Consider the following 144,179-nt stretch of genomic DNA (forward strand, 5'->3'; position numbering starts at 1 on the left):
TTTTTGCCCACAGCGGTATTCATACAGTTGTCCCTATCCTAGAGTCTTTCTATCTGAAATAAATGAGATTTTGGCATAAAAATATCCTTCCTTTAAAATACCCACAAACATATATACAAAACACACAGTCAACATGTCTGAAAGTTACAGCTTCCTTCCAGTCTCTGATGAGGTCAGATATCGCAGATGAGAGTTCGGGAAGGGAAGAAGAAGAATAAGCAAAGATAAACTAAATATGCTGCATGATTTTATACAGAAAAGATGTAGCAGAAGAAGAGAAAAGCTTGGGCTTCTAAATATGAAGCTTTTGTAACAATGATTCATGGAAAATTTTCACTGACTGGTCACGCATAATTGAAACTTGATGAAGAGATCTTCAGGTTTTCTAAGCTCTAGTGGATTGGAAACATGCTGAAAATACCTAAAATACCTATTGTTCAGATGCATTCTGGCCTTATTTTACTGTCTTTCCAAAATCAGTAATCATTGCAGGTTAAAAAAGACAATGAATACAAACATTGATGTTGTCAGCTCAACTTACAGTGAAGATAAATTAATTACTCTGCCAAGAAGTTTAAAAAACTTGTTGAGTTTTCAAAGTAGCTTCAGAATTGGGCTTCTTTTTATCAGTTTTGTTTTGTTTTGATTTTATTTTTGTTTGAGGTCTTATTGTAGGACTTTTTGGTTGGTTGGTTGGTTGGTTGGTTGGTTGGTTGGTTGGTTGGTTGGTTTTTTTGGGTTTTTGGGGTTTTTGTTTTTTGGGTTTTTTGGTGTTTGTTTGGCTTTTCGATTTTTGTCTTTTTTTGTGGTATTTCAGCAGTTCCTATTGTATCTCAAATGGCTTTTCTTTCCTTAAAACCCCTTGAAAAATTCCCAATAAAAGAATAAATCTGTCACATGAATTGATTTACTGCACAGCAAGCTCATGTTTTTAAAGATGTCTCTATTATAGGAAAATTAATTTCTCAAGCTACTTAACACACTTCTAGTAAAAGCTTTCCACCCCAGGGAGTGCAATGAGCAACAGTACCCGTGCAGGCACAGTAGAAAATTTATCAAGCTGTGCTTTGTTTACTATTTCCAAAGAAAAACTTTATGTTGCAGCAGGAAAATACAGATGCAAACTTCTTAGAACTGACCCAACTATAATTCATTTTTTTCCTTTTTTTCCAGTTGTTCTAAGATTGACACGACAGAGCAAGAGCAAATGCTTGCACCAATGTATTTTATTTCTTTTTGAGTAAGTAAATGAGAATCTCCTAAATGTTATGGCCTCTTCTATGATACAGGAGTATGTTGACACTATGGCTGACTGATATGTTACTAGTATTAAATGGCTTTATATTATATATGTATTAAATATATTCCAAACCTAACCCCTTCATCTTCTTGCCCAGACTTTTAATATCAGATGATCTCACAGGACAAATGTTTTCCAGATTCATAGTATCATTGGTTTAAGAGAACATCTGGAGTTCAGCTAGTCTGGATTCAAGGCAAGCTCTACTGGCATCACTAAGTCAGAGCAGACTGGGCTGTGAACAGTCATGGCTGGAAAGCTCCTGAGGGTGAAACTCCAAGGCATCCCTGGGTGACATATTCCAATAATTCTCGCCTGGTGTAAGGAGAAAGATTTTCCTAATATCCACCCTGAACATCCCAAACCACAAGTTATTATCCTCTCGTTTCCCCCTGCTGAAAAAAAAATGTGGTCTTTTTATCTTTGTTACTTCCCATGAAGCAGCTGCAAGGTGCAGTTAGGTCAGATCTTATTTCTTAACCAGGAAAGTTGTGAAATGGGGCAGTGAATGGTAATTCAAAACAAATAACACTTCAGATAAAAAGTGTTTAAAACATCTGTAGTGGTAAGAATTGTGCCACAACTATAAGCATGTCAGATCAGGGATCTTCATGGAGTCATGCCGAATCCTCCTGATCCTTCTGTCTTCCAACTGAGTAAACTTTCTCTTTTCCTCAAAGATGCAAGAAGAAACCTCAGGAGACCAAACCTCCTTCAGAACCTCTTTAAGCTGAGGTGGAGCCAGTTTAAAAACAAACCATGGCAGATTCAGAAACAGTTTGTGTGTACAGATTTTTTTATAATTACCTCATAATTAAGTATTTGCCAGACAAGAAGTGGACACTTTCTGGATTCACAATCCAACTTTGGTGATACTGCTTTCAAAATCAGTGAAAATTTGTCTTGGAGAGAGCCTGGGTCCCTCAGTAGAATCACAGAATCATGGAATAGTCTGAGTTGGAAGAGAGCCACAAGGATCACGAGGGATTGCTTGAGGCTCATTTGTGTGAAGTCAGGACCTTGCTACTAGAAGAAAGCAACTGTCTGTAAATTCTGTTTAAATGCTTATATCACAACTATCAAATTGGTAACAAGTGGAATTCACATTGCTATTCATCTAATCCCAACCACTTCTCAAACCTGTACCACAGCTTAATCAGAACAGTTTTTGGACAGTTATTATGAGTCAGAAAAAAACTACTGTTGTTGGTTAGTAAAGATCTCATCTCCACAATGTCAACAACATGTTTTGTATAATGGTTTTAAAATATGGCCAGTGCCTTTTTGGTCTATGTTAAGCCCTATAAAATTAATAAAGTATGTTTCCAGTGCTGTTAAATTAGTGGTGCAGTTTGCCTAATAAAATATGTTTTGCTGTCCTGGTTTTATGGGCGAAGTAATAAACTACAGTTTCTAAAAGCAGCTTGATACAGTACAAAAAACCTTTGCAAGTTTCTACTTAGATTCTAGTCAAAAATAATAAGTCACAGATTATTTTTAGATTAAAGACCATATGTTAGACAATAGACATTTTGAAAAACACTGTAGTTTTCATAATTATGTTCAGGTGCTATTTTCATATTCTACCCTACAACCATAAGATATTCATTTGTCGTTTACAGGTGTAGAGAAGGAATATAGATATATATAATGTGCCAAAAAAAGGCAGAGAGCTGTTAATCTGCTGTGATTTATTAGATTCTTAACCAGTTCTTATTGCCCTCCTCTCCTCGCTCCTTAGACAGAACAAGAGCCTATTTCCTCTTTTCCTCTTGCTTATGCTTTCTGATGCATTCTTCTACCTGTTTGCTTAAGGATGGAAAAAAAGATAGGGGAGAGAACAAAAGTAATCATCTTCTCCTCTTCGCACCACCCCCCCCAAAAAAAAAAGAAAGGAAAAAAACCCTAAGATCTCCATATAAAAGGAGTAACAAAGAAAAAGTTGTGGCTATCTGGGACATTAATGATTTTTTAATGAAGTGAATTTAAAAAGTGAATAATTCAAACAATATGGTGGTCAAATCTTGAATGACTCTGAGCTTGGACTTGGTGGAGACTATAAAGGTCAATAATTCTAAGTCTTTCGTAGCTAGGCTCTTGATTATTCTCCTAAGAAAGGATGCACATGATTCAAGTGAAGGGTTTTTTTTTGTTGTTTGTTTGTTTGGGTTTTTTTGTTTGTTTAGTTTAGTTTAGTTTAGTTTTTTGTTTTGTTTTGTTTTTAATTGTGCAAATACAAAGACCTTTTACGTGCTGGATGAAATAAACAATGGTGGACCTAACTTTAAACATCCTCAAGCTGGGGACATTCTCAGTGTTCACAGTCTTATGTCTTTTCCTGCCTCCCTTGGAGGATTTTATCACCCTCAAAGTTGTGTGTTTAAGACAAATAATATGAATAATTTCTTAAACAAATCAGTCTCAATTGTCTACTGAAGTTTTTTGAACAACTAATTAATTTAGATTGAAAATGCTTGAGGTTAAGCAAACACATATACATATATGTGTTTATTAACATAGCATATGCAAATGCTGTATTTAATGCTTCCATGCATTTAATGCCTACAATTGGCATATCCTTAAATCCTAGGGAATTTAAACACCTTTATGTGTTATTCTTTATTGATGCATTTGCAGTTAATGAACAATTAAAGCTAGTTTTGTGAAAGTATCAAAGAGGGTTTTTTACTTGTTTGCTTGGGTGTTTTTCTAGGGAGCACTATATCAGCCAATCAGTTGGAACATTTTGATCTTTCTCCAATTTTCCTTGAACCTTTGGATCATCATTTCGAACTTGGTGCAGAACTCAGACCCTGAGTAAAGAAGTACATCTTGCCTTGTAAGAGGTTTGTATCTTTTATGATACAAGGGATCATCTGCCAAAATAAAAAAAGTTATGTGGCAATAAGAAAAAAAAAAAAAGAATTAGAAAATTAGTACTTTCAATCCAGGATGAAAATGGACAGAACAAGGAAATTTGTGTGAGCTTTCTTCGACTGTTTTTTACATAATTTTTCTCATTCAGAATTTTGTGCAGATGCAAAATTAAATTTGCCTTGAATTGGTTTGGTGATTTAAGAGGCTTTCATTAAGACATGAGATGGCTGAACATGGGCTTTTCCCAGGCTTCACAGCTTAGAAACAACCTTTTATATGGTGATAAAATCAAAAGTTCCCTGGCCACCAGAATATAGAGTACCTTGTCACAATGATTTCCAGATTTTTAAAACAGGTTGAATAGTAGACCCTTGTCCTTCCTCAGAAAGCCCTCTCAGCCTATTGTACAAGATTCTCTGAAATATAGAAGACAGGAGGGTAAAACGTTTCTTTAAAAAGAGAGGTTTTGAACTTAGTTTAACACTGTCCATTACGAAAATTTTAATATTTAGATTATGAAGAAGAATATAATAAAGGTTTCTAGACATCTTGAAATTCTTTAATGTGGGTTAGGTGATGAACTAGATTTATGTGACTCTTGGCAGCAGAAAAGCAAACAATTTAACTTCATAACAGATATAGTTGATGAGGGAAAAGGTGAGTCTTTAGGCTGCTGCAAGAGATTAGGGAACCAGTGTTCTTTTTTCAAGGATTTCTGTGTTGTCTAAAATAAATAGTATTTAAAAGCATTTAACCCAGATTTACAATATAATACTAAATCCCATCTTTTTAAATCATATTTCTTCAAAATAAAAAGTGTAAGATATTCACTGTAATTTTGATAATGTTTAAGAATACAGTTTCTTCAGGTGTAGGGTCCATGAGTGCTGAGATGTAGCCACTGTTTGTACCAGAAATTCTGCAAGATTACTAGCTGAAAGTTCATCAGGTCTGACTTTGCAAATACCCTTCTGTTGCCAACATATTTTATGAAAAATCCTTTACTTAGGATTTTTCCTTTCCTAGAGCTGAGAAGCCTTGGAACACTAAACAATTCTTATCTGCTGCTGTGGAATGCCACGGGAAAATCTGTGATTGGCCCCATCAGACTGTTTCCAATTAAGAGCCTATCACAATTCACCTGTTCGGCCCATCTCGGGCTGAGAAGACTTCAGTTTACACATTCTTTTCTATTCTTAGCTTAGCCTTGTAGTGAAACCTTTCTCTTTACTCTTTTAGTATAGTTTCTATATCTTATATATCATATCATAATAAATCAAAGCCTTCTGATACATGGAGTCAACGTTGTCGTCTCTTCCCTCATCCTGGGACCTCAGAAAACCCCTGTAATACCCTTCAAGTGGTGCTAAATCTAGCACTGAATGACACCCAAGAAGCATCAATATGAATATCAACCAACAGCTTTTCCTTTTCAAACATCCATGCTTCAGGCAGGTTTTCAGAATATTACATCCAAGATGGGCATGAGTTGAAAATATTAAATTAAATATCAGGAAATTGTTGCAACCACACTTACTACCTTAATGATGTGTTTAAATTGCATGTTTTTTGTCTGTAAAAGCAAAGGTGAAATTTCAGGTCTTTTCCTGCAGATGGAGGGTCAGTTTTCAGAAAGAATATCCAGAAGAAGTCTGTATAACCTCTCAAAACAAACCTTGAAAAAGGAAGAGATGTCTGAAATTTGACCAGAACTGCTCACTTTACTGCAAGAATTAGATCAGTTTCCAGAAGGACCTTGCAAGTATCTTTTACTGTTTCCTTCCCTTATGAATTTTGTTTCCAACTTTATGAAGAAGTATCTTATTCTGACCCTTACTGGAGTAAACCTAGCTAAACATTTTAAATAATAAAAAGTTATCTGAAATTTCTTTAAAAAGCATCAAGAACTTCTTTTCTTAGGGATCAGTGAACAGTGAAACTCTTTACAAAACTGTGTCTTGAGACCTTTGTGCTCTTTTACGTGTGTTGCTGAAGTGTTATTTGGAAAGAAGAAGGAAATGTGACAAAAATTAGAACCTGAAAATATTTACATGTAATAAAAACACTAACAAGATGTTTAAAGATCTCTATTGCTGGGTTCAGTTTTGTGTAGAAAAGTTAAACTAAGATTTGTTTTATGTTGTCCCTTTGAAACTTAGATCCTTCAAGAAGATTTTCATTGATTTCATTTACTTTTCCCTTTAGCATTGGCTGTATTAATAGAACAACTATGTACAGCTCCAAATAACTCCTGCAATAAAGCAAAAGAAGAAGTACATTTTGCTCCATCTATAGCTTCTTTCCTCTGTTATGTTTGCCAAAACGTAAACCTTACTTCTTTTAGGTGATCTCAGTGTTTTTAAGAGGAAATTCCAATTATCAGGCAGGGAATGAGCAGCAGCTGGAATAAAGGAAGAGATGGCTTAGTGAGAAAGATAACACACTGCTTCATTCTTGAATAAAGCAGATCAAACAGTGGGAGATTCACTCTTGCTTTGGAATAAAGGTACTGGACTAATTTCATTGAAGTTGGGGGTTACAATTTCCAAATTTCTTTGGTATTTTACTGCACTTGAATGTATGGTGGGAGCTGGAGAGATGGAGTGGGGGCTGGAGAGCAGGTGGCAGGTACGGCAATTGCATTTCTAAGATTCAAAAGAGCACCAAGGTCTGTGAGCACTGGTATTGTTATACCACAAACAGAGTGTGAGAGCACTCTCTTTGTGCTTATGATCTTGCTTTCTCATATTTCATGATGAGGAAGTTCTGTGTGCATAACTCCAAGGCTTGAGAATTCTGAGAATGATGTGGTGGATGTCACTAAAGCAATGCCTGAGCCTCTTCAAGAGCAGCCCTTATGTGACTTCAGAAAAATGTACTGCTTGCCTCTCATGAAATAGAGGCTTCTAACCTGCAGACACACCTCAGCTGCTAAAATAACAGAGATGCATTTTTAAAGTATTCTTTAACTCAAACCAACGACAGTTCTTGGCTTTTGGCAAATAAATAATTTAGAATTCTAAATGAGTGAATATTGATGATTGCTTTCAAGAATTTCTTAAAATTAAAAAAAAAAAATTCCAAACAATTAGTCAAAGTTCTTTAGCATTCTGTTAATTGCTGTCTGTTGATCTGTGAAAAATTCTCAGATACTTCTGAATTTCACAAACTAACACAAATTTTAGATTAAATTTGAGTATGTCCGACATTTTGTACATAGCTAACTTACTATTCATGTTCTCATTCCTGTCTTTAATAATAGTGGTTCAGTTGTCAAATTAATGAGCAATATTTCACCACATGACTTAGATGAATACTAAACAACATGAATAGCAAATTATTGAAGTGTACTGTTCATATGCAAAACCTAAATGATAAAAAAACAGCATCTAATTACTCATTGTAATAATTATAATTATAAGACTGACTTGGATGCATGATTGATTTGTGACTTGTTCAAACACACAAAATCTTTCAATCATAACACAGACACTCAAGTATGCAGATTTTATATGACTGTATAGATTAAATACAGAGATGAATGAAGAAAATATGAAAAATCATCAAGATGTGTCAAATATTTCATTAAATTCTGTTACTTTTTCAGAGTATTTTTTGAATAAAAAAAATTTGAACCACCTTTTCCTCAAGAAATCTTCTAGCTAGTAAAGAAACACCTAGAAAAGAGCAGAAGTAGACGAGTTTCAGCTGCATTGCCAAACACAACATGCTTTCATTCCTTAAAGGAAAACCAATAAGGTGCCACCCGACATGAAAGTGATCATGCTAATGAGATGATGTCATGCATATTGTAAGATCATTATCCCAAGAACTATGTTAATACATTCAATAAGCCTCCTGTGAACAGTGTGGGGTGGCCGCCCTCTTGGTTGGTACCGCAGCAATTTAAACAGGGACAGCCAAAGACAAACACCTGATTTGTCACTTGGTGACCTGGGGCTTCACCCCTGGGGTGTGACAAGGCGAAGTCGACAGAGAGTGGGGCTTGAAAGTAGGCTTGAATGAGCACTGAGCTTGTCCATGTAGTAAGAAATTTAAACACTTTAAAAGACATCAAGCATCAGGAGAACAAAAATGAGAAAGAGGAAAGGGGAAAAGGGAAAAAGGGAAAAGGAGAAAAGGAAAAGGAAAAGGCAAATGAAAGGAAACTGGAAAAGTAAAAAGGACAAAGGAAAGGACAAGGTACAAAGGAAAAGGCAACAAGGAAAAGGAAAAGGAAAAGGAAAAGGAAAAGGAAAAGGAAAAGGAAAAGGAAAAGTCATGGGGAAAAGTCACCAAGTCAAGCAGCTTTTCTGAGAGGTGTTTTTAAAGGCTTTTTTTTTACTCCTTTTAATATTTTGTAAATTATAAAATCACACTGCTAAATAATGCAATATGCTTACATGAAAATACTGTAGGTTTAATTTTTGAAAATATGTTAAAAAAAATTCTTCTTTCTTGCAATTTCTGTTCCATTTCTTTCAACAAGACTTGAGAAAAGCATCTCAAGAAAGAAAAAAAATTATTCTGAAAAGAATCATAATTCATAATTAAACAAAATTGTTTCTTTATAAAATTACTTTAATTGCTCTGTCTGTAAATTGCTCTGTAAAACAGTCTTTAGTGAGGTACTAGTCTGACAAAATTTGGTGTTGAACAAATACTTATATATTTTCTGAATATCAGTTTGAGTAGAGTAATCATGCAGGTAATCAATATCTGTTTCTTCTCTCTAATCAATCTCTGCCCTGAGTAATTTGCTAGGTATTATAGACAGGGAACTATTCCTCTTAAAATCTTAACAGAGGACAAAGAAATGTGATAAGTACACATGGTTGCAGGCGTTTTTTCTCAGATTTGATTCCCACTTTAACAATACAAAAAAGCCAATATATTTTCCTGCCCAGCAGTGTTTGGATACAATAGAATCCCTCCATATTTGAATCAAAGTAAATGAGAATTACTTTCTGGGCTTTTAGTCTTTCTATTCAGCTTTAAAAATGACAAGCCTACAGAACATACAGTATGATTTCCTTTTACAACTGGATAGTAATCTCTTCCAACACTTATACTAGCATTTTTACCTAGCTATTGCAGCAGAAATATTAAAAGAGGGGGAATGAAAAAAAAGAAAAAAACAACAAAACCACCAAAACCCCTCTTTACCTGTGCATAGTTAATGGGATTAATTCCAGTGCATTAACCTTGCACTTTTCTTTCACATATTTCTGTGCTATTTGGTATATTCAGGTTGTGAAGGAAAACCATTTAGTCTCACAGACAAAGAGAATGGACTGACTAGGATCATCTCAGTATTTTTACATTCTGGCCCTTCAGGCTTAACAGTGGAGGACACAAATAGGAAGAAAGGAAAAACCACCCCACCAATAACTGACAGTGATATTGTGCCGTGCCCCTGGCTTAAGCCCTCCCTTTGGCATGGACTGTGCCATGGAGAAAGCATGCAGAGCCAGGCTTGGCACAGCAGATCTGCTGTCCCAGAGGCAGGCCTGCCACTTCTGCCTCTTTATGCAGGGTTGTTATCCTGCTAATTGGTCTGAAATTCTTCCCTGTACCACCAGCCTGCAGAGAGGAGCAAATTCCTTCCTTCTTACCACCACTGAGTAAGTTGGCATGTGAAAGCAGGTATCAAAATTCAGATGCTGAACTTGATTCTTAGTTATCTGATGCTACATCTAACTGAGCTGCCCGTTTTAGAAGTATAATTGTCTTCACCCAGTAAGGTGAGAGAAATCACTCTAGGAGGTCATCAGCCTGCACACCTTTAGAACAGCTCACAGGATGCAGTGAGCAGCCCTTGGAAGTGATTATCTTTTATTCTTAAAATTAGAGATAGTCACTACACCAGGCCACAACTTAAATTTCTTTCTCTGAGGAAACCGTTTGTGTGAGATTAAGCTGGTACCTTAAATTCTGCATGAATAAGAAAATCGTGTTCCATACACTAGGGAGGTTGTATTATGAAATATAAAAATATTAACAGAAAGACTGACTGCAAAATAGCATGTCCTGTGATAAACATATATTGGTGAAATGGGAAGACAGAGAATTTCATCTTCCACAGCACTGGAAGCAAGAGAAGCTTATTTATCTGTAATAACTAGACATGAAAGTAGCAAGGAAAATAAAGTGAAAAAGTAAAAACAAGAGGTCACACAAAAGCTTTGCAAACTGGAAGAGATTAGGAGTCCTACCCAACGAAAACAACACCTGTGAAGATAAAAAATAAACTTAACCAGCAAAAATATTCTTCTCACATGAATCAAAATTACATATTTATGAGTGGGCAAGGATAAAGATTTTACCACCATTAGTCCACTTCGATGCATTTTGTCAATGTTTTTTCTGTCAGGTTTTATTAGAATTTCGGTCCCTCCATCACCCTCACCTTCCATTCTGTGTTTTAAATTATATCTCTGTATATTGGGTCTGTATGGTCAGGTTTTGAGAGCAGGGTGGCTACAGGGGTGGCTTCTGTGGGAAGCTGCTGGAAGTTTCCCCTGTGTCCAGCAGAGCCAGTGCCAGGCAGCTCCAGGATGGACCCTGGCTGAAGCCAAGCCAATCAAGAATAATAACAGTGCCTCTGTGGTAATGTATTTAAGAAGGAAAAATAGATATTGTGCAGAGGTATTTGTCAGAAAAGAGTGGAGTGAAAATGTCTGAAAGGAGCATCCCTGCAGCCAGCCAGGGCAGTGCAGGAGGGGCAGGAGCTGCTCCAGGCTCTGGAGCTCAGATTCCCCCTGGAGCAGCCCAGGCTGAGGCAGCTGTGCCCCTGCAGCCCAGGGAGGGCACGGGGGAGCAGAGATCCAACTCAGCCCCTGGGGGAGCCCAGGCTGGAGCAGGGGGTGCCCAAAGGAGGCTGTGACCCCATGGAAAGCCTGTGCTGGAGCAGGCTCCACCAGGATCTGTGGACTTGCAGGCTGGAGAAGGTTTTGCTGGTAAAGTTGTGGCCCTGTGGGGGACCCACGCTGGAACAGCCTGTTCCTGAAGGATTGCAGCCGTGGAAGACTGAGCCATGCTGGAGCAGCTTGTGGAGAATTGTAGCTATGGGATGGACTCGTGTCAGAGCAGTTACTGCACAATCTCCTACGGGAGGAATCCCTCTTTGAAGCAGGGGAAGGACTCCTCTCCCTGAGCAGCAGCAGAAACAATGTGTGATGAACTACCACAACCTCCATTCCCATCTCCCTTGGTGCTGCAGGAGAGGAGGTGGAGCTTGGAAAAGAGCAGGGGCGCAGAGGAAGTTGTTTTTAAAATTCATTTTATTTCTTATTATTTGCTCTCATTTTGTTGATAATAAATTCAATTAATATAGATGAGCAGAGTCCATTTTGCTTGTAATGTTATTTGATGAGTAATTTCTCCCAGTTCTTAACTCATGAGACTTTTTTATATTTTCTCTCCCCTGTCCAGATGTGGAGAGGATTGAGAGAGCAGCTTTGGTGGGTGCTTGACATCCAGCCAGGGTCAACCCACTCCTCTCTGGTTTTGACTGAAAACAGAACAAAAGCACAAAATAATATTTCCTACTTCGTCAAAATCAGAGTAAACCAAACACCAGAAGTGCATCTATGTGAATAGCTATCTTCAAATTATAGATCAAGCCCTGAATTCTTGCCTTTTAAGCAACACAATGCTGATTCACATCACCTGAAACTTTAACCCCAAAGGTGATGAATGAGCTGTCTTTTAAACCTTTTTGCCCTACTTCAAATTAAAAGTTATCATGAATTTGAGACTTTGAAACTTCAAATACTTGTCAATATCTCTGAAAGCACATCACACTCCAAAGGTTGCCTTGAACCTCTTAATCTGTTATCAATAACAGGATTTTATTCCCTGCTATGGAAAAATGATTAGTGGTCCTTGATGTAGAAGACAGAAATCGAGGTCCTCTGAGCAAAAACAATGAAACTGATCTTAGGAACAGCTTGACCTCTCTTCTTGTTGAAAAGAAAATGACCAGGAGAGCTGGCACAGGATTCTCTTTCCTTTGCAAAATAAAAGTTGATCTTTTTGGAGGAAAGGGAAAGCTCCTTCCATAGTACAAGGGTAAAACACCATGTTTTGGAAGGTTCACTGCCCAAGACAGAGATTACTGGAAAAAATAAAGCTACAAATACTGGAAAGTAATTGTGATAGAAAGAGCGCAGACAGCTGAAGAAAAAAACTACAGATAAAAACCCCTCAGTAAAATTAGTAACTGTCCTTGATAATAGAGGGAAGTATAAAGACTACACCCATTTTGCAAGTATGAGTTACTCTTTAGTGGTTGCATTTAACAATTTCCTTGTCCCAATTATATACTCTAAAAATTAATTGAGCACACCCAATTTCCTGTCTCTTTGCTGTCACTGCATTGCTGTGGCATTTGGTACCTGTTTATAGATAAATGTCCATCTTACCCAGGGCTCTAGGGTAGCATGGTTATAAATTTTAATCTAAGTGCTGAGAAAAATGTGACACAAACAAACCCCAGTCTTTATGATTTTCTTGGGTGGGTTTTTTTTTGGTAATCTCTGTTTCAGTGAAAAAAAAAATCTACATTCAAAGTTGAGGCTTTGCAGTTTGCAGCTAAATGAACAGAAGCAAAGGGGTTTTATTCGGGAGAAAATTAACTGATGAAAATTGCTATGGCAAAGTGTACAAGGTAATAGCATAGAAGATGCAGATTTTGGGGTCTGTGCTATTGCACTATTAAATTTAGCATGTTCTAAATGCTTAAGGGAACACAGGAGTTTCTCCACCCATGTTCAACAGGGCTCATTAGTTCTTGAACAAAATACAAATTCATGGCTATAGAGGTCCAGAGGGGAGCTGACTGTACTGTTATTATCCATGTGGCTGGATATGAGCAATACTCGACAGGACTATGCACACCCATATCTCTAAAAGTAGTTTCCAATGTGGAAACTTTGGTGGGATTCAGCTCCAGATAATGAAAACTCCATTAGCAGTCTCTGAAGCTGAGGAGCAAGGAAAGTTTACCAGCCTCCATGATCTCCACTGGTCTTCCAATTTTTTTGTTGACATACAGGACGAGAACAAATTGAAATGCCATTGGTTTTCCCTACTAACCTCCCATGACTCTGTCAAGAAGATGCATGAAGTTTATTCCTGGTCAGGACACCCCCAGTGGAACTCATCACCCATTTCTGGATTTCTGTGATGTAGATGCCTATGAATCTCACTGCTAATATAGAGTAATTTTCAGGTAAGATATCTTATATGTTTGCCCTCTTCAACCTGGCCCTCAGATTAATGAATGTCTACACATTCAGTGGTAGCCAACATGCAGTCTTCTGTGAAGACAAATGCTTGATGGCATGTGCTGGCACTGACAGTTTATATAAAGATTTTAGCTAGCCCTATCACTCTCCCAGTCATGATAAGTTAACATGGCTTCATCAAAATGTGACCAGCAGGATGAAGGAGGTGATTCTGGCTCCCTGCTTCCCTTTGGTGAGACCCCACCTGCAGTGCTGCATCCAGCTCTGGAGTCCCAGAACAGGAGGGATGTCAGAGCGAGTCCAGATGGGAGGCTCCCAAGATAATCACAGGGATGGAGAACCTCTGCCATGAGGAAAGGCTGAGGGAATTGAGATTGTTCATCCTGGAAAAGAGAAGTCTTTGGGGTGGCCTAATTATGCTCTTCCAGTACCTGAAGGGAGCTTATAGGCAAGATGGAGCAAGATTGTGCACTAGGATGGGACATGATAAGAGGGAGACTGGGTTAAAGGGACTGGGTTTAAACTGAAATGTCGTAGGTTCACACCAAAAATCTGGAAAAGAAATTATTTTCTGTGACAGTGGTGGGGCCCTGGCACAGGGTACCCAGAGAAGCTGTGGCTGCCCCATCCCTGGAAGTGTTCCAGGCCAGGTTGGATAGGGGTCTGACCAACCTGGTCCTGTGGAAAATGTCCCACTCCACAGCAATGGTGTTGGAACTAGGATGATCTTCAAAGTCCCCTTCCAAGCCAAATCATTCAATCATTCTATTTTATTTTTCACCAAGAAATTGAAATAAGAAATGATTTGGTACACTAGACCAGAAGGAAGAGGTTTTATTCCTGAGTAATATACGTATTTGTCATTAATGCTTATTATGCTGATGTTAAAAGATGCTTTCAGCTGAACTGTCCCATGGTTTCCAAATACCACAAATTCCAGATTTCTTATCTTCTCCCTCTGGGGGTTAGGAGGCACAGATTACCTTTCCTGCTAAGAAAATAAAACAAAAATTATGGAACCACTTTAAAAGGAAAAATGGGAGATTAAAGAAAAGTAATAATGTAGCTTGAGAGGGCAAACTCTATAAAGAAATTGTACCTTGCTCTCTAACTGCACAGAGCACATTAAGATCATAATATTCTGTGCCTTTTTGGGCTTTGGGAAAAGAAGGCTGTCCCCTGACTAGCAGAATAAATGAAACCTTGCTTCTTATGTTTGTTCTGCTTGAAATTAAGCTCTCTAATATCTAATCTAAGTGTGAATGACTGATAATTTTTGCCGTTTCATGTTTACTTCTAAACTTTCCTGAAACTGACATTTCTTTTGAGGTCTAATAAAAAACATGCATGTAAAACATACAAGAGCACTGCTCTTTTGTTAAATATAACCAAAATTCAAATTTTGCTTCAGTATATTCAATATCAGATATTTCCAGTCCTACTATAAAGGAGCAGAAAGAAAGACATACAGATACAGAAATGCTGACACAGACATGTGATTGTGAATATTTCCTTTGGGAATTGGGGCCACATTGCAGATATGAGTCAGAGGTCTTTCCTCTTCCTCTGATCAGATTTGCTCACATCTTTTCAATTTGTCTGTTATTGCTGTCCCCAGAAACAAAACATAGCTTTAGCTGAATTGAGAGGCACAAGTTGCTGTGAAATTTAAATAAAGTTATCTAATATTGCTGGTGGTCCTTTCTTGAAATGAGTTTATATGATGAATCCAATGTGGTATATGTGCCTGGACTGCCTAGAACCATCCCATTTCTCTCACCAAAAATTGAAACACTCTAAAATTTAGAAATTTAATTTTCATTTTTGCTTTGTTAAATTTCTTGTTGCAAAGTGTTCATTTAGCAAGAATAAGATTTACAGATACCCTGCTGGTAATAAGAAACACCAGCTTTTGTTGAGAAAATCAGAATAGAATTGTTACCTAGGGTATTTCAAAATAGCACACAATAATTAAGGTTTGAAATAACCTATCTGCCAAGGAAATCTCATTACTTCAGCATAGCCAGTAGCACAACAAGAAAAGGGTTAAACATGATTACATGTTACAAAATAAAATCTGTTTCTTCAGAAGAGGCCATCTTTGTTTCTAACAGTTGTATTTTTGCCAAGTTGGTATTCCCTCCAGGATCCATCAAAATTCTGTGAAAGTCAGGAAATTGGACATATTTTTTTCCTAGTGTTGGGGAAATCATATTTATGTTCTTAAGCTGAAGTTCCTGGCTTAAAGTATCTGTTTGCGGCAGGTCAAGGGGAAGGGGAAAAAGAAAGGCAGAGATAGCGAGAGGGAAGGAAGTGGCGGAAGGAAGGGGAAGAAGGAGCGGAAGGAAGGAAGGCGAGATAGGAAGGAGGAAGGGAAGGAAGGAAGGACGGAAGGAGGGGGAAGGAAGGAAGGCAGGAAGGAAGGAAGAGCGGAGAAGGAAGGCAGCGGAAGGAAGGCGGAAGGAAGGAAGGAAGGCGCAGGAAGGAGAGGAAGGAGGAAGGAGGGCGGGGGCAGGAGGAAGGAGGGAAGGAAAGGGAAGGAAGGGAGGGAAGGAGGATGGGAAGGAAGGAAGGGAAGGAGGAAGGGAAGGAAGGATGGAGGAGGAAGGAAGGAAGGAAGGAAGGAAGGAAGGAAGGAAAGGAAGGAAGGAAGGAAGGAGGAAGGAAGGACGCGGAAGGAAGGAAGGAAGGAAGGAAAGGAAGGAAGGAGGAAGGAAGGAAGGGAAGGAGGACAGGAAGGGGAAGGAAGGAGGACGGAAGGAAAGGAAGGAAAGGAAGGAAGGAAGGAAGGAAGGAGGAGAGGAAGGGAAGGGGAAGGGAAGGAAGGGAAGGGAAGGGAAGGAAGGAAGGGAAGGAAGGAAGTGGCGAAGGAAGGGAAGTGGAGGAGGAAGGAGGAAGGGCGGGAAGGAAGGAAGGGAAGGAGGGGAAGGGGAAGGAAGGAAGGCGGGAAGGGAAGGAAGGGAAGGAAGGAAGGAAGGAAGGAAGGAAGGAGGGAAGGAAGGGAAGGAAGGGAAGGGAAGGAAGGAAGGAAGGAGGAAGGGAAGGGAAGGAAGGAGGAAAGGAAGGGAAGGAAGGAAGGAAGGGACGGAAGGGAAGGGGAAGGAAGGGGAAGGAAGGAAGGGAAGGGAAGGAGGAAGGGAAAGGGAAGGAAGGCAGGAAGGAAGGAAGGAAGGGAAGGGAAGGAAGGGAAATGAGGAAGGAAGGAAGGGAAGAGGAAGGACGGAAGGAGGAAGGGAAGGAAGGGAAGGGAAGGGAGAGGAAGGAAGGGAAGGAAGGAAGGACAGGAAGGTGAGCGGAAGGAAGGAAGGAAGCGGAAGGAGGAAGTGAAGGGATGGAGGATAGGGCGTTGGGAAGGGAAGCGAAGGAAGTGGCGGCAAGGGAGGGGGAAGGCAGGGGGGAAGGGAAGGGAAGGGAAGTGACGGCGAGGAGAAGGGGGAGGGAGGGAGGGAAGTGGCGGAAGGGAAGGGAAGGAAGGAGGAAGGAGGAAGGAAGGGAAGGAAGGAAGGAAGGAAGGGGAAGGAAGGGGAAGGGAAGGAAGGGAAGGGAAGGGGAAGGAAGGGAAGGAAGGACGGAAGGAGGAAGGAAGGAGGAAGGAAGGGACAGGAAGGAGGAAGGAAGGAAGGAAGGGAAGGGAGGAAGGAAGGGAAGGAAGGGAAGGAAGGAAGGAAGGAAGGAAGGAAGGAAGGAAGTGGAGGAGGGAAGGAAGGGAAGGAAGGAAGGGCGGGGAAGGGAAGGAAGTGGCGGAAGGAAGTGGCGGAAGGGAAGGGAGGGAAGGAAAGGGAAGGGAGGGAAGGGAAAGGGAAGGGAAGGGAAGGAAGGAAGGGGCGGAAGGGATAGGAAGTGGGCGGAAGAAGTGGCGGAAGGAAGGGAAGGTGGGAAGGGAAGGGAAGGAAGGAAGGGAAGCTGGAAGGAAGTTGGAAGGAAGGGAAGGAAGGGAAGGGAAGGGAAGGAGGAAGACGGAAGGAGGAGCGGAAGGGAAGGGAACGGGAAGGGGAAGTGGCAAGGAAGGGAGGAAGGGAAGGGACGGAGGAAGGAAGGGAAGGGAAGGAAGGGAAGGAAGGAAGTGGAAGGAAGGAAGGGAAGGCGAAGGAAGGGAAGTGGGAAGGGAAGGAAGGAAGGGGAAGGGAAGGGAAGGAAGGAGGAAGGGAAGGGAAGGGAAGGAAGGAGGAAGGAAGGAAGGGAAGGATGGAAGGGACGGGAAGGAAGGAGGAAGGGAAGGGAAGGAAGGAAAGGAAGGGAAGGGAGGAAGGAAGGGAAGGGAAGAAGGAGGGAAGGAAGGAAGGAAGGAAGGAAGGAAGGAAGGAAGGAAGGAAGGAAGGAAGGAAGGAAGGAAGGAAGGATCTGTTTTATTAAACACAAGTCGGGTTATTGGGTCATGATATTGAATGAAGGTGTCTATGAATCATAGAAGAAGTAACACAATGCAATCCTTTCTCCACTGTAGTTAGGCTTCTATGGTTATTCTATTTTCTCAGACCTTAGAAATAGATAAATAAATGTATGAGAAAAAGGTACAGAGAGCCTTTTTGCATAGAAAAAAAATTTTTTTTGAATGTGATCTGGCTCAGATATTTAGTGAGAATTGAAAAGGAAGGCTACATCTTAAGGAATCATATTACACAGAAAAATATCTTTAGACAAATGCTAGAAGGAAAAAAAAAATCAAACAATCCAGAAAGAGTAAAGACTGGACTGAATAAAAGGAAAAAATGCTGTGCTTAGTGTCACTGAATTCAGTAAGTGATTACATGACACAAGGTTCATTCAGGACCTAGCGAGTGATCTACAGCCTGTGTTCTGCAGGAGGTCAGAATTGAGATTAAAGTGACCTTTTCTAGCCTCAAATTCCATGAATCCAGTTCTGAACCCAGGGTCCCAATGGAAACTAAGTGACGATATAAAGTCTTTGGAGTAAGCTAACCTATGGTTGATGGATGGTTTTACTTCTTTATTTCCATAGAGTCCCCCGCCATATTACTCACACAAAACAACTTTCTCACTTGTGACATTCAAAACTTTTACAGAAAAAGGAGCAGAGGGTATACATAACCACAAGTACCTCCAGGTAGGAAATGAGAAAAGGTTTTAAAACTGTTGGGAGATGCTGTTTCTGGAGTAATTTAAAAAAAAAAAAGGTACAGGAGTGCTCTTGATGATGGAACTTCATATGTTCACAGGCAAAACAAAAAAGTATGATCTGCAATAATGGGGAACTGGACTAAGCAGTTGAGAAGATTTGTTCAAGTTTTGTTACTTATATTCCTAAATCTTTGGAAATGACAATATGGATTTTCCAGTGTCACTCAATGACTGAGGCACAGAAAACTTTTTTGTTTTCAAGGTGAGCTGGATTCTGCATGGGCAAGCACTGACTTAACACATGCATTTTAGAACTCACAATGGAAAGACAAAGTTGCATGGGTTGTTTGAAGCAGCAAATTCCTCCTTCAGATATTGTGTACCCTTCCCTCCCTCTCTTTTCAGTCAGCTCTCTTCATGGCCCCTTGTTTAAATGGCAGTCACTCACTGGACTAAGTTCAACAGCCTCAGTTTTTGCTCTGAATCCACCTCTGTACTTTCACACCAGGATAGACAGAGAAAATATAGGCACAGAGAGGGTTAATCCTGAAAGACTACAAGGGGAGAAAAAAAAACCCTGTGTAGAGTGGGAAATTAGTCAGCAGAGACCTGACAAAGTGCTTCCTACACATGCTGTTCTGTCAGGCTGCACAGCTTCTTCTGCTTCAGAGGTAATTACATAGATTTTCTGTCTTGTACTTGCAAAAACACAGCACAGCACTCCACCACTGCTTGTAGCTCAGTGCTTCAGGGCTCCAGCTGCATGGGGCTGGAAAATGTTTACACAATTTCTTTTAAGATTTTTAAACCACAGTGAGGGACGTGGCTAACTCTTCATCTGAGGGGGCATATGAAAGAGTCCTCTCTGAAGCTGGGCTTGGTTGAAGGGAAGGACTTGTAAGGCAATATAATTATCTCTCTCTCAAGGAAATGGCTTCTGCCACACAATAAATCAAACAATAAATGCGTCTGAATGTTTTAACTAGAGAGGACTCAAAAGAATTTGGACATTGATCTGGATTTCAAATTCTCCCTGTTTCAGATCCAGAATCGTGGTGTTAAATCCATTTCAAATTTTATACACTGGTTTTCTGGAGCCCATTCAGAAATGCATCCATTCTTTTTGATTTGACACTTGCACAGATATACATATTCAACATATATCAAAGTGTTTATAATTAAAAATAATATCTATGAATATATATATTCCTCCTTCATTACTTTGAACTGCTTCAATAATTTTGTGGTTAATGTAGTACTGTAATGAGTATTTCAAATAATCTATAAATTGAGATTAAAATATTCAATCCAACACTTGCAACTTGCACTTGCATTAGATGTTGGGAATGAAATGTCAAAATTTTTTGAAAATACATTTCTACAGTTTAGTAAAAAATTAATGTTCTATTCTAACATGGAACTACTTGAGGTATGATACAGCAGCTTTAAATAGGTTCTGCTCTATGTACAGGTCTTAAGACAATGATGGAAACTACAGAAATCATAACCATAATAGTGAAAAAAAAACAAACTAAAATTCAGGGTGAAAGTGACATAGAAAATCTACCTAATCACCTTGAGATGGATGAAATTTATTTTCTGTTTCCTATGACACACTGTCCACACTCTTCAAAAAAAATTTCCAACAGTCTTGCCTATGTTTCCATATCTTCACTGTTAGAAACTCATTCCTGTTACTTTTTCTCCATTTTCTTTCAGTTGCCAAATGGAATTGCCCTTTATCCATAAAGCAGAGTTTATTTCTTCTGTGGCACTGCCTTCAGAATGGCTGAAAACCTCCCCAGTTTCATTCATCCTTCTCATTCTTTGACTAAAAATGTCTGCATATTTCCATACTAGTCAAGTTTTCCAGACTTCTGACTACCCTTGAAATCTCACAAAACCCACTTAAAGCCAGTTTCCTGAGCTGTAACACTGAAATCAACTAGATAAATTGAAGTGCACATTTTAAAATAATAAAACCAACAAAATCATAAGGAATTTTAATTTTATTTTGGTTTTCATTGGTTTATTTTACTTTATTTACTCATTAAAAGAAAGGTGATGGACACTTTGTGACAGTGGAGACAATGCTTCATTTCTAAGTACTTCTCAGATAAAAACTGTAATTTGTTGCCTTGAGTTGCATCTTCCCTATGAATACAGATTATCACAGTTTTTCTCTACACAGAATTCCAGAATGTGTCAGATTGGAAAAGACCACAGGCTTTGAAGTGATCTGGTCCAACCTCCCTGCTCAAGCAGGGCCATCCCAGAGGATATTACAGATTGTTCTGGAATATCTCTAGGGAAGGATACTCCACACACTTTCTGGACTAGCTGTTCCAATATGTGGTCACTTGATACTTACACTTAATTTTCACCCTAGAGGAAGGAATGTATAACAAAGTTCATTACAAAAGCCTGAAATAATGAAACAATTTGATTAGAGTAAGACATTTGTTTTGTCTTTCAGCACTCATAATGCCTTTTTTCTTCTCTATCATGTTTATTTTCATCACAATCATGACTTATGCACCCTTCTTATACTCCATCAATCTGTTATCTCCAAAGACAAACAGTTCTTTTTACCTGGTGGCAGATATTTGGCTCCTAAACAATTTCTCTTCTCATTGTGACCTTGCTTCAGGCTGAGATATGAAGAGGAGGGAAGGGAAAAGTGAAAAAAAGGGGGAAAAAGGCAAAAAAATCAAAGAGAATCACTACTAAGGGGAAGAGGTGAGGTCAGACCTAAGTCCTTTAGAAAATGTCATCTGATTTTAGCAGAAGCAGTACAAGGCATGAAGGAGGATCAAAGCAAGGTTTAATCATTGCATTTCACGATAATATTTTTTTCCATGTCTTTGCAGGTTTTGGTATTTTCAGGATCTATTTCTCACATCTTTTTCAGGTAAACAGATTTTTATGTGTGGGCAGAAGGTGAGAAGCTGACAGCATAACTTTGCCACTGGTAAATAGGAAAGATTTTCTTTAAAGAAACTGCTAAGAATTTGTGTTGTGTCCAGATAAACCCAATGAACTTCTATACTAGATATTTCTGAGTAAACACTGTGCTTGTTTTATTGCTTAGAAATAAAGGCAACTCTAATAGTTCAAAGGAATTTGCATTCTCACTGGTTAATGATAATTCACTCCAACTTGAATGATTTCTGTTTTTCTCTGGCTTTGATGGGGGTGATGTTTGTTTTTTTGTTGGCTTTTTTTTTTTTTGGTTTGGGGTTTGCTTTGTTATGTTTTGGTTTTGTTGTTTTTTTGGGTTTTTTTTAGTTTGCTTGTTTTTTTGTCTGTTTGTTTGTTTTTTAGGAATTAATTTGTTAGTGAGACTGGTTGCACCCTAGGTGTACAGGAACCCAGTTCCTATAACAGATTATATTCAACAGAAGATGTGTTACCTCAATAACTAAACAAAAATAAAAATAGGCAGAAAGTAACGGCCACAAAAAAAGTCTTTATCATTGCAAAAGAAAATTATTATTTCCAGACTTGAAGCTCCCTCAGAGTTCAATGCCCTTTTACCTAAAAATCAAAAAGAAAAATCCATGGGCAGAGTTCCTTTAAGAGCCTGCAGCGAAGGTAAGTGGCAAAACAGAGTCAGAGGGGAAACAGCTTCAAGCAAAAGTTATTATTTCTCTTCTCTTTGTGAGTTTAGGCCTAGATTGGATTGTGCTGTGCTTGAAGGTTTTTGTTAGAGGATATTGGACATGTTCTGCTACTCCTTGTCATTAAGGTTGTTTTTGATTGCTGGAGTTCAAACCTGCACTCTCTGTTCTGCAGGTCTTTGATATCTACATAGTCCTTTGGTTTCATCATTTTCCTTTCATCAGGAACGTATTCAAAACACTACCTGAGCAACGTGCATTTATTTGCTGAAAGCATCTTGTCACACGATGTCAGTTTAGGAGTGATCATCTCAGCCAACGCTGGTGAAATAAAATGAAATTCTTTCTTGTACAAAGTTTAATAACTTCCATCATGGATTTTGGACAGGAAGTAGAATGCTGAGGCTGTGGAAATCTTCTTGGCAGTACCACAAAGCACACACGGGCTCCTGTTTTCACACAAGCTTCAGTAGTTTCTCTTCATGAAAGCCAGTGTATCGCACATTAGAAACCAGATTTTATTCCCAAACTCAGCCAGGTTTTGTTCCTAAGATCTCTTTTTGCTGAACTTTTACATTAGATTGGTTTGGAGCTTTTGAAAAATGAAAGTTATCTTGAGAATTATCTCAGTACAGGTCCTAGAAGACAATTAAAATCTCTCAAGCCATCAACCCAATTGTCATTAATTGGCTCCCCTGCTATAGTTCAGTAGTATAAAGGTCATAAAGAGCAGGAGCCTCTTGGAAGATTTTTAATCTGCAGGAAAAATAAATCTCTTCTACTAGCAGTCCAAAAACATTTCATTTTTTAAAATGAAGTTATCAAAAATACAATCAGTTATTTTATCAGGTTTTCTTTAGACACCTGGCTTTCAGAAAGAGTAAGAAAAATGAGGTTACATTAGGAAAAGGGACAAGATTCACTCTATAAGCAGGCATCACCTGCTCTCCCTGGTGGTTACAAAAGATCATTTTCAGTTCTGGATGGTACTAAGATATTCCTGGGATGCATTAAAGAATATTGTGTTATTATTGTTTTGCCTTCCATAAACTTTCATGTGCTTCACAAAAAGTCAGCCAAGCCTGTACAATTTTAAACATGGAAGGCAAATACAAAACCAGAATGTAAATGGATATGAAGTAAGCTGACAAGTCTTGCTGGAGCTGGCACATCAGATGATTACAAGAGTAGAAAAACAATGCTGTATCCTCTAGTTCCCAGTCCACTGTTTTAACTATTGAATCGAGTTGCCCACATTAATTTCTTTCTAACCACAAGTTATGGAAGAAACTTAATAGCTGCAAAATGGGAGAGAGAAAATTAAACTGGTAGAAAAACACTTGCTTTGCACTATACTGATAGCAACATCACTCATGAGGAATAGGTTTGGTTTTTTAATTTTCTTTTATTTGTTAACTGGTTTACAGTATTCATGTAAGAGGTAGAATTTTATTGGGATTTCTTGAACAACAACATCCAGGACAAAAGGAATTGTGACCAAAAAAAAAAAAAAAACCCAGTTATAAAAAGATTTATAGAAAAAAAATATTATATTTTTGTTTGGTTTCGTTTATTTTTTCCTTAAGATTGCAAGCCCTATTACTTCTACTTGTTACTAAGAAGAAAAAGAAAATAACCCTATCTAAATAAATATTTATTTCAGTATATTTTAAATTCAAGTAAGCAGTCTACCTTCATGAGTGAAATTTATAAATGAAATAAAAATGGCAAGATTTTTTTCTTCCTTTACTCTCCTTCTTTTATTTATATAACCACAATCAGACAAACTATAATGCTATCTAAACAACTACACACATTAGGAAAAAAATGAAGATCAATAGCTATAATTTGACACACATCCACTGTTCACTGTGAAAACATCAATAGTACAAAAGCTTCATGGGCATAGCAGGGAAGAATCTGTTTGGTAGATGGTGTTGGCAGAAGATTAAATAACCACATGTCAGAAAGAATAAAAAAAAAATTCAATAAACTGAGCGCATACTGGAGATGTGCAAGTACTTTGAGCTAAACTGTTAGTATTAATAAGAAAATTATCTTTGTCTTCCAGTCATTCAATTACTTCATGAACAAATATTTTGGCTCGGATCACTGATATTCAAACACATACTGTATTTCCTATCTGCCAAAGGACTGCTCCTGGAAGGCAGGGAAACAGGAAATGACTTGCAAGCTGGACGATGCTATCTTGGGCTGCCATTTCATAAACAGCACTGTAGGTGACTATTCATCACATCCTGATCCCTAACACTTTAAGGGAATCATGTGAGAGAGATGCAGCCAGCAACTGTTTGGCCAGAAGAAAAGAGACACAGAGTTTATGGAAAGCATCTAATAGGAAGTGGAATTGAGGTTCAGGGCTGAATCACCATGTCCAGTGTGTGCACATTGACCCCTCCTGTCTCACAGTGTTACTCTGAATATACACCTAGGGACATGCCTACAGACTTACAGGATCATTCTTTCAATGTCTTAGCTATCAATTATTGCTTATTAAGTTATTTCAAAATGTGAGGAGCTTTGTAAGATCACAAGTTCTTAATATCTGTTCGCCATGCAACTCCATTCCTTTGACCATTGTACCTAATCCACGAAAGCTTTCTCATTAGTTTGTTTTACAAACCAGTTTTTCTTCTTTCTTCTTCAGGCAGTCTTCTGCTTTTCATTCTTAAGGTGATGGGAACTGCGGTCCTTTTTAATTTCAGTTAAAGTTTTGAGTCACAACCATTTAGGTAACTGGTCCCATCAACTTTCTCACTCTCTCTCTCTCCCCCCAAAAAACAACCTGGGCTGGATCATCACTTTGCACTGAAAAGGCTGCATCTTCAAAATCAGCTGATATTGTCAACAAAGGTAAAACAAATAAACAAACAAAGAGTGTAAAATTATTTTGAAATATGAAATATGCATCTCGCAAAAAGGTATTTTCATATTCCTCCTGCCTGATGGTTATATATGACAAATGGGTACTTCCACACATAAATTATGCTCCTAAAAGCTATTTTGTATGTACTTGTGCACCTAGTGAGAATTCTGAATATTCACATTTATCTCATGTTTGCCACTATGCTGCCAGTTCTTCATTTTGTGATGATATAAGTAATGAGATTTCATTGGTTGTGTTTACATTTTTAAAGACTCATAGAGTGATTTGATTATATGCAAATTCAATTGTAACTAAACCAAACAAATGAAAAAAAAAATATCAAACTATGTTTCAAGCTGCTCTGGTTAGGAAGAGGAACATCAGATCCTGTGTCTTAATTTAAAAAAAATAATATTATCATTGCTTTATTTAAATTTCTCTACTGAGGCTTTTATAATTCTAATAAGGCCTGATCTATGATATCTTATTGTCCATGTCTAGTAATACAGAAGTTTAGGAATGGATTAGTGTCTGCAGTTTAAGTTATTTAGTTGAAGCACCAAACTCAGGAACTAACTTACACTACAGTTTTTGAGATTAATGCTAGGATTGAGGTATCTGCACAGGGAAATTAATCCAGCCCGGGACCTGTCTGCCCTCTAAGTGCCCAAAAGGAATATTCAGGTTGATAGACCTCTGAATATTCGGGCCATATCCCTATATATGTCACATTTAATATTTCCTACATTAGGTAAATTCAGTCCTACATAAATTTTAAATTCCAAAGACTGTGGACCACAGCAACTCAATTTTGAGACTTGGGTTTTGGTTTTTTATTCCTCTTCCCTGTATGTGTTAGCTGTTTGTACAATGGCCCAGCTGCCAAGGGCTGAGATACATCTCCCACCTTTAGCTAAGTTCTTAGAGACTTGAGAAAGGCACATGCAGTCTGAATCCCAATCATCATGAATCTGACAGCTGAAATCAATCAGGATGTCCTTGCTGATATTCCCCAGAGACAGGATATTGGCCTTGTAACTTCTGTGGGTTTCCCATATTGGACCCAAGAACATGAACATTTTCTGATCTGCTGGTCCCATATGTTTTTTACCCAAGGATGATAGCTCATCTGGGTAGTTTAGTTTAAAAGGAAAGAGAATGTTTGGCCCATCAGATGGTCCAGGTTAAAGCTATAAAAGATTTTTTTTTCCTGATGTAAAAAAAAACAAGAATATGATTTACAAATATGTAACTAAGAGGAGCCGCACTTTCAAAAATTTTCAAGTGAGCCTGCACTAGTTCACACTGAGAACTGAATTCAGTCCACCTGCTCAGAGAATTCAGCATGAGAAATGCAGTTTGAAGTATTCAAGGGTATAGCTACAATGCTAAAGGTGCCCTCCCAAATGTACAAGCCGAGCAGTGCAGAAGGGCTTGCACAGACATTTCTCTATACAAGTCTTTTCTACTAAACCATCAGTTTTCATCTTCTTACAATCTGGTTGGCTTTCTTAAGGCTATTTCTTTTCTTTTTTCCCCCTTTATTATTATTATTATTAATATTTTTCAATTCAATTCAATTTCAATATTTCAATTTTTAAGATTTAAAGTGTCTGAAACAACATGAGTTCTGTGCTCATGTGAGTGATGGATATGAGTATCTGATATGATAAGGTCAAGGGTCTACATCACATTTCTGACTCGTGGGGGACATGAGGAGCTCTTAATGGTGCAAGGCGTGATGGAATAGGGACTGCAACACCTGTGCAAACAGGGAACAGGATGCATGGCACAGCCTCACACCTCCTGCCCACAGGCATTGGTCGTCCCCAGAACTATATCAGGATTTCACCCCAAAGGAAAACTACTGACTTAGTCCTGGAGAAAGAGCCTGGTAACAAACTAACATGAGAATAATTAGGGAACAAGGAGCAAACTCAGGAACTGAAAATATTTGACAATTTAAATGCATCCCTACAGAGTTACTTTATTAATACTCCTCATGTGAGAATAAGGAAGACGCAGAATCAAAACTTTCTTTCTCTTCAGCAAATGGTTAATTTACTTTGACAGCAGAGTAAGAGATGAGAATGTTAACCTGTCATTACCTAGGGTCAAAGGGCATTTATGCCACAGCTTCCAGATTTATTTTCTAGCCCTGGAGAATCTTGTTCAGCTCATTCTGACAATGTCTGAATATTTTTAATACACTGAGAAATGTCTGCAGACAAGGTTAGAAGAAACATACTTTTTAAAAAACTTTTTAAAAATTATTTTTGTGGAACAACTGCTTCACACTTTAATAACCTGTTTTCCAGGGTACATAGTTTTACCAAAATTTTCACAGCTTTTGCTAAAGTTTGGCAAAGAGAAGAGAATATTCTTAGGAAAAAAAAAACAATAACAACAACAACCAAAAAAAAAAAAAAAAAACAAAAAAAAAAAAAAAAAACAAACACAAAAAACCAAAACCAACTAAAACCCAGATTTCTTCTTCCTTTTATATTACTTCCTTCTTTGTTCAATTAATCTTTCTTCTTTGGTTTATCCACTTGTGTTTCTCTGTCTTATAGTTGAAGCCAGAGAGTGATTATAGATCAACTGACTGAAGAGTCAGGATTTAGGCATCCTGACTGTGGTGGATTCAGCCTGGCTGGATGACAGGTGCCAAACAGTCACCTCTTCTCCTCAAAGAGGGGAGAGAAAATATAAAGAAAGGCTTTTGGGATGAGATGAGGGCAGGGAGAGGTCACTCATCAGTTGCCAGCATGGGAAAAACAGACTCAGCTTGGGGAAAGCAGCTTAATTTCTTACCCAGAATATCAGAGTAGGGGAATGAGGAAAAACTGCCAAATCTCAAAATACCTTCCCCCACCCTTCCCTTTTCCCAGGCTTAAGTTCACTTTCAAATTCTCTATCCTCTCCCCCTCAGCAGCCTCCAGTCAAAATTCTTCCCAAACTTCTCCAGCGTGGGTCTTTGCCATGGGGTCACAAGTCCTGCCAGCAAACCTGCTCCAGCCTGGGCTCCTCTCTCCATGGAATCACAGGTGCTGCCAGGATCCTGCTCCAGCACAGGCTTCCCATGGGGTCACAGCCTCCTTTGGGCACCCCCTGCTCCAGCCTGGGCTCCCCCAGGGGCTGAGTTGGATCTCTGCTCCCCCGTGCCCTCCCTGGGCTGCAGGGGCACAGCTGCCTCAGCCTGGGCTTCTCCAGGGGGAATCTGAGCTCCAGAGCCTGGAGCAGCTCCTGCCCCTCCTGCACTGCCCTGGCTGGCTGCAGGGATGTTTCTCTCAGACCTTCTCACCCTGCACTCTACTTTGGCTGCACTTGAATTTTTTTCCCCTCCATTCCTAAATATTTCACTCCAGAGGTGTAACCACCATCACTGAGGGGCTCAGTTTGGCCAGTGCAGGGTCCATCCTGGATCCAGCTGGTACTGGGACTGTAGGATACAGGGGAAGCTTCCAGCAGGTTCTCACAGGAGGCAGCCCTGTAGCCTCCCTGCTACCAAAACCTGGCCATGCAAACCCAATATACAGCACCTGAAAAGAGTGCAGAAAATCAGCATGGAACGAGAATATTAATCCCAACTTATGCCATGAAGAGAGAGGAAAAGGATAAAATATGAGCAGGCCACCAGTGACAGCTTGACATAACACTCCCAGGTGCTACTCAGAAAGGACTTATTAAAAGGACTTAATAAAATGTAGCCTTCCCAGCCTTGCTTCCTACTTGCAGATTGCAAGCAAAGGATCAGTTGGACAGGAAAAGAAAAGAATGCTGAAGTGATGAGAGCCTCGTATTCCTGTCTGTGACACACAGAACTCTGTGTCTGTCTGTGGGACACCCATATCTGCCAGTCACAGCGTAGCTTAGGAAATTCGAATTCACATCTGAAATTTGTGAATCTGAATTTGCAAGTTTAACCAGAAAGATTCTGACCTGTTCCTGCGGGATCTAGTCTGAAGCAAAAGCATTAAGTTGGTGATGCCACGGAATCAATTACTTAGCTGGACTGAAGCTCTCCTCTTGCAGAGTGTTTCTTGGTGTGTACAGGTAACCACCATGAGCTACAAAAAGAAATGAAACTGTGAAAATGTGCTGGCAAACAATATATTGTTCACCCCATCCACTAAAAACAATGCAGTTGCTGAGGGAAGTGGGGCAAAAACTGTGTGCATGCTTATTTAATCCAAGGCTGTGTAACACCTAAAGTTAAACACATCAGGAGGCAAAGTTAAAATTATGTTAGAAAGGGTTACCTGAACTATAGCAATTTCTAATTTTTGATTCACAAAATGCTTCTTCCTAAGAAAATTCCTGTGTAGCTGAACACATGAATGATAGTCTGCAAAGAGTACAAAGGAATTATCCACCTACCTCTTTTAACAAAGTCTAATTATTTATAGAGTCACTATGAAAATCACAGCCACAAATAAAGAATACAAAGAACTCGTCCATCTCTTTTATCAGTCAATGCTAGTTTAGCTAATTTTGCTTTCAGTTTTATTTTTCAATGCTGAAATATTATTTCCCTTCTTCCACCCTTCATTTTAACAATAGAAAACATAAAACTTAATTTTTATTCCCTGTTCTTTTTAGGAAGCTCAGCATTGTTCTTCATAATTTGCTCTTGTCATCTTTGTACTTATTGTCATGCATGGGTTCTTTCATGCATCTTCATACTACCAACAGTCTTTGTCCTTTTACATCTGACTTCAAATGTTAGATGTGAGCTTCACACTGTTCACATTTCATTGGTGTTATTGTTTTCATTATTTTTCAGAAGTTGTACTGCTATGTCAGCACTTTGATATCTTCACAAGTGTTTTTCCCCTGCCAAAGCTTTACATTTTTTTTCCTTCTGTTTTTTTTCTTACTTGATTCTGTTTTACCTCTAGAGAATGTATAGAATAATGTAAATATTAATGGCAAATGGGATTTTTTTTTTTTTACATTGGCCACAGCTTTCTCAAAGCCAAAATAATCTACATATTCATGTTCATTTTGATGTTCCTTGAATCTCTGAGGCACATTGTAAATAGACCTGCATTCCTGATGTTGAATTTAGCATGTTTGCACTTAATACATTAGAGACTTTTTTTTTTCCCCAGCTTTAGCCTTGTTAAAATAACCTGTAATACTGGCAAGGTCCGGGAAAAATGTCAGTTATTTGTTCTGTAGGTGCTGGACAGGCAAGCTGGAACTCCCTAGAGGCTCTTCTAACTTGTCTAACCAGGTTTGCAGAAACAAAATTCTATTTTTTTTTTTTTTTTTTTCTTCTCATAAATCTACGGGCTCTGTGTTTCATGGCATTCTGACCCCTTTGCCAACTAGCAGCTCCTTGGATGAATAAGCTACACTTAGGATTTGTGGGCTCCTTTTTCCCCTTCTGTATTGTGTATGTTTCTAATGAGACTCGTATTTGGTTTTCAGAGCTATGTGACAGTGAAGTCTTTAAACAAGAGAAAGCTGAGTATGACATAACCCATGTGGTTCTTTTTCTGTGCTTCCTACACAGCTTTGTTTGAACCTGATACAATAGTACAGATGTCCCCCATTTCCATTTTAAAAGCCAACAGAAATGATCAAGCAGCACTACTAGACTGTTTCTTGCTGGCTGTATACAGGGAACATTCGGTGTTGATCCCAGCTGCATGAAGGAGAGGGAGCACACTTAATGGGACACATTTTCAGTTCATAGGAAATGAACTGTAAAGAATGGATGATGCTTCCTACATCAAGGGACATTTGGTGATATTCTGGGCACTCTAAAAACTCAATCCACACTGGGGTATTTTTGGCTTTAAAGACAAAGTAAAATAGTTGCAGAGCTTACATACCCTGAGGCATTGCTTCAACAGCGATTTTCATTTGTGCCCTAAGTTGTAGTATCTCATTTGAGATATAAATCTTTGTGGATATTAGACAAAGGGTAGTAGATCTGACAGCCTGCTTACTGTAATTCAGGTTATCACATACTGACTAAGCTGAAATTTTCCACGGAGGATGGGGTTCATTGTCAAATAATAGTCAGTGGGATCAGGTACTTATCTTTTAGAAACTGGCTTTGTTCCTATGAGTTTTGGAGGAAGCTGATTTATACTTGCTGGGATCTAACCCAGGCTCTTCCCTATCTGCCAGGGAAAGGAGGAGGGCAGAGCAGCCCTGTGAAGTGGCACAGGAGAATTGCTTCAGAGAGTCAAAATCACCCACACTGCAGACATTGTCATTCTGTAAGTAAATTGCAAACTGTTCCTTTTTTTCACTGACTTGATCAATTTCACTGTACTACGGATTCCCTTGGAAGCATCAACATTTCCACAAATTTATGTCAAGCCTCTTACATAATGGAACATGTTTTTTGGCATAGAGATTTAGAAAATAAATAAGAAAAAATCTGAAATCAGAAAAGAAATAAGGTGTCTTGAGCAGTGCAGGAGAGGAGGAAAGCACATCTATAACTTTTTTTTTTTTTTTTCTGTGAACAGTTAGATTTAGAAGAGAGGAAATGGCAGCACTCTCTTTATTTGAAGAAAAAGTGAGATTGTTTGATGAGTACAGCCTAATCCTCAGTGAATGTTCATCAACTTCATAAAATCGAGCTCCAAAGCCTCATGGCCATCCTTCAAGTGGCAATACTTTCAGTAAGTTTCCACTGAGAATATTACTCTGGTGCCATGGAGAGTGCCTTAGAGTTTGCTACAAAACTGCAATGCATCAGTGCACACCTTCAAATGAACCATGAGAGGTAGAAGGGAAAGCTTTAAGTTGGAAGTCATTTTGTTACTTAAGGACAAGTTTGACCCAGACGGCCCCTTGAAAGTCAGTGAGAGATGCACGCTCTAAAGAACAAATTTTCTCTTTTTACCAGGAATAAACAAACCATTTCCAGTAATTAATATTTTTGAGAAAAGTAATTGCCTCTTTTCCTGCAGCCATGTTTAAAAAAAAAAAAAAAAAAAAAAAAGAAAAAAAAAGCCCTAATCAGCAGGTTTTCAATAAGTTCATTTCTCCATTTCATTAAGTTAGGGTGTGTATCAGCTAAGTTTTTTATCAGCTAAGTTTTTTTTATCAGTTTGCCTTCTCAGGGCACAGATCTGACATAGTTCTACAATCAGCCTTTCCTGAGGTGATTGTCACAATCTGGTCCTACCAGTAATATCCTGTTAGACTTTTCACACTGCTTTCATCGGTTTGGATTATCAGCATTTCTTGCCTAAAAATCCTTGAATATCTAACAGGATATCAGACTCTTACAGATTATATTTACATCTGAGAACTAGAAAGGTCACTGGACTGATTTAATGTTTTACCTCTGAGTTTTCCTTCCCATGAAATACTTATCACTTTTTGACTCAAATGACAACTTGTGCCTCACTATCCTCTGTTCCTGCATTTTATTGTTATTAGGTTCACTTCTTTCTTATTACTGTTAACATCTAGTTATCCCTATACTTACTTTATTCTTACTTTAGCATTAAGGGTCTGTAGATAGGTAATGCACAAAATCCTAACAAATTTTTATCTCAACTATCATAGCTTTCAAATGCTAACACAAAACAGAACACATAACACACACAGAAGTATGATGCAAACTAAAACCAAATCACTATTTACATTTTTAAATGACTCCTCCATATTCAAAGGGGATGTCCAAGGATGAGGAGGAAGCTTTACACAGATGAGCTTCTGTTGTTTTCCTGAAACAAAAAAGCAAAATTGAAGTCTTGGCCTTATTAAGGCTCTTGGCTGCTGAACCACTGGATTTAAATGATTAGGATTCAAAGTCACTTTACTTTTCATTTATTTTTCCTGGATTGTTTTGTTTTGTTTTGGTTTGGTTTTGGTTGCTTTTCTTTTTTTTTACTTTGCAACCATTCTTTAACTTAACCTTCTGAGGTGTTTGGTGTAGATTCAAGGTCCATAGAAGATGATCAAAATGATATCTGTGCGGTACTGAATAAGTCTGATGTGTTCCTACTCTGAATGACAAAATCCAGGTTTCTACAACAGTCTACTTTGAAAGGGATGGAAGGTCCATTTTCATAACACAGCTTCCTTCAATTAAAATAGCTAAGGGAAACATAAAATGGGGAAAAACATAATAATAATAATAGAAAAAAGACTCATCTTTAGCTGCCAGGTTGGAGTAAACACAAACCCTTCAAACCAGCTGTACTGAGAAAGAGAGAAAGCTCTCCAGGCTGGAATCTCTCAAGGGATCCAGAGGTGATGCTGGCCTTTTCTTTTTTGTATCTCCCTATTTTTTTATTTGCCCTACGGTCTCACAAAGTGGGAACACATGAAGTTAAAAGGAATAAGCTTGTCTAACATCTAATAAGAGAAGAATCTGTCACTGCCAGTGATGTGAATGGGAATACAAAAGCTGTAGGCATGTATATTCCTTCTGCAGCAAAAGCACAACAAGGCAAAAGGTTAGCCTAAGATCTGCTCTCAGTTGCTTTGGAAGCTCTGCTTAATTGTTAGTCACGATGCACTGTGGGCAGAACAATTAGTTGTATCTATATTAGATCTAAGCTGTAATTATTTGTTACATTAATCATGACTAGAGTGAGAATTTAATTAGTCACGAACATTATGTGATTTTTTTTTCTTTTTTAATTTTATTTTGAAGGGGGGAAATGTCCAGTTTTCTTATTAAACACGTCTTAATAAAGCGAGTCCTGGATGTCTGCAAGCCAGTGTCATGCCCGGGGTCTTTCCACCTGCTGAATATGCAGGATTTCCATCCCAACAGCAGAGCCTAGCACTGACTTGGATTTGCACAGCCAGATATCAGAGCCAGGCCTGAATTCAGACAAACCGGGTTGGAAGGGTGGGGGAACGATTTCTGGAGTTGTTGCAACCACGTCTGATGTCTCATCACTTAAGAGGTCATTAAAGCGGGGAGAGGTGCCTCCTTCGATGGAATTCTCTCCGCTGCAGGTAAAGCGTCTCCCAGACAGAACAATCGCATCCCTCTTTGCGTCCAGCGTGCGACAGGCAGACTGTATTTTGTTCCCATCTCCCTGCACTAGCAACACTTATCACAGGGCACTACTGCTGCGAGACTTTCCCCGGTGCCGGGGCTCCCCTCTGTGCCGTGCCCGGCGGTGTTTCGGCTGCCGGCCCGGGGCCAGCGCCGAGCGCCGGGGCAGCGGCGGGAGCGCCGCCCGCCCGCCGGAGCGCGGCTGCCTCGGGGCGCTCCGAGCCCCCGGAGCGCTGCCCCTGCTCCTCAGCTCCTCCGAGCTCCTCAGCGATCTGCTGCGTGACATGCTGTGCCAGCACAGCCGAGCTGCCCTCGCCCCTTTCCCGAGACAGGGCGTGATTGTCCCTGGCTCCAGGAAGAGGGTGTTGGCGTCTCCAAGCAGGCAGCAGCCATCCGTGCCCTGCCTCCTGGGTGTTTTGAAGGGGTGGCAGCAGAGGAATGAAGTGATTTAACTTTGGGGAAAGGAAAGCAAGATATATTTTCAGGTGTTTTTAAAGATTTTTTTTTTTCTTTTCCCTAATGCAAAGGACAAAATTGTGAAGGAACTATTTTGGAAAGGTTCAAGGTAGGGGGAAAACAAGGCTGGACTATTGTGCTGGTTGAAGGAGAAGCCATTTTGACAGCAAAAGAGAGATGACAGACATTTTCTGTTCCTGGGACAGCTTGTGCCACCTGTCCTGTGGTTCACCTGCCTTCACGTGCATTCCCAAATCTGTGCTGTGTGGGAGAACCCTGCAACTATGTCAGCAGGCCTCTGAGCTGCTGCCTGAGTCAGATTCCTCTTTTCAGGAATGGTAGCTACATTAAAAAACCCATTGATTTTGATCCACAGAAACAGTCCCACCACAGGGGTTCAGACTATTTGTGTGAGTAAGTGCTCTCTCTGACATGACAGAACTTGCCTGAAGCTGAAGGATAATTTTCAGACATCTGCTCCTTACAGAAGGGGTTTCTTCTCCCACAGACCACATTTCAGCATTTGGGAGTTCCTTCATTATGCTTTCTAAGGTGAGTTCATGTATTATAGACCAGGCAGCAATTTGCCAAACAGATTTCAGGGTCTGATACCAAACCAGAAACAAAGTAACATTCATGTAATAGTTGATCCTCTTTAGGCGTCTAAGGTCTCGTTTTTCTTTCAACTGCTTATCAAGACATAAAAAAAAAAAAAAAATTAAAAAAAAAAAAGTAAAAAAAAAAATTAAAAAGCTGGGGCAATTCTGCAAATGAGGTTTTAAGCATTAAAACAGGTCTTGTTACTAAAATGGTTAAGTAACACTGACCATATCTGCATTTCTGTCAGCTTTAGAAATTTATCTCTTTGTGAAGTGTTTAGTTTTTGTGAGTTTTGTTATTGTTGTTGTTGCTTTTGTTTTTCCACAGTCAGAAAAAGAAATGCATGAAAAAGACATTAGGCTAGCTTGGGGTCACTTTGTTTTTTTTTCTCCTTTATATGTGGAGGGCTGGAGCATTTCTGAATGAAAGCTAAATTGGCAGGACAAAACTTTTTTCTCAATGCAGCTCTCAAGGTGTTGCTGGCACAAGTAAGACCTTTGTTATCTTAGCATTTCTACCCCCAATATAAGAAATACAAAAAGAGATGATGTCTCAAAAATCTAGTCCGTCTACTAAGAACATCTTTGGGAAGTAAGGATTGCTCCTTATCTGACCTTAGCATTACTGCATGTGTGCAAGAAACACAAATTTATGGGAAAAGTGTATTTCAGCTTTTTCTGCCAGTGCTGTTTGAAGAGTGAGTATCCCATCATGTCCTCTTGAAGTGGCATTTACAGCAGAGGAGCAGACATATCTATTTCCAGTGACAACAGTGTCTTGGTGCACTGACAGCTGGATGAATTTTTTTTTACCGTTTATTTATTTAATTACATATTTGTTCTAGTGGAAAATAAATCAAAAAGTGATAGATGAAAAGTCATGAATTCTTCTCTACGTTTCAATCAGGCTGAAATAAATTCCAGTAACTCAAACAAAACTATTAGTTGACAAATTTCCTACTTAGATATTTAATTCTAAAAGGTTGTAAATACCTCATTAGCACGTTCTTACTGAGCGTTTATTAAAACATTTTGCAGTGTTTGCAAACAGTAATGATCAAAGGTTTAGCCATTGAAGGATGAAGCTCTGACTCTACAGTAAAGCTCAGCTCTCTGAGAATTGCCCCACTCATTGAACAGATCCACCCTTTGGCTTTCCATCCTTGTCTTTCTTTTCTTCTTCTTCTTTTACTTTTATTTTCCTTTTAGACCTCCATTTGTTTCACCTCCTGGGTGCAAGGCACACTGCTGCCTTTTGCTGAGTGGTCACTGTTCCAATGACAATTTCTGTGCTGAAGATGAAGGACGTGGATGTTGGTCTACATCTACACATAACAGTGCCATGCAATGAATCAAACCTTTGACCTTTTAGTCTGAAAAATCTTTTCCTGGAGATGAACGTATTTGGCAGTCAGTGACCTTACCAGCAGAGGGAGATATGGCATCAGGGAGTGCATCATTCTGATACATCATTTGTCTATCAGAAAAACTGAGTATTCTATGCTGTGTAGAGGTTAGGTTTGCACAAGGGTGATATATACCTGAATCTGTTGCTGGCTAGGGGTGTGAACACTTTAGCACAGGGGATGGTGTTTGACATAATTCCCAATCCAAGTGGAAATACATTAATACAGCATAAGCAATGTGGAGGATTAGGTGGTTAGATATTGTTAAATACACATCATTATTTCTAGGCATATAATCTAGGTGCTTGAGATCCAAAATAGAACCCCCCAGGTGCTATCAGAACAGTTAAAGAGAATTCTCATTGCAGAAAGGCTTAAATCCCCTGTACTCCAGTAAATCCAAGATCACAGTGGCTCACTGCCTTCCCAGCACTCATATTGCCATGGATTGGTGTTCCTTGCCTTTGTGCACAGCCAGTGATAGAACTTATAAACCATCGGTTGTCATTTCCACCTCCCATTGCACCTCTTTGGAACATGACATATTCCCTATCCAGCTTCACGGTGCTCTGTCCTTAACACAATCTCATTCCCCTAAAATTCTGTCATTGCAGTTCTGCAAATGGAGCTGAGGATTCCTTTTCTTTCACCCTCCTGCTATTGTAATTTACATTTATTGCATCATTGCCCTTTAGATTGTCGTGTTTATATTATATCTCCTTATTTATAGTGGATTGCCAGCATATCCAGCATATGTCCCTGAATGCAATTTTATTTGGTTGCATTCAGGATATTTCTGAAATATGTCAGAGATTAGTGATAGTATCATTGCTGTTTTAGACACTAAAAGAAAATCATCAGACAATTGTCCAGTAATCAGACTCAAGAAAAACGAAAAATGAAAGTTCCACTCTTTTGATCTAGGTTTCCAAAAACAATCTTTGTGAAAATTACTCCTAATTTAAAGGAAACTAAGATTTTGCCTCACCCCACCAACAGGGCAAATGGCTCTTTTTGGACCAATCATAGAAATGAGCTTCCCTAAGTACATTGCACCTTAAAGCTGACATTATTGCAGAATAGCATATACAGCACCTTGTCAGCATGGTATAACTGGGCTTGGCCAAGTTGTCATTTCTGACAGGTCGGTGTAATGAGCAAGAGAGCACTGAGATGGTCGAAAAGTTTTTTTTTTACTTGTTGTTGATGTGGGTTTTTTTACCCGAATCAGCAGGGTAGAGCTGTTTGGGGTGATAAGACCATATATATGTGTCTCATTATGAGCTCTACATTATCAAGTTGTTGTCACCCATGCTATCACACTTAGCCACATTTATGTTTGGGATTCATTTTGTGCAATTTCTTTACATTCCTAACCTGGGAACAGCAGAAAATCTGATTCTCTGGAGCAGCAGACATTAGCTAGCAGACTGTCCATGCATTTTTAACCTACATGCACTAGCAAAATCACTAATAATGGGAGGTGCTAATTGCATAAAAGTTTTTCTTTTGCATTTGTACTTTCTTAAAAGAAAAAATCTTAAAACAGGTAGTTACATAAAAAAAAATAAAAATTGAAAAGAGGTAAAAGAGGGGGGAAAAAGGATTTGGAGATAATAAATGGGAAAAAGAAAGAAAGAAAGACTTTTATTAGAATTCTAATGATTTTGATATTTGTGTTCGAATCCTGTAAGGAAAGCAAAACAATACATTACAGAGGGAAAAGGACTGGAACTTTTTTCAACAATGTTTTTCTGTATTATTTTTACATATGACCCTTCACTTCTCTCTGCCTTAGTCCCCAGCATGTCAAGTAAGAATAGTGTTTCCAGTCTCCTTTGTAAAGCATTTTAAGACATACAGATGAGAAGCACTTTATAAGACTTAGGGATTAGAAAAAGAACAACAATAAAAGAGATGAAATGGATCAGAGGTTAGAATTTAAAACACTAATAATAATCACACTGTCGCAGAATTAAGATCATAAAAAATAAATCGTTTTGAGCTGCAGCTTGAATAGAGGGAATGGAAAAGGGACAAGAAGAACAGAGAAATAAAACCTCCCTTTAGTCAGTTGTCAATATCATCAGTACAAAAACACACATACATACTTTGTGATGCCATTTGAATTATGTAAGGAAATTTGAAATAGGGCAAGAAATAGAAGCCATTCATGTGCAGAGAAAGATCAGATAAGTAAATTAAACTATATGTTGAATTCTGCTGTAAGCAGATATCCCTTAAGGCTACAAAAATAATGATTTGATTATCAAAGCTGTAGAATGTGTGGCTCATCTCCCTTTGTGTTACAAGGAGCCTTTCCATTAAATTTGTTGTTAAGCAAAATGTCTACAGGAGACTCATTTTGGGTACTGATTAGTCACCTCTTAGGAGAGGAACTCATTGCCTTCCTTCCACACGCTGGAGTTACATTCCAGCAAGGAGCTGCAAGGTCAAGCCATCAACCCCATGTCTTCAGTGTACCTGGAATGAGTATATTCTGCCAGCATATTCAATAAAGCAATTACAATAGCATTAATGCAAATGACCAATGCATCAGATGCAGAGTAGAGGCAGAAGATGAAATCATTTTAGCATTTTCCGCCCCAAATTTTTTGAAGCTGTTTTAGTCCACATGCGTGAAGGTCAGCCAAACAGGTGGCCCATGGCAGAGAAATCTCTGGGTGGCATGGAAGAGAGAGGTTGCTAGGCAAGGTTATCTTAATCTTTTTGCCTCAGCACTTGAAGTCAATCACGTTAATTTTCCAGGGCATTACACCATTGGTGCTGAGGTGCTTCATACGTTCCGGTGTGCCATAGTTGGATGGAGTGAAGCAGCTGCCCTCCTATCCTGATGCAGATGATGGGGGAAAAAAAATAGTCCCTGTTCTTACCCAAGTGTTGAAATAATGGAGAATGCATGGCAAGGCCATAAAATTTGCTGGATGCATATATTGTAGGGAATACAGCAGGCCTTCCTAAGTAGAGTGCTGTTCCTCAGAAATGTTTGGCCGCTGCTGTGCATCAGACATCTTTGCAGGTGAATTGAAGTCTGCTGGATGTGAAGAACAGCTGTCATGCAGAGAAGAAAAAAGTATGAAGGATATGCTCATGACCAGCCAGATGCCTCCTGCCACAGCACATCAGATGTCACAGAGAGATTTGGGCATGTGCTACAATTCCTTCGTCTATGTGGGTGGGCTCAGCACAGCCCTGCCAAAGTAACAGGGTGGAAGCTGTGCAGGTGGGCTGCTCAGGTGCAACATGAGCTCTCAGTCTAAGACGTTTGACCTTCTGTGCTCTGTCATTTCCTTTTTTCATCCTGGTCTCTCGGCTGCTCTGTTCTCACTACAGGTGGTGAGGTACAACCACATCTCCCTCATTTCATTTTCTGGATCGGTTTGGTTTTACTGTAGACAGTATCTAAGCCCCACACAGCCCCACTGTGTGTGCACTCTGCCCCACTGGGCTGGGAGAGAGAATCAGAAGGGTAAAACTGGGAAAAATTGAGGGTTGAGATAAAGACATTTTGACAGGTAAAGCAAAAGTCACCTACACGGGCAAAGCAAAACAAGGAATTCCTTCCGTCCCCAGGAGAATGGGGCTTCATCACATGTAGGGGTGACTTGGGACCCAAATGATCTCTCTTTCTTCTTCTCCTCCAGCTTTATGTGCTCAGCATGGCACCATGAGGTCCAGAACATCTCTGTGATCAGTCGTGGTCAGCTGTCCCAGCTTTGTCCTCTCCTGGCTCCTTGTGCTCTCTCTGGCTGGAGGGGTGGTGTGAGGTGCAGTAAATGCCTTGACTCTATGCACACCCTGCTCAGCAAAATGACAACATCTGTATTATAATTTCTGTTTTCCAAGTCCAAAACAGAGCACCAAAGTACTATTAAAAAAATGTGATTGACTCTACCCCAGACAAAAAGAGCACAGGACTTCCCAATACATGATCTATTAGATTCCCACATCAACATTTTACATTGAAATCCTACATATCACATATTAAACTTCTGTTATCTCTCTATTTTTTTTCCCCAGTAAGGAACATATTCAAAGCAAGAAAATATAATTCATTCTGCACCAGTCCAAAAAGGAACAACTGTTTGAGATGACTAATCATCTTTTTCTCAAGGGTGTTAGACTGGAGGAAGGATTTGCTGATGGGTTTAGGGTGGTTTGGCAGGATCTGCAGAGACTACAGAGCATCCTGCAGCTGTACTAGTAAGACTTAAAAATGACAAGATTCATGCTACACTAAATTTCAAAAGTAGCTCAGCTTGATGTCTGATTAATTTCTGTAAGAAATGAACTCCAGAGGAAAATCAGACTTGGGTGTCCTATATATTTTTATTTGCAGAATTCTGGAGGAAGGAAATTGCTAGCACAGGCCACGTGGTCAGACTTCCACTGATTCCCTGCCAGAAATTGAACAGATAAATCTGATCATTATTGATGCTGGATCTAATACAGTTGTCAGTCCAATCTACCAGCTTCTTGGGGTCCCATGGGCAATTGTGGGATTTAAGGGGAAGAAGGGAGATCAAGACTGTTCTAGGTTTCCTAGCCTGTACCTTTTTCTTTCTTCTTCTTCTTCTTCTTCTTCTTTTCTTTCTTCTTCTTCTTCTTCTTCTTCTTTTTCTTCTTCTTCTTCTTCTTCTTCTTCTTCTTCTTCTTCTTCTTCTTCTTCTTCTTCTTTTCTTTTCTTCTTCTTCTTCTTTCTTCTTCTTCTTCTTTCTTCTTCTTCATCTTCCTTGTTTTCTTTCATTCTTTCTTCACTCCTGATCAGTTGAGACAACATTAATTTTTGACCATTAAAACCTTACAAATAGTATTGAAAGAAATGCACAGGAAGAGAGGATCCAAGCAGGTACAGATTTGAACAGATAAAAGCTTGCACCATTGGGATAAAAGCTGCAGCAGTTTGATGCTGTGGTGCTGGAGTGTCCTGAGCACCTCCCCTGCACAGCTGTGTTGTGATTACCTCAGGAGGAGCATCCTGTTCACCATGGTGGGGCTGTCACTGCCTTCCCCACTCCTGCTCCTGAGGCAGGGTCTGGCAAGTGTCAGTGTGCAAAGTGGCAGCAAAGAGACGTTTCTCCCGACTCTTACTTCTGCAGACAGCTGAGTTCACAACTTACCCCGGAGTGATTAGAGACACAACGCTCCCCCCTCCCGCCGTCTCTCCCGACTCGGTGCATCATTGCAATTGCTAATTCAGGCAGGACGTGAGGTGAGTTCTATCAAAGAGTGAACCTGACCCTTCACCTCCCCAGCACTACCCGTGGCTGTTGCAAAGCAATTGTGCCCGTCAATGGAGAACAGAGAGCAGTAAAAGTAATGAGAAAGGTAATAAGAGTTAAAACAAAGGTAGATGGACCTCAAATGAAAACAGGAAGATTTAGGGTACCTGGAGAAAGACAAGTCAGCATTATATAGAGACGAATTAATACTTTGGGATTAAACTGTGTGTGAAGGGTAGGGGCATAGTGCACTAAAAATAGGAACAGGGTAATTTAGAAGCTAATCAAGCTCTGTCACAGACAAAATTAATAAGTAAAAAAAGTTTTAACAAGACATTAGCCATCCGAAGAACATAGAAGGCCTGTGGAGGAGGATATTGTATCAGAAGGTGTTATTAACACTGCTATTATTAGATTGGGTATGATTAACAGGACTTGGTCAGAAGGAAGCAAGGTGAAGTTTAGAAGTGCAGTGGTGGATCACCCAGAATGTCATTACAAAGGTGAAAATTGTAAAAAGTAGCAGGAAGTAGAGGAAATACTTTTGAAAAATGATAGATGAAAAGACAGTGAAGTGTTCTGAACTTTTCTATGTGGCATATAGGTACAATGAGTGAGGACAAGGAGGTGAGGGTAGTTGTTTTCTCTTCTGTCCATGCTTCAAGTGTCATGATTAACATTTGCAAAGATGAGACTTCATAGACAGAGGATTTTACAGGCTCATTATAAGGTTCTCTGACTGTTTTTTTTTTCCCCCCTGCATTGATTTGCAATTTGGACTTCATAAGAACTTAAGAGACAGTTGGCTGTAAATTAGTGATGCTTCCAAGAAATCAGTGGGAACAAACTGATTTCTACCATTCTTGTGATTCAACGTTCTTTTTGAAAACAAGATGAAAAAATATGAGTTTCATAAAGGTGAGTTTTTGAAGGACAGGTCTGGCTGTAATCACCAGGTGAAGAAGCAATTTGCTGAGTGTCAAAAGAGATGTGGGCACAATGAGAAAAATATCACTGGCTTCAGGCATTGATTTCAAGCATGCATTACTGAGCACCTCCAGAGGCAAGGTCCTGGTCTTCATGGACTCTTCTTTTCTCTCTTTTTTTTTTAATTGTTCTTATTAGACATAAATATTTATTTGCTTAGAAATGCATCAATTTCTCAGAGTTTTATTGTAGAATTTCCTGGTTTTGCTTATATTTGGACAAAAAATATCAAAAGATACTTTTTTTCTGAGGCTCAAAAGATACTTTTTTTTCAGAGGCTTCTCTGCTGTTGCTTCCCATCACATGCACATATACATGCACATATACATAAAATCAGTCATTCCAAATGACCCTTTCTCCTTACCTGGATCCCCCTTCACCTGTGACCAGTTCTCTTTGCCATTACCCTAACCTTTAAAAAGGAAAATCTTACAAAGTCAATAGGTAGGGGTTTATTGTGTGCTTTAGTTGGATGCAATTGATCCTTAATTAATCAGGAGGATCTAGTATTAACTCAGATTGATATTATTCACAAATAGCAGCATTTTACCGGGAAAACAGGTGATTTTTCAGCACTCTGTCACTGCCACATTTCATTCCCACCCCTTCAGACAGATTCTTTAGCCTGTGGTGCCAATCAGGAGTGATTTCCCTGGACTAAGTGCTGTTACATGGGGGGAGTAAACCTGGCTGTGAGCTCAGACTCTGTATGCCTGCATCCTTTAGGCTTTAACCATGCACTAATCATCAGGGCATCCAGTCACCATTATTCCTGCAGAGAAAATTTGACAGGTGACACTGTGACAGTAACATTGCTGCTGACCGCCAGCTAAGTCCCTGGCTCTGGAGCTGCACTACCAGTGGAAAACTCAGCAGATCCCTTCTTCCCTGCCTGCATGTGCTCACCACATTTCAACTGAGCAAAGGCGTCCTCCTCTCCCTGCAAATCACATTACGCTCTCTGTGCTCTGATGGAAAGCAGGAGTGAACCTGTAGAGCCCTGAAACACATAATATGCATGGCTGCTGTTTTACACTTGTAACATCTTGTATGCACTGAAATGTACAGCTGTTTACACTTGTAGCTCTGTCAAGTAAACAAGTGGTGATTTCTTATGATAGAGGGGAAATTGGCACAGGGCTGCTATTCACTCACCTACAGCCTGGCAACTCCTGGTGGTGGGAATCATTCTTTAGGCACCAAACTGGCATCAGGCTTGCTGTAAAACTGGCTTCTCCGAGGTGGAGGGGAGGCAAGAGGAAATCTGTCGTCTGCATCTGCACCTCCAGGAAAGGCAGCAGCCGAGTGTCTGATGGGCTCTATCTCCTGCTGCAGCCACCCACGAAGTGGCTCACAAATAGCCTGTACAGTGGCTGTGCCAGGGTGTGCTGGCATGCAATTCCATACCAGCCGTTTTCAGGTAGCTCCTCCCCAGGAGCTGTGGAGCTTGTAAGCTAAACGATGGCAAATCTACAAGAGAAAGACTTGGAGATAACCTTTATCCCCCAAAGAGGATGCCATGTAAATTTTAGGTCGGTAAAGATGGCTATAAATAATAAAACAACAAAAATCTAGACTGTTTTTTCAGAAATTAAACAGAGAGAAAATCCAGTGAAGCTGACAAGCTGCAACTTTGCAACAATCAAAAAGAAGCTGTGTAGAGATTACTGTGATATTGCTTTGCAACAGAAGGCTAGTGTGTACCAGGAATTATCAGGAGTTGTGGGGTTATCTGAACGTACTCATGGAGATTAATTCCTTAAAATATTAAGAAATATTAAAAAACAGATCAGCTCGTAGGTGATAGAACATGGGAACAGGGTCACTTTTCACCAGGTTGCACAGAGCCCTATCCAGCCTGGCCTTGAGCATCTCCAGAGATGGGGCAAGCACAATTTCTGTGGTCAACCTGTGCCAGTGCCTCAGCACCCTCACAGTCAAGAACTCTTTCCCTGCTATCCAATCTAAACTGACTCCCTTTCAGTCTGAGGGCAGTCGCCTTTGACCTGTCACAACATGCTCTTACAAAAAGTCCCTCTCTGTCTTTCTTGTAGACTCTCTTTGGTACTGGAAGGCTGCAGTCAGATCACTACTAAGCCTTCTCTTCTCCAGGATGAAGAAACCTAATTATCTTAGAATAGAATAGAATAGAATAGAATAGATAGAATAGAATAGAATAGAATAGAATAGAATAGAATAGAATAGAATAGAATAATAGATTGGAAAATACCCCTAGTGGACATCAAGTCCCACTATAAACCTCCCACTACTGAGTCCAGACTAAAACATGTCCCCAAGTGCCACCTCTGCATGTCTTTAGAGGCATTTGGGGATGGTGATTTCTTCACTTCCCTGCACAGCCTCTTCCAAGGTCTGACCTTTCAGTGAAGGAATTTTTCCTAATAGCCAATCTAAATTTCCTCTTGGTACAACTTGAGCCTTTTTTTGTCTCATCCTCTCCAGTTACTTGAAGAAGAGACTGCTTTCCACCTGGCTCCTCTTTTCAGGCAGTTGTAGAGAGTGAGAAGGTCCCTGATCTTCCTTTTCTCACACTGAACACCCCCAGGTCCCTCAGAAACTCCTCACTGGAGTCCTCCCAACCCCTCACCAGCTCTGTAGCCCTTCTCTGGACACACTCCAGAACCTCAATGTCTTTCTTATCATGAGGGGCCTAGGACTGACTCCAGGATTTGAGGTGTGGCCTCACCAGTGCCCAGTAGAGGGTGACAGTCCCTGCCCTGGCCCTGCTAGCCACACCATTGCTGACACAAGCCATGTGCCATCAGCCTTCTTGGCCATCTGAGCACACTCCAGCTCATGTTCATCCTGAGGTTCTTCTCCACCAGTCAGCTATGGCATTGTCTGTGGTTGTTAGTGACTCAAGTACAGGACCTGGCACATCACCTGGTAAAGTCTAGGAGACATTTCTGTCTCAGCAGAGGTGATCTGCAAACTGCTGGGAGCTGGGAGAGTCTCCAGAGATGTGTGATTTTCCCCTGTTCTTATGTGTGTGCCCTTTCTATATATGCTTGTCCTATTCTGATCCTCAGACACAGACATCTGCTTCTGGTCATAGCTGCAGACAGGACGTGGGACTAAATGGTCCTTTGTTAGAAAAGGTGTTTAAATTCCTGTCAGGTTTTCAGTGTATTAAAAAATTAAACATCTCTGTATATAACAGAGTTTCTATCAAAGGAAAATTGTAGTCTGGTTTAAGAGACAGGAAATTGTTTTTTATCATCCTTTTCTGGCCTGCAATTTTACCAAATGATGAAGCAAGAAGAATAACATTTATTCTTCATGGCAGCCTCTGTTTAAACTAAAACTAAAAATACAAAATAAAAAAAAAAAATCGAAGAGAGACCTGAAAATATCCTCCATGAACAATTACACATTCTACCATCATAAACTGCAGGTTGACAGGTCAGCATGTCAAAGCTGACATATAAAGAGATATAAAATAAAACGGGAGGCATAATCACTGCTACAGATGTAGCATTGAAGGAAAGGGCACCTCCAAGCTCTCTCTACCCATCTGATATCTGGGCAACCTGTAATTCCTGCAAGGACTCTGGTATGCATTCTCTAGAATGGAGAATTAAAGAGCACGTGAGTCCTGCCTGGTGCAAGGTGCTCTCCTGAGAGCAGGGGAATAACCCACAACATCCCATTCATGACCTCTGCTCGAACATACATACTCAAATATCTGGGCTTTGTTTATGGCTTAATGTTCTTCTCATCACTTTTGGTGCAGAAGTAAGCATTGGAAATTTGCATTTGTGTGACTCAGGAAGAATGGAGCAAATTGCTTTTAAATAAAACCTACTGAGAGAAAAAAAAAAACCCATGAAATCACCATTTACATTTCACCCAATATGCATGTTTTTAAAAGTCTCGAAGTATTGATCACAGTAGTTAGGCATAATCAAAAAGCCTCCAACAGGGTCATAAGCACTGCTCTGCCTATATGTTTTTTTGTTCTCAGCATTAGGAACATCTCCCTTGAGTTTTTCTGGAGCTGTAGTAATTGGATGATTAAAGCAAAAGCCAGATCTATTGGAATTTGAAGAGATGGTGAATGCTATAATAAAAAATAAAACCTTGTATCTACATGGTTAAAAAAATCAATAAAGTTTAAAGGAATAATGCAAAGAAAGAAAATAAGAAAAGGCTAATTGCTCCATCTTTTTGCAGAGTTATTTCCTGAGTCACTTTCCAATCTTTATTCTTTTCTTTTTATGTCTCTGCAGAATGACCCTTGGTCTCCTTTTTCACACGTATGCAAAACCACAGCTACATTAACAACTCTGCTGCTTTCTCTCTTGATTCCTTTTCTTTCCTGCTTAAAATTGCCCTTTCTGGCCTTATTACACACAGTGGCTAATGCACTCAGCTTGGATAGAGGAGATCTATGTTCAACCCATATTTCTACCCCTAAATAACTGTATAATATAGGGCACAATATTTAATGAGTTCCCCACTTGTGTAATAGGACTGACAGTATTCATTTGTCTATTCTGACTATTTAAATTGTCAGCCCATCTGGTAGGATCATTTCCTTTTCAGAGTCAGAGTTCAGATCCCATTCTTAGTTTGGGTCTATTGGCACTACAGTAGTTGGGAGAAAAAAAGAAAAAAAAAAAGGAATAATCCAAGTAAATTCAGTTCCACAGGGGGAAGTGGCAATATTTGCAGTTATATTAGGGATCTGTTTAAACACTTGGCTTGTCTCAGCAGTGCCCAGCTCTGAGAAAAACCAGGGAGCAGCACAGCAATGCTTCTGCTGCTCAAAGTGCACCTCCATTAATTGGCAGAATGAAGGACAGGCTGTTAACTTTCCTGCTGGTGCTCTGTGTACTGACAAGATGAATCTTCTAAATAAGACATTGTATCCTGTGGCTCACTATCATTTACAGGCACAAACCCATCCTCTGTTTCTTTTTGAAACTCTCACACTTGTTCTTCTCTGATGGCCTGGAGGTGGTCTTTTCCACCCAAATTGGAACACCTAAATAAATGTGTTACCTTGGAGAGATCCCGAGTACTCAGCTGTCATGGTTTAACCCCTGCCAGTCCCCAGCCCCACGCTGCCTCTCACTCACTCCCATATCACTGCAGCTGGGGGAGAATCAGAAGGGTAAAAGTGAGAAAACTCATGGGTTGGGATAAAAACAGCTCAATAGGTAAAGCAGGAGCTGTTCACACGAGCAAAGCAAAATAATTACTAGGAATTAATTCACTGCTTCAATTGGCAGGCAGGTGTTCAGCCCTCTCCCTGAGAGCAGGGTCTCATCATGTGGAATGGTTACACGGGAAGACAAAAAACATCATTCCAAATATTCCCCCTTCCTCATTTTCCTCCCAACTTTACACACTGAGCACGATCTCACATGGTCTGGAACATCCCTTTGGTCACTTGGGGTCTCTTGCCCTGGCTGTGCCTTCCCAGCACCCCCATCCCCTCCCCAGCCTGGCAGTGCAAAAAGCAGAAAAAGCCTTGGCTGTGTGCAAGCCCTGCTCAGCAGTAACAAAAACATCTCTGTGCTATCAGCCCTGTGTTCAACACGAACCCAAAGCACAGCTCCACACCAGACACTGTGAAGAAAATTCACTTTACACCAGCCTAAATCAGCACTCCAGCTCCCATTGCAGAAGACTAGGCTGCTTATTTAGCTCCTTGAACACTGAGTCCAAACATTGAAACACCTTCCTTAGAAGATTTTGGTGCACACTTCCCCTGTCTCCACCTATGGCCTTGAATGTGTTCCAAGAAGTCCAGGTCTATCCACAAGTAAACATTATTCCTCCTGCTGAGAATAATACCTTTCATCATTCCCAACCAGATGTTAAATGTTGTCAGGCTATGCCTCCAGCTATCTCATAATTTAGCTGCTGAAGATTGAACTCATCCTGGTGTCCTGTCTCCTCTCCCTTACCTTCCCACCCTAATTACCTCAGCTGTCCCAGCCATGTCCTTCCTTTCAGAAAAAAGCAGAGGACCTAGGAACAGGCTTCCCCATCTGGAAAATATTAATTCTCCTCTCATGAGGACTGTGTCACTGGTGTTGGGGTGAGGACTGAACAGATGGGTTGTGAAGTGCTTCCTCATTACCCAGAGCACTCTGGCACAGAAGGACTTGACTGCCCCAGTGAGAAGTGGGGGGAAAGTGCCCTGATTGATGTCACAGGCAGTGGGAATACCGAGGCACATGGAGGGGGTGTGAATCAGGAGACCTCTATTGATTTCAAGTCAGAGAATGACACTGGTTTACTGTAGCAGAGGAGCTAACATTTTAAGATAAAGGTGAAACCCTGATTCCTTTGAAGACAATATCAACTTTGCCATTGGCTTCAATTGGGCAATTTTCAATTTTAGGGAGACTGACCTGTTCTTATTTGAGACAAAAATTAGGCAGCCTTGGGGGCAATTTTTAAAGAATTCTTACCCCCTTGTTTCTCCTGGTGAGTGTCATATTTCAGGGCTTACCCTAAACTAACAATAATAATAGTTAAATTTCCCTGTGTTTGTTTTATTTAGTGTCCTAAATTTACTAGGTATATTCCAGGCAAACAAGTGAACTCCATTCACCTTTCCCTGAAGAATGGAAATTCCAAGGACAAACCTATAGATAGAGATTAGAAGGAAATAAAAAAAAGGAAGATATATTGCTTTTAATTAAAGTACATATCCACTAGGCAAGAGTGGGCCTTTAGGAAACAGACTTTAACACATAAGAAGGGAGAGATCTGTGAATAGTCCCAAATAACCTTTTTGGGAGAGGAGGGGAGGGGAAGGGAGAGAGTGGAGAGAGATAAGGGGAAGAAGGCAGGACTTTCTGAAGGTGGAAGTGAGTATTGCTAGGAGATGAAAATGAGACACATAACCCATTAGGCAAATTTCAGACTGCAGATTGGCTGAGCTGTGCTATGCTCTAAAGCAAACCATAACTGAAGGTTTGTCTTCACATCCGTCTCCTCTGGTTTATATGATGCATCTAGTGAGGGTGTGTCTGTGGAGCACTTTCCAAATGCCATTCCAGAGAATGGTAATTCTCCTCCACACAGAGGAAAAAATAATTGTGCTTCAAGGTTGGCTCTTGGTTGTGTTTTCTCTTTGGTTTATGTTCAGTCAAAATTCACTGATAAGAAGTTCTGCCTCTGTCTGTGTCTATGTCTCTAAAGGCCACCTTTCCCCTACCCTTTTCTTCTCCCACACAACTTCTGACTGACTTATTAGACGGTGTTCTTTTGCTTTTTGCTGTTCTTCAGCTGGTTTTTAAGCCTGTGAACTTAATTATATCTAGGTAGCTGTTGAAGAAGAAGTAGCAACAAGAGAAATATATATTCTTGTATTTGCGTATATGTATTTATTTTATATGTATAGCTATGTAGCTCACAATATCCACATTTAAAATCCTTGCTACCTTCTGTTCCAGAAGAAAACTGTAAGTTTCCTTTACAGTTTTAATTTTGGGAGAGTGAGAAAATGAATTTCTATGCCCCTGAAAAGATGGGACTTTAACTTGAGGTTTAGGCCAGGGATCTGCCTTGAGATTATGAGATTTGTAAAGCTTTAGTAGCAGCTGGGGGGAAAAAATGCCATATCTCCCTTATTTATGAGTGACCTCGAACTTATGAAGAAGCTCATTTGTATGCATCTGGATAATTTATGTTTATAGTTAAAGCCACTCTGGAAAAAAAAAACAAACAGAAAAAACCAAACAAACAAACCCCCAAAAAACAACAACAACAAAAACCAAACAAAACCCCAAACAAACAAACAAACAAACAAACACAAAAACCACAACTCCAAAAACCCCTAACCTTGGAAAGCAAAAATAATAGAAATAATACAAAAGCAGCTGAATGGAAAAAAAATGTGTAGATACAAGCCAAACACAATGAGGCATTTGCTAGGGGATGAGGAACCAGAAAATTACAAGCATTTAAGAGAAATGCTGCTTATTTTAAATTCACTTGCACATCCCATAGTAATATGCCTCCCTATGGCAGACTGCTAGGCAGAGGGGAAAAAAAGGTTTGTGAGTTCAATAGCTACCCACTGATTGTAAACATGAGGAGGAACTCTGCGAACACAGTGCTGAAATATAGGGTAATTTCCTCTTTATTAGAGTCCATGAAGTCTGCTACATTAATGGTTAGGCTCTGTATACAGTGCATATAACAGAATTATACAGATATTTTCTGCAGTTCTTTACTTGCTTTTTTAAGTTCCTTCAGGGAAAAAAAATAAATAAAAAGGGCAAAATAGCTCTAATTTTTCCTTTCCTTCTCTCATGGTACTTCCCACCTATGTGGGAAGTACAACACAACCTGTGACTGATGTCTCTCTAATGCCCTTCAATGACCTACACTTTTTTTAAGGTGAATTTAACTTATATCAGATACCTCAACTCAATCTTATATGTTGCTTTTTAAGGAGAGGGAAGAAAAAAAAAGCAAAAATAACCCCAGGTGTTTGAGGTAAAAAGGAAATCAGTCAGTGTATGGTGTGGTCTGTCTGTGGGCTAGGCACTGTACCTTGTGAAGTCTTCATCTCAGAGGGAGGATTAGGTCTGGAAATGAGAAAGGAGACATGGCCACTTCCATGGGTCATACTGGGGTGACTGTGGAGAGCACACAGGGGCACTGACACGGTCACCTGGCTGTTGCTGAAGCAAACTTTGGAAAACAGTTTGATTTTCTGAGGAGCACATATGGGATTAGTCCTCCTGGATGACCCTGCCCATCAGCCAAGAGACCTATCTGCCCACTGCCATGGTGAAGGAGTCCCTTTTCACCTCAGTCCTGGACTCCAGCCCCAGTCACATCACAGGATCTTGTTCTCCAGCCCTGTCTCCTGAGTGGACTTCAGACCTCATCTCCTGGAGTCATCCCTCAGATCCATGCCATGACTTTTCTTCAGCTCCATCTCCTCCTCATCCTGGGGGGATGCGTGGATAAACCCTAGGTCTGATTCATTCCTTCACAGTTCCTTATCTCTCCTTGTCTCAGGACCCCACAAGACATCTCTGTGGGTCAAGGCACTGGGTCACCTTGGCTTGCTCTCATGGGGCATCCCACTCCCTGTGCCCCCTGACAGAGAGTGAGGGCAGAAGAATACACCTGTGCTAGCCAGGTGTATTCAGAAGAGGCAATGACCCATTTGTAATGTGAACAGGCCATGTCCTCTGCATACAAAACATGACATGCTGGGCTTTTTTACCTTAAAGCAAAAATAAACAAAGTTCCAATCTGTTTATAATCCTCTAACATTGTGGGATTGTGGCATGATAAGGCCTGTTGTACTGCATTTTTTCACATCTTACTTGTGCTTTTTTAAAGAACAAAGTGTTCCAGGTTTACCCTTAGATATCCTGGGGGCGGGGGGGGAAAGAAAAAAAAATTAAAAAAGAGAGAAAAAAACAAGAGGCAAAGAAAGACACAGAAAGAAAGAAAGGAAGGAAGGAAGGAAGGAAGGAGGAAGGAAGGAAGGAAGGAAGGAAGGAGGAAGGAGGAAGGAATGGAAGGAAGGGAAGGAAGGAAGGAAGGGAGAAGGCACGGCGGAAGGGACAGGAAGGAAGGCGCGGCAAGGAAGGAGAAGGCAACGCGGAAGAAGGAAGGAACTGGAGGAAGGAAGGAAGGAAGGAAAGGACGGAGGGAAGTGGAGGAACGGAAGGAAGTGGCGACGGAAAGGACAGGAAAGTGGCCAGGAAGGGAAAGGAAGGAAGGGAGGAAGGAAGGAAGGGAGGAAGGGAGGAAGCGGAGGAAGGAGGGAAGGGAGGAAGGGAGGAAGGGAGGAAGGAAGGAAGGAAGGAAGGAAGGAAGGAAGGAAGGAAAGGAAGGAAGCGGAAGGAAGGAAGGAAGGAAGAAGGAAGGAACGGAAGGAAGAAGGAAGAAGGAAGGAAGGAAGAAGGAAGGAAGGAAGGAAGGAAGGAAGGCGGGAAGGAGGAGCGAAGGAAAGGAAGGAAGGCGGGAAGGAAGGAAGGAAGGAAGGGAAGGAAGGAAGGAGGAAGGAAGGAAGGAAGGAGAGGGAAGGAAGGACAGGAAGGAAGGAAGGAAGGATGAAGGAGGATAGAAGGAAGGTAAGGAAAGGAAGGAAGGGGAAGGAGAAGGAAGGAAGGAAGGACGGGGAAGGAAGGCGCGGAAGGAAGGCGCGGAAGGAAGGCGCGGAAGGAAGGCGCGGAAGGAAGGAAGGAAGGCGGACGGAAGGAAGGAAGGCGAGGAAGGAAGGAAGGCGCGGAAGGAAGGAAGGCGCGGAAGGAAGGGAGGAAGGACAGGAAGGAAGGAAGGAAGGAAGGAAGGAAGGGAGGAAGGAAGGAAAGGAGGAAGGAGGAAGGAAGGAAGGAAGGAAGGCAGGAAGGAAGGAAGGAAGGAAGGAAGAGGAAGGAAGGAAGGAAGGAAGGAGGAAGGAGGAAGGAAGGAAGGAAGGAAGGAAGGAAGGAAGGAAGGAAGGAAGGAAGGAAGGCCAGTTTACCACAGTTTGTTACATATTTCAGGCTTCCAGAGAAGAAAAGACAACATCAGAAGGACTCCTAAAGAAAATATTATCTTTGTCCTAAATAGGACACAATTTAGCTAGAGGATTATTCTTTATTTCTTTTCTGTAGGAGCTGCTCCAAGAGTAGATGATAATGATCAGCCTAATGTTGATTTAAAATTGTGACTTTTGGAGAAGAGTAGTCCATGGATCATTTGTTAAAGGATAGGGACCAATTCTTACCTTTCTGACAACTGAACTTCTTCTTCAGATTTCCTTGGTAAGCCAGACATTACCAAATTCCTGTACTTTACTGTGATTATTGGTTAAATTAAAAAAAAAAAAAAAAAGTTATGGTTTTAGGGTAATGTAAAAGAGAATAAAAAGGCCGAGATTAAAAGCTTCAAATCTGTTGATTGTTGTAACTATTAAAAATTTCTGATATCACTACTTGTAAACTTTTTCAGCGTGCCATATTAATACAGAAAACGTATTTTAGGTCTGGATTTTTACAATGATGGTCAATATTATTACCATCAATATAATCAGAAAAAAAAACAAAATATCATAATTCTTTGTTCCTTTAATGAGAGTGAGGGCAATGTTGAGTCCTGTGCTATTATATTGTTTCTTTTCCTTACAGATGAAATTAAAGTGAAGTCTTATCAGAAGGGTTTCTTGTGTTCTCTGAGCTGCTTTGACTATCATTCCTCCTTTCTCTTTGCCAAGCCTGTGTTTGCAAAACACTAAACCCGAATCCAAGTCCCTGCATCTGGTGTCAATTGAAATAAAACAAGACAGGCTCATTTTAGCCACATAATTTAAGAAAGAAGACAGTATGATAACATTTAGAACAAGCCTCATACACACCAGCCAGCCATTATCCTTCAGAAGCAGGTGGCAGATGGCATGAAATCATCTTCGTCAGACCTCCAAAGCTTTGCTGCCACATTTGGGAGCACGGTTCCTGTAATGACTACTTGCATATTCATACTGCGTGATGGGCACTTCTCGATTTCTGTGCACCTCATTTTGGAAAGAAGCTAATGTGGCTATACATGTACTTTATTGCACCATTCACATTTGGCATCATTAAGAAGAGGGGGAAGATGAGGCTGGTTTTTTTTTTCCCCTTTTTTCTGGGTGTGTCCTTCTCTGCTTGCGTCAGAACGGCACAGGGAATCAAAATACGTGGCAGTCTGGAGCACCACGACTTGCCTGAAGCTGTGATGAAATCAGCCTCTGTGTAATGCCCCATGTGAAATAAAATCAGGATTAGTCCTCCATGTCGTACAGACACATCTGATAAAAATAGATTCTCCTTCAGATCTAGAGCTCAAAGGTTGCTCTCCAGTTTCCATGACGTGGTTCTCAAATCCCTTTTCAAAACCAGCTGTGTGAAGATATCTGCGGTTTACAAATCATCAAGGTGAGGCACATTGCTTTTCCAAGAATGCCAGGAGAATCAATGGCAGATCTAGAGAATTTACTCTGAGTCATGAAAGAGCAGTTTGCTCAGACCTTTCTTGCACTCCTGAGTCTGTTTTGCTGATGGCAGTTCAGGCAAGTCCATGATGGGATTCCTCCTGACTTTAGTGGGCTCTCGCACATCGGCAAGTCTCAGGGCTGGGCTGTGGGTTTTGTAGTAGCTTATGCTGCAGTTAAGGACTTTTGTAAGCTAGTGAGGGTGCAGGAATCAGCTTTGGATTCCTGCAAGTGCTGAGAAATGCAGAATACATGAAGCCCAAGAACTCAAAAATGCAACAAAAGAAAAACACTGGTTGCTCCAGTCTGTGTCAGCAGCCCCATCACCTTCCAATCCTGAAACCACCATTATAGAAGAGGGACAAAGAGAAACATGACTGATTTTGATCTTACAGCTTTTTCTTAGTGGTCAAAGGCAACATGGTACACTGGAAATCCTCTGACACATTAGATATGGCTGTCAGAAGTCACTGCCACTAACGTTTCCTCTGGCAAGGAAAACATATTCTAGCACTGCCTCTAGCCCTTCATTCCTCCTGCCCACAGGAGAGCAAAAGGCAGGGCACAGAGGTTCAGAAGATAGGATCATGCCTAACATGTGAGTGCAGAGTGCAAGCACACATGGGAAATCAGATCAGAGAGCTTGAAGACCTGCAGAAGAATCAGAGAGTAAGAAGCAACCTGTTCAGAGTACTTCACTACTGCATTTCATGGTTTCCAGGACATTTCTTATAATGGATCATCACCAAATCCCCAGGTAGCAAAGTGCTTGTGCTCAATTTAAACACATGTTTTATTTAAGCATGTAAATAGTCCAATTTATGTTGTGTCAAGGCCCAATTAATTCTCATCAAAACCTTATTTTAAAAACCTTTACAATGTTGCTACTGCTTGCTTTCATCTTCTTCATCTATGAGTGTCACTTTTTCCCTCTGTTTTCCTTTAATTTTGCTGCATTAAAATATTGCATATTCATATGGCAGCTACAAGTTTTGTCTGAGAAAAGTACACTGCCTTCTAAGACTGCTCTGCTCAGCCAGAAGACATTATTAAATACCCTAAAAAAGTACAGACATGCACTGTGACATCTGGATGGAAATAACCTTACAGTCACATTTTTGCAAAGGAAGCCCAACCAGAAGAGCTCAGACATGTAAAATGAACATTAATGGCATCTTAATGTTCCTCAGCTGCCTCTAGAGGGTTCAAATATGTTGCATCACAGCCAGTTCTGGAGGAGATTTATCAGCAGATGGAGCCTTGTAGGAAGTCAGAATACTCCATCAGATACATTAATGCCCCAAAGTGATGCAGTATGATGTTTTTTGGGTTTTGGTTTTTTTCTTTTTCAGGGCAGGAGGGATGCTAATAATCAATTTATATATATATATATATATATATAGTTGTTATTAAGCAAATCAGTATTTGCTTGAAAGCATCAAATGCTGGTAATTTTTTCTATTTTTGTTTTCATTTTGCCAAGGGTGAGTCATATATATAGAATATTATGAGAGTAGTGAGAAGGGAAAGAATTTTTTTTTCTTTTTATAATTTTGTGTTGATTAGTTTCAGCAGAAATTTAAAGCTCACCCACAGGAAAAAATAAAAAGGAAGGATGAAATAACAAAAGAATCTGAGTGCTGTATATGAATGTTTCTGTGCATGTTTGTGCCATTATGAATACAGGGTTCAAGCTGATATGACATGTGGAAGCAAAGAAACCCACTGAATGAAAATGACTTAAAGAAAGAAAAATTGACTAAAACTTTGAAACTATGGAAAGAAAGACATTTTTAAACTTCATTTAACCAACAAGTACTGGTGCAACTTTTCTAAAATCTGTTCTTAGGAGTTCTGTAAGGTCTTTTTTGCAGACATCTCAAATATCAATACGCTAAAGGTTCTTCATGTGTAAAAACCACATATTTGGCACTTGGGAAAAAAAAAAAGTCAGACATTATGATATGTTTGTATTCAGTTTTATGAGATTATGATATGTCAGATAATTTTGAGGGAGGAACTCTTTGCAGAATCGGAATACTTTATGTGTAACAAAACACTCAGGAATTAGTATTTGGAATGGAATTTCTCCCCAGAACTGTGCTGTTGATATTAGTTTTTTGATTCTGAAGAAAGAACTGCTTTTTCCGTTCTGTTTTCTCAGCCCAGGACCAATATAAACACTGTAATTTCTCAGTGGTTTGTCTTTATGGAGAAAACATGAGTTGTGACTTGCATCACTGCCTGATGAAAATAAGCTGCTCTCAGGTTGGTACCACCTGTTTTAGTCTCAGGTCCACTGGTTTAATTTTACTCCTGTGTGGAATGGGCCAAAAATTCAGCATGATTCTTTGCCCAATGATCTGTAAATTGGGTAACATTTCTGTTACCCAAACAGCTTGAACAAGTTAAGTTAAATAGTATAGATCTGGTTGAAACTAGAAGAATAATTTTGTTTAGTGTGATTTAACTTATACTTTTTCAAGGTTGGTTAATATCATATTAGTCTTCTGAGATGTGCAGTGTATTTGTAGCTACTGCAGCTTTTTAGCTCTTTAATAGTATTTAATTAATGGATCTATAGTAAAGGCATATTTTTCCTTCAATATAGATCCATTGTTAATATTTCAATATATTGTTAAAAATATTTTTAAAATATATTGAATTTTAGCTGCTTGATTTGCAGTACCCATGCTTTTATTTTTTTATTTGAATTAAAAAAAAAATCCACAAAAAATTCTCAAATAATTTCATTATTTAAGAAATCCATCACAATTCACATAGGTGCATATCTAGAAATATTTGTACAATAAACTCATCTGTCAAAAACTTTAACTTTTAACTTTTCTGAGTCATGTTTATCTTTTAGCACTGTTTTATTGCCTATCTTTGGTCCATTCTGATTGCATTTATAGGCTTCAACAACAAACACCATGGCCATGTGTTTGAAAAGTCCCTGAAATGATAAACACTGATTCCAGTCATTGTCTTCTGGAGTTACTAGCAGACAGATATATTGTGAATAGTGAACCCATTTCAGAGCAGGCTTAAATAGACCCTTTTAGTTCCACACCAAAGACCAAGATCTTGGTTCCTTGATTTCCCATCCCTGGAGTAGTCAAGGAGAGGTTGAATGAGACCCTGAGCATCCTGACCTAGTGGGTGGTGTCCCTATACATGGAGAGGGGTTGGAACTAGAGGAACTTTAAGACCCCTTCCAGTCCAAAATTTTTATTATTCTCTAATTCCAAAATCATCAGAAGCTGTAGTGAGTCTCTTCTAAATGTCATGTGTCTCTTTCCATCAACCATGTCAGAAACCTTGAGCAACAACAGTTTGACTTCAGGTAAGACATACAAGAGTTTAACATTACTTGAGACAAATTAATGTGTTAATATCATAGATAAGTCTCTGAAACAGTGTGTGTCCTTCCCAGGCACTTACCTGGATCGTCTCTATTTACCTCCAGTTTTACTCTGATGACGAAATCACTGCCTTACTGTATTCTTTGGCATGCTGCATTGCTGAAAAGGCACAGGTTTTAAAATTTAACATGTTAAATAGTAATTGGTATGTGCCATGAATTAGCAAAGGAAAACAAAACAAAACAAAATTAAAAAAAAAAGAAAAAACCCAAACAAACAACCCCCCCAAAAAACTATCAAAAAAAAAAACAATCCACAAAACCCAGGAAGATGAGCAGGAGTTTTAGTTTCACAGGAAAGCTGTTATTGCCCCTGTAAGCAGCTAAAAAATTCACAGACAGCCACATCTTAAGTAATGTGTTGAGCTGTCCAAAAGGTAATTTACATGCTGTCAAGGCAAACAAGAATATGCTCACAAATTCAAGAGCAATATATGTGCAATTTGCACAACATCAATTCCTTGGTTGTTTTTTGGATGGAGCCATCTCCATCAATTAAGTTAGTGACTCTTTGATTCAAATTACTTTCTGACACATAGTGAACAGAATAGCTCACAAGAGCATTATTTTCCCCATTGTTCCCTTGGCAGCCATAGAGTAAATGCAAACAGGTGGAAATGTGAAATATCACTGCTGCTGAATCACATAACTGACCAACTAGGAAGAATCAGCATATTAAAGATTATTTTGAGGTGGGAGACAATGGAAATGGATATTTACATCCTCCCTGTTGTTCAGCCTCTGATGTAACAGTGCCGGTCTGCCAAAGAGTGTTTGATGAGAGCACTGTGCCAGATTTTCAGATGGTTAAATATGCTCTACTTCCAGGCTGCACCCATAAGATAGAGCCATTTTTGGAACCAGACCACAACACTGGCCCTCTGGAAAATTATAGTCTAAGGTGTGAAGTTCATCTATTAATTCCATGTTTTTCCATATAAGAAGCACAAGAGCAAATGGGCAAACGTGGGTCACCGGGTGAGGATCAGAAAACAGTTTTGTGTCAGAATGTTATACTGGAGATTTGTCATCAGCATATTGTTTAACTAGTTCCTAAAATTTGGTCTCAAAGATCAAACTGGACATAAACAGCAGTACCTTGTAGTGGGAAAGTTCTGGTAAGCAACCACCTCTCTTTCTTTGCCATGCCCTATTCCAAGTGCAGCTATGGGCATCAGAGGTTTATGAATCCTCAATGGATTAGGATTTCACCTTGAGTCACCCCTGGTTCTATGCTTTCATTTCATTTTTGTTTCTCAGCCTGACACAGACTCATCCACACAAAGACACTGTGAGTTTTTTTCCCCCCTGCACCTTCTACAGCTCTGAACATATAGTCAGAGCCTACCACGTTATTAGCAATGCGCATATGGAAGAAAAACTGCATCAGTCTGGCAAGAAAAGGATACCAAACGCTAAATTAATGTCTAATAAACTGTTAAATAAAGTGCCTTGGGCAACCTTTTAAAGTGAAATGGGAGGCAGCTGGGTCTTGCCACAGGTCTGGACCTCAGCCTGGTTCTCAGATGATGATTTTTACATGGCAGCGGCACAGAGCAATGAGCAGGATCATCCCATTGCCTGGAGATGTGTAGGTTTGAGAAGTGCTGACATCACTGTTATCAGAGCCTACTGCACTGTGGAAGGTTATGGTGCTCATGCAAGGGCTTTCATGCTCTCTAGCTTGCAAAGGACAATTTCCATTTATAGAGGTTCTTCGGGGCTGCTGGCTGGTCTGTTTGGCATGAATGACTGACACACCACAGAACAGTAGCAATGATATGTGCTATACATAAGCTAACAATGATTGATTAAAGTAATAAGGGAGGGAAGATACTAAGCCTGGAGAGACAAATTATATAAGCAGCTTGCCTTCCACTATGGAGATAACTGAAGTAAGAATAAATGTTGACAATGGATTATGTAAGTCATTGATGACATTTAGATTTCTGAAAAGGATGCAGAAAAAATAAGGCATCAGTCATTTCATTACATATGCCTGTTCATTTTCTTTCTCCATTTTCCAGCTTCCTATTCCCTTAGCTGAGCATTCATTAAAGATAAATCTCATGTATTTTGCTAATGACTGGGCCATACTGGAGGGTCAGGGAGAAACTGCGGTCATCAGCTCGTTTATCTGTTGCACTTAGCAGCAAGTGCAGTCAGAAATTGTTCTGGACTTGGTCTCTGATAAAAAGCTGGGGCATGATACATGCAACAGAAATAGTTGAGCAACTAAGGTCTACTTTAGTGATCATAATATATTCAGATATGAATTATTCCTCTGGGTATGTGAAAATAGAATCTCAGAAGTTAATGTAACTTCTTTCCCTCATCACCACCCCCCACCTTTTTCTTTTCTTTCTTTTCTTTTTTTTTTTTTTTTTTTGAGACTGGTTTGGATCTAATATATGGAATAATTTTTCAGGAAGTGGAATGATATCAACAGAAGTGCAGAAAATCGACCATTATGAAGGAGAGAAAAAAAAAAGTGTGAAGTTCCGTATCTAATTGGCAGATATATAGGATGGATACCAGCTATATCCATCCAAGTAAAAAGTATCAAAAATAGGACAAGAGACAAGGATGTGGTAAAGCAAAGATAATAAGGAGGAGCAGAAGGCATTTGAAAAGTTCAAAGGATATGTTAAGTGGGTGGAATGGGCAGATTATATGTGTAGATAAAGCAAGTACGAAATAATTGGAGTGAAAATGAACACTGAACATGAAACAGGCCAAGACATCTCAGCCCCACAGGGTTTTAAGATATTTACACAATAGTCAATTGGGAAAAGGGTAATCTTTGTAAACTTAATAATGAAATAAATTTTATATAATGATTCAACCCCACAAAACATTCTGCTCCTTATTCCAGTACCTTATTCAAAGTCTGCTGGAGTTGATGGCAGTCTTTCAGTAGCTTTTCAATTATTAGATCAAGTCCTATTAAAATTATATATCAGGTAGGTTGAACATTCATAACCTAGGAATTTAGGCTCAAATCCTCAGCAGGCAGCTAGGCACCTAAGACCCATCTGGTCCTTGGTCTATGAAATTCATTTGAATATCCTATCAGGGTTTTTTTTTTTTTTTTTTTTTTTAAAGCAGGTTTCACCTTCATTCAAAGATTTTTTTTAATATATATTAAAATGTAATATTCTAACAAATGCAAAAAAATGATAAAAAGAAACCTAGTCTAATAAAAATCCCAATAAATTCATAATGAATTGAATACCAGGAAGACCTAGAGTAAAATAATAAAAATAGAAAAAATAAGGCAATAAAACTGTGAATTAAATAATCTCTATTTTATAGTGATTTTAAAACCTTCTGATCAGGAAAGATAAATATAGCCTTTATAAGAATTTTAGGATACAAAGAAAAAAAAATCTAGGATATTTTCAGAGTGATAGTTGCAAATAGAAATATCCCCATCATCAAGGATGGTTACCTGGCCAATTCATCTGGCCAGACCCTTCCCGTGGTGCATTTGTCCACTGAAATGAATGATCAAACTGTGAGCAGAGCAGCAGTTTCTCAGTGAGGTGCAAGGACAGTGAATAGAGACAGGCATTCACAACAACTCAAAGTAGGACAGATCTATTATGTTCATTGCTTGTGGAGTTAAAAACCATTCCTCAATTCAGGTGCAGAAAACACAGTAATTTGTCCAGTTCTTAGGCTACACATAAACACAGAACCATAGATCCCTGGGGAGCACCACTGGATGTAATTCCAGATTGCACTCATCCAAGCCATTTGCAGCCAGTTTCTCCAGGAGACTGTGTCAAAGGCTTTTCTGAAGTCTGGGTAGAGTCCACATCCACAGCCTTTCCTTCACCCCCTGAGAAGGCCACCCTGCCATAGCAGGAGACCAGGTGGATCAAGCAGGGCTTGCCTTTCACAAACCCATGCTGGCAGAGTTGCATAGTGAAAGGAATTGCAGGCTACAAAGCACACTCCAACCACTAAGGTGCTACAAAACAGGTTTCCTTCATTTTTCCTTTTCCTTTTATTTTTTTTTTAATTTAATTTTTTGGGGGCTTTTTTTTTTTCTTTTTTTTTTTTTTTTAATTTAGGAGGATGATAAGGAGAAAATCTTTACCCATGCCCATGTAATGGGATGCCAGCATCATCAGCAGGTTGCTTTCTCTTTCTGGTCTGGCGATTCTTGCTCCCCACATGAAATGCAATGCCTGTACAATTACTGATGAAATCAAAGTGAAATGTTCAGAGTTACGTGACTCTTCTTGAGGCAGAACTGTGTCTCATTTATGAACTGTGTTGCCATATTGAGGTTAGTAAATAGCATTAACCCTAATTTAACGGTCAAGAGAATGAGGCAAATGTTAAGAGTGGAAAGTTCAACTTCCCGACAAGGGAGTGAGTCAGCAGTACAGCAGAACAGAGCACACGTATTTTCTTTCCCTGACACCTTCCTGGTACTTCAGCCTCTGCTTTCAAAACTTAACATGGAAATTTGTCACAGGAAGCAAAATTGAAGGAAATATAGACTCCTCTCCGAAAATCTTTGTGTGCTTAGGGTTTTTGTTTTCTTTTTCACATTTGTTTGTTTGCTTGTTAGTTTGTTTTCTAGCAGTGTGCCATGGCTTAGTAAGTCAATTCAGAAAGAAAAGGGGTGTGGGGTGAAATCAGTAGAGTACTTTTTATTTATTGGGTCAGGTTATCTGCCTGTCAGCAAAAGGGAAAAACATGCACTTGGCATATTGCTGCTGAGCATGCTTTCTATTTCATCCCAGTGCACACCTCAGCTGTACCCAGCATTTAATAAGCATTATATTTAGTGCCCTTTAAAAAAAAAGATTGAATTATTGCTCTTTTTATGATTCTATAAAAGCCTTTAATAATTTGGGGGCAGAAGCTTCATCTTGCCTGCCTGGCCAATAGTCACTGAGTGATTAAATTATTCATGCAGGTTTCAGTTAACTTTGTTTGCTGTGACCAGATCATGGTGTCTTTAGTTTGGAAAGTGCGTGTATCTAGTGGTTTCAGGAGTGAGTGTGCTTGAGTGTGCTGCAGTGGGGATGGCAATGGGGTGTAAATCAGCAAAGACCTATGTAAAAAAAAAAAAAAAAATAAAGTAAAAATATATAGGAAACAGCCTCCCCCCCATAAAAAGATATGTATTTATATGGAAAGATAATATTTACATTAAATTCTTCTTAGCAGTACCCAAACTGGCCTGGAGGACACTGAGGGAAGGGAGAGACTCAGAAGAACTTGCTTTGAGATAAAATTGCCAGAGCTTTGTGTTTCACTACTACGGCTAAAATTGGGTAAAGGCCCATGGAAGTCAAAGTAAAGAACTTCACTGAGGGTTAAGGCTGGATTTTGAATTTCTGTAGTTATGGGTAGTAAGAGTGAAATAATTCTGTTCAGTGTGCTGTGGTTTACTCAAGACCTTGGTTTTTCCTTCAGAGGTAAATACATTAATTAATATAATTTTCCAATAACAGAATTGACCTACACTAGTCAGAAGAAAAGGAAACATCTAGGATAAAACAACTTTATCCCATGATATCATGACAAGTGCCATTCCATCTGTATCCCCACAGCCATAAAATCACACAGCTGTCAACTTTGAGCTACAGGATCCATTTTAGCTTCTTTAAGATATAGCTTTCATGAATTTACAGTAAATAGTTTGTAGAAAAAAAAAAAATGGAAAAACAAACAAATAAAAAAGCAACAAATATGATGTCTCAATGGCTATCAATCTAAAAAGTACCTGTATAACTGAAATACAATTATTCAGCACAGGAATCTCTAATTTACTGATTGGGATGAAAATTCATAACAGTTTAATTCATTTGAATTCTGTTGTTTTCTGGGCCTGAGAAACTCCATTTCTGAGTTCCTGGGAGGTGGCAATACTAAATAGAGAAAAAAAAAATCTGTTTTCTTGAAAAAAGAAAAATGCTTGAAAACTAATAAAATAAATGTTAAAAGTTTTTCAGTACCTACACAGAGATTTTGGACTGGCAGCACTTGTTGCTTTCTAAAACAGACACAGACCTTGAAAGTTGATGTCATGTTTTTTGTTGTTTATTTTTTTGTTTGCTTGATTTTTTTTTTGAAAGTGAGGTGCATCATTTAAAAAAAAAAAAAGTCAAAGAAATAGTGTACTGCTAAATGCAACCCTAGTCCTCACCATTATTTAGCATTACTAAGTGACTCCTGCTTCAGGAATTTTCCTCATGTCTGTCATGTTTTGAGTTTACCTCTCCCTCACTGTTAATAACATGTCCTTTTCCTAAAAATTAATTTTTCCTTTCTGGCAAATCCTCTTTTTTGTTATTTTAAGTTTTTCTTTCCCTCTGTGGAGACCAGGCGCAATCTCAATTGAGAGGCTGCATTTTAAGTAGCTGACTGTTGGGATTATTGCAGAATTTTTACAGTCTTGAGTTATGTCAGGCACTAATTTCAGTAATGGGGTGCTACCATGCAGGTGCTGGCAACAAAGAAAGACACTCAATGCCCTGAACAGAGCACTATTAAAGCCTGGTTCACTGTAAGATTTCTTCATTCACTTCTCCATCAAAAACTTCAAAGACTTATAAAAAGGCAAAATTGAAGTCAAGCTGTGGTGAATCAGGTCCCCATGTACACTAACCTTTAATTTAAGGCGTGCTGAAGAAATGATGAGTTGTATCTCAGGCCGTGGGGAAGGGAGAACGTTTCATGATCATTCATGGCTTAGACAAACAGCAGAGAAGGAAAGCATCTGGGAAAGGCACATTGACTAAGAGCAGAGGACATAACCCGCCTCATAACTACGCGTGGCAAATCAATTTAATGTCTTTCATTACTGCTTGAAAACGGAAACTTACATGTGAACAATAAACTTTAATCTGGTTGACAACAGTTTAAAAAATGCACTGGAAGCAAGTTTCGGCTGCATGACATACTTTATGACACTTATTAAAAAGTCATACTTGTAAGTCAATTAACCTGCCCAATGGTACATTTTAACTTGTTTTCTATTAGGAAAGGCAGCAAAAGGGCAAAGTTTTTCATTTGGGAAAGTTCTAAGTTGATTCCTTTTCCCTCTTTAAGTGAAGGACATTGCTGTTGTCATCATTCCTCACCAGTCCAATATGAAATATAAGCCATTGGTGTCCACCAACCCATATTGTCACAGGTAACGGTTGCTTATTCCCTAAAACTTTATAGTCATTGCAGTCTGATATGGTAATTCATTAATTACAGTAATGATGACACCACAGGATGAGGCAGTTAACAGGGTTATACATCTATCTGTATATTACAAAGAGCATCATTTGCACCCAACGGAGGTAAGGTCGCAAAAGCATTTTAGCTGAGCTTCTCTCATCCCAAAACTTTCCTAAAAATTTGGGTGTTCTTGCTTCTCTTCCATTTCCCATCCCCTTAACTCTCTTTACAGTTTGTGCTGTTAAAATGTAAATATGCACACAAACACATGGACACAGGTACAGTGTGTATAAATTTATTTTACATCCATAAACTCTCTGCATAACACATATAAATGTACATAGAGTTTGTAACTACATATATGTATGCATTGCATGTATTATAAATATATTTCATTTATACACAAAGGTAAAAAAACATACATAGGGGTTTTGTCTAGATTAAAGAAAAAAAAAATAATAGTTGCTATGCAATTTCTGGTGGTTTAGGTCTATGGTAACATGTGTTGGGAAAGGCAGAAAGAGAAGGGAGGAGAGAACTAAGATTTTTCTTCCCTTTGTGAAAGTTTATTGCATTACACCTTGACTCATGGTGTAGATGTCAATGGGTAAAGTAGACCAATAAAAAAGTAGACAGGACAGGCTTTTTGCCCACAGTATTGAGATTTCAAGAGAATGTATTAAAAAAACAGCAAAAAAACGAACCAACTCAAAACAAAACCAAAACAAACCAAACAAAAAAAACAACCAACGACCAAAACAAAACAAAACTTACCACCAAGAAACAGCAAAAACAAACAAACAAAAACCCAAACAAAATTCAACCAACCAACCAACCAAAAAAAAAAAAAAGCCAAAATCAATAAGAATAAAAAGCACCCCTGAACACCAAAATAATAAACTCAACACCAAAACTGGTTGATCTGGTTTGAGTCTGACAACTAAGAACAGTGAAACTTTGTTTAGTTTTGCCTCATGTGGGTCAGATCCCATCCACTGATGGTTTCAAGTTCATCAACACTGAAAGTGCTTGAAGCTTGCCAAAATCACTTTGATCTGCTAGTTAAAGTCATTGCAAGGCTGGTAAATATGCTAATTTGGGTAAGATTAAAGTACACTTTTTTATTTTTAATTAGATATTTTTTAATTTTACATCATTTCTCTGCATGGTCTTGGAAGTGTGGAACCAGAACAGCAATATTTTAATTTCTGTAATAAGTATTAGGGAACAAGAAGGCATTTTAGGAACATGGATTTTAAGTTGTATGCTGAGTTACCCCTGAATCATTATTGGTTTTGTATCAGGGTTCTTCTGTAATTTTCTTGCTTTAATTGCATACAATTGAAATCTGTACAAATGTTTGGAACCCTTCTAGTTTTTAATGGCAATGGATTTGTGTGTAACTTCATATATTTACATTCTTCTCCAGAAGATCAGGAAGGTCATATCCTAAGACTGTTCTGGTTCTTACGGAACATCGATTTACTGATTATAGGATGGCCATAAAGAACAAGTGGAAGGTGATGGATTGCTGCATAAATATTTAAAAACTCCTTTGGGATTTATATTTTCTGACTCTGTCTTTCTTGGATGAGGTTATTTCTAAGTGTATATTTTTTTAGTCAGTAATTATAAACATGTGTACATCCTTTTGAATAAATATGCAGTAAATTAGCTTGAACTATCTATAAGAACAGAGGAAGGTCTATAGTGTTTCATGGTTGTGTTTCTTCAGATATCAAGAATCAAGTAAAAAAGAAATTAGTGACGTAATCACTAAGTAGCTAGCTAGCCTATAGTGGAAAAATGTGGGGAAAAAATGAAAAAAAAACCCCAACTCTTCCACCTTTATAAGCATACAGAACAAGCCTCAGAAGGGCCTACAAACTCAAATGCTCTCCAGAGGGTTTGGGAGGGAAAAGTGCTTTCAGCAACTTCTTTTTATCTTCAGGTTTTTCACTTCATCTCACTTTTTCAAGTGCTGGAAGTTGACCCTTAGAGGGTCATGGAATCTGATTTATTGTACTGTGTTTAAACCAACAAAGTCAGTTTGTCAAACTATACTGCAAGTTGCTGGTAATCTTACTTGAACTCACCTACCTTCCTCTTCCTCCTCACTTTCATGCTTGTTTAGAATGAGAAAGAGTCTGGTATCCTGAAGCCAAGAACATAAAGGATATCATAATCATAAGAGTTGGCTTCCAGCATAATGTGTAATTTTCCAAGTAGACATGGTCTGATTGTGAACAGAATTATTCCTTTTATTTCCTTTTTTGCTTTCTTTGGTTCTTTTTTTTTTTTTTTTTTTTAGTTTAATCATCAATGAATGATCAGGGGTTTTTTTTGTTTTGTTTTTTTTGAGTTCCATAAGCTCTGTCATGCAAATCAAATTTAACCACTTTTTTTTTTTCTATGTAATATCCAAATGTCAAAATCTCTCATAAAAGTAAGGGCAATATCAGAAATGACCAAGAAAAAGCAAATATACTGTAATGCCTTAAATAAATCAACACTAATTTTTGTAAAAGAATTATGTATTTTGGTACATGGTCAGTAGGGAAATAGTATTAAAAGTAAGATTGCTGTAGATTGTTGGAAACACAACTTTACATTAGCGTTTCTTTATTCCATGCTGCTAATGCAAAGAGAAAACTGATAATATTAAATAGGCCAAAAAGAAGAAGAAAACCTGGTCATACTGAAGATAAATTATTTATTTTCATTTTTGACATTGTATAGTAGAGAATGGGGAATTTTATAATTGCTCACAAACTAAGAATATGAATTTTTCACAGTGAATTAAGATCACATAGTTGGTTATTTTGCCTTTCTTTTTTTGGCATTCCCCTTAAATTCTAGGAAAAGGGAATGCTTCAGTGTGTTATGGAAGGTTAGAAGTGACTTGGGTTGGTGGGAAAGAGTGAACAGTTTTCCTTCTGCTAAATGTCAGTAATTTAATTTAGGAACTTGCTCTAATAAGCTCCTTAACTTCCCAGTTGTCTCTTAAAGGTCTTACTTTTAAAGGTGGAGTCTTCAATATTGGTGCAGTTAACCCAACTAATTTACATTGTATAAAACTGTCTTAAATTCCAGCATAGCTCCTGAAGACAACAGATGTTGTACCATAATCCACTGGAATTCTGAGCTTGCAAACCGATGTGCTGCTCTGAAACAAGGGGTGCTGACAACAAAGTGGGTTTGATAAAACCTGTTTGGTTTATGCCATCTGACATTTACATCATTGCTCTAAGCACTTGAAATATTACAGCACAGCCCCTGGGAATGATCCTGCCATATTTCCATGTGGTACAGGAGCTTATCAGGATCCTTCTTCACGTCTGTATCCAAATAATCAACAACAGAAAACGATATTTATCTGGAAATGAACAAGAACCCTTTGGGATAGAGTTAATTACATAACACAAGTGACTACCAATTTTATTGCAGCAACAGACTAAAAATAGAAAGGGGTTTTAAAAGCTACAAAACTTACAGATATAGAAGAGAAGAGATAGCAGTGTGGTGTTATGATTCTCCTCCCATGTCAACAGGTCTTTCACTGTGCTCTAATGCATCACAGTAAAAGATTTTTTAGGCAAATCAGCCATTTTAGATGAAACATGAATGTGTTACTCACTGTGACAGAAGGTTGCTATACTTTTAAACCCTCCTGACAATAAAATATGGTTTTGACAAAGCAGACTCAAATTATGCTTAATTCTGGGGGTTTTGGGGATTTTGAGAGTGATGTAGGTATTTGAAATTCTCCAAGGTAAGTGTCAAAAGGGATGCTTCCAACAGTGCCATTTGATTCCTTGTAACCCACAGATTCAGTCAATTTTTTAATTACATCATTTACAAAGACAGTCAAGAATTTGCACAAAGACTTAAAGTAACAGAGACTCCTGCACTGTGTTAACCCAAAGATTTAAATTGTCATCCTTTACTCCATTTCTATCCTTCCATCCATGTATCCATCCTAAACTTTGCTATTTCACTTTTCCACAACTTAATAATGGTTTTGGTCTTGTTTTGTCATGGCTGTGTTTTTTGTTTTGGTTGTCTTTTAATTCCAGCTTACAGACTACAATACAGTCAACTCCTTACTTTGATAAAGGGAACAGACTGAACTGCTCTATGTTCTCATTATAGGGAAACTTCTAAAACCCTCTCATCACCCGGTATCCATGAGATCATACAAAAATTTGACCCCAAAGGAATAATTCCTTTTTCTAGTCCCATACCCTGCATGAATAATTTCCTTTTCTTTTATCTAGTTGTTCCTATATTTAGCATAGCAGCCTACAGTATGGCAAACATTGTCTAGAAAAGTCTGTGGTGCTGAATTAAACCCACCAAGAAAAACTATCATTCCCTTTGGCAGTTTGTTCCAAAAATTTGTTTATCTAGGCTTGTTAAATATGAGGGCCTGAATAATCCTTTGAATTCAACTCCAGTGTTCAGCCATTGACTTTGCTACTTTTCTCTGCTGAATGAATCAAATTTTCAAATTTCCAGTACATTCTTATTTTTACATTTGTTTTTTCCATTTTAAAGCATTTCTTCAAACCATTAGGCCACTTTTTGTGAGTCTTTTCTACAGTTAAACTATGGCCAACATGGATACTTAAATTCTGTGTAATATGCCACAAATGATCTTCTCAGAGCCATCCCTGTATTCTCCTGTTATAAATAACCTATTCTCTTTCCAGGGAAACACTTCATGGAAGAACTGAATGGTCTCTGTTAATTTTGTGACTGGCATGATGCCACTGTCCCCCTCAGATTCTTCTTTTCTCTTTCTGTAACCATGGCTTGAATGTGAATTTTTTGCAAAATTCAACAGCTCTCTCTTAATTTGCTGAATTAAGATTTTTTTTAATGGGCTCAGTTTATTTTTTTTTTCATTTGTTAACCAGCTTATTTTTCATTTAATAAATGCTTTTTAATAAATGCTAATATCTCACACTCATAGCTTTTTCAATGGAATCTAAGTTTCTGCCCTTTCCAGATATAGTATGAAGAATGATTTAGAAAATTATTAACAACTACTACATTGGTGAACCATAGTAAACCAAAGGGTTTTTTTGAAGTTTTTTTCTGAGGCACAGAAGAGTGAGGACTGAGAAGACAAGAATTGCTCCTGTGGATAATTTACTCCAGGATGTTGAGGAAAAGGACAAGTCTCAGGGAGAATTTAAATATCTGGTCATCTCATGGGTAGTATAAACAGTCCTATAAATAAGTGGGGGGGAAAAAAAGAGGAGCAGTCATTAAAAGCAGAAGGTGCTGAAATAAGTAAGAATTAAATTGCCTTCAAAATCAGGATTATGGAACATAATTCAATAGTCTTGCATTAACTTTAATGTGGGTCAGGGAACTGGATGAACCATAGATTGCTCTCACCTCATCTGACTGTAGGAAGAGAGGGTCTGATAATAATGTTGTTCATTCACAACATTTTTAAATTTAGACTCCAATATCTGTAACCATCTTGGTAACAAATAGCTCTGCAATGAGTCCCTTTTTCTGGAAATGCATCACTAAGCGTGCAACAGGCAGTGTGAAGTTTCCTACCCTGACAAAAAGCCCCTCTCCCCGTGGCACAGACAGCACAGGCGTTTGAATCTGCTTCTAGAGGAATTATTATTCTGGCTGTGTCTGTGGCCACTTTTGAGCAGTGCATTTTAAAATCATTGCCACGACAAGGCCCACAGACACCACGAGGTAAGAAACCTCAGAATGCTATCCAGGGCTTTCCAATACAAAGCATGGGACATTGCAGTGAAAGGCTGAATGCCATCTCCTTTCAAGGAAGCAACAAGAGAGCTCTGAATTGGCAATATCCAACTGTTAAAACTAAATCTGAAGCCCAGTGGCATCAATAGAGAAGCCTCATGGATTTCTTGAGGCTGTGGATTGGACATTAGGAATGCTGGGCAAAGCACTTGCACATATGCAGATGGTCCTTATTCTCCCAATCATTTAAGGGCACTCTGAACTTTCAGTAAGTGCTTACAGCTCTGTTGAAGTCAATTTGAGCATGCTTTAAAGCAGTTTGTTGAGCTGGGAGGAAATGATGAATCTGGGCCTCCGTGAGTTTTATGGAAATGCATGATGTACTTAAATTTAACATATTTATGTAGTAAACTCTCAAATTTCTCCACTGAGTCCAATTGAAAAATGAATAATACATAACCTCTGGCCCTGTGCTTCCTTTGAGCTGAGAGGCCAAGCAGCCCAGAAGCTAAATGGTTACCTATTTCTATGCCAGACTTTTCCTCAAATCCCAGCAGGAAGTTTCAACTTAATGGAGAGGCTAAACTTCTGTATTCAGCTTTCTATTCATCCCTTGCCAAGAGTATGGAAAACTGCAAGCGGATCTTCAGAGGGGGAAGAAAAATTAATAAATTTGTTAATTTTATTTGCACAATTTCTGGCTAGATCAATTCATGTGCCCTCAGATTATTATTGCCTTCATATAAATTGGACTCAGAAGATGACAACTTTCATAAACTCTGTGTCAATGAGAAATACCAGTTATGTATAAAATTTAGTGGTTAATACAGTTTTTATTTTATTGCTAAAGGTTCCTGTGTAGCTGAGATGATTTAAGCAGTCAGTAAGTTTCAAGGGAAAGTGCATAGTAAAATGAAGAACAATGTCTTGCTTTCCTCTGTAGCTCTTAACTTTGCCAAGAAATGTATTTCTTCCAACATCTGTTTTTTTGTAACAGGAACTCAATTCAGCAAAGGCAGAAATGAGAAAAAAACCCTCTAAAGTCTGACATGAGCATTTAGGAAAGACAGGCTTCTATTTTATTCAGATATGTATGCAAGGAAAAAATAATCATGCGATATTTTTATTGGAATGAGATTTATGGAGCACTTCTGACAACTACCTACACATTGAAATGCACTTAATTCTGTGAGTGATCTCCAGAGCTTCAGATTTGTTTCCAACCGTTTTGTGCCTTATGCTGCTAAATTCTATAACTTTGCTTGCCAGGCAGCATTTAGTAAAGCAAATGAGATGGATTTATCTATGCTGAAAATATCCAGGGTTTCTGTTACCGTTGTTAAAGCTTAATACTGCAAACACTGATGTGTTAGATTTACCTATGTAAGTCAAATAGGACGGCTCACAAGAATGAAACAGGATAGCTAAATATCAGGTGTATAGCTCTAGGCATAGATTGCTGCCTTGCACTATGGTACACAATTTTACAGACTAGATAGAAAACTGCTGTTCCAAATATGCATTTGTGGGTACTTTCAGTCTCACTGTTGTCAGAGCATCAAAAATATAATGCTGAACGCAGTGCAAATGATACTATAAAGTAATTGATATTATTAGAAGTGTCTTTCTTCTCATTGTGAAATTCAGTATTTCTGTAAGTTAATAACTCAAGGAAGTGAATAGCTGAAATAAGTAGTGGTGAAGGGAATGTCTTCCTTCAGATCAGAATCTGGATGAGAACAAAAACTTATATACTGCAATTAAGGAATTTTATTTTTTTTATTGCTATTAAACATTTGCTATAAAGTGAGAAAAAAAAATAAAAAGGCAATGAAGCCATGTTATCTTGTGAATTATTTTTTCTTCAACCATGGCAAGAAGCCAGATGAAATGCAGTTAGAAATGAAGGCAGTTTTGGCATAAGTTTTGTGGACATGTAGCAAGAGAGAGGATGATTTTAGAGACATTATTATTTTTGTCATTTTAATAGAGTTCCTGGCCCCGCATTAACAGAAAGTGACTCTGAGAGATATTTACCATAGCTACCTGTCATCTGTATGTACTAATATCTAGAGTGTGGGAGATTTTAACTAAAGGCAACTTTCAGGGCTGGCCTGAAGCTATATGATGGATTTCATAAGCATTTAGAAGGAGACCCTTGAGACCTATATAAAATCTGGAACATAGACCTACTTTCAAGCTTTCTCCCACTTGGGTAGCCCCTGCACTCACCAGATTTGTTATGATACACGAGGGCTCACAGCTGAATTGGCTGTGTTGTCCATTTAAGGCTTCTTTGAGCAGTCCATAATGTGGCAGACTGTGATCCCTCCTTGGTATCATAAAGAAAAAACACTCTCTGCAACCCCAGTTAAAAAATTAAACTGGGGATCCTGACACCAGAAGATATTATCTCAGACAAACCAACAAGTATCAAATATTTTGTCAGCCAGAAAGTAAAAATTTTTCTGGAGGAAGATCCCATTTAACATAAACTATGCAACTTTGAAAGAAATGGTTCAAATGTATTTCACCTCTCCACTGCTGAATAAATTAAAGTAATGGTAATGCATCTTCAGGATTTTCATGTCTGTTAATCCTTGCTAACAATGACACAATTTAATTTAAGTTATAAAATACTGAAATTTTTCTATATGTCTTTATATATACATTTACATACATAAATGAACCCAGGTCTATGTAGGACACATACTTGCAATTTTTGTAAGGTACATTACTTTTCATTTTTAGATTACAAAATGTTAAAGAAGAAGGCTGAGTGAGTCCTGCTGTTTTACCCCTGTAGAAATACAAGAAGGTGGGAAAAAAAATACATAGCCAGTCACTTCTATAATTGGGAAAAAACCCAAAAATCTTGTTTCTCAGCTGCAGACTCCATCTATCTACTTGGAACCACTGCTTCTTGTAATTCAATCCCTGCTATGGAACGTAATAGAAAAGCATGACAAAACTTGTCTCCAGTGTTCACTTTACTGCCCAGGTTGAAAAACAAACAAACAAAAAAACTAAACAAAAAGCAAACAAACAAACAAAGAAAGAAAAACAACGACAAAATCACTTCACGGTGTAAAACAAAGGTTAATATTAGCAAAAGACTAAAACACTGGTTGTAGCTCTCAGAGGAATTTGTACCAGGGCTGCTCTTCTCCTCTTTACTCCCTGATAATTAACCGTCATTTCTGCACTTCCTCATCTTCTTTGTATTGATCTTTCATCATATAATGGGTGCAAACAGCAAGAGGAAGGCTTAATAACAAACATTAAAATGAATAAATAATTGCAGCCACAAATCTTCCTCAACGAACTGATTATTTGTTCAGTGACAATATTACAAGAAATTGGCTTTACATAATTTAAAAGGACACTAGCAACTAGGGATTTTTTTTAATAGCACTTTTCCTCTCTACACTCTCTGAAAATGTATGTTGGGGGCTGGTGGTCCTTTCTTTAAAGGATACCAAAGCTTAACTTCCCAACCACTTTTTCAGCATCTTCATTTTATTCAGTAAATTTCTGAGGAGGCAGGAATGGCTTATCAGTGATCAGGAGTGAATAACCTTTCTCAGAGATCTACAGGAGCATTGACCCAGAGTGTTTGCATGCCTGATTTTCCTCTCTTGAGCTTGGCTATCTTACAGCTCTGAAGGTCAAGAGCTCTAAGTAGATCACTGAGGGCAGACAAAATGAAAAGACTGGAGGAGAGGTCAGGTGAAGAGACCTTGGGTGAGGACAAATCTTCCCATGTGGAATGAGATGAATCCATTCATCCCTTCTCTCTGATGAGCTATGACCTCCTCACAGCCACAGGACAGGAGAGGAGAAAGAGCAGTTTTTGTGGCCTCCTACAGTCTGCAAAGTCAAGAACCCTGGCCTCCTCTTCTGCAGGACAGAGCTCAAGCCTGTGCTCTGACCTTTGTGTTAGTCACACCTTTATAAAGACAGTTGAGGCTTTTGTGTGAGTGGCTCGGTGCTGCCAAGAACAGTTCAACAATCTACAGCGGAGTTAAAATGCTGGTGAACATGAGTGTGTGTCTGCCCTCAGTGAGGAAATTCTGTGCTATGACAGGTCTTCAGTACAAGCTTGATACATTATGCTTAATAGAGAAATTCACCTTAATGCAATCACCTTTATCACAGAGACGACAAGTACTGGCATCATCAGGGTATCAAAGTTGGCTGCTGCACACAGTCTCTGAGTGCACACAACTGGCCATTTCAGAGCTGTCAAGGGTCTGCCTGATAAAAACACCCATCTGTGACATGTCCCAGACACTTGAAATGAAAGGACTTTGATGGTGAGAGGTCAAGTGTACTTTATTCACTAACATACTTCTCATTCAAAAAGCTCCATAACAAGGTGTCCACACGTTGAACAAGTAATGACCTGAAAACAGCACGATTTACAGGATGATATGCTGGCAGAAAGTTTTCTAACACCTCCCAGAAGTGCACTTTCCAGAAACCCGCTGCACATAAACATAAAGGTCTGCAATCTGTCAGTTAATATTAATGTGGTCATTTACTGGTAAGTTGTAATAACATGATGCACATGGGACTTGCTACACTGACCTTTTTGGTGGAAGTGATTCATTAAATGGTCACTCATTTAGACAGCAGTAACTATTTGCACAGCTATTAACATTTTAGAACTTAACTAGGTATTTATTGCTTTCAAAAAGAAATTTTTTTACCAAGGTTAGCTGAAGACTAAGGTCTGTCTGAAGACAGATTTTTCATTATTTAATAAAGAGAAGAATTTGAAATATAGAAGCATTATAAAGGGGCGGGACATTTATATGAAATATCTAACTTCAGATTAGTCCAAATGTCTGAGCTATTATCTGTGTGCTTTTGAGCCCATGACTACAAATCAAAGCTTTCACTGTCAAAGGCTAAACCAAAATCTTCCTTTCTTTCTTTCCTGAGCTGTTTTTACTTCCTTTACTACTACACTTTTTAAAGAGAACAGAGAAAACATGGAAAGTGATGAGAGCTAAATCACTAGCAGCAATACACCCTGAAACCATGGTCCGTCAACTTCAAGAGATACTTTCTTCTGTCACCAGGTTTACCTGACTTCTGTCAATCTGGATTTAAAACTTGCAAAAAATTAACATAAAATATAGATACAGACATTACCATACAAACTTGCTTTAGAAAATTTCTAAGACAAGCAAAATACTTTTTCTTGATTTCCTTAGAGGTGCCAGAAAACAAAAGTCTCAGAACTTTTGAGATGGAAATATCTTTTCCACACTCAGGTTTTTGGTTGTTTGTTTGTTTTTATTTTTTTTCATTTCTCTACTCCCTCAGCCTTCTGGCCAAAAGTCTGTGCAAATGGATTGCCATCTACACTTAAGTCTCTCAACCCTAAGCTTGTGGGATGGTCTTTATATTTTGTGAAAAATTTGGACACTTGAGTCAAATATAGAAGATATTTTGCTCTCAGGGCGTGTGGGAGAACCACTGGTGACTGCAGCAAGATTTCAGACTGGGCAGTAGTCAAGTGGAATTCTGTATGTGGAGAAATAACATCTTTCATTTTATGATTTTGGTTCCACATTTATAGATATTTGACCACAGATCAGTCCCAAAACCCAGGGACACTTTGAATCTTGCGTGAAACAAACTTCTACATACTTTTTTGTTTCTTTTATGTTTCAGTGTAGCCAACAATTTAATAAGCCTGAGATGTGAAACAGGAACCTCATAGCCTCACCATTCAATCAGCAGCAGTATCCTTCCAGAAGAGTGGCATCTCTTCAAATTTCCCAATGCAGCGCCTCCAGAGAAAGTGTGATGAGGCATGCCGTACATGACCAGCCATCAAATATTAAGAGCAACCATAAGAGTGACAGGATTGTTCAGCTGAACAGCTACAGTCAGTCTGGTTAGCAAGGGATCCTTCTTTGCTTCCCAATGAGCTGTTAAAGAGCTTGTGTTTTTGCAAGCCTCGCCAGTGTCTCCCCTATTTGTAAAAAGCACTTGCATTAAAGCAAATCTAGAAAAACACAACTCCACTGGGAAGTGGAGCAGCCATGCAAAATCATTATCCCAACAGCCCTAAACACTCCAAACTAGACTGTTGTTTCACAACATGTTGATCACAGAAAGTCTGAGTGGCACGTGCGTGTGATAGATGGTACATTTGCTTATAAATGAAGTGGGGAAAACAGCAGGAGAAAATAAACTGTTAGCCTGGCCCGTGGGAGAGCAGAGTTCAAGTTCTGATTTAACCACAGAAACATCCACAGGCTAATGGGACACTTCACTCACTCATGCCTTCCTTTGCTTTTGCAAAGGGACTGTGATAGTTGCCTTTCCATATTATTATTAAAAGAAAAAAAAACCCTTTCTTAACCCTCACTCACCGTAAGACACTTAGTGATACACAAAAATATAGATTGACACATCCATGTGAAAACAGCTGAAAGTGACTAAGATCCAGTTGTGAAATACATATACAAAGAGCTTCAAAACTGTGGTAACAGACAGCTCAAATGTTAGTCATGTGCCAGCATTAAATAAAATAATAATTAGGAGTGAAAATAAGATGCAGTTCTTGCATAAGACAAACTTTACCACATGAATTCTTCAGTGTTTTCACAACTCTTGTTTTGCCTTCCTTTTTTTTTTTTTTTTTTTTTTTTTAGCATTTAGCACTATTATTTCATGAGAACTTTACACTACATTCAATACTAATAGCATAATTAGTGGTGGAAAATACTTAGTTGTCACCTTGTATTTATTTATGTTCCTGGGTTCATGTAAAGTTCTGCTACATTAAAATTTAATTTGAAAGAAAAAGAATTTTATTCATTTTTCAGCGTAATGACCATTTCTGCTGGCTTATATGAATGCTAAAATATTGTTACAACACATTTTTCCATTTGTTTTCCAAGCATTTATGTAAACTCCTAAAGAAAACAGTGCAATGCTTTGTTGGCTGACTATTAGACAAAAGAATTGTAGACACATATTTTATTCTCAGCTTCTTGTCAGGAAATGTTCACAGTCCCATCCATTATTTAGCACTTAATTTGTTAATCAATTGATTGATTGATTTGGGGATATTTTACACTGGGATTAACATGCACACACACAAAAATCTTGTCTCTATGGTAAATTCAGGAAAATTGTATCAGAATGTAAAATGTTCTGATGTTTACAGATGTAGATTGAATCTGTCATGGGTTGGCAACTACTGAAAATAATTCATTGCTTTGAACATAAATATTTTGGATCAAACCTCAAAGCTTATTTGATTTGGTGTGATTATTCCTTCCATGTTCAAAAGAACGTGAAGTCATTCTATGGGTAGGAAAACCGTGTTTAATGCATCATTTCTTCTGAAGAAATTATTTCCCAGCCTAGAAACAAAAGAAACCTACCATCAGTCTCAAAAGCCCAATGTTTTTCAATGCCATTGCGTTTTAGGACTTCAGATTTCTCCACCTTTTTTCTCCTCACAACTCTGGGATAATGGTCTAGGGAATCCTTCAACTGATAATTACCAGAATCTGTAGATATATATATTCCCTTTATGGGTCATTGCAGACAGGACTGTAGTCTGAGGCTTGCATTTCTTGATAACAGCATTGCTTTAAGCAGCTCCCCATTTCCCTCCCTTTCCTGAGCTGTACAAGATGACCATTTGTGACGCTGCACAGGTGCTCATGGTAATGGGGCAGGCTGATCTTTGCTTAGATAAAATATGGGTGCTTGTATGGTCTTTAAATGGTGGATACTATATACTCTCTGCGACCCAGAATTTAGGGACCCACAAGTTCCCAGTCCTGTCTCTTAATGATTTAGACTCATAATACTTCCTCCTGTGCTGTTGAGTCTCCTTCAAAAGTTAGCTTGGGTAACCTGTGAAAACTCAGTGGAGCTCCCGTGGTCCCTTTTGAGTCTCAGTCTGGATATATTCCAGCAGTGCACTTACAGGTCTGGAATTCCTGAGATGGAGACCGTGCTATTTGCTCAAGGCTTTACTGTGATACTGATTCTTTAAATTTTTAGCATTTTGACAATTACACCACCAGGGCTCCTGGGGGGGTATCCAAAATAAAATTACTTTTAACTTAGATTTGTTCAACTTGGATTGAACAAACTGCTTTAATACAGAGCAAAATAACTATGTTTATCTGTCCAAAAAGCCTTTGTGCAGCTTTTGAACCTCCACAACAACAAATAAGAAGGATGTTAAATGAGACAACTGCATGCCCCCAAATCTTACCCATATGTTTTCTTCATTTATGGAAGATAATAGATTTGATAATATTGCAGTTTTGTGTTCCATGTTCTCCTTTGTGTTGAGTGTGTGATCATGCACATAGGCAAAGAATCTTTTTTCAGTGAATAGAGAAAGAAGGACCTATTGTAAAACTGGGATGAAATCCAGCCATGACAGACCAAATGTAATTGTAGGTTTCCAACTGCCTTTCACAGTGTTCTGCACATGAGCATCCAAGGGGCTAGCTGAGTCTCTCATATTTGGATTTTTTAGTGTAGCAGGTTGTGTGTTGAGAATACTGGGACATGGACCAATGTGGGAGACAATCCAGAGCCTAAGAAATCTGCCACTGTGCTAACTGAACTGTCTGAATTAAATCTCAGACACCTCAGCACTAGATGCTCAGGCGATTTCCACTTCCACCTGAATGCATTCCAGATTTATCATGAGGTTTGCCTTTTGGGTTTGGAATTCCTTTTTCCCCTGTTGATTTGACTGTGGTAAAACAACTCATATACACAAAAACATATGCAAGGGAAAAGAAAAGAAATGGGCAGGAGAAGGGGAGGGGGAGGTGATGGGGACCAACAACTTGTTTATCAGATTCACGTTGAACCATCTGTTGTTAATGATTAGATCTTCAGCTTCCAATTTTCATTTGAATGTTATTGCTCATTTCTAGCTGGGTACCGAAACGTCACTTACCAGTGCATGCAGGATTCTAAATTAGAGACTATTTAGATTGGAAATCTGTTGGAGGAGGAAATTATGTTCCCTATTGTACAGCAAAATACGTTTCCTAACACTGACACTTTCTGATACTGTGTTGTTGACTTTTTATGGAAGGAGACTTAAGGTCTGAGGCTGAAAAATGAATTCAGTGGTGGTGCAAATTACATTTGGACTAGAGGGGGTTTGGTGAATGTCAAGGCTCCCAGTTCTGACCTCAGGCAAAATGGTGTAAAACAAGAAAAAAAGGTGGAAGTCTTCAAGCATTTATTCCAGATCTACAGCAAATGGAAGGGCCTCAGCATCTACCAGTTGAAGATTAAGATGGTGCTTTCTTGTACCACACTGCTAGAAGACATATTTTAAAATAGAAATAACCCAGCTTGACCTTTTTCTGCTTGTTCTCACTATTTCCAGCCCTTCTACTTCCTCATGTACATAGAGCAACACAATAGTATCTTTCGGGCTAGAACCTGCCTGGATTCCTGTTCTTTTGTTCTATCAGAGCACAGGAACAGCTGAACTCTGTTGTAACTAAATCTCCATTAATAAACCTGTGAATAGCTATCTACAAATACTTCACAGATAGTAAAACTAATAATAATCTCTTTTTTATATTTAAAAAAGTCAAATGTCAATGTACTTTTATCATCTGTTCCTAGGACAACTATTTTTCTCATGTCATAGTCAATTACTAACATTTCTGAAAAGAAAAAGTATGCTATTACTTCTACTTAAAAAGAAAAAAAAAATCATATGACAAATTTTCTTGACATGATTTCTATTTGTAGCCCCTTTTTCTTTGATTGTCTGAGCAATTAAATGAGCAATTAAAAGACAGTCTATGATTGCTTTGGAGATTTAAAATGAAAATATAAAACAGAATACATATATACACAAAGGCAGACAAACAACAAAAGGAAAAACCACCCCCAAATCAATGAAAAAAAGAACAGTACAAAGTCTAGCCTCATTGTGAATCGATTGTATACAAAAATCATTGTGACAGCCTAGCACAAGATGATCCATGTTTTTTGGCTTAGTTTCTTTCCTTTTTTCTTTTCCTTTTTTCCCCAAAAAGAGAGGTTAGGTGGTCATTTTGACTTAAATTTTTTCTTTACCAAGAGACAAAATGACATATCAAATGACACCTATAGCAGAAAATCCAAAAGTATTATTTAGGCATTGAAAAATCCCACAATAATATGAGTCACTTCCTCATCTTTTTAAGTTAAAACCAAGAAAATCTAAGAGTAGCCTTCTCCAAAGCACCTAAGTGACTTCTGTATACAGACATAAATCACAGAGGTACTTTGGAGTCTAGATCCCACTGGGATCCTAAATGCTTATATGATTTATTAAAATAGGACACATATGGCTGTGTTACTTAGGTAATTCACAAAAAAAATTGCTCCTAAAGGGAGACCTGATCTAGCTGGTTTTTGCAGTTACTTTGTTTGTCTTGCAATCATATTTTACTTATAGAATCTTTGTGCTCTTATGCTTGTGGGCTGTGACAGAACATTAATTTGCTATTTTTCACAGCTTGAATGCAGCCTATGGAATTTTTTTCTATTGATTGCAGGTAATTAAATTGTATTTGTTTATTTTCATCACTAATGTGGTTTCTATGGGAGTTTGACCTACCATCTTTATGGCAAATATAATAGTTTTTTACCTTTGTTGGACTTCAGTATTAGCATCAAACAAACAGGACAGATATCACTTAGACAAGTTAGTGGTTTGCACAAAAAAAGGTGAAATACTTGCATTACCATGTTGGAAAGCATTTATTTCACATCCTACTTTTTTTATCATGCCCTGAATGAAGAAATAATGCTCTAATTTATTGTAGACTCAAATGCTCTTCCTGTATCTTGTATGTGGCAAGGACACATCACTTTAAACTGAATTAAGTGCTGGGTGTAAGATGAAAACCTGAGAAGTGCAAATCCTTTCTTTTTCTGTTCAACAGAAGTAACACAAATATTAGAAGTATTACTGATATCCAGTTACATGGTAAACCAATAAACATGATGTTAGCAGCCCTTCAAAACAATAAAACAGGTCTACAAATGTCAGCTCTGATTTTGTATGTCAAACATTGCGTCACAAGTAATGTATAAATACCTTAATTATAAAAATTTACATCTCGGATAAAACTGTCATTTACATTGGTAGAAACTTCATCTGAGTCCTCTTTAGTGCATGAACAGGGTAATTAACCCATTTAAAAGCAGACAGCGGGTAGGTATAAAATATAATAATGATATTTTAGAAGAGGATCCTTTATGTGGTGTATTCAGAATGGACTAAATGAACAGGAAGGCAGTCATACCACGTGGTCTTCAGGGTCAGACACTTGGAAAGTTCTATTTAACTGTGGCTTCACAAGAATTCTTGGGGGTATTCTGCACTTGTCTTATTCTGGATGAGAGTGTACTTCACTTATTCAAGAGTAAACCTGAAAACAGAACTGTAACTATCACTGGGATGTGTCAGTGACATGTGAAGCTCCCTGGAGAACTTGAAGATCCAGGTATCTTGGGAATGGGTGATATGCAGAAAACACAGCCTGTGGGGGGGAAAAGCTACATAACCCAAACTTCCCTTTCCTCTCCCAAGTGTGTAAAAATATCAGCCAAAAAATCCATCTAGTTGTTGCAATGCTTTAAAAAGGTCATGACATGACCACTGACCTTCATCTGCTGACAGTGACATTTTGGCTGAAACAATAGAAACACATGTTTTTAATTTTCAAGGTCCTGAGCTCAATTTTAATAGATGGTGTGTCCTGCTAGCAGCCCAGCACTGCGAGGATTGCAGAGCAGCGAGCGGTGTGGTGTTATCTCCTTGTCCTTTATCTAAAGGATCATTTTAAGGAAATAAGTGTTCAGTAGGCTGTACCTGTCTTTGATTTAAAGTCATTTTAACAGAGAAACACTCAGTTTCTACAGAAGACTTTATTCGTGGTTTGGCTAAAACTTTCAGCCCTCGGTGGATGATGTTTGAATGCAAGTGTAATTGTTGCCATCACAGCCAGCACACTGCTTCTTCAGCTGAGATGGTCTCCAGAATCAAATGCATGAGCAATTCCGAGTTTTGGAGCCAGTACTGCATAGCTGGGGGCTAAAATGTGCCTGTGCTCTCTGCAAACTGGGAAGAACTGTCTTGTGCAATTGCACTGCATCCCACACATTTCTCATCTCTGAGGCACGCTTCTTGGCATCATAAGAAGAAAGTTGGTTTTGTGTAAATATCAGGAGACATATGACCTTGGAATTTGGTATATTTGGGACCTAAATAGTACTTTTAATAAAGATGTTTAGAGAACTTCTACTGATTTTCTAAATGCTTAAAGCTTGGAGGACGAAAATGTAAACAGCAAAAGCAAAAGTCATCCCTCAATTCCAAATTGAAATGTTTTCCTTGAGCCTTTTTAAAATGCCTTAAATTTTCAAGGAACTTTTTTTTAGAAGGACATGCAGATCTAGTGAAATTTTCTTTATGTAAACAAACAAAAAAGGGAATAAATGTTTCAATTAAGACACTATAAATTTAAATCTTTGCTAAATATTTAGTTATGATTGTGATGAAGTGCAACTGAACAAGACAAAATGGATGAGACCTATAGAAATACCCACATTCAACATTTTTATTGGTCCTGCACACCTTCATGAGTCTCTCTGACCTTTACCCTGCAAGGGCTGGGGCTGAACAAGAGGTTGGGAGGGGTCAAAGCTGGTACAGCTGACCCAAGCTGACCAAAGGCATATTCCCCACCGCGTGATGTTGCACTCATCATTCAACACAAGCCAAGAAGGGAGGAGGATGGGGCATGGGTGAGTGAGAGAATACAAACAGAATACAAACACCCACTCATTACTTGGGTGTTTGTATTCTGCACATCCCAAGGCCCCACTTCCCAAAAAGTGGATGGACATCCTCTGCTGTTGAGAAAGAGAGAATAAATATTCTTGTTTGAGTTTTTGTTTTTTTCCACATGTAAGCTTTGATTCCTACCATCAAAATGCTTTTGTCTCAACCTCTGCATTTTTAATTTTGCTTTCTCTCCTGTTCTACTAAAGAGCAGGAGGGAAAATGTGCTTTGGTCAACATGACCAGACAAGGTCAACCCTTATGGTACCATTTCAAATTTTGAACATTTTAATTCCTTTTTGCTTCAAGTTCTTCTATTATGAGAAAAAACTCAAACACTGTTCTTCTTTTCGCTTTTCCTCACTTATCACTGACCCCTTATCATCCCAGATCCTGGGTTTCCATGGGCAGCTCTTTCTTGCATCCCTAAAGCTTCATCCTTTCTTGTGGTGAAAAATACATTGCCTCATACCATTTAATCCTAAGCCAGGGCATTTGTTCTCCAAAGCAAGTTCTGTGATGATGAAGGAAAATGTGAAGGCCTCTGGATTCAAGGTGGTTTAATTACCTACTTATCTAAATGTTATTGTACCTATGGACAATAGATGTATTTTGACTGCATTATATCACTACTATCAACTTTGGAAAGAGCCAATTAACTGCTGTGAATTATTCTACTTCAATTAAAAGAAACAGAAATTGTGAAGGACTTTAATATACAAATTTGAATCCACAGATTTATGAGACACAAAAGAGAAAAGTTGAATTTATTTTTTGTAAGAAATGAGAAATTATCTGGATGGAATGCAATAAAAAATAAGGATTAAGCTAAGTGTCATTATCATTTTAACTTAATTTGTCAACAGAGTAATATATCTAGCTATATTACTCAGTTGACAAATCAATTACAGTTATAATGAAACTTTATACGATTTTACTTTTATTTAATTAGTTGCATCAATATGGGATTTTTTTTTATTTGAGTTGCACATGAATGCATCAAAATATAAATGATTGAAGCAGGTTAATTATAAGCTTTCAAAGCATACATATCTTAGAAACAAAAAGAAATTTACAGAGCAAAATGCTAAAAGTAATGCAATTTGCAAGATGTTTTGTTAAGCTGGCTAAAGGCCATTTTCTTAAATAATACTACTAATAGCAACAATAATCCATGTTTTTGTCACAAATTATTTTGTGATTTTACTAAACTGAAATGGGTTGGTTGCCTCTAGCTGGATGCCAGGTGCCCACTAAAGCCATTTTGTCACTCTCTTCCTCAAATGGGCAGGGGAGAGAAAATATAACAAGACTCATGGGTTGAGATAAAAGAGAGGGTGAGATCACTCACCAGTCACTGTCATGGGAAAAACAGACTCAATTTGAGGAAATTAATTTATTGCCCATCATATCAGAGTAAAGTAATGAGCTATAAAACCAATTCAAGAAACACCTTTCCCCTACCCCTCTGTTCTCCCTGTGCTAAATTTTACTCCTGAATTTCCCACCTCGTCTCCCACAGCAACACAGGGGAACTGGGAAATGGGGTTGAGGTCAATTCCTCATGGGTCATCTCTGCTGCTCCTCCCACCACGTGGGTTGGATTCCTCACACTCTTACCCTTCTCCAGTGTGGAGTCCCCTCTGTGGGAGACTGTCTTTCACAAGTTACTCCAGAGTCCTTCCCATGGGTTGCAGTTGTTCACAAACTGTTCCAGTATGGATTCTCCATGGGCTCAGTCATTCAGGAGCGGGCTGCTTCAGTGTGGGTTCTCCACAAGGTCACAAGTTCTGCTAACAAACTGCTCCAGCCTGAGCTCCTCTCTCTACAGGATCCCGCTCCAGCACAGGCTTCCCATGGGATCACAGCCTCCTTTGGGCACCCCCTGCTCCAGCCTGAGCCCCTCTCTCTACAGGATCCCGTATTACAGGGGTTTTCTGAGGTCCCAGGATGAGGGAAGAGACGACAACGTTGACTCCATGTATCAGAAGGCTTTGATTTATTATTATATGATATATAAGATATAAAAACTATACTAAAAGAATAAAGAGAAAGGTTTCACTACAAAGGCTAAGCTAAGAATAGAATAGGAATGTGTAAACTGAAGTCTTCTCAGCCCGAGACGGGCCGAACAGGTGAATTGTGATAGGCTCTTAATTGCAAACAGTCTGATGGGGCCAATCACAGATTTTCCCGTGGCATTCCACAGCAGCAGATAAGAATTGTTTACCGTTGTTCCTGAGGCTTCTCAGCTCTAAGGAAAGGAAAAATCCTAAGTAAAGGATTTTTCATAAAATATGTTGGCAACAATCCCGCTCCAGCACAGGCTTCCCATGGGGTCACAGCCTCCTTTGGGCACCCCCTGCTCCAGCCTGGGCTCCCCCAGGGGCTGAGTTGGATCTCTGCTCCCCCGTGCCCTCCCTGGGCTGCAGGGGCACAGCTGCCTCAGCCTGGGCTGCTCCAGGGGGAATCTGAGCTCCAGAGCCTGGAGCAGCTCCTGCCCCTCCTGCACTGCCCTGGCTGGCTGCAGGGCTCTCCAGAGCCATTGGTTTCTGGACAGTAATTTCTCCTTGTTAAATACATTATCCCACAGGCACTACCACCTTGGTCATCTTGGATCCAGCTGGCACTGGCTCCACTGGGCAGGGGAGAGCTTCTGGCACCTTCTCACAGAAGCCACCCCAGCAGAGCTGCCAAAACCTGGCCATGCAAACCCAATACAAGAACCATCTCAAGTAATGGATGTGAAGTTATTCCCACTTTTTTTTTTTTTTTTCTTCCTTCAAATCTCTTTTCCCAAGGGTAACACATTTTATTCTCTGCAATGGAATGTGACTCCAACATGAAGATAGTGAGTCATCTAAAAAAGTGTTATCCGGTTCACTGGTGCTAAGTACATTTGATGCATTATGCATAGAGAGGGGGAGTGGTAATTTAAGAGAAATTTACACTATGCTATTTTATGTATTTATTTATCTTTTTTTTTAAACTCTGTTACAGTGTTACAATCTAAGCAACTGCTGCATCAAATGACGATTATACTAACATTAAGCTATAGATCACCTCCTTAAACAGACACTGGGAATTACATTTCTGTGGTGCTACACAGCACTTTTAAAGTAGGCTGTTGCAATTATGCCACACAATTACCTAAGTGGCCCTGATTCAGGAATGTATTAAACATGCTTAAAATTAAATTAAAATGAAGCTTGTGTTTAAATACTTTCCTATATAAGAAGGTGTCCTAATTTTTTTTCTGTTAGGTAGGAAATTGCTGTGTTAAATCAATAGGTACTTTAGTCAGTTATTCACTGTCATCCCCAGGAACACTTGCACTGAAGCCACAGACAGATGGCATCCCAAAGATGTTAAAAGCCAAGCAGCCATCTCTGTTGTCCCATCATTACAGCTTTTCCTCTCCCATTCTGTGGCAAGTCTCAGGGTAGTAGTGACAATGCATGCTTGGCTGTGGGGAGTGGGGCCATATCCAGTAGTATGATTTTCACAGTGCAACTCAAAATGTCTCCTCTCAAAGTTAGGCTGGACCAATCCTGGACAGAAAAGGGGAAGATTCATTTTTTTCATTCATAGAATGCATGTGGTTTCTCCATCCTTTGGAGTGGATTCAGACCTACATTTCTCACCCTAGTACAGCACTTTTATCACGATGGTGATGGACATTTAGTAAGGGGAGAGTGTGATCCTTATGCTTCTGAAAACATTATAATTAAATTTTGTTGGACTGACAAAAAAGGAAGTATTACAAAAGCTCCAAAACATCAAGTTGCAATTCTTTGGTTATCTCCTGGCATTTTATTGGCTTCTTTTCCCTCTTGCAAAGATTATTTCATGTAGAAGTCATACACTTTCTAGAGCTCAAGTTTACCCTTCTTCAAACAACGTGTCCTAACACTGAGAGCAGAAATTCCTCTGGAGTTTTACACTCTGACATTTTGTTTGCAGATGTTTGACTAAACCTCTCTGTCCTGTGGAAGCCCCATCTAAAGAAGGACTGGGGAATGGAAAACTAGATTTACAAAATGTAAATATGCTTTGCTATCTGGTCTGCCAGAGCCTCCTGTACAAAGTGCTTCTACTAGGAAAAAAAAAACAACCAAAAAACAAAACAATACGAAAAAAAAAAAACCCTAACAATAACTATCCTGCTTGGGATAATAATGGGGTAGCATTGGGCAGTGCTGTGTTCCCAGCAGGGAATAGAGTAGAGGTAGGTCCACAAGGCATTACAAAGAGCAGAGACAGAATTTCAGACCATCAAAGGTGTAGTGCCTGCACAGCACAGCACAGCACGTTGTGCTTAAGTGGTCATGCTACCATGCTGGTGCACTGAAATCACTGCCCCCACCCAAAGTGGATGCAGTGATTTCAGCTCCAGAAGTAACTCCTGGGAACCATTGTGCCTCCACTTGTGAATCCCACCTTCTCTTTCTGTCCCCTGCTTTCAGTTTTCCACATGGTAAATCAATAACTCATGAGAGTAATGACACTATTCCCCTTGTGTCAGTCTTTAGGCTGTAAGCATAACTTCTTATTTCAGCCTTTTCTTGTCAAGGAGGATTTTTTTTCCCCTTACAATCAGTGGCTGTTTATATAGTTTTACTCCTCAGATGTTTTTAAAGGGCTGGACTTCTCTTCCTCCCCTGCAGAGAAAAGATTTCTTAAGCTTTGTTTCTGGACTCACAAAAGGATTTAGAGTGAAGGAACCAGGCAATACCAGAGTAGTCAGTCTAAGGGACTGGACCATCAAAGAAAATAATGTTTGGACAATGTGAATATACAGGTGAAAATGTGCTGGTTTAGGAGTCAAGGCTTCACTAAATCTGCAATTCAGAAGTACATTCCTGTTGCTTTTGCTGGCTCTCTTTTGGAGTGTTTCCTTCTGCCACTTTCTCTGAGATTGTGGTCTGCTCACAATGGAGCAGTTAGGAAGAGATGTAAGGGGTCAAATATCTGATATATTGAAGGTAAAAGGAAACAAACAACAACAAAGAAAACTTACTTTTCTCTTGTGCTTTTTATTTCTCTGACATGATTTTTGAAAATAATCAAACCGAGAATCCTGTGAGATTTCAAAAGAGCAGATTTCAAACTGAAGAGTTGTGACAAGAAAGAGAGAGCAATGCACCAAATGTTTACCAGTACACTCAGCAACAAAGATCCTCCCAACAGACACAACAGCAGGTAGTTTTCTTCTTATAGTGGTCCGTGGAACACTCTCTGGAAGTGGAGCATGGGGATTGTTTCAGTCCTTATGAACGGATTTGTACAAATGCTTGAATAATCCTAGAGCACAGTAGTCAGGAGTCTCTGTGTTTTCTGTAATAATTCATAATTTTTAATTTTTTATTGAGTGCAAAGGAGGATATTTTTTCCTTTCTTTCCTCTTTCTTTCTTCACCTAATGCTTTTCCCTTTGTCCCTCAGAAGGAAAGGAAAGTTTTTCTAGAAAAGTACTTGGAACATATATAATAAAAAGTCAAAAAATGAATGCATTACAAAAAGTTTTCAGTATTTTTTAAATTGGTTACGCCACACCATTTGTGTGAAAACTCTAACAGCTATATAATTAAAATATTTTAAAAGGAAACACCAATATTTTCTTTTTTCCAACAAACTTAGAGGTACATTAAACAAGTAAAATATATTTTAGTAAGTATACTGAACACTTAGATATATTTTTATTTGCTCACATTTAAAGTCAAATGATAAAGAGAGAATATTCAGGTGCTATTATTTTTCTCATCTCTCAATTGAAATAACCGTTTTAAGTCAAAGGTTTTCCTCTGCAATCAAATGGCCATGAGTTAATAGAACTCAGGAACAGTGAAATTATTTTTTGGCAAAGGTGAGACTGTGTATATACATAGGTCTTCTCCACAAAATACTTTTAGGTCCTGTAATTTTTTATTCATGGCTATCTTCATCAGTTCCAAATGAGCTGACCCCACATGCCCAAAACTAGACAAAGCAAATTCAAGTTTAAGCGCAGGGGAATGGGAGAGTGGCAGGATATAGGAGCAGTAGTAATATGTGCAGATGATTTTTTAAAATACATTTTGAGAATAGATTTTGATAGTTAGAGAAGGGAATATATTTAAAAATGGATTTATAATCACCAATGTATCTCTCCTCTGCAAGAGCATAACACAATGTGTCAAAAACTACCTGATGATAATCATAAACTTTTTTCTGTAAATTTTGGTGTGATTTTAAAAAACCTTTGTAGAGCAATTCTTTAGCAACGAACCCACAGTGTAAACTCTGACATCTCTTGTGAAAAATGAGTGTGTCTTTGCTCCCAGTTTTGATGGAAAACCTTGGGAGCAGATGAAGGTGGGAGGGTGAACACAGTGACAATGAAAGACCTTCAGGACCTTGCTCTGCTCCTCCTCACACTCTTTCTTGTCTAAAGCACTAATGAGAAAGTCACATTTTTCTGGTATAATTACTTAACTTCCTGTAGAGGCCCACAAAAGTGGAAGATAAGCAGATCTCTATATTGTATGTACCTCTGTGGTCTCTGGGATCTCCTCCCATATCTGTCACTGACCCAGACACCAAGATATTGTGCATTGCCACAGCACCCAGAGGGCAGATCCTTCTAACCTCAGCCTTTTCTGCAACCCACACTTTCCTAGCAATTTTGTTGGAGGCAAGCTCTTGATTTGACCCAGAATCTCAGAAAAAGAAAGGTTTTAAAAAATTACACACCGTGTTCAGCTGTTTCCCCCTCTTTATTTTAGGCTTCTGCCCCCCGTCCCATCATGTCTTAAAATGCCTCTTCACCTCAGTAAGATTTTGACATTTGGGAAAAACTTGCTTAAAAAAAAAAAAAAAAAAAAAAAGGATAAAACAGCTTGGCACAAGGGAGCTGCAGCTCTTCAGTTCCCATTAGAATTTCTGAAACGACAATAGCTGAAAGGTTAGGGCAAAACCTATTAGAAAAGAAAAGTTGAGGTAAATCAGGTGAGCTCATCGAAGAAAATAGGGAAAGATTGGTTCCCTTTTGGGATTAGGTCTAATTAAGGTGAGCAAGCAGCTGTGCCTGTTTGGAATAACAATTGTGCTAGCATGTCACTTTTTTTCTGCTTAGTTTAAATTTATATAGTTTGGGAATGGTGGATGTAAGAAAATTAGAGCTCATTTAGAATCTGTTGAAAGGACACTGCGCCTTCATTATTAGTTTTGCATCTGAATTTTCCTGGGGCTGTCCTCTCACTGTTATAGGTAATGGATTTTTCCCTAGATGTAATTGGATGAGTTTAATTTTTTCTTTCATTACCTGTCTAGAAGCCCTCTGCCCCTATTTCCCTTTGTGTTTTATTAGGACTGTAACCCCTATTTAAATAAAGGCTTTGATTGTGATTATATATGTTCAATCAGCACTTTCTGATTGAATAGTTCTGGTCACACAACGCTCTTGCCTAGCATTTTTTACTAATTACATTTTTGCCATGGTTGTGTACTGTAGAACTTAAAACAGTGTTTGCTTTATACCTTTAAACTCTGGCTAAAAGTTTGTATCTCCCATGGGCCAAAGTACTCACAAAAATTTAGGTATTTTCCTTTTGTAAGGTATATGAGCTGAACTCATGTACCATGAGGTATATGAGGTCAGAGCAGCCCACTAAAATGATATAGCACTGATTACATCCTCTCTAGAGTATCTGGATATATAAAGTAAGTTGGCTCAATTTTAAAAGTCTTCTGTTGTTTTGATTTTTCAGGGCTTCCCTGTGGATTTTGATTTCTTTTTCTTTTTTGTGGGGTTTTTTTTTTTTTTTTTGCATTGTTAGTTGGTTTGGCTTGATGGTTTTTTTTTCACTTTTTTTTTTTTTTTTCATGTTCAAGGTGTATTTTCTACCATTGATAAGTTTTAAAATTACTTTTACTGTGTAAAGCCATGGTGAGTTTCCTGTTGTCAGAAATGTCCACACAGGAAATTATTTTTTTCTTACAAACATCTGACTTATTCTGATCTAGTTCTGGTGTTCTCACACCACAGCAGTTACATCAGGGTAAGGAAGGAATTCCCTTTTAGGCTTCTAAGTTTTACAAAGCTCATCGGGAGGAAAGTATCTTCCTCCAAATTCCACTCAGTGCCTTTAGCTCCTTTAATTAATATGAGACCTAATGAAAATTCTTGATTACAGTTGCAGCAACCCAATTCTGAATCTTAACTTTGGGATTCTAAAAACCTGTGTCATTCTATCCTCAACTGTTAATACATTAATTATATTTCTTTCCAAAGTGCTTAAAGTACCACATCAGGTTAAACCTCCATGAGTTAACAGCACTCACCTGGAGATCTTTGGGGCCACTCTTTAAAGTGAAAGCAAGGTGGGTTGAACACATGACCAAATCAAAATGCTAGTTTTTGATAAGATTCTCTTTTAGATCTCTCAGGAAAAGTGATTACACAAAGCTAAAAAAATACATACCTGGTCTGACACAAATCACAGGTGATCCTTCCACCACATCTCAGATTGAGGGAGGAGATGATGAGGGAGGACCTTTCCTATGGAGAAGGGCTGAGGGAGGTGGGATTTCCTGGAGAAGACTGAAAAACCCTTAGGGCAACTTCCATGAGCAAAGAGGGGTTTATTAAAAGGAGGGAGTGGGATTTTTTATACAGGTAGATAGAGACAGGACAATGGTGGGTGGCTTTAAACCAAAAGAAGTAAGGTTTAGGTAAAGCATTAGGAGGAAATTCTTTTTGTCAGGGTGATGAGACCCTGACACAGGTTACCCAGCAAAGCTGTGGGTTTTCCATCCCTGGAAGTGTTCAAATCCAGGCTGGACAGGACTTTGAATGACTTGGTCTGATGGAAGGTGTTCCTGTCCAAGTGGGTGAAACCAGATGGTCCTTAAGGTCCTTTCCAGATTAAGCCATTCACTGATTCATTCTATGCTCTCCTTAGCTAAGACTAAAGAATCTGTCTCAAGATTTAACATGGAAGGAAGTGGTATTAAGTCACAGTTTTTCTTGTAACTTGTACAGGAAACGCTTAGGTCTAGTTCTATAGTCTAGACTGAACAAATATCCCAGTCTGGGGAGCTCATTGATACATCATGTGATAGGTTCTTGATGGCATCATACTTATAGGATCAGCTTCTTCAGAGTATCAGTGGTGAGAGGCATTGAATGGACATGTAATTATCCAAATATTTCCCCATTTTATTTTTTTCATCTGCAGATTTAATTCAAGCAGATCTCTTTGGTATTTCAGCTTTGAAACATTTTCATCCATCACATTATTAAAAAATGACTTAACAGTGGGTGGTTATAAGAGATCACTTTTGAAAGTAGCTTACAGATTGTTTTCCTTGTTATCCTATTGTGCATACAAAAAGCTCGTATCCCCCTATACATATTTATATAACTTAGGTGTTTTAGAATTCTTTTATTCTGAATCCTTTCAACATCACAGAAATGCTGCTTCAATATCAACAGACAAAGTAAATAATAATAATAATAATATAACTTTTTATTTATGAGAAAATAAACAAGTGAAATAATGTTTCTTACATAAAACCTCAGTATTCACTGCAATTCTTTGGAAAATTTTCATCAGGCTTAACATTATGAATTTAAAACTTCTTTTTTACAGAAATTAAAAAAAGCTAAAGCATCAAGGATTTTACTGACAAAAGAAAGGCTCACTCTAAAATCATGAGGATGAGAATCCATGACAATGTGGTGAAACATAACACTAAAACATCAACTTGCAACATTCTCATGAAATTTTTTTAGAGTTTCTTGTGCCCCCGTTACCAGTGTTGCTTTTCCCCTCTCATTTTGCATGTTGGTTGTCCCTGCTGCACATGTGGTGTCTCCAAACCTCACTAAAGTGACTGTCCTCTTTGGTGATGATTCTTCAGTCTGGACATTAGAATAATAGAAAAAAAATAATGCTGACAAACCCCAGTTCCTAACACCCCAAGAGCAAACTTTTTCCTTGGAAAAGTTCAAAGACTGTACAGAGCTGAGAATCCAGTAGCAAAGAACAGAACAAGGTAATAAAGCAATATAAAGGTCAGATATTTTGCAAAAACAAGGCAGAGGTGACCTCAAAACAACCATAGGCCAAATGCTGATTTCACCACTTCCAGGGCAAAATCAGTCTGCCAATACTCTGTAAATGCCCTTACAAAACTTCAGAATATGTGAAGATGGTATTTTAGCAGAATGATTTAAAAAGAAAATGTAGAAATGGTAAATAGAAGTTTTATTGATGGTTCAGGTGAAGCATAGGTTATTGAAAAGTGTAGCAATTATGACACTAACAGATTTCTTGTTAGGCTCTTCCCTTTTCAAAGTATTTTCATAGTTTTACTATTGACATAAAATGAAAATAATGATGTCTTGTATATACAACATACATATTTCAGGCAGACATGCTTCATATTTATGCAAAAATACTCAAAATAGCCATTGAATTTTTACAAAATATTTGTACTGCAAACAGCTTTGTGGACATCTAAGTAAAGGTTATAATGAAGTTACATCAAACAAGAAAGTAATGAATTTTTAATTTTATTTTATTGAGGATGAATTTTCACAATTCTTATTTTTTTTTCTGTCCTCACATTGAAAACAGCATCTGCCATTAAGCATAAGCTTCACTTAGAAGCTTATGCTTAATGGCAGAAGTGAAATGAAAAATAAAAGACTGATGGCTTTCTCAGGGGAATTTAAACTAAAGTGCAGATCTTTTAAAATTATTGGTTTGGGTTTTTTTCCCCAAGTTGAAATAATAACAGTTGGCTGGGGAAATTTTTCCTCAATTATTCTTCTTCTATTTTCTGTTTAAAGATTTGCCTTCCAAAAGTTTCAAGTCTCCTGTGGCAGAAACAATAATGAATTCTTTTTGCCTTTTGAAACATATTCTAAATGTTACTTCCAGCTTACTTGGTTGGTTACAACTCTTAGTAGGTAATAATGGCATTGATATAATACTTGAAGTGCTAAAGGATTCCAGACATCAGTTCTTAATGCAAATGGAGTCTGTTTTGTAGAAGGAATTAACAAATTTACTCATTACCAACTTCTCCACGGGATAATAGCCACCAATGGATAGCTGAAATTAGGGCAGTTATCTAACCTAAGTCTATAACATTTTATACTATAAGGAAATTATCCTCCACCCTCCAATAAGCCTTTTGGGAAAAATTTAACTTTAGCAGAATATAATTATGAGGAGTATGCAAATAATGGATTTTTTTAAATGAATATTCATTCAAATAGAGAGCAATATCTCTGATTATTTTGTGATCTTCTGTGACAGTCATGGGTTCTGCTTTTGCTTACATTAACACTTCCAAACTGAAAAATATATTGTATGGAGTTCATTTTTTTGGACTAGCATGTTATTTTCATGTTCATCACTACATAATTATGTAAATAGTAAGAACTCACATTAATTTTTAAAGTGCTCAGTAAACCCATAGCACTTTTGCAATATTTTTAGGTTAAAATTTTGATGATACAGATGATTTTCAATTTTTTGCAATTTACACTGTTTTGCAGGTATGCTGTATTTGTTGGTGGCTAACAATGCAATTTCTGAATTAAAAAACCCCTCCAACTAATATTTCTCATTAATAATGTCCACCCAAGAGAAAATGTATGATTTTTTTTTTTTTCATTTCATTCTTTGGGAAGTCATCTGCTGACAGATATAGATATATAAAGTGATCTCTGTGACCTGACCTGAGTCTCTCTTTACCTTTCCTTAATGGTGAAGAAAATGAAGGATATTGCAGTGCAGACCTGTAGGCAGGAGTCTGCCAATCAGAAAAGTAAAGGCAAATAGAAAACAATTTGTTTTTTTGTCTTTTCTTTGTCTTTTCTTTCTTTTTCTTTTTTTTCGTTTTCTTTTACTTTTTATTTTTTTTGCTTTCTTTCTTTTTTCGTTTCTTTTTCTTTCTTTTTCTTTCTTGTGCTGTATCATTTAGTAATTGAAAGTGCATTAATGAAAAAAAAAAGAATTTTGAGTATTTTTCAAGATGAGGGAATTCAACTTCACTAAGAGCACTCTAAGGAGTCGACTTCAAAAATGGATAACTGAGCATTTTAAATTGTGGCACACCATTTCTGTAAAAGTTGTGCACATAGCAAAAAATAATTCAGTAGAAGGGAAGTTCTGGGAAAGGAAAGGATGTTCTGGGAAGGGACATTCTGGGAAGTTCGGGGAAGTTCTGGGAAAAGAAGGGGAGGGGAGGGGAAGGGAGGGGAGGGGAGGGGAATGGCAGAAGGATGGAAGTGGCAGAAGGAAGTGGCGGAAGTGGCGGAAGTGGCGGAATTGGCGGAAGTGGCGGAAGGAAGGAAGGAAGTGGCGGAAGGAAGGGAGTGGCGGAATGTGGCGGAAGTGCGGAATGGCAGAAGTGGCGGAAGGAAGGAAGTGGCGGAAGGAAGGAAGTGGCGGAAGGAAGGAAGTGGCGGAAGGAAGTGGCGGAAGGCGCGGAAGGCGCGGAAGGCGCGGAAGGCGCGGAAGGCGCGGAAGGCGCGGAAGGAAGGAAGGAAGGAAGGAAGGAAGGAAGGAAGGAAGGAGGAAGGAAGGAAGGAAGGAAGGAAGGAAGGATATACGTATGCAACTCTAAGGTTAAAAATGTCAGCTGAAAGAAGATGGACCTGAAACATGTCTCTTGGGTAAGACTTTGTCCAATTGTCCTATTGGACTACACAGACAGACTGAGTAATCACGGACACAATGAACCCACAGTAACTTTAACTTGAAATTCTAAGGTCTAACTTAAACGATACATGAAACCACCAATGTTAATAAAAGCTAGAGTCCAAATTTATTATCTTTGAATGATCAAATTCACTGAATGTTCTGCTTCTGGCTGCATTATGCAGAGAATTCAGCTCACTAGAGATAAGATTTAGATAACTTCCATTCATAACTTACAATGTCTTTGTCAAGAGCTTATTGCTGTAACAATTGGGAGGCCATATTGCATCAGGAAAAGGTCTGAATGTCATTTAATGAATATAACTTTAATTTGGGAAGATTTAAGCAGAGATACGACTCAGTTAGTATACACTGTCTGAGTAATTCACTTCATGGAGTTAACACTCAGCATGGGCATGTATATTTACATGGAAGAAAGGTGGATAAAATTTCATTCATACATTTCACTGTTGCTTTGAGACAGGGAGATGCTGTAAATCATCATACAATTCATGGATGACATAAAATACATTCTTGGGTTTTAGTATCTTCTCTCTGAATGCTAGACATATCATAGCTGGTGCTGGTGGACTTGGCCCTTGATGCAAAGCCTTCCAAGGTGGAAAATGAAGCACACTACCATGACTTCCAGCTGGCAATAAGAGTAGGTGTGTCCCTGGAGTTGCCCATATACCTGGAGAATACTTTTGTTTCAATAAGTCACACTAATCTCTGTCTTTGGAAATTGCAGTGCATCCTTTGGCAAAAAAGCCAGCCTCTGTAACTGTGCTTTGTACGTAGGGAACAGCAGAAGCTCACAGAATGGCAACTGCCATGGCTAAAGGGGAAGAGCTCTGTGCAGGCACATAACTATTCTGGTATCATAATGCTGGAATCACTTACTGTAACGGCCAGCTAATGGGGAAAGATGGAGAAGAAGCAGTTTCCAAAGTCCCACTTCACTTACAGTAAAGTAATGCCTGTGGTGAACACAGATAAACTGGAGGTAATAACAAAGTTAGCAATCTTACATCTCGGATTCCATTCATCTACTTGAGTCCTAGGTATATGCTTTTTACCAAAGCACGTTCCTCCTCTTCAAACTGAATTTCTGAGCAGGTTTTGGTCTAAATTGCTGTGCATTGCACACTAATGCCGAGAGCCTATCAGTACTTATAAAGGCTAACTATTTTCAAATTCTCAAAATTTAGATTAATATGATTCATCACATTCTTCAGAAAAAGTTTACTAAATCGGATTTTTCAAGTGAGAAGGAAATCTAAAATAAATAAATCTGTATTTCTACTCTCATTGTAACACACCACCTGAACTCCTGCTCCTTCAAAGTGCTGGTTTCTGCTTCACAACACACACCCCAGGAAACAGCACTATCTGTCAGCTAAGGCAATAGGGCTGTACCTAATGAGAGAGCTTTCTTTTCCCTTCAGCATCCCTGGAATTGGAAAGATCACAGAGTTTAGCAAGATAGGAACACAGGACTCAATTTTCAATTCTTTCTTTCTACAGACATGGCTTCTGAAGGGCGAAGTTTTTTGAGATGGTAAAAGGATTACTCCACTGATGCATGGCATCAGCTTATATTTAGGAGCAAAGCTGGAAGTGACTTGGAAAGAAGGGAATTCTGTTACCTTACTAATTGAATCAGAATGTCTTATTAGTATCCTCTTTCAGTAATCTGATATGAAAGTCACTAATGTGATACGACTGTAACATAGTATTAGCAACAATATATTCTGATATGATATGAATGCTAATGTAATAAAAAGGAATGTTGCTAATGTGCTAATCGGATAAGATATTGCTAATGAGATATGAGAGACTCCACTAAAAAAAATTATATTACTTCCTTTAACTTTTTGAAGATAGTATTAACCTTGCACACCAGGAATACTGCACAATGTCCTTTTGCTCTTTTCTGGATATTTAGGATTCTTTCTTTCCCCATGTAAGCTTTGTAGGCACTGAGATTTTACTTACAGAGTACTCAGACTCATCATAAAGAGAATAAATAATTGCAGAGTGATTTGTGAGTCTCAAACCAACATGCATTGATGTGATAGTTACTAAGTGCTGGGATAATGTGTATATTTAAACAAGTTTCATAGAATTTCTTATGTTAGAAAAAAAATCATTAGGATCTTTAGGTCCAACCAGTAATCCAGCACTGCCAAATCCAACACTAAATCATATACCTAGGTACCACATCTCCATCTCCAGGGATGGTGATTCCATGGTCAGACTGTTCCAATGCCTCACCACCCTTTCAGTGAAGAACTGTTATCAAACGTCCAACATAATCCTCCCCTGCTGCCACTTAGGGCCATTTCCTTTCATCCTACCTTTCGTTAGCTGTGAGAAAAGACCAGCACCCAGCTGGCTGCATCCTACTTTCAGGGAGCTGGAAGCAGTGAGAAGGTCCTCTATGAGCCTCCTTTTCTCCAGGATAAACACTCCCAGCTCCCTCAGCACTCCTCATAGGAGATGTTCCTTTGTTTCAACTAATCTCCAACAGTCTTTAAAAAATTAGGACTTAAAGGTCATAACATTCAGGGGGAGGATTATAGTGTCATTTTCCACATTACTCAGGAAGAAACAAGGTCAGAAAGCTGAATTATTCACCACATAACCAGAGGTGAATCTGTACAGTATTGTAGAATTCCTTTAGATGGACATCCAATTTATTAATAGAATTTTTCTTTCCTCTAATACTTTAAATTTTATTTCAATTCTTTTTTCTTCTCTCTCTTCTCTTTCTCTTGTCTCTTTCTCTTTCTCTTTCTCTGTTCTCTTTCTCTTTCTCTGTTCTCTTTCTCTTTCTCTTTCTCTTTCTCTTTCTCTTTCTCTTTCTCTTTCCCTTTCTCTTTAAATTTTCATTCTAATTTTTATTTTTATTTTCATTGCTTAGTATGTTCTCAGGAGTTAGAAGAATGATGGTGGTTCTAAGGTAATGGAATGGAATTGCCCTTTGTTCCCTCATCTATGAGACACTAAATGGAAAACAAGGCGCCTGAACTAAATTCAGTTCTGGCGCATCAGTAGAAATTATTAGTAGAAATTTTAGCACCAATGTGTATACAGAAGGTGTTGGAGTCAACACATTTAAACTATGATTTAGCAGGAGGAAATTTCAATAGAGGAACTAATAGTTAGGTGCTGATTTGTGCATTATTGGGATGTATACTATGCGACATTAAATAAAATATGTGAAGAAAACCCCTATATTGAATTATGGGACTTACAACTCTTCAGCTTAAAAAAAAAAAAGGGGAGTTTATTTTTTTTTCAAGAAACATAACAGCTACTGTTCGCAGAAATGGCTGTAAAAGTGTGTGAGGTGGTTTTGATTTTTTTCCTTTATTTTTTTACTGTGTGAGGTCATATTTTCATAGTTAAACTGACATGACTTTCATAACAGATTGCTCCATTTTAGTGCCTGTCACTCTGTAGGCAGAATCTCTCCTCAAGAACAGTATGTTACTACACAAGTTAGAGCAAGAACAAGGGACAGGACATATAACCTTTCCTCTTCTTTTGCTTCTTGGTTCATTTTTTTTTTTTGTGACATTTTGGCAAAGTTGTGCAGTTATTTTGTGGTTAGATTATCTGCAAAATGGATGTATTAATAATTACCTTCTTGCAGAGGTAATTATAAACTGTTTAATACTGATTAATAATTAGAAATGTTTTAATCCCCTTACAGGAAGGGAATTAAATGCAAAGTACTATTATGACTGTTAATAATGCACAGTGAACTTTCATGCTTATATGTAGTGGTTTCCTCTTTTATCCATTTCCCAGCTTAACACTTACTTTTTAAATTGAAACTGTATTAGGCAAGGTTATTCAGGAGAAAGCAGAATGGTGGTTGCAAGGGTAAATTTGAGGTAGAGGGTGGGTTATTGAAAGGAAATGAAGACACTGACTTCATTGTGTCTTACAATAGAATGGAGGAAAGCAGCACAAAAGAACTATTAGTATTAATATGAATAATGACCTATAAATATTCCACTTGTTAACCATGTAATCAATTCTGTGGTCTCAATGGATGTCTATCTTCCCTTTTGTATATTTGTATATTATAATTTAAATGCATACATTATAATGATTTTTTTTTTTTTTTTTGCTTACTGGCTTAATGTATGAGAGACTATTCATTTAGCAGTCAGATATTTATTCATTTCTATTGGATTGGAATTGCAAAGTCCTCACTTAGCAGATTTAGTACACTAAGTAGTTATTCCATGGGGTAGTAAGGTTAACATGGGAATGATGCAGGGGTTTCTAAAGCTGACAGAGGCATCTGGTGCTCAGCTCTGGGTAGTACTTGTAGACACATTATTCAGACAGGTTTCACTCATTGTCACCCTGTTGAATCCCCAGTGAGCTTCACATCAGAAAAACATATATTTGTTGTTAAAAGGTAGCCTGATGACACTTATTGAGTATTTGCAGGTTGGCAGGCTAAAAATGGAAAGTTAGGACACTTGTCACACTAACCTTGATGACAGTATCAGAATATTTAATTTTATTGGTATGAACTTTTCCTCATGGTTTCGTCTAGAGAAAACAAGCTTGACTCCCAGTTGACTACCAAGTGCTTAAGAGAGGTTTGGGATAGTGGTTTCTGGAAATTATTGAGGTAAAAAAATCTTATGCCTTCATCCTTGCCATTCATTCTTACCCATGTTTAGAACAGACGCTGTGATTTAACTCCAGAAGGAGCCACACAGCTGCTCAGTCACTCCACCTCATGGGATGAGAGAGAGAGTTAGAAAGGGAGCAGTGAGAAAACTCATGGTTGTGATAGAGAGACTTTAAAAGAAAAACAAAAAGTGTGCAAGGAAAGTAAAATAAGGAATTTATTCACTACTTCCCATCAGCAAGTAGTCCATCCCTGGATTATATTGAGGAGGATGAGTGCCATCACCCTACCTTCTTCCCATTACCCCCAGCTGTTATTGTTGAGCATGACACCAAAGGTTATGGCACATCCCTGAGGAATTTGGGTGGTCAGCTGTCCCCTGTGTGTCACCTCAAGTCTTCTTGGGCATCCCCAGCCTCACTAATGAAGGCAGAAAATACCTTGGTGCTGTGTAAGCTCTGTTCCCCAATAAATAAAACTTCTCTGTTAACAACAAGATTCCATCACAAATACAGAACATAACCCCAAAAAATGAATTATGGAGACAATTGACTTTATCCCAACCCAAACCAGTGCAATAGGTGAAATAGACAGTGGTTTCCAAACACACAGCAGCAATATAACCTGCTCATTATCTTCTCACAGGTAAACGGCCTTCCCAGCTGTAAGTCATGTAAATCATGATCACACTCAAAAATAAGTAGTCTATAAATTTATTTTCTTAGAGAGAAAGATTTTGAAAGTTACAGGAAAAATAACTAAAAAAAAATTAAAAAAAACCTCTCAAACTTATTTTATTTCTTGCTATGTTATTTTTTTTATACTGTAAGGCTTCAGCTGCATCTTCAAAATATAACAAGTTGACTGTAGGGTGTGTGTTGTATTGTGGATATCCGAGCTGTCTAAAATGTCACTGAAGTTCTAGGAAAATGAATATTCAGTGACCATAAAGGTCAATCAAATAGTCAGATAAGCTTGTAGAGACAGAAGAATAGAGGAACATCTGCATAAACATACAAAAGCAGCCCAGCTGCTGACCCTTGCTCTCACACAGATGTCTGTCTGCTCTCCCATCTCCAATATAGGTATTTATATAGGAAAAGCTGTGCAGGAAGACATATGGATAGCCACATGTTGATGGATGGTTGGTTGGCTGAGGCTGTCACTGAGCAAAGAGGCGATGAATAATTTTGCTAGGGATGAGAGCCAGAACTTTTTGAGCCCTGTACATTCTGGAAGCTGGAACTCCTCACTGCCATGTCACTGAGGAGACAGCTTGCTCCTGAAAAGCATCCCAGACTGACCTTTCACCCAGCTGTTACAGGACTAATTTTGAGGTACTCTCTCAATACTTTAGCACCTTTTTGTTTAGAAAGAAAAATAAAACTCTGACACCTGTTTCCCATCTGCTGGACATTCCCGTTTGAAAGGAGGAAAGAGAAAAGTGTTTCAGTCTGGAAGGGGACTTAATCATTTCACCTGTAACTCTGTTCAGATTTCTCATAGATTTCCATTACTGTCTGCTTTAATAATGTTCCTTGCTACCTCCCTCTTCCTTGCACAAATTTGGCTTCAGTTCCATCTATTCCTTTCCTTCTGACAGACTACAGAACTGTTCATCCAAAGTCATAAATCCTCACAAGTATGATACACAATAGAGATTTAGTGACTTTGCCTTTTGGGTCCAGCAAAGACCTCAGAATCTCTCTCAATAACATTAGCTTCTACCTTTTTAATTTTTCAGGAGAATAATTTTCTGCAAAATTGAAATCTTTTATCTTAAAACCGTTGATCTTAGTTGTGATCTTGCACCTTTTAAACAGCTATAAGAGCCACAAGAGACTGCAACTTTTCCTATTTTGCCTGATCAGTTTATATTGAATATTTTTTACTACTTGAGCAACAGCCATCTTATATATTTTTTTATATATATTGTTTTTTGGATCATTGTGAAAATTTATTCCACATGATTTGGGCTTTTTTCATTTTGCTTCGTTTTGTTTTGTTTTGATTTTGGGTTTTTCTTTGTTTTTGTTCTATTTTTGTGGGGTTTATTTGCTTGGCTTTTCACTGAGTTGGATTAACAGGACTATTGGAAATCACAATTTGGATTTGTTTCATGTCTTTTAGGCAAGCTAATAATAATGTGGTTAAAAGCTGATATTTGAAGGAAATTACTTTATGGTCTATTGCTACTTTTCTGTATTCTTTGATCAGGAGAGTCTCAATACCAGTCTATTTGTATTTTTATTGTGATTTTCAGGCAGGTACACTATAATACTTTCTTTCAAGGAACTAGAATAAAATATTAGCTGAACTACTAGAGAGAACAGGCAAGTCTGATGTGAGACATTTTGACTTGCTTGTTTCAAAGAATTAATATGGAACATTGAACTCATGTTTTTCCCCATTTTCCAACAATAGAAAAAGTGCTCTTTTAAACAGACTTATATTAAAAAAATAACAACAATGAGATCAAAATTTGTTAAAATTACCTCTGATAACCTATCAGGTTTCGGTTGGGTGGGGTTTTCTTTTGTGTGCTCCCAGTTGAGTTAGGTACATGGTATGGATTCCTAGGGATTTGCAAATTTGCCTTCCTCAAAATGAATCTCAGCCAACAGACCATATTCTGTTCTCCACTAGAAAATTTGGGTTTAATGAAAAGGAACCCTGATTACAAAATCTGAAAAGCTGCATAAACAGACTTTATCACCACCTCTTATCACAGTGTTTCCAGAATCCCCCTCAAACAAACATTCACAGAAGTCCTAATCCAACTTTTAAGCAAGTGACAACGTTTCACAGTTTATAATGTTGCCAGCACACAGAGAATGCTAATCTGGGATAGCACAGGGTGTCCTTACCTCTTGCACTGAGAGCATATCCTGGCGATTGATTGCTAAAAGTTGTCATTCATCCTTTTTACATTCTTTTCTTAAGAAAGGAAGGATATGAGACCAGGGAATAAGGAGGAGAATCAATTGGATACCAGTCGGCTTTGCACAACACACACAGCAAACCTGGCAGCCAGGCACTGGTTTGTATTTTAATATAAAGAATTCAATGGACTTAAGAGTTGTTGAATTCAGACTTTCTGGTGTGATTCATTGGACTTTAAATAGATATACACAGAGCAGACATTTTCATCTGAGCTAGTGACTGCATGCTCTCTCTATAGTAAATGGAGAGAGGTAATCACATCCAAGGTATGATTCCTCTCATTTTAAACCAAGGTTCTAAAATATGTTGTGAAGCACATAATTCTGCTCACTGGCTGTAAGGCACGATGACTTAAGGTGCAGACAGCATTGTACATGTTTAAAGCTTGATAAAAGCTGACTCTTAATTCTCTAAGATATATACATTTTATACAAAGATATTTCTACTCTGCTTTAAAATAATAAAATAAATTTCCATTTATGCTTTGTTTAAGCAATTATGTAAATCTCACAAAATTCCTACTTATTGGGTATAGAGAGATGTATCCTAACCATCCTTATTTTATATTTTAGGATTTGATAGAATTTAATAATAATTTTAAAGTCCTTACAGGCTTTGGAATACCTCCAGATTAAAGCAGTGGGATTCCCCCCCCCCACCCCGAGAAATATCAGAAGCTAGTGCTGTTAGCACTAACACACATTGACTCCAGCAATGCAACACTTTTTCTAGTACTGAGGAACAAAAAAATCTATCACATCATAGAAAAGTCTGAAGTAAAGTATATAAACTATATAGGATTAAATAAAAATAATAATAAAAAAAAGGAGCTTGAAATGAAGAAAAAACCCAAAACCACAACTGTGTATGTAGAGATTGGTTTGGGGTTTATTTTTGTTAATTTGTTGAATTTTTTTAAATAAGAACATTTCCCAACAGCAAACACTCTCTGGAATCCCAGTCTTTCTTTTATACACATTCCCCTATGTGCTGAGTGTCCATTTGTTTGCTATGGTAATTTATGTCATTCTGTATTGTATTATACACCTAATGCACAGCTGGTCTCCTAATGTAGATTTCTTCACTCTTGCTTTCACACAACCAAGTACTTATCTTTCCAATTATTTTCCATGGTCTCTGATTCTCTAGGCAGCATGATATTTGTGACTGCCAAGCTTCTCTAGCAGACTGGGTACATTCAAATCCAAATGTTAATGGTTTCTACTTCTTACACGGGTAAAATGGGAATTTTGCTTTTTCAATACTTCCTGGTACCACACCATGCTGCAGGAAACATATGAAAAAGAGAAATATATTGGTTAGTTTTCTCGGGTGTTTTTTCTGTTTTTAATCCACCTGTGCTGCAAAATATTGGTGCGCACACACACACACACACACAAACAAAGCTAGCAATCATTTCTTAACTGTCTTGGACTGGATGATGTTGTTTCAGAACAATTGAAACAACTTTCTATGCCAATCTGAGCATTTTCATGGACTCAGCTAGACATGGACAGTCAGACAACTGGAAAGATAAAGATGGCTCCACACCAAGATTTTAATGCATTTGCTTTACTTTACATTTGATGTGATATAGAAATGTGCTACAGCTAAACTGAAATGGACTGAATTGGAAAGAAATAGATGCCCGGGTATCTCCATAGTATCTCACACAGATTACTGAGCTTGCCATCACCACACAGCCTCAGTCACAGTAGCAGTGACACTGGGGAAAAAAATATTCTCTTGGAAGAGATTAGGCATGCTTTTTAAAGCCAGAGGTGTGTCAGTGGGAATTCTTCATTATGGTGTTTTAAAGGGAAAGATGAAGTGCTTCCCCTACCATTGCACCATGTGAAGACACCAGAGTAGATTGTGAATAAAATAATTTGAGAATAAATGGCATCAGAGGTGCTGCTTTCTGCTGCATGGACCCTTGGAAGGGATAAAAGCATCTCCAGGACTTCCAGGTTGTTTATAAAAGTCCTCTTTGACAGAGCTGTGGGCAGAAGACTTTTCACACTGAGAACCAGGACACATCTTTAGGCACACAACCCTCAGAAAACAGACCAAAGAAAAAAATGAAAAAGACAAGACACTTTCTTCGATTTCTACCATCTTCCAAATGTTTTTATTAGAGCTGCTGTTACGTGGTTTTGAATTATTTCAGTTTTGCTTTCTCAGAGCTGTTTCAAAGAATCAGAGTAAACAGAATGCAAAAGGGACCAAGGAATGCAGACGCCACCCATGGACCACCCAGGGTGGCAATTGACTCAACAGAGAGGTATATAAAACACCTATGCTATTTTGGGAAACAAAGCAAACCAAGCACACACACCCACACACAACAAAATAAACAACAACCAAACCAAACCAAATCCCTTTGTCTCCATAAGGTAATATAAATCTTAGGGGAAAAAAATTCCCTTCCTAAATCTGATGACTGATTGAGCATTGCCACACTGTGTACACCAGTGGGTGAAGGAGAGCATGAAATTCATTACTTTGGTGTCTGTGCTGCTTTCTCCTGCTACCCTGAATTACTCTTCATTTTGGCTAATATACTGTTGCTTGCTAAGATCATCACTAACTGAATGATTTTCCTCCACCTGTCTGAAGAGGCATGAAAAGTAATGAATAGGCTAAGACATCCTCTCACCCCTAGAAAATGTCCTTTCCAGGTCAAGGTTAGAGTCAGAATGGTAGGAGGTATGTGCAATGGGAGCTTGTTTCTGTTGTAATTGCTAGCAGACTAAGCAGACCCAAGCCTCCAGGGGTGTCGGTCCATCAGTGATGAATTGATACAAAATTTTCTTGAAATTTTGTTTTGTTACCATTATGCTAATATTTACTTAGTGGATGAGTTTTGCGAGAAATGCCTGCAATCCAGGGGAGAAGGAGGCACTTTAAATTAATAAATAACAATAACAAGTATGACATCAGGGTCAAGAGAAGGAATGGCTAATGAAAAACATCACCTGAGCTCAGTCAGAGCATGACAGCGAATCCAGCTTGATGTGCATGGGGGAATTCTGGGAATTTAACAATTAAAGACTGTTTCTCCAGAGAAGAAGGGCCTCCATTTACTCAACGTTGCTAATGAAGTGTAATTCATTTCACCTCTTCCCCACCTTTCAAAATCAAAGTTCAAGAGGCCGTAGCAGACAAATTTCAGAGGACAGGCATGCATACCTCTTGCAATGCCACTCATGCTCTTTAGGGAATATCCTCATGTTCTATTAATTATTGTACTTCTCTGGCATTATTATTCATGGACTGGCATCTCAAAATACTTGATTTAGCAGTGGTTCTGGAACTAATACTAATAAGTACAAGACTGTGCCTTAGGTAAAACACGTTTTTTTCTTATGGGTACAACAGAGGGTAATACTACTCTTCACAATTCAGTCAATTTTGCCGGGTTTTTTTCTTCCACATCTGTAAGCAGAAGGCTTTATTTTGGTTAATTGTTATAATAATTAATTAGTTTCCATTTTACAGAGGCAGTGTTGGGAGCACAACATTGTGAACACCACAGGAACACAACCCACATGACCAGCAGGGAAACAACAGGCAGAAGTGTGAGCAGATAACCTGGTCCCACACTACCATCAAAGATAGGAATCCACACGTTTCATAGGGGTAAGGAGCTGGTTTTTACCCTCACTAAGAGGTGAGGACCATAGATATGCACAGCAAGCAGGCTGGCAAACCTCCATCCTGACACAGCACTTGCTTGGATGTGAGATCAAATTGCATTGAAGTATTTCTCCCTCAGACAATGGAGGTCATGGGGAAAAATTAACTATCAAGTGGCTAGTAATTAATATCACAGTTTGCAAGGAGATTTTGCACTTACTAGGGCTAAAGAAACTGACCTTAGAAGCTTTGAGTGACTGAAAGATCTTCCCTTTTGAAAGTCCTTGACATTAAATCGTTTTTTTCTATGGAAGTGAAAGGCCAAAGAATCAATGCTTTAAACCAAGTGAATTAAATGACACTTTAGAAAAATTACATATTTTTTCATGCTTTCATATTACTAAAGTTTTTCAAAGCAAAAAAGAACAATTTATGAATTTAACTGTTTTTTGGGTTTTGGTTGCTTTTCTTTTGCCTGACTCCATAATTTATTTTAAGGTCTTGAGAAAACTGGAACTTCTGCCTCACTTTAATAAATATTTTTTGTTATATTGGGAATTTTTTGCACCTGCATTTTCAGATGTTTGTTGAACTGTAACTAGGGTCCAAAGTAAGCTTCAGCTCTGAGCTTTTCCGTGATATAAACACATTCCTTTGGGAGAGCTTAGTGTTTCTTAAATGTGAAATTTTATCAAATCAATTGACTTACCACCAGATGTTGAAATATATGTCTTACAATTTTAAGAAATTCAAATAAAAATTCCCATTTTTATTTATTCAAAAATGTACTCAAGAGTACATAAAAGCTTATAAGCAATTTTCAATTTGAAAAATAAGCCAGCATTCTATCAAGCAGTCAGCTGTATATAATCCTCCCATGAACTGCACTGTGAGAACAATTCCTTTTTTATTTTACGAGGACATGATTTCTTCTTCTGACTGCATGATATTATTTTAAATACATACATACATAGATATATATATATGGGAATGTGTGTGTGAATTTTGGGAAGAAAACAAGAAAGAAAACAACCCTCTAAGATTTTGACTGATCTTGGCATTTCCTTTACATATTGGATATCAGTGTGAAGAGAAGATTGCAATGTTTAACTCTCTATCACATGCCATGAAAGACTTCACTGATACTCCCATGCTGAATTGTTAGCCATTAAAAGTCTTTCATAGCACACACATGTCTGTACATTGTTGCTAGAGATTGCTTTGTATGGAATGCTTTAATAGGATAGAGAAATTTGGTGGATGTCAAACAATATGGAATATTTATTACAATTTAAATAAACCTATATTATATATATAAATATATATATGTGTATATATATATATATATATATATATATATATATATATGAAATGAAACAAGAAGTAAAATTTAATTACGTATAACAGCACGCCATGTATTTGTGAAAAGTATATAGCAATTAGTACTATAGTTTTAGAACAATTTTCTATTCTAGCTTTAATTCCAAAAATATACACTCTCTGATATGGTAGTTGTCATCCCAGAAATATACGTACTGTGATAGTTGTCATTATAGAAATATACATACTGTGATATCTGTCACTGTGAAATACATACTCAGTAATAGATGTCAGCAATGAAATATAATAATAATCATAACGTCTAGCATTTTTCATTCTGGGTCCAAAAGAGCTTTAAAAATATAGTATCATGCCCAATTTTCAGATGGAGGAATTGCTGTCCAGAGCGGATAAGTGTTCTGCCCAAGGTCGTGAAGGAGACCCGTGGTGGAGGTGGGAAGTGAACGCAGGTTTTGTTTCTTGGACATTATGCTGCCTCTCATCAAAATCAGCCTGCATGTGAAAAAATTGATATTCTGCCACAACGGGACCTGAGACTGCTTAGAAACTGGCAGGACTGGCTCAGCACCTTCCAGAATCAAGGCTCTTTCCCCTTGAACAGAGATAACAGCACAATTCACAGCAAATCATTTGTCTGACAAATTAGCTTCCTTCTACTTCCCAGCAGATCACAGCCTTCTCAAATTTATTTGCTATCTGACAGACTTTTCTGCCCGGTTTTTTATCATTATTAGCATGTCTGTGGAGACACTGTTGTGTTTTGGGTTTTTTGTTTTGTATTTTTCTTTTCTGCTGTTTAAATAGGGTACTTATTTGCAATTGGTCAGAGAAATTTCATAATATTAATACAGTCTTCTCAACTTGGTAAAAAAGCAAGCATATATCTCTGAAAATATTTTGCATCTTTAAAACTACTACTGCCAGAAGTAATAAGTGTTTGATAAACACATTCCTGGCAGGAAAACTCTGTGTCTTGAAAATTCACAGAAAATTGAGTGTCAGAGAATTAATTCAGGTAGAAATTCACACAGGATTTTTTACAGTGTTTGTTGGACTCCAGAAATGAGATATATTAACTCCTAAGATTAGTCTCCACACAAAAGCTGCTGCAATTAGGAGGGTTCAGCACAAGAAATGCTGATAGCAGAACATGAATGTCTGAAAGTTGTTAGAAGAAACAATATGATTTAATAATAGCAAAGCTGCCATTACAAGCCTGGTCATTGTGCAGGGCATGGTACAAACATAGCATGGAATTATACACTTACTTAAAACAGCCTTTGAAATTAGAATACTTTTTTTGAAATGATTTTTGTTTTGAAACAAATGCTGCTACCAGGTGAACTCTCTACGGATTGGGAATAGGAGTCTTTCTCTCTTGGGACTCTAAAAATATACCTGAAGCACATGCTCATAAGGCCACAAATTTCCGAAATAAACTTATGGATAATTTACAATGTAAAAGTTTTGGTAGCAATTTGTCTATGAATGTTTTTTATGTAATTTCTATAGAACTCCTTATATGTTCAAATCTCATTCTTTGCCCCTTTTCCATCCATGTGCAAATTGATAATGACTGAAGAGAACTCTTGCACAATGAGTCAATCAGCCAAAAACTTACTTCAGCATTTTGTTTTCTGTCTTCCATTTTTAACTGTACTGAATTTCTGAAATTGTTCTTATTTGTAGTATAAATATATGTATTACTTGCCTTACTGATGGAGCCAATGCAGTGCAGTAGGACACCATCAAATATTTCATGAAGTGATGGCAGTGAAGAATTAAATTTATATGAAAATGTTATCACTAGCAGTAACTGCACAATTAAAATTTATGTATGTGATGACTGTCATTTAAGATGAAGGAAACACTTGATGTAAAAAAAAAAAAAAATCCCCTTAAACTGGAAAACATCAGCACATCCCCATATTTCATTCCATAGGAGATGACTTAAAATCTAGAACCATCCAGGAACATTTACCCCAGTAACGCAGAAGAAAATTCAACAATACTTTGAAGTTTCCAGGGTTCTCTTTCTCCTGGGAGTGTCCTAGCAGGCTGTAATGGACATGGTCTTTGGTGACTAAAGGAACTGCACATATTTCAAAATTATGCTGGGAGAACACTGCAGAGTAGTTGTTCTTTTTCCTCACAGTAACTCTTTGCCCAGCTTTGTTGATGTGTGGGATTTAAAAACCTGTTTTTTTTTAGGAAAAACAAAGTTTATGCAGCATACAAACACTGGGCACAACCTTAGCTGACAAGTGAGCTAGACAGCTTTCAGGTCTAGTGGGAAAAAAGAATGGGAAAAGAGAGGAGGGGGGAGGAAAGGAGGTGAATCAGACATTTTCTCATCTCTGCTGTGAGTAATATTCATGCAAGGCCATGCCAGCTTTGCACCTGTTTTTCTCATTTTCTATTCAGCTTGTCACATTTGTTTACAATTTGTCTTATTTTGTCATTTTCTTTGTGCTTTCCACCCTATGCCAAACACACTTGGAATTTATTTGCAATTCAAGAAATGTATTGCTGATGAAGTGGGACAGTTTTTGATGGGTACCCCAAAGGGAAAGAAAGGGACTTCTGTGCACAGCAGAGGTGAGAGAAGTGAGACAACAGGTTGAGCAGAATCAAAGTATCCTCCTTACTCTTCAGTTGCAGTAAGGGAAGAGCATTTAATGCTTATGAGAAGTTTAATCCTTGTACAACAGGCAAAGGGACAAATTCACTCAGGAGATGAAGAATTATGAAATCCCTTTTCATGCACCCATAACTTTGAAAATAATCTTACATAGACTTTCATGGAATTGGGAAGACCTGTAGGAGGTCCTTGTTCTCCCATGCATGTAGCATATAAGAAAAGATGAAAAAATTTCTATTTTAATACATTAACATTCATGTGTGGACTTTCTGAGAGATTTATATATGTTTGTTTTGAAGCAGTGTTCTGCCTGAAAAGAAAGAAGAATGAAAAAATAAATGAACAAAAAACCCCAGCAACCACCCCAAACAAATGCATAAAAAAACATGGGGTGAAAAAAGCTAAATCCCTAGTGGTAGTAATTCATTAAAAGTCAAGAGGAAGAGGCCAATTTACACTGGAGATGTATCAGACCCACAGGATCTAACATATTCCAAAAAAATTTGGAAACTGTTTCTATTAATGTGCTTCTCCAGCATATGCTAGCTTTCAGCAAATAACTGCTTTTGTTTTCAGAGTTTATTTTAGGAATTAGTCACAGATTTTATTATTGAATATAAAGGTTACCAGATCTATAGTGTAACATGGTAAATGAAGTGGTAAGTGAATTCATGTCTGGTAATTTCCCACTTTAATTAGTATGCAATAAAAATGGTGCTTTGCTCCACATTCCATTTTTTTGCGTGCTGTAACAATATTAAGTTTGCACAAAAGCCTGTTTTGGTGCGTATCTGCATCGTTCTGACCGCAGTGTGTGCATGACACATGAGGCTGTTGGAAGGGTTGCCTTGCAGGGTCATTTAAAAATTGTGGCCTTGGCCTCCCGTGATCATTTCTATTCATCTTTCTGTGAGAGCCAGGGCAGCCTGGGCGGGGTCACTTCCAGAGCATATGGCCACGTGCCAGTAAGGCTCAGTGAATTCCTTCTCTTGGAATTTCTTCCGCACGTTCAGCTGGCTAAATTATCCTTCCCTGCTGTTAGCTTGATCCAAACCCGCAGAAGCCAATGAACGGAAAGGCTATTTCAGAGAGGGCCAGGACCTCAAATTCCTGTTGGTCATTTCACCCCAGAAGCAGCTTCCCCATCTTGGTCTGAGTTTATCACTTTGCTGAGTCCTCCACGCACTTGACCATTTATTCAGATCAAGGATGCAGCAGCCCCTCTGCTCTCCCCATTTAAATGCATGAGAAAGCACATCTTACATCATGCAATGTGTAGCAACATGAATTTGGCTGCGCAAGGCAGCACAGGAACTCCTTACTGGCTCCTTCTCCTTTGTTGTGGTCATCTCTTAGCCCAACTTTAAGTAAAATATTGTGCTAAAGAAAATGAACTTTGGTGGGGATTTCCTGGTTACTATTCAGGGTTGCCCTTAACACCAGACTTTGCAAATCATTCCTGTCTAAAACCAGTTGAAACTTTGGTTCCTTCCACAATAAATTCCTCTGTGGAGCAGAATGCATCTCAAGATGATGCATATGTTGGATATATTTCTGATCTTTCTAAAAGATCTAAAGATATTTATCTGCTTCAGAACATATGGGAGAGATCCAGAAAATAAGGTTGGATTTTAAAAAGTGACTTGAATAAATTTAGTATTAAAGTGTGTGGTTTTGCTTCTGTGAAGTAAATCTAGCTTAGTTAGGACTGGAACTACGTGATCTTTAAGGCCCCTTCCTAACCAAACCATTCTCTGTTTCTGTGAGTGTGTTAGTAATTTTCTATATTTATATATTATTTACAAATTCTTATAAATGCAGACATAGATATACATTTAAACAGTTTCTATTTTAAAATTCCTGAATTAAAAATATGTCAGAAAAAGTATATACCACATAATGTATCTTATGTTTATTATTCAGTATCTATTAGGTGTCATTTAAATGGTGAAAATATTACTTCTGTTTATTGTTATTTTGATGGTTGCTTTATTACTGTATTATTATTATTACAGCACTGTTATGGCATCTATTTTGCTTCCTCATCCCAGAACACCTATTTTTAGCTCACTTAAATTAAGATATATGAAGCAGCTGAAGATTCATAAAGTTACAGAAGGATGAGCATGAATGATTTGCAATAGCAAAATAGTTTAGCATTAACCAACAGAGAAATAAGAAGCATGGGTCCTAGGAGGAGAGTGGGAAATACACTCTGGAAGCCACCAGTGCAGAGACCTGCCATTTGCCCCTTCAAAATATAGAGCAAAGGAGTGCAGGTCTGCAGAACAGAGTTCAGTGTGGAATAGGAACAAGTATTTTGCTGTTCTGTTCCTGGTTTTTATTGAAATGTCAAGAATTGATTTAATAACACCATATTTAGAAAGAAAAAATAGAGAAAAAAGCTAAACAGAGTAAAAAAAAAAAAAAAAAACCTAAATTTATAGTGAGTCAGGAGAGCCAGGCCAATTCCACGTCTCAGTTCTAAATTGTAACATAACCTTAGGAGACCTATCACTTAGTAAAACCAGGAAAAAAGAAAGTAACCTAAACCTGAGTCTGCTTGTTTAGATTGTTTCCCTTAACAGTAAAAGCAATAGCAATGCAAAATCATTAAAAATGTACATTGTGCTACTGAGTGATGCAGCATTCATCTCACAGTTTAGCAGCAAATGGGAAGGGTTAAGGCAGTTTCAAAATTATTTTTTTTTCCCCCAACCAGGGGCTGGAGAACATTTCAATAGCATTTTAAGGTGTCTGCATGAATTATTGAGACCCTGCCTATGGTGCAATGTGGGCTGCAGCACTGTCCAAAAATTTTTAACACTCGTTCTTCATCTAATGCAGAAATGATGTGCTGTTCCAGGTCTTCATCATACTGGGGGTCAGCAAAGATAATAATAACAGCTTCTACTGGTTTTAAAATACAGGATTCACTCCTTATCTCCCTGCTTCTATAAGCTTGCCATATTATGGAGATACTGTAGGGAATATCTTTACAATCACAAAAGGATCTATCTCCATTGACTTTTTTTTTTTTATTTAATAATAAAATGATTTAATCTGTAATTCACAGCTATTTCAGGGATTCTATTCTCTCCCGATAAAACAAACTGAAACAGAAAAGTTTTAGGGTTTGTTTTTTTGTTGATTTGATTTTTAATTTCTTTTTTTCAAAATACCTCCCTAGTGCTTCACATTTTTATTTACTTTCTCAAAATCAGCTCATTCCTTTCATCCTTTCTTGAGTATTTCTACCTGTTGTTGGGCTTGGGCCCAGATATATTCTACCCTGCTAACTTATGCTGTATGTCATATGATACTTACTGCTTCAGATGTACTTTACCTGCCATTTAAACCACAGTTCTTTATTTGTTTTCTCTTTTAACAAGCACATGGCAATTTCCTTCCCTCTCCCTCTATGTCACTGCCTCCAGCAGAATTCCTGGGGCCAAAAGTTATGCAGTTGCTCCCGAGCATTAGGACACTTTACAGACACCCCTCCTTCTCCAGACCTATTCATCTTTATCTTTCACTGAGCAACAGCTCTGTAAACAGAGTGTGAGACAACACAGCTGAATGATTGATGCTCTCCAAGTCCTGAGTTTCTTCTCCTCGTTTATTCACACAGTCACCCTCCTGAGTTAAGGGTTTCGGTCGGTACCTGCCATGGTGACTAGGAAAACAAGGGTAAGCTGCCAAATCCAGAGACTGTTTTCTTGTTCTCATATTGCATTTCCTTATCGGTTGTGACAACGTGCCACAATTAATGATAGCAGAAATACCTATGTTTGATACCATATGCATCATACTTAGTGGTGATGGATTAGCAATCAAGAAAATTAATTCTGCCTTTACAAAGTAACATCTGAACTTTGAAGTTAGGCAAAAGCTTTATAGGGTAATGCAGATAAAAATTCTCCTGGAAACGGCATAACCGTGTTCCTGTTGTACCTACATAATTGGTTCTTGGACTGAGCCCAAACAGTATGGTATATGTCTCAAGAAAATGCAATATCACTCACTAAAACTGAACTTCAGGTAGCCCTGTGAGTCTCAGGTAACACTCTATATGTGTTTTTTTTTAGTGCCCATAAGAAGAAGTCTGATAACAGAACCTGATGCCTTGAACATATCCAGATCTCCTGGATGACCTTGATTAAATATCTACAGTTATTCTGGGTTTTAGTTTATGAAGTAGATTAAAAATCTTCCTTAGTTCATTAATTACCTTTTTGATTGAAAATTGTCAATAAATTTGAAGACTTTCCATATTTTAGAGGAAACTATACTTGTAGCTTGATTGCAAAAAATAACAAAAACCCAGTGATGGAAAATGTTATTCTGTCAATCAGGGCATTCTTCTTACTTCATAGTCCATACTGTCTTTAGACATGCCCATACAGAACAAAAAAAGCTGGAATTTAAGACAGTTTTGAACATTGATTTATCTAGGTTTCACCAAACACAGATTTTTGCCCCACTGGAAAACATCATAGCAGCTGTAATTGTGGCCTAAAATTATGTACAATATTTCTGTTTCCAGATACCACTGCCATCTTATCTATTTGAATTTAAATAATCAAGGTTGTGACCCTTTAAAGATCCCAAATCAATCCATAACACCTACTAAATATGTTTAACAGACTGAAACTCCTTGGGAGACCATTGTCCAATCATGACGTTTGTATTGATTCCTAAACAAATGTGTTATTGCTCATTGTGACTCTTTAGTTCCTCGCTGCCTTCTCTTTAAAAGACATGATGGAATTATTTTTTGTCTGTTTTCAGACAGGTACATGCTAGATGTCAGCACTGAAGGCAACCATTCCTCGTTTTCTTTTTTTTTAACATTAAATTAGCAATTTAGGGAGGGAATAGCATATAGAGCTGCAAAAATTTATACAACTGCTTCAGGATGCAAGAGATCTTCCTTGTCCATGGCAGGGGGGTGAGGGGTTGTAATAGATGAGGTCTAAGGTCCTTTCCATCTCAAATCATTCTACAATTCTCTCTTCTCATCATGCATCGCAATGATTGTAGTAACTTAATTTCCACTGGTTATAAATGTTGGGGGCTGCTTCTTCCAATTTCACCTATAACATGAACCTCAATTGTTGTATCTTTATTTAGCTATCTCTGTAGTGAAGGAAATATCTGTTTATCAGGTAGAGATGGGTAGAAACACGTGAACACAAATGCAGCAAATAAAGTTAATGTGGTATATGCAGTATTTTCTTGAACTAAGCATGATTTTCCAAGTAAACTGAACTCTGTGCTTGTGTTGGAAGTTCTAGGAAGCAGCAAAAAGAGTTTATATTGTAATAGAGAGCTGAGGCTGAGAGGTTTCCCACTGATTAAAATAAATGCCTGAAAATAGAAGACTGAACAAGTGGATGTGATGCTTTGGCAAATGAGAGGGCTCCTCTTCTGTTTCAGATGAGAGTTTGGAATTAGTACTGCATGAAGATATAGTGCCATATAGCAAATAGTAACAGGAGAATTGAGTGCTTGAATTTTTCATATGGTATGACTTCATGCATGTATATCTTTATTTATTTAAAAAAAAAGTAATAAAAATATATTTTATTAATTCTACTTCCCGACATTTATTTAGTCAGAGATCACTTTTACACAGACAGACAATGGTGATTCAAAGTTTCTAAAAGAATTTCCATTCTCCATAAATGGTAACAGATTTAACCTACTGGAAGGTTGTTTATAGCAGTTTATTTTCATAACTGTAGTCCCTAAGTCTGGCTCTTAGAAACAGCAGGGCTGATAAACCATGAAAGAACGATTTATGGAAGATCCTGTAACCTGGATTGCTGGAAAGAAAGAGAAGTGAAGAATTTTAAGAAATGACCACTATTGATTGCCTCATACACTGGATGGCATTTTGCCTTCATCTTCAGGATAATTGGACAGGGGGATTACAAATCCATAGCAATAGAAGGCTTTCCTTACTAGACAGTTAATGCACTATAAATCAGCAAGTAGGAATAGCTCCTATGTTGTAGCCTATGTTTTCATTCAGCTCATTTGCACTTCAAAGCTGAAGTCGATAATTCAGCTCCAAGTAGGTGTAATTGGGGGATATTTACCTTTTGCAGAATATGAATACAAGCTGAGAAAATCTCTAAATTCATTTGCACAGGACATTTCCAGTCAGATCCTGGAACTCAGACACGTGGCCCAGTCTCCAGCTGGAGTCAAGGGGTGAGTTTGGAGCTGCTCTTAAATCCCTCAAGGTTTGTGTGCTGTGGCTAAACAATGTTTTTTCACTATTGGTGATCAATTGTTTTTTGCTGAAGTGGTAATTATAGCTTTTGTTGGGTTTTTTTAAATACTAAGTAGGCAGCCCCTTTCTTGCCTTATCTCCCTCAGGGTGAATGGAGGTAAGTCCCCTGAACCCCTTTTGTTCTAGCATCTTACCAAAGCTAGGACAGAAGACAGCTCTAGAAAGGCAGCTGCTGGGCTTCTCAAATCACAGGTCAATGTCTGGTAAAATTCAGCCAGGTTTGAAGACAAAGAAGTGGAGTAAATAAGAAAAAGAAGAAGAATTTGATCTATTTTTTTTCACCCACCATTTTTATGGTATTTCTGCCAAACAAAACTCCCATCGTAACAGGCATGAAAAAATTACTTAATGTGCCTATCCTTATGCTCCCTCCTCACATGCACACACATATTAGATTACCTAGCCTTGTGCAGTACCTGGACAATAAAATACTGCCACACATTGTTTTGTGAGCTCTTTCCTACCTGCATTATGTCTCAGAGCACAGAGAATTATGCATCCTTTTCAGTGTAACTTGCAGCTTTGAATGAAATGAATACACAGGCAGTTTTATCATTCCCATCTGGCTCCATTTTCTACTGTGATAAAAAATGGAATTGAGGTTAGGCAGAAATGGTCTGAAGTGTCATCTCCAACAGAAGATGAGGTGGGATTTTTTTCCTCGGTGATGATGCTTTTCAGTATTGGAATGTTTCTCAGGTTTAGGGGATGAGAAAGACAACAAGAATAAGACTTTATTCCATATTTTATAATGGGAAAAGAAGTTCCTCAGCTCAAGCATCATAACTTTCCCTCAGACCCCAGATCTGCACCAGTACAATATGAAGCTTACTTCATCCATTTCAGCTGGTACCCAAATATTAGTTTTAAATAATCTGTTATATTTGCTGTCTTTTAAGTCATTGTTGTTGTTGTTTTGTTTTTGTTTTTTTTTTTTTTTTTTACTCAGCAGAGCTATGGCTCCCAGTGTCACAAAATCAAAGTTCATGGCAGCAAACTTGTTTTTCTTAAAGTGTAAGGGATACTTTTTCAATAATCTTCTGACTCTGCCAAGAGCAAATAGAAAACCCCAACACTGAACTTTCGTTACTCCAATAAGAATAATCCATTTTTAATGGAAAGCAATACCACTTATGTCTGAATGTTTTCCTTAAGAAACAAAAAAGGAAAAGTAAAGGAGCCTAATTTTTACATCAGTGGGCTAATATGGCATTGCTGGGCATCCTTGACAGATGGATACCTATGAAGGTGATAACTATGGATCAAGGACTCTTATCTGGGCACAGAGAAGCAAGGAATTGAACATCTGGGGAAAACACCAAAGCATTAGCAGAAACTAAATGCTATTCTTCTTCTTTCGCTGAAGGAACCAATGCCTGTTGAGAAATCAGACTCAAAGTCTGATTGAGTGTGACAGAATGTAGATGTCATGCTTAAATATCTCTGTGAAATCTGGTCTTGAAAAGCCACCTTGGGAAGTCTCAGGAGTCTGACGGGATAAGTAATTATTAATATTAAAATTAAAAAAAACCAACAAAAATATGAAATTCAGTCAACCTTATATCAAAATTTGCTGTATTATTTGAAAAATACTCTAGTAACTACCAGAGATTGCTAGATTCCTGAAATCTTGGAAGTTATTATGCTGCATGTGTTTTGTTTGTTTTTTTTTTCTTCTTGCACATATGCCTACATCATTCCAGGCACAAAGCAACAGACCTGATCTAAAGTGAACCTAGATTATGTGGCTAAGTAGCCAGTTTTGCTCAAGTAGGGTCCTAACAGCCTGTTAGAGAAAGGTGAAATATGCTTCCTTATTTGGAAATGGATCTTCTCCTTCCCAGCTGCATTTGTAAAATACTAGAATCCCCTTTTAACTTTTATGGATCCCTTAATTTGTTCGTTTCATTCCCACATTTCCTGTTTATTTTTTTGTTGTTGTTGTGTAGGCTACGCCTCGCATGACGTCTCTCAACTTCCTTTTTTAGGAAGTGTTTCCATGTGTATAATAGATGGCACTGTATATTATGGGATACTGCTTGAAATTGTGCTCTGTGTCTCCCCAGCCCCTTAGGGGACTTTCTCACCTTCCCTGAGAGATTATTTCAAGCCTAATAGGCCTAGGTAATAAGGAACCTCCCCCCAAGATCCCACTACAATTTTTCATTTTTTCTATGATGATTTACTGGTTGTCTGACCATCATTCCAGTTATAGCTCCCCATTTTAGTGTTTTCAACCTTTAAATATTGAAAAAATCTGGTCAACCCTCATATTGGCAAACTTTGACTTAATATATGCTGATAAGGTTGAGGTTTTTTTTATAAAATACCACTGAAATTACCTGTGATTGTCTAAGAGAAGTGTAGACAACCATTTGTGAGCCTCAGTAGTCATTGAGAAAGAGTGCAAATCTCTTCAACAATTTTATTTCCAGTTATATTGCAAAAACTGTGGCAATACACATAAATGCTTATAAGGAACATCTTCTAAATTATCTATCTTCTATTTTTTAAAATGAATAAGTTTTAATCAATTATGTATAGAGCTGTATTAAGTTGTCTGAACTATCCAGCAGCTTTTTTTTGTTGTTGTTGTTGTTGTTTGAATCCAAAATCTTTAAAATTGCCATTTCATCTACAAAGAGATCCCGAGAATGGAAGAATATTTTGAGACACTGTACTGGGAAGCAAGCCTTGTCACTGAGCCATCTTTACTGAAGAAATGCAAAATTATATTCTTTTTCCTCTTTTGTTTGAACAGTGTAGATTTGAAAGCTACATTTTAAGAAGCAGGAATATGTTTGTACAAAGTCTCTTTGTTCCAAAGCATCTGCTAGAACACACACCAACCTTTTAAAACCATTTTTCAGTCTTCTAGAAGAAAATAAAAATAATTGTCCAGAGACAATTTTTTTTCTTTTTCCCAAAAAAGAAGGGAAGAAACTACAAAAACTATCCATCCAAACCAAAACCAAACATCTCTTAAATATCTCTAATAATCAATAGAAACATTATGCCAGTGATGAACTCTCTAACAGACAGTCTAAAGAGGTAAAAGACTCCTGACTTAGAGACTAGCCTTGAAGTCAGAAAAACTGGTTTCTTGGCTAAACTCTGTTACTGCCTTACTCTGATACCATGACTATTTCATCTCCCACATTTAATTCTGTTTGATTATAAGTTCATTGGCCCAATGACAGTTCTTCCATTTACAGAGTCCAGCAAAGCTCTGCACTTGGCTAAGGCCACTGGATGCTGTTATAACAATCCATTACTCTTTTGAGGTCAGGTCAGTTGACCTCATGGACCTTCCCAGCCATCAGCTCAATGAGTAATGATTGCCCTGTATCAATCTGTACCAGTTTGCAAGTTTTTTTGGTTTTTTTTTTTTTCAGGAATAAAAGAGGCTAAATTCATAGTGAATGTTCTCTGCATAAAATGATGTGACCAGCACTACGCTGATCATTTTTATTGCCCGTCTCTCCAATGTACTGATGGAATCATTACATGTGCAAAACTGTTGCTGGCGTTTCCCTTTGCTATTTCTGACAAGCTCTTTTGTGTCAATGCCATTGCTTTTCAGGGATGCACAACCAGTGTTCCCTTTTGTAGCAGGGATGTTTCTAACACACTCTTTGATGTATCCAGCGATAGTGTCATGCGTTCTGACACTTCCTACCACTCAGCAATGGAAGCTACTCCTGTCTGTGCTTTTGTCCAAAGCTTTTCGACATTCCCCCTCTCTGCTTTCAGAGTTTTTGATTCAATTTTTCCCATCAGCATTGCATTTAGTATAGATCCATTTACATATTTATTCCTTTATTTAAAAATTTATTTCCTAGATTGATACTGTGTTTTTCTGCCATGGACAGATGAGAAAGGTGCTCCTATGGCTCACTCCTAGCCCAGCTTCCTCCCAGAAATCTGTCCCCATCAAAGAAACTGATTCACAAAGTGAGGAAGGATAGATGTTTAGAAATTAATTTTAAAGATGTTAATATGTTAAAGATCTTTTAAAGATGAACAGTGTGTCCCTCTTGTAAACAATGCACTTAGTTTACAGCTTCTCTGTAAATCAATTCTATGTCTTTCCTAGGATCTATTTGAGGACCTGCAAAATCCTCCAGGTAATATAAATTGCTTAAATGTCTCAGTTAGGTGGCAGAAGAGGTGAAATTATGCAATTAAAAAAAAAAATGAAATCCAATTCCAAGGAATCAGATTGAACACATGTATAAAATTATTACATATGTGCAATGCATCCATGGCAGTTATCTGTTTGTCATATTAGCATTGTACTGGGAGCTTCCATAAATCAAGACTCTAATTTCATTTATTTATTCAATCAATGATATTTTTTGGATCTTTTTTTTTCAGAAAATGATATGCGAAAGCAATAGAAGAGAAGGAAAAGGGACAGTGAAGAGATTGAGTAAAACTGTGGTTCAATTATCTGACTTATCCCCAACTGATTTCTTATGTGGCTGCAGAGAAGATAATTGTCTATTTCTTTGTCTCCAAAACTTAGTACTAGCTCACTCTTGTGAGTTTGAACCAGATTAAAAATGAGATGCACTCAGGCAAACACTTCAAAAAGAAGACTCGTTGTCTGGCTCCTGGGTCACATGCCTCAGCAGTGGGAACAATGTCACAGGCATGCACTGCTTTCTCCATGTTCTTATGTGTTGACACAGCCAGGCAATCTGCCACTAACATCTGGCTTCTGTGGAGCCATGGATCACTGGGAAAGCCTGTGGATCTCTGCCCAAACAATGGGAGAGCACTGCGTTATGTCCAATCCCCAACTGCAGAATAATTTCATGCCTTTTCCCTGATAGCCTGTTAGGTCTCACATGCTGGGAGATAAGAAAACATAGATTTTTGCTCCAAGTGCCAATAACAGTGTTTTTGTGTGCCTTAAATAGTTCAGGAGAATTGATGGTTGCAGGAAGTAACAATCAGCCCCTGAGTTTGGGGATCACTGTCCCCAGAAAGGCTAAAGGATGTTGAGGATCTAAGGGCTTGTTACACAGATGAAAGCCATTTCATTCTCAAAGGCATAATTAGGCAGTGTTAAAAGCATTTCTCTAGGCATATTCACACAATGAGCATGGCACAGGGGATGCAAATTTTGGCACCAGAGCTGACTATAACTGCAAGCAATCTTTGCTGCTTCAGGTACTGAAAAGATGGAATTTATAACTCAGGCTGAGAGTTCTGCTAGTGCAACTTCTTGGACACAACCAAATGGGAAGGAGTGGCACTGTGCCAACTGAGTACTTTTAAATATTCTGCATATTTTTGAAACAAAATACTGAGGACATCCTAGAAACATGGCTTGAAAAATTGATTCACCAGGAAGTCTACCCATTTCTGAGAAACTTGCCAGAGAGTTCTCCTGGAATGGTCCTCACAGCCAGCTTGACTCACTGCTGAGCATCCCTCTGTGAGCCTGAGCCACAAAGTATGAGAGTTAATTACAGATCCTGATTGTGGTAATTGGTCCTTATTTCAAGCTATAAAGATTTGTGCTATTTTCCATTCAATAGAACACCGTGATTTAAATCTGGTATCACCCAAAATATCAGGCAGATACCAGCAGAACTAAGGGACATATCAGAGCTGTCTGAAGGCTACTTAAAAAAGTGTGCAAATGCTGATCATTTCTCTGAACCACCCCAGGACTTACAGGGTCTCTCCTATTAACCCTGCTCTAGGCACAGAATGGGACAAGGAATAATTGTGCTCTATATTTAGAAACAATCCTACTTGTGTAGTTTCTGCCACTTCTCCCTCTCGTCCTTTTATCATTCACAGCATTTGCATGAACACAGGATCTTCATTTCAAAGGAGTCCATCTGCTCTGGCTGCTCATTCTCTTCCTGAAGTTATAAACCTCTATTTGCAACAACATAATCCTCTCACCACAGCAACCTGCAGTGAGGTCACAAGTGGAGGATTGTGACTTCAGGTGGGGAAATGAGCAGCAGGAGCAGATGAACTGTTAAGAAGCAGAGATCCCATTTTCATTGCAAATGTCCTTTGCAATAAAGAGTGAGGCTAGGAAAAGGCAGCCAAGGGAGGACACTGAAGCAGAAAACCATGCACACAGAAAGCATATTCAAATGCTTTAAACAGTTGCATACGGTGAACTAGCTCTTGGAAGAGCAATATCTTAAGATGTAAAACTTAGATATTTCAGTCATGCAGACACTTAGAATGAATATTAAAATGGAAAAATTCACTAAATCTTCTTTAGAAAGTCTATAAATTGCGTTGCGTCTGTTCTTTTAGTTCGGTCGCGTTGCTTTTCTTGTCTTGCGTGTAGACGTGCGGGGGAGGGAGGGGATGGAGGGGTAGGGGGCTGGGGGGGGTGAGGGGGGCGGTAGGGGCGGGGCGGGGCGGGAGTGGTAGGGGGGGGGAGGTGCGGTATGCTTTGTCTTTGCTTTCTTTGCGGTATGGGATGTCTGTTTCTTTCTTGTCGTGTCTTTCTTCTCTGGTAATGTGCTTGGGCCTTTTAGTGTTGTGCTGAGGGTATTTTTTTTCTTGTGGGCCTGTTGAAGTGGACTGGTTGTGGGGGGGTGGCTTTGGGACATGTACGAGGGGAAGGGTAAAGGTCAATTGTGCTTGGGTGCCAGAAGGCAAGCGCCGGGTAAAGTGGTTCTGTGGCGCCTGAGGTAAAAGTAACGCGGCCTTATAGGTGTAGGTCGACCTCCAACGGCGACCGGACCCCGGGAGCAGGGTAACTGTTACTTTGTACATTTTCCATTTCACTTTTCCCCCCTTTTTCCCCTTTACCCCCTTTTTTCCAGTTTCCTTTTCTTTCCATTCTATTTCCATTTCCCTTTCCTGAGAAAAGAGCTGATCGACAGCCCTGGAGAATGAAATCCCCCCAGTCCTATATCGGCAGTTTGATTAAGAGCTGCAGAAGCCCAGGCTTTTCCCTCACTCCCATGCCAACAGCCTCACACGGGGACCTGTGAGCACACACTGGCCCTGACAGACACCATGCTGCCAAATATTCCTGTAGGGGACCAGTCAGGGATCACTTCCTAAACTGTGAACACGAAAAACAAAGAGCAGAGATCACTCCTGTGAAGAACTCAGCACCCTGGCCTCCAGGGAAATGCTGGACTGGTTTTGTGTTTCACCCAAAACCAAAGGAAGACGGTCCGATCCGTGGCACTCAGGCACCAGAATGGCACCCTGGAATGTTTAGCTCATCCTGCCCTGGTAGAGAGCAAAGCCTTTGTCACAGTCCTGGGTGGGGCAGCCTGGAGGAGAAGGGCTGCATCAGGGAAGATCCCTTTGGAAAAGTGGCTCTGCGTCTTTTCAATTGGAGCAGGAGGACAAGGACGAGGAGGATGAGGACAATGAGGAAGAGGAGGACAAGGAAGATGAGGACAACAACAAGGACAAGGAGGAGGATGAGGAGGAGGACAAGGAGGACGAGGATGAGGAGGGCAATGAGGAAGATGAGGACAAGGAGGATGAGGAAGATGAGGAGGACGACAAGGAGGAGGACAAGAAGGAGGAGGAGGAGGACAAGGAGGACGAGGAGAATGAGGAGGATGAGAACGAGGAGGACGAGGACGAGGAGGACAAGGAAGATGAGGAGGATGAGGAGGAGGACAAGGAGGAAGTGGAGGAGGAGGAGGAGGAGGAGGAGGAGGAGGAGGAGGAGGATGAGAAGGAGGAAGACGAGGAGGATGAGGAGGAGGAGGAAGATGGGGAGGAAGTGGAGGAGGAGGACGAGGAGGAGGAGGAGTAGGGGGACAAGGAGGAGGAGGAAGAGGAGATGGAAGAGGAGGAGATGGAGGAGGAGGAGTGAGCCAGGAAACTTCTGACATTCTTTTTTCCCTGACTAGTTTGAATATGGGAGACAGGACCCCTGGTGAGGTAAAACACTGCTTCTAGCTCACCCTGCCCATTTGAGTCCTGACACACTTCCTGACAGGAGAAGGTGACATGACTGACATTCAGGGCCACAAGGTTGCTGGCTGTAATCTCTAGTTAAAATTGAATCTTGTATATTGCTCCCTGGCAGTACAGCCAGAGTCCTGATAATTACTTGGAGGCTATATTATTTGGATTTTATTTTGCCTTTTGAAGAGAAAGGTTGGTTGGATTTATTGTTTATCACTGGTTGCAAATTAAAGGAGAGTAAATTTTTCTTTTTTATCTTCAAGGACTAATGCAGCAGTCAAATCTTTTGGGGTTTTTTTTGTTTTTCTTTTTAATAAAAAATGTCTGTAAAGGTGGTAAGGGAGAAATTTTATGTCAACATACTTTTCAAAAATCCACTGCTACTGAAGAAAGGACATTTTTGAGTTACCCATCGATTGCTAACGTGCTTGTTGCCATGATATAAAGAAGAGTAAAATGCTACACAGATGCCACAATCTATAACAACACGAGTAACAGGAAGATTTTAGACAGAGGGAAGGGAAGGTCAATAGTCACTAAGAAAACAGCAGGCAAGAAACGGGAGGAAACCGACGGGGAGAGCGGGGGGGGAGGATTGCAGGGGGGGTGGGGGCCAGGGGGGAGGGGGCGGCAGTGCAGCGAGCGAGGCGAAGCGAGCGAGCGATGCGAGCAGCGAGAGAGCGAGCGAGCGAGCGAGAGCAAGCACGAGCGAGCGGAGCGAGCGCGAGCGAGCGAGCGAGCGAGCGAGCAGGAGCGAGCAGCGAGCGAGCAGCGCGAGGGAGCGAGAGCGAGGGCGAGCGAGCGAGCGAAGCGAGCGAAGCGAGCGAGCGAAGCGAGAGCGAGCGAGCGAGCGAGCGAGCGAGCGAGAGATCGAGCGAGCGAGCGAGTGAGAGCTAGAGAGGCGAGCGAGCTAGATCGAGCGAGCTGGCGAGCAGCGAGCGATCGAGCTAGTTACTATATCTAGTTACTATACGAGTGATCTATCTATGGTTATATATCCATCTAATATCTATCTATCCATCATCTATCGATCATATCTATCTATCTATCTGTCGTGGTTTGTATACATACATACATACATACATACATACATACATACATACATACATTATATAAAAGAAGATTTCTTATGAGAAACATGTCTGATTAACACTTTAGGTGCCATGTTGCCTTCATGCCTTTGCAGGTGTGAATTCTCAAGGTTTGAGAAGGAAAGAGCTTTGGCCCAAGAAACTTGGATTAACTGGGACAAGTTGGGAAAATGTTCTCCATCAAACACAAGACTGTTCAAGTGTTACAGACCATGAGGTAGAAAGAATAATAGAAACTGAAGAGCCTTGATTTTGCTTGTTGTACTGTGTTTGACCTAGTATTAGCATTTGGAACTTAACATCTCTGCAAGTGAAATCCACATTTGTTTAGGAGGTAAATAATGAATGTTTTTTTCTTGTCTAGAGCTTTCTGCATATGCTAGTAAAGGCAATGCTCCAGTAGTGTATGTTTCAAAGCTTGTAATGATGGGAAATACACATTAAAGAGTAGGAAATACTGAGCTTAAAGAGCAGCCTGAAGTCCTAGAAACATCTACAGAGATAGATCTGATCCCTTTATGACCCTCAAGTGAGTTAAATGAGAAATAAAGGATAAGGAAATGACTCATTAGAGAAGCCACCATGAAAAGAAGCCTACTTTTATTATAAAATATCCACATAAAGCTTTTAAAAGCATTAGCTCAAATATAAGGAAGTTACAAATAAATGATTAAGAAGGAATGTGAAAAACTTTTGTCTTGGTCCCAATTTTAAAAAAAGAACAAAAAAAAAGGTAGCTCAAATAGGTATGAAGACCCATGAACAAAAAATGAAATTCAAAATATCAGTTGTCTTGCTATGACTGAACAAGAAATTCATCACATGAATAATTCTCAAGATCTTCCCTCTTGTCTTGTGCCCTTGCAGAAAATGTCTTTTTTATTGCTACTTTTCTTATTAACTTCAAAGTAAAGATCCTTTATGTTTGGGGAATCTTTTCTTCCCATCTTAAAATCTGCATTGCTTTGCAGTATAAATCTGATATGTTTAGAAATGAAAATGAAAAAGCATTGTCCAGGTGTCAGAAAGCAATATCTGGTGTCCTGTACATGGAAAAAACTCCAAGCCAACAAAAAAAATTTCTCCTTTTTTTATTTTTTCTTTTTTTTTTTTTTTTTTTAATGGCAATGACGTGGCATTTCCAAAGCAAGTTTTATTTGTTTTGTTGGTAGAGACTTGCTATTTTTTTCTCATATACATACAGCAATTAAATCAGTATTGATAGTGGCATTTGAATTCTGTATCTCTGTTCCTCAGCTGGAACTGTGCTGTCATTTCCTCCTGTGGATAGTTTCACAGAAAACTGTTGAAAGCCATGTAAACTTTCCCATTTTCTTTGACACTGAGTCTGAAGACTCATGAACACACATGCACATTCTTCTTTTATAATGAAGCTAGTTTGTTCACTCAACAACAGTGAATTGCCAAAATCAACAGAATCTGAGGCATGAAGCAATAAGTTAGCAAGACATTTTCTTCTGTCTTGGAAGGAATTTATTTTTTTTTCCTTTTATTTTTGCACGGAAGCTTCTAAGGACTAATTGATTTCTTGTTTCTTTAGTGTCAGTTCCATGAGTATAAATGAATGTCAATACATATACTGTACAGAACACAGACACCTTTTACATCCATGGAAAAGGCACCTTCTACTCACACACACAAAAAATCTAATTCATTTGTCTCAGAATTATTGCTTGAAACTCAGGAATATTTCAGTGGCAGAAATAGAAGGTGTTTTTCTACTGATGTATCAAAACATGGAAAATAAGCACATGAAGTTGATCTAGAAACACAGTTAGAAGAGTTAGGTTCATAATTTCATTTTCTGTCCAAAAGTTGATATGTATTTTTGAAAATCCTATCAGGTGCCTCCCTGACCCTTTGCAAACTAAGCTCAGGTGTAAATCTGACTCTCAAGCCCTTCTTACAGGAATCTGGAAAATTTCCATTGTGTAATTGCTTCCACTCCAACCCATAAAAGTCCCTAAATTTGCCATGGACACAGGTTTTATGTCAGACTTAGGGGACATTTCAAGAAAAAACAAAAAGAAAAAGGAATTCTGTTGTCAGGAGAAAACAAACAAGCAAACAAACAAACAAAAAAACAACAACAAGAAACCCCCCACCACCCCCCACAACCACCCCAAAAAACCCACAAAGCAAACAAACACCCCATACAACCAAAAATAAAAAATTAATTAAGGTTTAGCTCAAAATATTTCTTATAAACACCTATTTGTCTACTCCTCTGCCTCTTAATAATCTCTTTTCAACTAACTGATGTAGTGACAATAAAATATTCAGCACAAAACTTGCATAAAAAAGGATACTAAAGGAAGTGAGAATGCAATGTTTGGCCCTTTAAGGGAGGAGAAATCATGCAAATTTAGCTGTTAGGAGAAAAGAGAAAACCAGTGCTGAGATCCAAATTTTATTAATGTCTCATGTTCAGTAAAATCTTCAGTCAGAGCTCATCTGCTGTCAGAAAGCCCAACAACATGCCACAAAACTGTGGGAAACCAAGCATCACATGCTCCTTCACCAGGGGATGGTATGTTTTTCCTCTGTTTAAGGTTGTTCAGGATTGTTTCCAGATGTTTTCTGAGCAGACAGGGCAGTTATAATCAATGTTCTTTCTCCTCTGCTTCTGTTGTGTAGAAGAAGGTTCTGCAAGGCTCCTATTGAGTAGTAACGTTTAAAAACCATAACTGTCAAAAAAAAAACAAAAACAAACAAACAAAAACAAACTCATCTTTCTTGATTTCCAGAGCAAGTCAGTGTTTTTCTATGCAAACTTCTTTCCATATTAATTCACTGGATGTGATCCTAGCTCCACTAGTGCTAATGAAAAGACCTTATTGTTTGGGACTCAGCTTACCTGTCACAGAAAGTGGGACATTTCTCCAGGACAGAGGTAGATTAGGGCTGATCTTAGAGGAAGCTGGACACAGATCTTACAAAATCCCCCTTCGTGCCACCAACTGGGCAGAAGACTTTTCAAAGGGCTGCTAGATTAATTAACATTCAATGAGTTCCATTGATGGCTTTTTAATATATTCCTCTGAAATATTTTGATTTTTAAATCATTATGACTGTGAGTTAGGATAAATATGGCACCTAACTCTACTCCCAGGTGAGTAAACTGTAAATCATGGTGCATCTGGATGAGTTTTTGTTGTTATTGTTTTCTTTTCATATGCAGCTCAGTGTGCCTTTGAAGAACATCAATAGATTTCTTTGATTCTGAAGCAGCAGTACTAAAGTATTCAATAGATTATTGAATAGGATGGGTGTTAGGGAAAGATTTGTCAACAGCAGCCTCAAGCAAAATACAAAGATTATGGCACCAGTTTTATATAGATTTTGTCTATCTGCTTCTGAGACTCTAAAATTAGAGCCTTGCATGTCAGTATGTTATGCAAGCTGTCTGTTAATCTCAAAAATGTAACAAGAAAAATCAACCATCACAAGTATGACTCTCTTTTCCATAATTTTTCAATATTAGATCTTTCAAAACTTTTCTAATTCTTGCTAGGCACTGTCAGATTCAGGGCTTGTCATTGCAAGTCTGTTCAAATGTTCTTTATTGTCAGTCACACAGACACTTCTCAAAACAAATTTGCACATACACAAACACATGTGAAGTACTTATCTTCATTTGTTCACCACATTTTGCCAAAGGTTTTGTCAAAGGAGGAAGAAAAAGCCCCAAAACTATGCTTTTCACCTCCTCCTGTTTTAACACACTAGAGTGACAAAAGCTTTCCTGACCTCAAAGGACTCTTCACTTGTTTTGAAAGGGATAATTTTTTCGGGCTGTTTTACTTAAGCTTCTTTTTAGTTATTTGCAACTTCACAATCCCATTCACAAACTGTTGCCATGGTAAATAATTATATCACAGATGAATTGTGTATGCTCCCACTTCATGGCTGGAAGAGAAATTGTAAAAGGAGAGGTGAGAATGAGAGAGGGGAAAAAATCAAAATCCTTAAAAATTACAGGGGAGAGAGTTGAGAAATGATTACCTCCTCGTTACATAATTAACTCCATGAATTATAAATTGGTATTAGAACTTCTGACAAAAGGAGTAATTATATTTACTCATGTAAAATTAAACAATACAAAAAAAAAAATTAATGGGATTCACCAGAAGCTCTGTTAATATTATCATAAAATTCAGAGATCCAAATAGCTCAGATTTAGAAGTGATTTAAGCAGCATAAACTTTAGTGCTTCTTGGATTTGAATAGAGTGAGCATGTTTCCCCAGTGTTTTATAATCAAACTATGGCACAAAGCACATAAACCCTCTAATTCTTCAGAAAAGTGAGCACTAATATACAGAGGCAGCTGCATTCTTCCTAGAAAGGGACTGCTGAGAGACAGCTTTGTTTTTGCAGAGAATTTGTGTACACACACACCCATACACACACAGTAAACTCTGTATAGTTACACGCATACTTCTCATGAGAACAATAATCCTGCACTTGATCTCTGAACATTGGGAGAGCAAGAACACAACAGATGCAGATGAAAGGAAATCTTACCTCTCAGTTTGCCTTTGGTATTACCACTCCTGTGTTTCCCTCTGTGTAATGCACACCAAACTCATCACAGGATCCACCTCAGCACAGGATCCTTCTTGCTTAAATTTAGATATACTCAACTCAAGTTTGACATAATTACCTGGGCTTCGTCTAGAATCAGTATAGACTTACAGCTTAAAATCATTATTTGAAATTAACTCTGTTGCAGATGGGATTGATTGTTTTTGGAGATGTCCTCCTTGTTTTCCTCTTAAATTAAAGGACACTTTTTTTTTTTTAATTTCTAAACTCTTATCTAATTTTTCTACCTTGCCTTTATATTGCAAATATCCACTAGTGCTTTATTTTAATTTTATTTTCAATAGCCTGAACAGTCTTCCCTGTCCCAGTAATTTAATGCTTCTCGTTTTCTACCTGGGTCTATTTTTTTCTGTCTATCTATCTATCTATCTATCTATCTATCTATCTATCTATCTATCTATCTATCTATCTATCTATCTATATTTTATCTATCTATAATTTATCTATCTATCTATCTACCTATCTATCTATCTATCTATCTGTCTGTCTGTCTGTCTGTCTCTCTAGCTATCCATTTGTTAGTTTGTTTTCCACTGTTACCCTTGTTTCTCTCCCAGCAGGAAGCACCCACGCAAGCCTTCACACTCAGGGATGCATCTCGTTCATGGAGTTATTGACCCCAGGTCAATAAAGTAGCAGCAGCACTGTGGAGCTGAGGAGTTTGGTGCACTGACCAGTGCCCAGTGTGACTGGCTCCATGCAAGAGCACTAAAGGGCACAGATGGTGCCACATGCTGGTGTTTAGGCAGTTGCCCATTTTTAGTGTCCCTGGGCACAGCATTTACCCAGCTTCCAGAGATTTTTCTCTAATTCCAGCACCACCACTGGAATCCATAGCCTCTCTTGTTGATGAGCCTAGATATTTTCCACTTTGAGTGAATGTTCAGCTTTGAAGTTGTGTACACACCCCACCCCACACACTTCCCACAACAAATTACACTTGTGGACCACATTTAAATTTCGACAGGTTTTTGTGTCCTGTATTTTTGTATCCTGTCTGTCATTCCCCACCTTGATCAGACACATAGAAAAGAGAAGTCATTTCACCCAAGACATGTCTGCATTTAGTGTTTCACCCAGGGCATTAATTTCAATTTTCATGTTTCTACACTATTTTTCCCCCCTGCTCTCTCTTTCTGTCTCACAACTTTGTATATGACAAAAGCCTTACCTGACAACTGTTGGGAAAAAAATGTGATTTCTATTGAATAGTGCACTTTGGAATGAAAGAAAACACTGTATAAACGAGGCTGAGGAACTCATTCACCTGTGCCTATATTACTGTGAAATCAATTATGCAGGGCTCTTTCGAAAGTTACTGATTGTAGCAAATTGAATGGCCTCCATTTCAGCATAATTTGGAGAGGTTGATGTAATCAGAGACCTTACACCATGGTGAGATACAAGATTCGTGATATTCAGATGGGAAAAAGGCTACAATGGTTAAGCTTATTCTGTACTCTCTGCTTACTGGCTGTAATGCTTTCATAAGTACAAATGGAATTGTTTTGATGAAGGCAGAGATGGTTCTAAGGGGCAGGAAAGGGGGAGAAAAAGAGAGAGAAGAGGAGGAAAAAAAAAGAAGCCAACAAACCTCTATCAGGTTGTTTGAAATCAAGGTACTGTACTGTTAAGCGAGGCAGCAGTGAAATCTAATCCTGAGCATAATTGGTTGCAAATGAAACACTTTAATATCAAATCTTGAGTTGTGCCCTGGAGCTGCAGTTCAGGTTTGCATGAGCTACATGTAAGTGGAGCTAAAATGTGTCTTTTTTTCCTTTCTTTCTTTTTTTTCCCTTTTGCAAAGGTACATTCTGTTTCAATCTGTTGGAAATTTGTGGGGCAAAGTAATTGCTCCTCAGCTTATAAAGCCAAGATATTCTGTCTTGAGACGTTCTGTACCTTGAAAAATAATCACATAGAAATAAACAAAGAAAAAACCTTATTCAATAACAACAAAAATAAGCAGATTCCCAACAAAATCCATCTCACAATGTCAGCCTGCCACTCTGTTCTGTTATGTGAGGATGTTTATTAAACTTATCATTATATTATATAATAACATTTTATTTGTACTATCAATCTTTTGGAAAACACAGAAAGTGAAAAAAAACCTGGAAAAGAAGGGAAGAATTTTAGCACTTTGACTTTTTAATTTCTTTATGTTCTAGAAGACTTCACAAACCAAATATGGAGGTAAACTTCAGAATTTAGATTTATCTATGTACTTATCTCTGTTTGTAAAATGAAATTATAGCAATTATAGCCTTGGTTTTTTTTTTTTTTTTTTTTTTTTTTTTTTTTTGAGAGGAAAAGGAACTGTTCATTCTTGCAGTAAAATCTTCAGTGAACAGTTCAAATCACTTTGTACTGTGTTCAGGACACTGAGGCAGGGATCCCACAGTGTGTCTTGTCACTTTAAAGGATGTGATCTCTGCCTTTGCTCTCCCAGTCTGTAAATTAAAAATAATAACACTTCCTTCATCTGTAGTAATTGTCTGCATTTCATTTTTCTAACATAAGAATTAGACCATAAAATTTCCATGCAAAATACCATGCACATTGTGACATATCCCTTTCCTTGTTTTTTAGTCCATATTCAATGCTGTCAGTTAGTGAAACCCTCATTTCTAGATTGCCAAATTTACAGAATCAAGCAGCTTTTCAGTTTTTCAGACTTATGAGAATTTGAGTATAGAATCAGTAAAATTTTTGTAGACAATATTGCAGTACCAACTTCTGCATATTTTTCAGCTTTTTCCCTATGTTTATGTTTATTTCTAAAGAAAGTAAAAGCAAACAGACAAGGTTAGACATAAAAATTAAAAAAAAAATTAAAAAGCTGTCTGTAAACCATCAACTTCCATCACAGATGTGTGTCGCTTCAGAATCTCTTGGCTGGCTCTCTACAGTGGCCCAAAATTTCAACTGCTCTGACTTTAGCATACATCAACACTTTTCTAATAATCAGAAAGTAACGGAGTTCATGAATGATGAAGTACTGGAATCCTGGAACTTGACCCAGAAACCCTCAGCAAATAAACTCCAAGTGACCAGAAGATCATAATATTTACTACAGGTTCCATATTGACTCAACTACATTTACTATAAGCCATACCAGAAATTCTTACATTTATTTTCATACCTACAGAAAAAGGAAAATCGACTCCTTCAAGGACAATTTCAGATTCCTTCTTTGCATGATAAATTTGCTCTGTGGTACAGGTGGTTGTAGAGCCCTACTAGGGATAAAATATTGAGATATCTGAGCTGTGTATATTTAATACAGCATGCACTCCTGACTATAAATTTCATGCAAGATGTAAAAGAGTTAAAGCATGGAATCATTATGTATTCTTGACTGAGATTCTTTGCAAAGGTAACTAAAGGTTATCAGGCTGATATCATTTGGGAGCTTGACAAAAAAGAGCCACAGCATCCTCTATACTCTTTATATGTGGAAACCACAGGACCTAATCTGTTATTTACTCAGATAAAAAAATCTTTTATTTGCCCTTCACATTTAAAATTATAAAACTGTAGATATTTACTCCCAGAAGGTTATTCCTGGAAACTATTCCAATTCTGTGGATGAAGTTCCCTAAAACACCCCGTGTCACCATATGCTCAACAAGCGGCTTGTTTCTACAATGGCATTTCAGCAACATTAGAGAAAATTGAATAAAATAAATTTATAATTCATTCAAATGAAGAATTCCCAGAGAAGCGTCTAAAGCAAACTCTTAAATTTCTAAGGACATTGACACGGCAATTGTCTTATTCTATTTGGGAGTTTAAGAAGCACATCTGTGTTCAAAGTAATATGAACTACACGAGTTGATCAAATAATACATGTTTTGCCTACTTCTAAAAGCACTTCTTTAAAATTCTATTGCTGTCTCCATAGCTAAACAGCCAAATTCTGTCCCAAATATCCCAAAAAAACCAGTCTGCTTTATTTTGTTTTTCTATTTCCTTCACTAAAATGACAAAAACCAGAAAGCTGCCTGCATCTTTTGGTTACAACTTGTCCTCCTACTTCGCCCCTGGTGCTTATTGCATGTGACTGAAAGAGAAAAGGAAAAGGTTACAGCAATTGAATGGCACAGAATTGAATGGCAGCTGGACAATGAGCCAACTACAATTCAGGATTCCTGTTACCTTCTTCAGCCCATAAACCTGGAGTAGTTCACACAGTTCACAAGAGGAGCAACAGCTAAGCCACCCATCCCTACTGGCTGAAAGGTTTCTTGGAAGAAGTTTCTCCTTTACCTGAGTTTGACTCTGCTGTTAGTGTGAAAGGAAAGAAAGGAGATGGAGTGACAGAGGAGGAAAAGGAAAAAAAAATAAATCCTGCTTTAAAATTTTACAAGGGAAGAAATAAATACAAAACAAAGGGAAAAAATACAGTCTAACCCAAAGAGAAGCATGTCTCTTGAAATAAATATCTCCCAAGCTCATAAACAGTGAGGCCAATGGTCATGAACATAGCAGATGTTTATTGCCTCTTACACCCTCTGCTACTTTGGAATAATCACTTAAATATCACCAAATCCAGTTTGAATTTAAATTAGCTTCATATTTTCTTTCATGATTATTTCATTAAAAAAAAATCATATGATTAGCCAATTAAACAGAGAGGGAGAAATAAAAATAAAAAAAAATAAAAGAAAGAAAAAGGAAAAAAAACAGTAGGAGAGCAATAGCCTTTAATATTTTCAATTAAGATGCAGTGCCACCAATAAAAGAGGCTTACATTTTCATTTTATGGGTACCTATGGAGAGCATTAAGACACAAATGACTCAGAGCAAGGTAATCATTTCAAAATATATTGTAGTGGAGGACTGTAAACAGTGCAGTGTATTAGCTTAGATGGCATGTGATGAAAATATCAAGTTTCCAGAAGCGCATTCAGCATTGGTTTTAATATTTCTTAGGGCATGCATTTGCAATGCATGTCTTCTTTTATAGGAGCAGAGGCAATGTCCTTATGGAGAGCAAAGTTCGCTGCTGTGGTGGAGGCTGCTCCTTGAGCTGTGCTCACGGGTCATGCTGGCTTTTTAACTCTACCCAAACCTAACAGGCTGAAGCACCAAGCTGTGGAAGAGGTTACCAGCACTACAGAATCCCAGGAAATCACTTTAGGCTGGTCTAATTGACCCAGGGACAAGGGGGTGTTGTGGCTTGACCCTGGCTGGATGCCAAGTGCCCACCAAAGTTATTCTGTCCCTCTCCTCCTCAGCTGGATGGGGGAGAGAAAATATAACAAAAAGCTTGTGGTTCAAGGTAAGGAAAGGGAGAGGTCACTCACCAGTTTGTCTCAGGCAAAATGGACTCAGCTTGGGGAAATTAATTTAATTATTGCCCACCAAATAAGAGTAGAATAGAAAATAAACCCCGAAAGATTTTAAAAAATTTCCCCCCACCTGTCCCTCTTTCCCATCATCACTCCTGATTTTCTCAATGTCCTCCCACCCAGCACTGCAAGGGCATGGGGAATGGGATGCTGGTCAGCTCATCACATCTAGTTTTTGCTGCTTCTTCCTCCACCTGTGCTGGACTCCTCACCACCCCCCTTCCCTCACCATGCTGGAGCATGGGGTCCCTCTCATGGGAGACAGTCCTGCATGAACTGCTCCAGTCTGGGTCCTTCCCACACTGGAGTCCTTCAGGAAAAGGATTTCATTCCAGTGTGGGTCCCCCACAGGTCCTGCCAGGATCCTGCTCCAACACAAACATCCAGTGGGGTCACAGCCTCCTTTGGGCATCCCCTGCTCCAGCCTGGGCTCCTCTCTCCATGGAATCACAGGTGCTGCCAGGAGCCTGCTCCAGCACAGGCTTCCCATGGGGTCACAGCCTCCTTTGGGCACCCCCTGCTCCATCCATGGGCTGAGTTGGATCTCTGCTCCCCCGTGCCCTCCCTGGGCTGCAGGGGCACAGCTGCCTCAGCCTGGGCTGCTCCAGGGGGAATCTGAGCTCCAGAGCCTGGAGCAGCTCCTGCCCCTCCTGCACTGCCCTGGCTCTCTGCAGGGATGTTTCTCTCTCATGGTCTCATTCTCAAGCTGGCTGATGTTCAGCAGTTTCTGCTCTTTCTCCCCACCCCCCGCCCTTCTTAAATACATTATAGCTGTAATCCTGCCACTGTCACTGATTTTATTGGCCTTGGCCAGTGTTGGGTTCACCCTGGAGCTGGCATTGGCTCCATGAGGGCCAGTGGAACCTTCCAGCAGCTTCTCACAAAAGCCACCCCTGCAGCTCCACCACTGCTGACCATGCAAAGCAAATACAGGGAGAAATCAGAGGTTTGTCAGGAAAATGTTAGGTAGGAGCCGCTGTTACTGCTCAAATACAATTCAAGGAAAGCAGGATGCATTTATCAGAAATCCTTCCATCCCTAATGCCCAGACTGGACCTCCATTAGCTCCATTGTGGTAAAATCTAGGAGAGCATAGCAGGGACAAAAGAACCATGTTTTACTTTTGGCAAGAAATAATAACTTTCAGTAAACTCCAGGAATTTATTTGATCTTTATGAAGGTCTTTTTCCAGTTACAGATATTTATCACTTTAGAATTTTAACTTCAGGGTTGTTTTTGGCTTTTGGTTTTTTTTTTTTTTTTTTTTTTTTTTTTTTTTAACTAAAATAGGAAAAAATATTAGGGCATACTTCTATTGTCTCTGACTTTCTTTCTATCTTATCCCCCTTTGCTTTTTCTCTTCCCTCCTCTCCTTATTTTTACCCTCATATAAAAGAGTTTTCAAAAAAAAAAAAAAAAAAAACCAAAACTAGATCTGTTTGTTTAATACTGAAATAAGTGATCATCCTCTGCCCTGTCTTTGTTACTTGTAATTTCTCCATGATGTCATTCCAAGTAGCATTCATGTCAGAAAGGGTTTTGCCCTGATTCTGCCAGGCCTTTTGCTTCATCTTGTCAGGCTTCTCTTTTTAAATAAAAATACTAAAACAGATGTACAGTGGTACCCAGGATGGTACCTTTGGGTGACTCCCCCTTTTAACTTCCATCTGTAGACTAGTGTCCATGAGTTGATTGTTCAACATTGTCCTTCCTTTCAAAATGAGCCCAAAAGGAAGGATGTCTCTAAATATAAATGAAATTTAGCATCTGACGGATTAAGCTCATCATATATTTTTGCTATTTTTCCAAGAAGATCACATTTATGACCAGCATTTCTGAAATGCAAATATTTTAACTGGGGATCCAATTTTGCTGGAGTTATTTTACTGAACAGTGAAATGTCATCATTTCAATGTAATGAGTAGAAATTGCATGATTTTGGATCAAAAGAGAGTTTCCATGATGAGTGGAGAATGACAGTGGAGAACTTCACAGTCTGTGGAGTCACTCTGGCAGATTGGATGGTTTTCAACATTTCCTAATGGTAGGAGCATTTATGTATTTGACACCTCCTAAGAAAAGAATTTGCTAATTTCCTCTGCTCTGCTGGTTATTAATGATTAGTTGGTCAGGCTGACCACAGATGTGTGCTGCCACAATCAGCAGAGATGTTGGCAAGGGACACAATGGGAGATAGGTGTTACAGGGGCTTAACACTGTGCTGTCAAAATAGCTGCTTCATTCACCTGCAGATGTGAGTTCTTAATAACAGTTTTCTATATTATTAAAATTTGCAGGAATGGTTTAGTTTTATATTCTAGTGAAAACCAAGTCCTTTCTGCCTTTTACAGCGATAAATTTAGCTGTAGAAAATGAGAGTGATGCTATGGGAAAAGCTGACCTAAGACCTTCAAAATGGTGGAAAACTCATGAGCTGAGAGGTTGACCATATGATTTGCCTGTTTATTCAGCCTCAAAGAATGTGGCAACCTTTCACATCAATGCTCCTATCTCCTATCAAGCTGAAAGAAGATTTTGAATATTTTTTGAAAAAACATGATACACATAATTCTTGGACTGATTATTTGAGGGAAAAATGCAATGGCCATGGAAAAAGCTAGTGGCAAAAAATTGCATATAGTAGGCAATAAGGGGAATATTCTCAATTTTTTATTCTGATGTCAGTTAAACACCACCAGCTGTTAATTTGTTTGTTTTTGACGTAAAGGTGCAAGGCACAGGGTAAAGTTAGAGCAGCAGTGACAAAGGCACATATGTCAAGGACATAATTCAGAAGCAGGCACTAGATATAATTACTCAGTGACATATGCATTGTTTCAGTACAGGGAATGAAAATAAAGAAGAGACATTAATCAGAATGATAATCAGTCAATGATGCAATAATGGTGATCTAGCTGTACTTAGTTTAAATACCTCATGTCCAGGAAAATATCCAGGTAGTCACCATTTTCATACTGATTATATAATGAAAAATGAGAGTAATGATTCAGGTTTGGCAGCCACGGGGTTCTCCTGTGCTGAGAAACTAATAAATGGACACTAAATCTTGATGTACATATCATATTGGGGCTGTCAGAGCATAATCTTCTCCAGAAAAGTTTCCTTGATAATTCAGTGTACCACAGTTTACTTTTCCCACTTGACTAACACTTCAATAGCATTAAAAATATTTTTTACTACGTTAACACTTCCAGTGGATATTATATGTCTGGCACGCTCAAGTAGCATTTCTTTTAAGTAGGAGAGGGTGCTTTAACCAAGAGGGGCCAGACACTATTTTGTGCAGTGTTATTTGTACTGCAGGGACACAGTGCTGTCCCTAATGACTGCTTGCATTTAGATTTTGGCACAAGTGTGTTGCCAGTTGGGTTGAATGTGGGTAGAATCTTTTTTATTCTCTCCAACAGTTTTACATATTGAACAAGAAGTGTTAAAAGTTGCTTTTGTTATTGATGAGAATTTAACTATTTCCCTATTCCTCTATGATGAAAAGGAAGCACAGCAGTTGTTGCAACTACAGAGAGTGCTTCTGTTTAGGAAAGCTCACCTACCCTAAGATATATATACTACAATAACTTTCTCTAAAATATTTTGTAATAACTTCAAATTATTCCCCCCTCCCCCATAATGGCAAACACAAAGCTGAAAATTAATGCTTACTCGGGTAGCCATAAATGAAAACACCCATTTAAGAGTTAATTCACACATAAATAGTTTTGAGGAAATTTAAGAAGCTACCACACTCTCTAAGGAAAACCTTGTTATCTCTGGGGCATCTTTATAAATATTTGGGTTTAAGTTTGTGGGTTTTCTGTATTTTTGTTTCTGTTGTCTTTGATTTGGTTTTAGTTTAGATTAGTTGTTCAACTGGTTGTTTTTGTGAAAGTGAAAAGGTACATCAAAAGTCATGTCAAGTTTCTGGCACCTCACAGAAAATATAACTGCTATATCCCTGCTCTACCACAACATCTGCTCTGGATGTGTGTATTCCTTTGCAAAGAGACAGTTGAAAGTTCAGAGTAATTTCCCAGACTTTTGTTGCCTAACCCATTCTGGAATGATAGAGCTCAGACTCTAGATTTAAGTGAAGTTTTTGTTGTTGTATCATATGGTAGTGTGAAGAAACCTCAGTCAAGAACTATTATGTGTTTCCCTTGAAAACCTAAATGAAAACAGAGAATTTCCAAATGAAAAGTGTCAGGCTTTGCAATCAACAAAGTGTAAACCACATGAATGGAAATGACTGTTCAGGCAATAGTTCATACTGAAGGGAAAAAATAATGTAAAAGTAGAAACATTTTCAAGGGGACACATGAAAACCATCAGACATTTAGTGCTGATAAAATATCAGATAGATTTTGTGAAGGGCTTTTCTGGAACCACTGATGGAATTTTTCCCTCTGAAGATTTGAAAAGGCATACTATAAAAGTCTTTCCAGAAAGGATGGTGTTACCTATTGAAACATGGGACCTGAGAAGGTATTAAGGGAAGGGAGATTTCAGCTTTATCTACTGTAACTTCCTACTGTAATTTGTCCTCCTGTAATTTATCTGCTGTAATTACTGTATTCCAATTTTACTGATGCACCACTCCTTACCTGTGCTCAGGTATGTTCTTGTGTCTCCTGGGCCTACAGTTCTATTCCTGCCATGTGCTGTGTGCTCCTCTGTATCATTGCTGTGAGGGATCCATATCTGTTTGCTCTTAATAAACAGATTCTAGGGTTTTGTTTGGGGATTTATTTTTTCTTTTGGTGGGTTGGTTGGTTGGTTGGTTGGTTGGTTGGTTGGTTGGTTGGTTGGTTGGTTGATTTTTTTTTGGTGTGTTTTTTTGTTTTTTTTTCTTTTCTTCGCAAACCCCTGCAGATAATTCCAAAAACATGGTATAAATGAAAGCAACTTCCTTTAAATTCTGTTTTCTTCTTCTCAAGTCCCCACCTCAGAACATGTCTTTTTCTTCTTTATATTCCCTTTTTCCTCTTTATATTCATCCACCACTTAAATACTTTGTGAGAGAATGAAGCCAAGTTTTTGTCCATTTGATTCCTTGGCTTTCCCAGCTGCTTAAGGATGTCTTCTTTACTTGGCATTTTTCAATACGGACAGAATATGTGTTACCCACATATATGAATGGCATCTTTTTCTCTGAAGCAATGGCACTTAAACTCCAGGAAATTTCAACAGAATAGTTCACATTCAGACTCTCACTCTTCTCTAAATACCTACTGTGAATGAGCTTTCTCTTTCCTGCTGCTTTGAAATGATCAATTAAAACAAGTTCCACCTTGAGTAAGCCTGGGAGCACATTGGCATTTCTGGGCTTGGTGGAGGATGTGTCATGTGTTGTCACCATTTGGTTTCTCACAATATGACAGTATTTTTCCTTTGTTAAAGTCATAGAAGAGGAGAAAAAGAATAAAATAAGAAAAAGAAAAAAAAATTGCTGAAAACAATCGGAGTTTACAGAATGATTTAACCATTTACTACCAGCCTGGATTTGAAACCTTTACCATTAAGGTGTTTCATCCAGCAAAGGGGCAAATTTTACCCGATCTGAAACCTGTGAGATTTCTTCATATCTTTACACATCACTTCACTCTTCTCCCATTTCTCTCCGTGCCTGAAGTCCAGCAGCTACTCCTGTCTACACTGCCTGATGCAAAACCTCTGAAAGCCAATGGAAATGGTCATATTAACCTTGCTGGGCTTTGGTCCAGGTCCTGAGCCATATGGAGCTTGAACCAACCTTGACCTCGGCGGAGATGAAACAAGTCACCTCCGACATTGTATCAGTAGTTTCCTACAATCCATCAGTAAGATGTGTCACATATGCAGCACGAGTGAGTCCACCTGCCAAGATACTTTTGCTCCACTGGCTCATGGCCAGTCGGTTAGTCATGCTATTTTCCCTGCATGATAAGAGAAGTTATGCATATTAGGCATTTTTTTGCTCCTATTTAAAAATGACAGCCTGGGATCTAACTTTGCATTAACTGCTCATAAAGTTCTGCAAATTCCTCTCCTTCCTTTTGTGATTAGCACATTAATGATCTTCAGATGGTTCAGTGCAATGCTGCAGAAAGTTTGGATGACTAACAGACCTTTCTATTGTCACTGCTGGTGAATGTTTAAATAAAGGTGATGCAATTAAGAAATATTCACACAAATCGTAGGGGGAAATGAATTGTGGTTTTGAGTTAAATGGGAAAGCATTAATACAATCCTCACAGCAAAATGTCCTTGCATCTTCAGTACACTCAGGTCATAAGCATGCAGCTTAGGCTACTACAGAACTGTGATTCACCTCAAGGAGTCAAGTGAAAAGTGCCCTAAAACTGACAAAGAATTCACAGATTATATATCACATATGCAATTAAAAGTGATCACAACCAGTTAATCATAGTAATAGCAACTGGGAAATTTTGCCTAGGCTTTGCCATCTACACAGCTGTTATTGAAAGATACTTTTGCATAATGCCATTAATATAAGGTATTAAATACAAGTATTTTCAAGATTCATTGTTTTTCTCTGTCACTTTTCCTTTGTCAAAATTATAAAAGTCAGAATCTAAAAAATGCCAATGAAAATATACTGTCCTTACAACAGCTATAGTAAAACTAGTAAAATTAATCAATTTTTGTCTTTCGACTCTTCTAAATCTTTCTCTATAACTAACAATATTTTTAACACAAATTCTTTTTGTTTTTTTCTCTACAAAATTCTATGTTTAAGAGAAACAAAATGAATATCCTTTTAAAGTTGTTTTTTAAAATGGTTTTGCACAGAGAGCAAGGGTACACTACTGTACTCTTGACAAAGAAAAGTTTTGACTTTGAAAAATAAGCATATTGAGTATGAGTAAAGGAAATGGAAGCAGAAAGCCACAAAACTCAAACTCTTGTACCAAAGGATTCCTAACCATGGTTACTAAGCAATACTAAGATTAGGCCTGAGCTGATAATCTTGCAAGGATAAACAGAAATTTCAGTTAGTGATTATCTATTCAGCAGTCTAGTTTGTTTGTGTGTTTGTTTGGGTTTGTATAG

This window comes from Serinus canaria, chromosome Z, assembly GCF_022539315.1.
Source record: "Serinus canaria isolate serCan28SL12 chromosome Z, serCan2020, whole genome shotgun sequence".
Taxonomy (NCBI): domain Eukaryota; kingdom Metazoa; phylum Chordata; class Aves; order Passeriformes; family Fringillidae; genus Serinus; species Serinus canaria.